Below are 144,179 nucleotides of genomic sequence, written 5' to 3'. Positions count from 1 at the left end.
TCCCCAAACTGATGGCCAATCAGAATGGGTGATTAAAATTTTAGAAGACATGTTACGGTGTTGTTTGCTTGAATTTGAAGGTAACTGGGAAAGATACTTGCCTCTGATTGAATTTGCTTATAATAATAGCTACCAATCCAGTATTAAAATGGCACCGTATGAAGCTTTATATGGTAGGAAATGTAAGACACCATTGTACTGGATAGAGCTCAGTGAAAAGAAGATTCATGGGGTTGATCTAATTCGAGAAACTGAAGAAAAGGTAAAGGTGATACAAGACTGCCTGAAAGCAGCTTCAGAAAGACAAAAGTCTTATGCTGATCTTAAAAGAAAAGAAATTGAGTTTGAAATTGGTGATAAGGTATTCTTGAAAGTGTCACCCTGAAAGAAAGTTCTCTGGTTTGGCCGTAAAGGAAAATTAAGTCCTCGGTTTATTGAACCATATGAGGTCATTGAAAGAATTGGACCGGTAGCTTATCGGTTAGCATTACCACCAGAACTTGAAAGAATTCACAATGTTTTTCATGTGTCAATGTTAAGACGGTATCGATCGGATCCATCACATGTTATTTCTCAAATTCAACCCAACATGACATATAGTGAGGAACCAATTAAGGTCTTAGCACGAGAAACAAAAGAGTTGAGGAATAAAAAGATAACATTGGTAAAGGTTCTTTGGCAGAAACATGGAATTGAAGAAGCTACTTGGGAATCTGAAGATATCATGAAAAGGCAGTACCCGAATCTCTTCACTGGTAAGATTTTCGACGACGAAAATCCTTAAGGTGGGAGAGTTGTAACAGCCCAATTTCAGTGAAATCAGAATAGTGGTTTCGGGATCGCAAATCCGAGTCCAAAAAATGAAATTATTTAAATTTCATAAAAGGATAGGTATTATGATAGGAATATTACATGAAAATTTTTATCGAAAAATTTTATCAATTATGTGTCTAATTGCAAAAAAGACTAAATTGAATAAAATGTCAAAGTTGAATTCTAGTAGTTATAAGGATTAAATAGCTATAGAACTAAGAGTGAGAAGTCCTTATATGGCAATTAGACTATTGATGAAAAACATGTAGATATTTTTAATGAGTCATCCATGGAAAAATTGAAAAGGTTAAGGATTAAATTGGAAATTGAATTAAATAAAGTATGATAAATGATTAAATAGAATTAAACCCATTTTGTATCATCTTTTTCTTCATAAAATACATGGAAAACCTAGGAGAGAGAAGAAATTTCTCAAGCTTGATTTGGTAAGTTCTATGTCCCGTTTTTAGTAATTTTTATATTTTTGAGATCGGGAAAGCTTAATTTCTTTATTTGAGTGATTAAATTGAAAGAAAAACAAAGTTTAGAAAATTACCCATGGATGAATATGCTGTAAATTGAAAGTTTTTGATAGAAAATGAAAGGTTATTGATAGATAAATCCCTTATACAAGGTGATTTTTAGTGAAAACATGAGTAGGGATTAAATTGCCAAGTAGTGAAGTTCTTGAAAAAATTCTGAAATTTATGAAATACATGTGCTGTAAAGTTATATTGGAATTTTGAATAAGCTTGGAATAAGGAGTAAATTGCACGAATTTCAATTTTCGACCACAGGGATGAAATTAGAATTAATTAAAAGTTTAGGAGCAAAATGGTACTTTTGCCTAAAATGTGAAATGAGCTTGATTGAATGTAAAAATCATAGAATTGATGATTAAATTTATTTATATAGATCTGGAAGTGATGAACAAAGAAAAAGATCGAGGGAAAGAAAAAGTTTTGGATTAGTAGATACGATCAACTGTCAAGGTGAGTTCGTATAACTAAATTAAGCATGTAAATGTGCTGAATTGATTGTTAAACTATGTGCATCATGTCTTGTATTCGATAAGTACATGTAATGAACAATTATTGATTTGTGACTTATATAAATGATGAAATGGTGCATGAATCCGTTTGAATATTGATTTCCGATTGGACAGGTGATTACCGTAAATATGATATCTTGCATATGTTGCAATAAAGGTTTTCCCTAAAGGATAATATTTTGATCTCATTATGAAAAGGAAATGTATCCCGAAAGGGTAATACTTGAAAAGGACTTATGTACCCAAATGGTACAACTTAAAAAAACTATGTACACTTTGTGTGTACACTTGGAAAGGTTAGGTATACTTTGTGTATACCATATGAAAAGGAAGGTATACTTTGTGTGTACCACTTGAAAGGAATGTACGCCTCAAGTGTACAACTGGAAAAGGAAAGGTCCATCGGAAATTCAATAATTCAGCGGTAACGACATACATAGTGATAAAAAGAGAAATGGCATGATGAGCTCATCCATGTATTTTAGTATTTTTGGAAACTAATCAATTGGTTGAATGAACGTGTATAGGCCTTATTTGCTAATTGACTAAGTTAAAGGACATATTACTTAATGTGTAAATTACTTGATGAACATGAATGGTAAGTGTATTTTAGTTATATGAACTTACTAAGCAACATTGCTTACTAGGTTTATTTTTCCTATTTTATAGTTCTCAAAGCTCGTGAAGGTTGGATTTGGGGTCGGAGTTATCATCACACTATCAATCCCTTGATTTTGGTATAAATGTTAGACTTATTTTGATATAATGGCATGTATAGACTAATGTAGACAAGTATTACTTAAAAATGTTGGTTTGTAATCTAGCCATTGGAATGTCTAGTAATGTATGTTTTAATGATGATATGGTATGGTATTGTAACATGAGTTGTTTTTGGTTAATCAAGTTAAGTAAAACCATCCATGAACATAAATTGTCAAATTTTATGTAAGAGTAAGTTTAGAAGCATGATTGAAATAGGAACATATCAATTTGAATATTGGAAATTGGTTGAAGAGGATGGTATATACTTGTAAATTTTCATGCGGGAAAATGGTTAAGTTTGGGTGAGAAATAGGGCTAGAAAATGACCTTATTTTGTTTATATGGGTAAGACATATCGGCGTGTGTCTAGGCCGTGTGTGACACACAGATAGCCCACGGGCGTGTGAAATGACCGTGTGTCCCTTGTATCCTTAAATTTGAAGTCAGGATACTACACGGGCAAAAGACACGGCCGTGTGTCTTGGTTGTGTGAGGGACACGGGTTTTGAGCACGGTCGTGTGTCAAAATCATTTAAAAATGGCTTAAAATGGTGAAAAATCAGTTTGCCACACAGCCTAGCCACATGGGCGTGTGCCCAGGCCGCGTGCCTCTCTGATGCTTAATAAATTGCAAGTCAGAATTCCACACGGGCTGGCCACACGGCCATGGGATCCCCTATAATAGCCGACTTTCAATGATGTCGGGAATAGTGGTTTGAGACCACCAAATTCGACAAATAAGCTTGTAAATTTATTTATTTAATAATTATGAGCCAAATGTGATTTTGAGAGATTTTTAAATTAGTAATTTGTGTTTTATAAAGATTTATTAAGTCTAGAAATTGAGGAAAACAGGTATCGAGATCTCAATTTTATAAATCGAGTCGTAAATATTTTTATAAATATTTACGGAGTATTAATAAGGTAGTATTAAAATTTTGTCAGAAAATTTTAACGTTTGGGTGGTTAATTAATTAAAAAGAACTAAATTGAAAATTGTGTAAAAATTGCTAGAAGGATTAAATAGCTCAATTTTCAAATGAGGAAGGACCTAAAGTGAAAATAAGCCCATAGAAGATATTTTGGGCGGCAATAGTTGAGAAAAAACAGGAAATGGGTGAATTAAGGGAAAAATTAGAAAATTTTCAAAATTAACTAAATAAAAATGGGACCAAATGGGAATATCTAGATTTCTCTTCAATTCTCTTTATTTTCATCAGCTGAAAAATAGCCATGGAAGAGGGTTCAAGCTGGTTTTCATACTCTAGCTTCATGTAAGTTTAATTCTTGCTTTCTCCTTGAAATTTTAATGTTTTTGAACTTTTACAATTGGGTCCAACTTACTATTTCAAAAGGTTTTGATTTCATGGCTAATTTTTAAAATTTTTATGGATGAGTGCCGGAAGCACATGATGAATAAACATAGAATTGAAGTTTTATTTTTGATATATGATAATTTTATCAAGTAAAATTGATGGAAATTGATTTGAGGACCTAATTGTGAAAATGTTTGGAATTACAGTCTAGTGCTGAAATTATGATTTCCAAGGGTTGTAAAGTAGTTTAAAGTGATAGAATAAAGTGTTAATTGAGAAAAATTATCTCAATTGAGAGGCTAATTGAGTAGGGATGAAATTGTTAATTATTAAAAGCTTAGGGGAGAAATGGTAATAAACAGCTTGCACTAAAACAAGTTTGGACAGCAGCAGTAGAATAACTTTGAAAAATCACCATAAATTGTAGAAATATAATTAGAAGATGAAAAAAAATATGAAATTAAATCTTATTGAGTCTAGTTTCTCATAAAAGAAACGGTGTAAGCAATGGATTTGTAAATCATGAGATATAATGAATTTTATGAGACAAGGTCAGAATGAATTCAGGTTCCCCTGTTCTGACTTTGAAAAATTATAAAAAATTTAATAAAAGTAATTAGGGGCTTAAATTTATATTTATAGAATTCTGAATGAGTCTATTTTCAAGAGAAATAAATGGTAACATCATTCAAATTCTGTATGAATAGATAATTAATTTTTAGTGAAGAAGGGTTAGAACTGTCAGACAGCAGAATAGGGGTGACTTTAAAGAATAAACTGTACTTATTGGCTAAACCAAAAATTCTGAAAATTTTATGGTAAGAATATATGTGAGTCTAGTTTCAGGTAAAATGATCAGATCTTAATTTGGAGTTCCTTAGATCCAGATATAAATAATTTAGTGACTATGACACGGGTGGATAGCTTGAATATTCACATAAGTAATTAGTGAAAATTATGGATAAGGTTACTTACAAGTGTGTTATTTATACCAAGGATGTGGATGGAGAGGAGGAGGAGGAAAAATATATGAATGAATCGTGTATAAATTGATCACATGCCCGATTATAATCGATAAGTGTTGAATTAGAAATGAAATAATGTTTTATTTGGAATATTTATTATGAAATTATGATTATCGTTATAATACAAAAATTGAACTTGTGAGTTTATACGGCTAAATTTTAGTGATTATTTGTTAATTTTATGAATTTCATGATGTGTTGTTTCATATGTATTGATGATAAAATCATGAATAATGTAAAAGCATGAAAATTGAATAAATGATCAAATTGAGCACTTCAGTTCAGTGACAAGGTGAATTGACGAAAAAGAACATGGTTGGACTATGGGAACTAGTGATAAATGATAGCTTCAGCTACACTTATCTGATCAAGGATACGTGAAAGTGATAAGTGATAGCTTCGGCTACACTTATCTAATCAAGGACAAGTGAAAGTGATAAGTGATAGCTTCGGCTACACTTATCTGATCAAGGACAAATGACAAGTGAAAAGTGGTAGCTTCGGCAACCTGATCAGTGAAAAGTGGTAGCTTCGGCTACCTGATTAGTGAAAAATGGTAGCTCCGGCTACCTGATCAGTGAATAGTGGTAGCTTCGGCTACAAATGACAAGTGTTTTCCGTATAAGACCATATCTGGGATATGGCATCGGTGTGATATATGCTACTGTATAAGACCATATCTGGGATATGGCATCAGTGAGATATGTGATTCGTGTAAGACCATAGCTAGGCTATGGCATCGATATGTGATATGTGATCCGTGTAAGACTATAGCTGGGCTATGGCATCGATATGTGAATATGTGTAAGACCATAGCTGGGCTATAGCATCATTATGTGAAGATGTGTAAAACCATAGTTGAACTATGGCATCGAGAAACGAAGTACTCAATTCTGTAAGATGTTCACTAATTTGACAAAGTTTGGTAAGTGTTACATGGAACTATGTGATATAAGGAAGTACGAGTTGATATGACATGAGTATAGAACTTGGTTGATGAATGAATTCATTTGTGATTATATAACTGTTCATCTTGAGTGTACTGTCCATATGTATTGATATTTCAAATGATTTAATGAATAAAGTTCTGACATGGAAGAAACTGAACACGAGACAAATAATTATGAAATTGAACTCGAAATTCATGAAAATGATGGTTATTGATATATGGAGACATAAGACCTTGATATATGAATATGGAATATGTTTGATAAATGTGTTCATTCATAATTATGGAATTATGTATCTCATGTGTACTATTTGAACCTGTAACCATAAAGGTAACCCATGGTGAGGGCACCTTCTCAATAGGTCATTGTATCTCTCCCATGCATCATAAAGAGTTTCCAAATCCATCTGCACAAAAGAAGAGATATCATTCCTCAATTTAGCCATTTTAGCCGGCGGAAAATATTTTAGTAAAAATTTTTCGGTCATTTGTTCCCAAGTAGTGATTGACCCTCGTCGTAATGAGTTTAACTGAACAAATTGTTGTATCATTTGAATCGTGTTAGGTTTCAGTTCAAAATTATTTGCAGCAACAACAGGTCTAACTATACTCGATTTAGTTCCTGTTAAATTAGGTTTAGCATAATCATACATAGTATGAGGAGCAGGATTCTGATTTATTGGATCAGCAGCAATCACAGGAGGTAGCGGATTTTCATGATTTTCAGCCATCTTCTCGATTGTGGTGTGAATATCGTCCTCTCGCTCTTCCTCTTTGTATCTTAGCTTCTCCTTATTTCTCTTCGGTTTTTGCGAGCTGTGCTTTTGATCTCACTATAAAAAAGTAATGGTCCCGACGGGTTTCTTCTAGTCATAAACTATAAAAACCTGTCAGAAGAAAATAAAAGAAAATTTAGTAAACAAAATTAAATAGAATTAAAAATAATAATGGCTAAAGTAATAAAAATTAAGCGTTCCTAATATTTTAGTCCCATGAAACAGCGCCAAAAACTTGATGATCGTAAAACTAACTAAAAATTTGACTTAAGGAAAGAGCACCTATCGAACAATAGTATAGTTATGGTGAGACCGGAAATATCGTATCCACGAGGACTAAAAGTATTAGTAATTACTATCTTTTTTATTATCTAGCCTAAGAATTAAAGGGTATTTTTAAACTAAACTAATTTTCTAATTAACTAAAGTGACGACAGAGACTAAAGTTGGAAAATACTTTTGAAAAACCGATTGAGAAGACAATACCTAAGAAAGAATCCACCTAGACTTCACTTATTACCTTTGACTTTGACGATTTATTCACTTAACTTATTCCGTAGAAATCCTTAATTTATGTTAATATCCCTTTTGAGACTAAAAACAACTGACTCTAGGCTGATTAATTGAAATCTCTTTCTAATTAAAACTTCTATTGTCGCATTAACTCGATCTATGGATTCCCTTATTAGATTTGACTCTAATCCTACAAATTTATGTCATCCTATCTCTAGGATTGCATGCAACTCCGCTTAATTATGAATGATCTACTCTTAAATAGGGACTTTTGCTCTATTGAATAAGCACATCAAGAACCTGAGTTAATATCCTGGAATATTAAAGTAAGGATTAAAACTCACAATTAAGAATAAGAATAAGTAGTTATCATATAAATCAAAGAGTAATAAGATTCCTATTAGGTTTCATCTCCCTTAGGTATTTAAGGAATTTAGTTTATAATAATAATGGAAAACATCTCAAAGTTTGGAAAACAACAAAACATAAAGAAACCCAAAGAACTTCTAGGAAATTGGATGGAAATCTTCAGTCTTGATGTAGATCCTGGCTCCGAGGTGATTTCGATAGCTATTCTCGAGTGTTTTCTGCCTCCAACTCTGTGTGTCCTCCCAAATCCTCTTCTAAGGTGTTTATATAGGATTTAGAATGCTTCAAAACCCTTAAAAGTGCCCTTTTTCCTGAATAGAACTAGGCTTGGGCTCGGCAAGGACACGGTCATGTGCCATGCCCGTGTGAAGGTGCTCAGGTTGTGTGCAACACTGAGCTGGTTCTTAGTCGACATGGCCATGACACACGGGCATGTGGATCACCCCTGTGGAAGCACCTAGGTCGTGTGCAACACTGTTTTGAGCCCAATTTGTCCGTTTTTGGCCCATTTCTCTCTCTTTTTGCTATTCTAAGCTCTCCTAAGTACAAAACATGAAATTGAAGGATTAGGAGCATCAAATTCACTAAAACCAAGGAAAAAATCATTCATAAATATGTGAAGCATGGGGTAAAAATATGTATAAATTACAGTTTATCAATGAGACACTATAAGTGTTGCCTTATTGTTATTGTTCCGGATTCATTCTGAAGAGGTACTCTGATTGCGTGATTTCGTGATAGGTTTTAAATATTTATAATTAATCATTCTTGAAACTAACTATTATCGCGATGTAGGCAAGTGTACCTATCGAATAGTAGTATAGTTTTAGCAAGACCGGATTGTCGAACCCAAAGAAACTAAAAGTACTAGTAATGACTGTCTTTTTATTATCTAGCCTAAGAATAATGGGGTTTTGTTTTAATTAACTAATTATCTAAACTAAGAACTCACAGAGAATAAAATTGAGGAATTGCTTTTAGGAAAATCGATTGAATTAAGACAATACCTAAGGAAAAATCGACATAAACTGTACTTGTTATTCTGGCTCCGAATTGGACAATTTATTCATTTAACTTGTTCTGTAGATATCCCTAAGTTATGTTTTTATCCCTATTCAAGACTAATAATGTCTAATCCCTATATTGAATAATTGAGACATTTCTCTAATTAACACCCTAGGGTTGCATTAACTCGATCTATGGATCCCCTTATTAGGTTTCACCCTAATCCAACAAAATCTTGTCACCCTACTATGTCTAGGCCCGCAATCAACTCCGCTTAATTATGAAAAATGTACTCTTAGACAAGGTCTATTCCTCCTCTGAATAAGAGCTTATCTTGAATCAGTATCCTGGGATATCAAAACAAGAATTAAGAACACATAATTAAGAACAAGTTAAATATTTATCATACAATTCAGAAAATAATAACAAAATTCATCTTAGGTTTCATTCCCTTTAGGTATTTATGGAATTTAGTTCATAACTAAATAAGAAAACATCTCAGAATAATAAAGAATACAAAACATAAAGAAAACCCAAAACTCCTGAAGGGGAATTGAGGAGAGATCTTCAGTCTTGATGATGAATCGGGCTTCTGAGATGAATCAATCGGCTTCCTTAGAGTAATTCCTTACTCCTTATTCTGTGTGTCCACTTTTCTCCTCTTCTAGGGTGTATTTATAGGCTTTGGAATGCCTATGAGCCTTCAAAAGTGGCCTTTTCTGAATTGGACTCAACTTGGGCTCGGCAGGGACACACCCGTGTGCCACGCCCGTGTGTGATTATTTTAGGTCGTGTTCGAGCCTGTTACAATGGCATGGGCGTGTGTTCCACCCGTGTGAGTTGTGCTTCGATTCTCCCAGATTGACACGGCCATGTGGGCTGCCCGTGTGAGGAAGTCCAGGCCGTGTTGATTTCATACTTTGGCCCATTTTCTCCGTTTTTTGGCCCATTTCTCGTTCCTTTCGCTCTCCTATGTCTCCTAAGTATAAAATATGAAATTAAAGCATTAGGAGCATCAAATTCACTAATTCTAAGGAAAAATCATCCATAAAATGCGTTAAGCATGGGGTAAAAATATGTATATATTACGATTTATCAAATACCCCTACACTTAAGCATTTGCTTGTCCTCAAGCAAAATCCTCAACTCATAATCAAAATAAATTCTTCTCAACTTATAATTTCTGTAACACCCTAAACCATGTTTTTCGGAAACCATGTTTCTATTAAAAACCCTTCTTAATAATTAAAAACTTGTATCCTTTTTAAACCTTGTTAGAAAACCTCAGCTGAATAACATTCTTAACAACTTTGTAAAAAAAATCCTGGCAGTTGCGGAAGCTTAATTTAAAAACTAATTGCGGTTACGTGATGTTTTGAACAACAAGAGTTGCTTTAGAAAACCGTGTTCTAATACTAGCAATTATAAGAACAATAAATAAAATTCCAAATTTGAAATCCGAGAAAATTGCAACGGCTTTACTACAACCCACATAAAACATTTAAAAGTAATAATCAAAATTGTAACATAAACAGTGTGTGGCTTCCTCCGAGCCCTCGCAGCCCGATCCGTCTAAGTCTGAAATTACCCGAAAGGTTAATAAACGGGTGAGTTTACGAAAACTCGCAGAAATCCCTACTATAAACAGAACAATCGGTCATATAAAAGAATTAAAAGTCCGCCCCACCTTTACTTACGCTTTCGAGATCAATTGGGCCTTAGCCCACTATAACAGACAATGATCGATGGGCTTTAACCCATTACGAATAAGAAACATTATCATAACTAGAATCGTAATCGTAATCGGTGACGAATCAAAATCGTAACCGAATCGAATTAGGTAATGTAATCGAATCGATGATCGAATAATGTAATCGTAATCGTAACCGTAATCGAATTAGGTAATAGAATCGAGAATCGATGTCGTGTAATGTAATCGAATCGAATGTGAATGCAATCCCAACCCAATCCAACCGTATACACCCCGCACCAACCTTACACCATGTGGGAGACTACTCGACCCACCCAACCGCTACACACCACGAAATTGCAATGAGGTCGCGATATTGTGACAAAGTCACCGAATCAGATATATGTGGCGGTTAAGCCACAAAATGAGGTCGCCGGATATTTTGACGAAGTCACCGTATCAGATATATGTGGCGGCCACCGGATTGCAAAATGAGGCCGCCGAACGCTTCCTCCATCAATATAACCCATATCCCATGCATGCAATGATATACATGTCATCGCATACAACATACGTAATCGAAATATCATGTCCATATTTGAATCAAACAATCACAGTCAAATCATTCATATCACCAACATATATTCACAATCAAATCACAACCACACAAATCCAAGTCACCACTTGCCCACAAGGGCAAAATAATATTTAACACCTTAGGGGCAAAATGGTAATTTTACCCCACAAGGTATCTCAAGAATTCCACCCTACGGGGTATTTTAGTAATTCTACCCTACAGGGGTGTTTCGGTAATTCTACCCTATATGGGTATTGCGATAATTCTACCCTACAGGGGTATTTCGGTAATTCTACCCTACAGGGGTATTCGGTAATTCTACCCTACTAGGGTATTTTAGTAATTCTACCCTACAAGGGTATTTTAGTAATTTTACAAACTAGGGGTATTTTGGTAATTCTACCCTATAGGGGTATTTTAGTAATTTCACAATCGAGGGTAAAACGGTAATTTTGTAAATCAAGGGTAAAACAGTAATTCTATAAATCGAGGGTAAAACAGTAATTCTATAAATCGAGGGTACTTTGGTAATTTTTACCAGTCGAGGGTATTTTAGTAATTTTACAAATCAGGGGGTATTTTAGTAATTTTACAAACCAGGGGTATTTTAGTAATTTTCTAAATCGAGGGTAAAATGGTAATTCTCTAAATCGAGGGTAAAATGGTAAATCTATAAATCGAGGGTAGAACGGTAATTTTGTAAATCGAGGGTAAAATAGTAATTTTGTAATTCAAGGGTAAAATAGTAACTCTGTAAATCGAGGGTAAAATAGTAATTTTGTAAATCGAGGGTAAAATAGTAATTTTGTAAATCGAGGGTAAAATGGTAATTTTGTAAATTGAGGGTACTTTGATAATTTTACATGTCGAGGGTATTTCAATAATTTTGCAAACTGAGGGTATTTCGATAATTTTACAAATCGAGGATATTTGGGTAATTTTATAAATCGAGGGTACTTTGGTAATTTTACAACTGAGGATATTTTAGTAATTTGGTAAACTAAAGTATTCTAAACAGGGATAACAATACGAATGGGCCTAAAGCCCTTTTCATTAAATGGGCCCACACGCCAGTGTGGCCCTTTTAGCCCAAATCTAGCCACGATATGAGATTCACCTAGCCTAGTCCAATACTTACTACACAATCAAACAACTTATCCAATTGGGCTAGTAGGCCCATTGGGCCCACATGACCCCTTTCGGCCCATCGCGGCCTGAAGTAGCCATCCTACAGCTAGAGTAGCGAGAAAATACACACCTGATTGGAGACTAGAGTTAATCCACGCTCCGAGCACTCTTAGCCGACGCCCAACCCAAACGAGCACGCCATAAAGCGAAAGGATCGACCAAGAAAGGTACCTTTACTCTCCTCATGGTTCTCTATATTTAAAGCCGACAGATCCACTCTTATGTTAGCTTCCGATGTGGGATCCTCCATCATCAGAGTTTAAATTCAACACCAACTCTTGCAGCCCCATGTTAACAAAATAAATGCTCTTTGCTTACCATGGGATTCGAACCCATGCCTCCCCTCAGATGCTCCACACGCTACTTGCCACTAAGCCACAAGGCTTTTTGTGTCACAATTTCTCCAACAATATTCTTAAGGCCTACCTACTACACCCAGAGTTGATTCACCTTAAACCAAAATTTTTGCTAGAGTCCAGGTTTGAACCCAGGACTTCTCCAACACTTCTCAATACACTTAACCACTAAAACAAGCCTTCATTAACGAAATTTTCACGCACAACAGAATATTATAAGCTGCCTTCAACCGCTCCCATGCTCAAGGCCCAAAACTTCTAGGCCCAAATTCAGGGTGTTACAATTTCTATCGATAATATCTCAAAATAATCCACAGGTAATCATACATTTGAGAATTCAACTAAAAGAACATCAAAGTTTCAAACATTCCAAGTTGAGCATTTAATTATCCAAACATAGGTGTCTCCCCTCATCTGAGTAATTAACTTTGATTCAGAATATCACAGAGTTTCATATCCTTACTAAGGATTCACTCAAATCACTCAAGGTGTTTAAGGACAATGAATGAAGCACTCAATAGTCAATAATGAAAAGTCATTACCATAGGCTTGCATGAAAATCAAATCTCCACCATTATAAATTTAAGATAATACATCAATCAAAAGGTCTTTAGAGGATTGTAATGAGGCTTGGTTAGGGGCTGTGGTCACAAGCTGAAAGAAAGGGTTAGAATCGAGATTGAATTGAAAAATTGCCTAACTAGAAAAAGAGTTAATATCACTTGCATACAACAGAGCTTCTTCTCAGAATATGGAATTACTAATGTTTATACATAGTTTTTTTTTTTTTAAGAACAAGTTAAATAACATAGACTAACTATTAAGAACAAGACATAGCTAAGCAATTTTTTTAACTCAAATCTCGACAAAAATAGGGATTAATTTAGGGGATTTCAACAATAATGGGTTTAGGGTTAATATTAAGGGTAATACAAGAAATGGCTTGTTAGGCTCAAGGGGGTTTACTAGGGGTTAATCGTGGAGGTAGGCTTTTCATGGCATGAGTGGGTTAATCCTAAGTGCCTTAATCATTTTGACATATCAAATCAAATGGTGTGGTCTCGACATGCATAATCAAGCAAGCTCTAAAATAACAGTTCAATACTGACGCACTCAAAGCAATAATAAAAGTGAGCATGAAAGAATTAATAGATGCTCAAAAAGCTAAAAAATCTCACAAAAATTATGGCTTTTTGATGTTTAGACTCGTGAATTCTAGTTCAAAGTAATATCTAGACTTGGGGCAACAACATATAATTTTAAATTCTTAAAAATCAACTTATCATGCTTGATTCTCTAATGTCTTAAAGTTTAAACAATCAATTCATAAATCCCTATGTTTTAATTCAAGATATATCAATCAAAATCATAAATCAATTAAAATTTATCCTAAATATGATATGAGAGTTTTTCAAGAGACCAAGGTAATTATTCAGGGATTTTTCTGATAATGAAATGAATGCCCCCCCCCCACACTTAAGATGTACATTTCCCTCAATGTACTAAGATAGATATTTTAGAATATAAAAATAAGATAGGGAAAGAAGTGAAACTTCCTGTATGATGAATTCCTCGAACTAGAGTTTTGGAGAGTAATCGGTTCGAAAGTGGAGGAGGATACTCTGGCGGTCGTAGAGGTTCATTAGTCCATAAGTCCTGCGCCAAAAGAATATTATATCTAGTGGGAGCTATGGTCGTGGTCGATCAGGACATGGCAGTCGTGGAGAACCTTTCCCGGTGGAGTATTTTAGTTCCTATGTGATGATGAGCTTAAGACATTGGCTTTATAAAAGGAAGCCCTTAAGTGGTAAATAGACCGTTGACTTATTAAATGGACGGTAAGTGGACATATATTATATTGTTTTGTTATAACTTTAGCATGGATAAATAAGTAAATTAACTGTTAAGTTAATAAAATATATTATAACATAAAACATAAATAATAATAATAAAAGAAGCCAAGTCCATTTTATTTATATCATTGCCGAAACTAAAACAAGAGAGAAAAAGAAAATAAAACCTAGGTTCTGTTGCTTTTCAAGCTCAATCAAGGTAAGAGTTTAACTCGGGTTTTGATGATTTTTACGTTTTTGATATCGTTGCTTCGAGTACTACAAAACTCATGCTTGAATTTTTCATTTTAATGAAAATTTTTAGTTGTGCCATTGTTGAAAGCTTGTGATTTTTGTTGTTTGATGATGAAAAACAAAAGATATGTTTTAGATTAACATATTTTGTATTGGAGTTTTTGATGATTTTGAGTAATTAGGACTAAATTGTAAAAATAATAATTTGAGGGACTAAAATGTGAAATAAATTGAATATATGGACTTGTTTGAGAGTGGGTAAAATTCGGCCCAACATAAGTATAGAGAAATTTGGTGTATTTTGTGTTTTGTGCAATAGGGATTAAATTGAAAAAAATTGTAAATGTCAGGGGTAAAATGGTAATTTGCCTATTTCTGTGTTTTTGGACTAAATTGAATGAAAATATGTTTGAATGAGCTTAATTTGAATATGTTTAGATCAAGAACTAAAGAAATCGGATTTGGACCGAGGAAAGTCAAAAGTTGTCGACTAGTCGATCCGTACCGGTTTTTCGTTGTCCGAGGTAAGTTTATAAGCAAATAAACGTGTTTATTTGGAAATTTAATGTTATATTTATATGCTGTTATGAAATATTAGAATTTAAATATGCTATGGCCGAACATGATTAAATTTGACTACTACACTTCCGAGTTCGATTCAACCGAGTTACGACGTCCGAAAGCCTCGTATGAACCTTAGGAATAGTTAAGATACATATGTCATGACATAGGATTCCGATATATGTGTGCGAGTAAGACCATGGCATCAATATATGGCTCCGATATGTGTTTACGAGTAAGACCTTGTCTGGGACAGTGGCATCAATTTGTGGCTACATGTAAGACCACGTCTAGGACGTTGACATTGTACGATTTATGTAATTATCGAAGTGTCCTATCCAATTCCGAATAGTTCATCGGGAAAAGGTAAATCGTGATCGAATGTGTAAAATAGGCTAAAATGCAAGGTATGATTTAGCTTGTTAGCTATCGTTAATAAGGTATGTATGTGACTTGATAGTTGATAAATTATATTTGATGTAAGGTTAAATATATACATGAATTAAATAGGTGTATTCGGCTTTGTACAAATGGTAAGTATATTATGGAATTAATTTTTGGTTATGCATATATAAGTGATCATAAATAATTGGTCATATAAGAGTTATATGTACATAATATTGAATTACGGTTCTTGGACTTATATAATTGTGCAGTGGTTGATTAATTATGACATTTTGGCTTTTGAAAATTGAGCAGTGGTTTTATTACTTAACTTGTGAATATTCGGCTAAGGTAATAAATATATGTGTGCTTGGTATATTGTTATTGAAGATATAAGTGGAGAGTAAGCTTGTTAATGATATTGAAATTTGATTAAATTAAATTAATTATATTATCAGCTTGTTTAATTGCTTATGACTTACTAAGCTTTAGTAGCTTACTGTGTGTATATTTGTCTTTATTTTATAGATTTGGAGTCAAGCTACAAGCTCAGAGGCCGTCAGCCAAGTTCATCACACTATCAGCTATTTTGATACCTTTATAAGTCAAACTTGAATTATGGCATGTATAAGTTGGTTTATGTTTTTGAAAGGTTGGATTTATTTTGGTTGTGTATATAAGCCAAACGAAAATGGCTAAATTAATATATTAGTGTTCGGTTATGATAGGTAAAACTTATATTAATCTCGATTACTTAGTTGTGTGCCTTAAATGCATAATATATGTGATAAGCACCATATGTTTTGATAATGGCTTGCGTATTATTTTAAACTAGGTTGTGTAAATTCTTAGTCAAATGCTTAATGAACTTGTCTATTAGTAATTGATGTTGGAAATTTGGATGTGTAAGTGACTATTTAAACATTAGGATTCGGCCATGGAAGTGCATTAGCTCGACGTGCGTTTAGTATGTTTATTAATGTGTGATGGAGAACATTAAATACGGCATTGTTTCAATGATGGGTGGTTATGTTCTAGCTTGGTTAGTTTGATTAATAGGTGGCTAATAATGTATGTAATTCATGATTAACCTAGTTGATTAATTGTTATATAAAATTGATGTTTAAAAGCTTTTGGGTAAATGCGCATCTTGCATGCATTTATGATGAATAAGTTAAATATAAATGTTTTGTTTTATATTAAGTCTATATTAAGGGAGTAATCATAATATACATTTGACTTGTTTTAATAGTATACACATTCAGTCAAATATTCCATTATTAAAGACATTGAATTATTACAAATTTTGAAGTTTATTTATGAATTAGGTTGAGACATGCGTACGTGATAATTGGACTTGTTATGTTATTTTTGGTTTTTGCATACCGTGTATGTATGTAAAGTTTTTTTTTTTATGATTATGAGTGCGTATTACCTCTATACATATGGTTATAGGAACTTAGTAAATAAGTGTAAGTAGTGAATGGGTATAATGCAATATATAGATTATATTTAATATTGTTGTTTCATGTGGGTAATCGATTATTCACATATACATGAGGTGAAATGTTCTAATTTAAAAGTAGTATTAATTTATGAAATAAGTTTTAATTAACCTTTGAGACTTACGTTTGTGATTAATTATACATATATATATATATATATATATATATATATATATGCATGTGTTCATTTGAGATTGTGTTTTAATTCAGTAATGCCTTACCACCTTGTTTCGGTGACGGATACGGGTTAGGGGTGTTATACTAAGCATGCTCGAGATGCCTTGTGAATTGAGGTGTTTTTCTAAGAACTTGATTTAACATGAAGTGTATGATAACTAACTTAAGAATACAATTTAAATGATAGAATAATGAGCAAAATGAAAAATAGTTCAAAAGAAATGAAGATTATGTTGATAATAAGTATTAGAAATAAGTAAAATAGAAGTGAAAGGAGTAAATAAATGCTAAGGGAGAGAGATTGAGCGTCAAAAAATGGAGTGGGAAGCGGCACACGGGCGTGGCAGTGAGGCCGTGTGGTCTTGCAGTGGCTAGGGTTAGGGTTTTTGAATGGGGAAGAAAGTGAATAGTGTATAGTATTTATAGATTTTAGGCCACACGGCCAGAGAACACGCCCGTGTTCTGCAATTTTTTCCCGTGTGTTTCGTGTTTTTCCTATTTGGGCGCGTCTGACATTTAGTACACGCCTGTGTTCCTTGGGCGTGTGGGTGCACAGGGCCTTGTCGAATGGCCGTGTCTAGCTTCGTTCGCTTCTCCCACGCTCGTGTATGCAAGGTCCACGCCCATGTTAATTTAAGAGGTTCGACTATAGGCACTAGACACGGGCGTGTCGCACGCCCGTGCTGTTTTAACAGGTTCACCCACGGTTTTTCCACATGGGCGTGCCGCATGCCCGTGCTATTTTGGCAGGTTCAACCCCAGCCATGTCACACGGCCGTGGCGTTTTATCATAGCCCGTGTTGGGGAAATCTTTTGCCCTGTTTTCAAACGGCCCTAAGCACGCCCGTGTGCTTGGCTGTGTCTCTGTGGAAAAACCTGTATTCAAGATTTCTATTAGTAAGTTAGGTGTTAAATACCAAAATTTAAAGAAATTAATATTGTTAGTGTTCGGGTTGCCTCTCAAAAAGCGCTTATTTATAGTCTAAACTCGACTTACCTCTCCATTGAATGGTCATGGTGGTTCGAGGAGTTTATACTACTCATTCTTGCTATCAATCTCATCAAAATAGGGTTTTAAACAGGTGTTGTTTACCTTAAAAATACCGAATTTGGGATGACTCACCTCGACCGTACCGAATGGAAAAATACTAAGTATCGTAAGAGGGGTTTCTTCATCCGGTCTGGCAGTGACAATGTAAGGATCTGTGGCATCTAATAAGACTTTATCGCCAACATTAAGTTGATTCGAAAAGGTATCGAGCTCGTTTTGCCGCAGCTTTGGTTTATCGTGTGTTCTTGGTTTATGTGTTCGCCATTCATCTAGCTCCTCTATTTGCAATCTTCGTTCCTCATGAGTAGGTCCACTACTATTATTTGAGAATGGCTCATGTGCTTCCTTCAGACTCATTTCCTGTAAAGTAGGTTGCACCATATTGTTAGTTTTTGTAGAATGGTTTAAACGATCACCTTTAATTTTTGATGTGTTGCCAGAATTGCGAGCTTGAAGGGAGATTGTTTCGTCTCCCACCCAGAGTGTGAGTTCACCTGTGCCAACATCAATGATCATTTTAGTAGTTGCTAAAAAGGGCCTTCCTAGAATTAAGGGAGTGTTGCTATCATCTTCTATGTCTAGAACAATAAAGTCAACGGGAAATATAAATTTATCGATTTTAACTAGCACATCTTCAATAATACACCTAGGGAGTCTTATAGTTTTATCTGGTAATTGAATGCTCATCCTAGCCTATTTGGGTTTCCCGAGACCTAGTTGCTTAAACATTTTGTAAGGCATGACGTTGATACTAGTCCCTAGATCAGCTAATGCATTATTAACATCTAAACTACCAATTAAGCAAGGAATCGTAAAACTCCTGGATCTTTTAGTTTATTGGGTAGTTTATTTTGGAGAATAGCTTTAGCTCCATATGCGATGCCTCGTCCAACTTCCGCTTATTTGCTAAAAGCTCCTTTAAAAATTTCATTGCGTTTGGCATCTGCGATAGAGCTTCAATAAACAGTAAGTTAATATGTAATATTTTTAAGAGTTTAAGGAATTTACCAAATTGTTCATCTGAGTGGTCTTTCCTTGTCGCGTTGGGGTATGGCACACGAGGTTTATATTCGACAATCACTGGTTTGTTTTTATTATAATCTACCTCACCTTTACCTTTTCTTACCATAATTTCTTGCCTCGGTTCTGGCTCAGGCTCAACGACTTCTTCTTCATTTTGAACATTAATTGCGTTGAGTTGTTCCCTTGGGTTAGGTTCAGTATTACTTGGCAGACTACCTTGTGATCGTTCAGAGATTAGTTTAGAAAGCTGGCCTATCTGAGTTTGGAGCCTTTGGATTGACGCTTGTTGATTTTTAAGTGTTGTTTCGGTGTTCAGAAAGTGGGTTTCTGATACCGAGATAAGCTTTGTGAGCATCTCTTCAAGGTTCAGGTTTTTTTTCTATTGATAGGGTGGTTGTTGGTAGCCCAGAGGTGGTCGCTGATTTCCTTGGCCTCTGCATGAGAAATTAGGATGGTTCCTCCAACCTTCATTATAAGTGTTACTATATGGATTGTTTTAAGGTCGAGGATTATTACCCATGTAATTTAATTCCTCGTTATCCATGTTGTGGCCATAAGGTTGGTATTTCGAATGGCTTGTTCCACCTCCACTTGTTTCGCACTGCATTAGTGGATAAACCTGTAGAGAACTATCAATTTTTTTATTCAAGAGTTCTACCTGATTAAAGAGCACGGTGACCGAATCGACGTTATAAACACCGGCTGTTTTCGTTGGCTTTGTCCTCATAACTTGCCACTGATAGTTATTCAGTGACATTTCCTTTATGAACTCATAAGCATCTTCAGGTGTTTTATTATTGATGGTTCCGCCAGCAGCTGCGTCAACCATTTGCCGAGTCGAAGGATTCAGGCCGTTATGGAATGTTTGAACCTGAAGCCAAAGCGGTAACGCATGGTGGGGGCACCTTCTCAAAAGGTCCTTGTATCTCTTCCATGCATCGTAGAGTGTTTCTAAATCCATCTGCACACAAGAAGGGATATCATTACATAATTTAGCCGTTTTAGCCGGCGGAAAATATTTTAGTAAAAATTTTTCGGTCATATGTTCCCAAGTAGTAATTGACCCTTGTGGTAACGAGTCCAACCACTGTTTAGCCTTGTTCCTCAATGAAAAGGGGAACAACCGAAGACGTATGGCATCATTAGAAATGCCATTGATTTTAAATGTATCGCATAGTTCCAAAAAGTTTGCTAAGTGAGCGTTGTGATCTTTATCCTGCAAACCATCCAACTGAACAAACTGTTGTATCATTTGAATTGTGTTAGGTTTCAATTCAAAAGTATTTGCAGCTATAGCAGGTCTAACTATGCTCGATTCAATTCCTGTTAAAGAAGGTTTAGCATAATCATACATAGTGCATGGAGCAGGATTTTGATTAGCCGCAATTGCAGGAGGTAGCTGATTGCCTTGGTTTTCAGTCATCTCTTCGGTTGGGAGTTGAGTATCGTCCTCTTGCTCATTCTCTGTGTATGTTAAGCTTCGCCTTATTTCTCTTTGGTTTCTGCTAACTGTGCGATCGATGTTTTCGTCAAAAAGTAGTGGCCCTGACGGGTTTCTTCTAGTTATAAACTATAAAAACCTGTCAGAAGAAGGAAAAAGAAAATTAGCAAATTAGAATAAAATTAAAAATAAAAATATATTGCAAGAAAAATAAATGGCTAAACTAATAAAAATTGAGTGTTCCTAATATTTTAGTTCCCTGGAAACGGCGCCAAAAACTTGATCGCGTGATTTCGTGATAGGTTTTAAATATTTATAAGTAATCATTCTTGAAACTAACTATTATCGCGATGTAGGCAAGTGTACCTATCGAACAGTAGTATAGTTTTAGCAAGACCGGATTGTCAAACCCAAAGGAACTAAAAGTACTAGTAATGACTGTCTTTTTATTATCTAGCCTAAGAATAATGGGGTTTTGTTTTAACTAACTAATTATCTAAACTAAGAACTCACAGAGAACAGAATTAAGGAATTGCTTTTAGGAAAATCGATCGAATTAAGACAATACCTAAGGAAAAATCCACCTAGTCTGTACTTGTTATTCTGGCTCTGAATCGGACGATTTATTCATTGAACTTGTTCCGTAGATATCCCTAAGTTATGTTATTATCCCTAGTCAAGAATAATAACGTCTAATCCCTAGATTGAATAATTGAGACATTTCTTTAATTAACACCCTAGGGCTGCATTAACTCAATCTGTGGATCCCCTTATTAGGTTTCACCCTAATTCGGCAAAATCTTGTCACCCTATGTCTAGGCGCGCAATCAACTCCACTTAATTATGACAAATGTACTCTTAGACAGGGTCTATTCCTCCTCTGAGTAAGAGTTTATCTTGAATCAGTATCTTGGGATATCAAAACAAGAATTAAGAACACATAATTTAAAACAAGTTAAATATTTATCATACAATTCAGAAAATAATAACAAGATTCATCTTAAGTTTCATTCCCCTTAGGTATTTAGGGAATTTAGTTCATAACTAAATAAGAAACCATCTCAGAATAATAAAGAATACACAACATAAAGAAAACCCAAAACTTCTGAAGGGGAACTAAGGAGAGATCTTCAGTCTTGATGATGAATCCGGCTTCTGAGATTAATCAATCGGCTTCCTTGAAGTAATTCCTTACTCCCTATTCTGTGTGTCCTCTTTTCTCCTCTTCTAGAATGTATTTATAGGCTTTGGAATGCCTATGAGACCTCAAAAGTGGCCTTTTTCGAATTGGACTCAACTTGGGCTCGGCAGGGACACGCCCGTGTGCCACGCCCGTGTGCTATTATTTCAGGCTGTGTTCGAGCCTGTTAGAATGGCATGGGCGTGTGTTCCACCCGTATGAGTTGTGCTTCAATTCTTCCAGATTGACGTGGCCGTTTGGGCTGTCCGTGTGAGGAAGTCCAGGCCGTGTTGATTTCGTACTTTAGCCCATTTTCTCCATTTTTTGGCCCGTTTCTCGTTCCTTTCACTCTCCTATGCTCTCTTAAGTATAAAACATGAAATTCAAGCATTAGGAGCATCAAATTCACTAATTCTAAGGAAAAATCATCCATAAAATGCGTTAAGGATGGGGTAAAATTATGTATAAATTACGGTTTATCATACTCTATACCTTCTCATTCATATCACATTATTTCAATTCGTTCGATGAGGTACCTCGTACCGCCATCACATCAATTATCGATATGGTGTATTCTTGCTTTGGCTAATGAAACACTATATGCTATCCCAGTGTGTGGGTTGGATCTGTGTATCCGTCCAGGTGTGAGTCATGTTAATAGGGGTAAATAAATGTACTGAATAATTGACTATTACTGAAAGACTGACTGTTACTGAATAAATGACCGTTATTGAATAACCGATTGCTATTGAATAATTAATTATTATTGAATGATAATGATAAATTGATTGATACTAAAAAATATTGACTTATATTGGGCTTGAAATATAATAGATTATTAAAGGAAATGTGATAGTTAAATATTATTTACAGATCTTGAATAGTGAACTAAAGTATGAGTAAGATATATGAATGGAAAATATTAATGTTCGATGATTTGAGAATTAATTTGAAAAGCTAACGAGTTAATAGATGAAAAAGATTAATTGAGTTATAAAGAATTTATCTATGAAATGAATGATTGAATATTTATGATCGCTATATGATTTTAAGTGTACGTTGTGTTATTAAGTGTTTGGGTTATAGAAATACCACTGAGTTCATACTCAACGTATGGTTTGTTTCCGTGCACAGGTTAGGTTAAGGTCAGACCGTTGAATCAGCATCTTAGACTGATCCTGAGCTCAATAAGGTAAAGCATGTTAATTGTTGATAATGGCATGTACCTAAGATGTCTTAAGTGTGTTATTTTGGATTATGATTGTAATAGTGAAATAAATAATTTGATAATTGATAATGATACATGATAAATGTTTAAAGTTAAGTATTGGATAATATTTAAAATGTGTTTGAATTGGTTTTTATTGGTTATAGATTAAAATTTGCAGGGTTGACTAGTAAAGTGTGACAGGCTCATTATTGAGTCTACACGGACTGGCACACGGGCATGTGACCAGACCGTGTGAGACACACGGCTTGCACATGGGCATGTTGTTAGGCCGTGTGTCCCCTGCACCTAAAATGCTACAAAATAGATTGCCACACGGACTGAGCAGACGGGCGTGTGTCTTGGCCGTGTGAAATTAATTTCTTCATAGGAAAAAGTCAGAAAGCTCCACGGGTAGAGGATACGGGTGTGTCCAAGCCGTGTGAGCCACACGGTGTGGCCACACGAGCGTGTCACATATGCCATACGGGTGTGTGGTACTGTTCATAAAAAGGAAATTTAAGAATTTTATGAAAAATTTTATAAGCTTTCGATTGAGTCCTGGTTTGGTTTTAACATACATTTTAAGTCTCGAAGGTCCATTAAAGAAACATTAAGATATATTTTATGAACTGAATTGTATTTCTTTCTCTATTAATTGTAATCGAACTGTAGTGACCAGTAATACTCCATAATCCTGTTTCGACTACGGGATAGGGTTAAGGGGTGTTACATTCTTATTTCTAAAATACCAGTCAGTAATTTTATATTTTCATTTAATCCTTCCTCGAAACGTTTACACATTTCTGCCTCTGTTTGGACCCATTCATTAGCATATTGGCTTAACCGAACAAACTCCCTTTCATATTCTACAACGGTCCTGTTCTCTTGCTTTAATTCTAAAAATTCTTTCCTTTTCTGATCTAGGAATCTTTGACTAATATATTTCTTTCTGAATTCAAATTGAAAGAATTCCCAAGTAATATTTTCTTTTGGAACCACTAAACTTACTGTTTTCCACCAGTGATAAGCCGTGTCCTTTAACAAAGATACAGCACATTTCAAGCATTCAGCTGGAGTACATGATAATTCGTCCAACACTCGAGTAGTATTTTCCAGCCAGAATTCAGCTTTTTCTAGATCATCTTCAATTGTAGCTCTAAATTCTTCAACTCCATATTTTCTGAGTTTATCCACTGGAGCCTTATCAATTCTAACAGTTTCAGTACCCGATGGTCTCTCAAGAACAATCTGAGTATTTGGTAGGGGAGGTTTTGGTTGGAAAGCAACAAAATTTCTTCTCAAATATTCAGGAAACCGTTTATCTAACATTTCAAAGAAAACCTCTTTATCATATTCACTTTGGCCCTCTGATTCGGACCTTCTACTATTACTACCATTTGTAGCTTGTCGTACGGAAGCTTGAGAAGTACTCTCAGCTTTCTCGGATTCTGCTCTTGCTCGGTTGGAAGACATTTACTATATGAAAAACACATTTAAAATGGTCAGGAGATATCACACTATCATCAATTATATAATTGCATGTATAGCTAAATTCACACTTACTACGTTAGTCTGAGAATCGGCTAAACCGTCACTCTGATACCACTAAATGTAATACCCTAACCCGTATCTGTCACCGGAATAGGATTACGAGGCATTATCGAACTTATACACTAGCATTTATATAAATCTGAGTCATAAATTTGCATTCCAAATCAAAACTTTTCAAATTTCATCAAAAAGTCCCTAATACGGGCCTACGGGGCCCAATACATGCTTTAACAGTGGTTCGGGACAAAACTGGCAACTTTGGAAATTTATCCTTGAAGATAGGAGCACACGCCCGTGTGGCTTGGGGCATGTCCGTGTGGCCAGCCCGTGTGGAATTCTAACGTGCAATTTCTTAAGCATCAGAGGGGCACACGGCCTGGGCACACGCCCATGTGGCTAGGCCGTGTGGTAAACTGATTTTTCACCATTTTTAAGCCATTTTCACATGATTTTGACACACGACCATGCTCAAAACTCGTGTCCCTCACACAACCAAGACATACGGCCGTGTCTTTTGCCCGTGTACTATCCTGACTTCATATTTAAGGATACAGGGGACACGCAGCCATTTCACACGCCCGTGGGCTATCCGTGTGGACGAAATAAGGCCATTTTCTAGCCCTATTTCTCACCCAAGCTTAACCATTTTCCTACATGAAAACTTACAAGTATATACCATCCACTTCAACCAATTTCCAATACTCAAATTGATATGTTCCTATTTCAATCATGCTTCTAAACTTACTCTTACATAAAATTTGACAATTTATGTTCATGGATGGTTGTACTTAACTTGATTAACCAAAAACAACTCATGTTACAATACCATACCATATCATCATTAAAACATACATTACTAGCCATTCCAATGGCTGGATTACAAACCAACATTTTTAAGTAATACTTGTCTACATTAGTCTATACATGCCATTATATCAAAATAAGTCTAACATTTATACCAAAATCAAGGGATTGATAGTGTGATGATAACTTCGACCCCAAATCCAATCTTCACGAGCTTTGAGCATTATAAAATAGGAAAAATAAACCTAGTAAGCAATATTGCTTAGTAAGTTCATATAACTAAAATACACTTACCATTCATGTTCATCAAGTAATTTACACATTAAGTCATATGTCCTTTAACTTATTCAATTAGCAAATAAGGCCTATACACATTCATTCAACCAATTGATTAGTTTCCAAAAATACTAAAATACATAGATGAGCTCATCATGCCATTTCTCTTTTTATCACTATGTATGTCGTTACCGCTGAATTATTGAATTTCCGATGGACTTTTCCTTTTCCAGTTGTACACTTGAGCTGTACATTCCTTTCCAAGTGGTACACACAAAGTATACCTTCCTTTTCATATGGTATACACAAAGTATACCTAACCTTTCCAAGTGTACACACAAAGTGTACATAGTCTTTTTAAGTTGTACCATTTGGGTACACAAGTCATTTTCAAGTATTACCCTTACGGGATACATTTCCTTTTCATAATGAGATCAAAAGATTATCCTTTAGGGACAATCTTTATTGCAACATATGCAAGATCTCATATTTACAGTAATCACCTGTCCAATCGGAAATTAATATTCAAACGGATTCATGCACCATTTCATCATTTATATAAGTCACAAATCAATAATTGTTCATTACATGTACTTATCGAATACAAGACATGATGCACCTAGTTTAACAATCAATTCAACACATTTACATGCTTAATTTAGTTATACGAACTTACCTTGACAATTGATCGTATCTACTAATCCGAAACTTTTTCTTTCCCTCGATCTTTTTCTTTGTTCGTCACTTCCGGATCTATATAAATAAATTTAATCATCAATTCTATGATTTTTACATTCAATCAAGCTCATTTCACATTTTAGGCAAAAGTACCATTTTGCCCCTAAACTTTTAATCAATTCCAATTTCATCCCTAGGGTCGGAAATTGAAATTCATGCAATTTAATTCTTATTCCAAGCTTATTCAAAATTCCAATATAACTCTACAGCACATGTATTTCATAAATTTCAGAAATTTTTTCAAGAATTTCACTACTTTGCAATTTAATTCCTACACATGTTTTCACTAAAAATCACCTTGTATAAATGATTTATCTATCAATAATCTTTCATTTTCTATCAAAAACTTTCAATTTACAGCATATTCATCCATGGGTAATTTTCTAAACTTTGTTTTTCTTTCAATTTAATCACTCAAATAAAGAAATTAACTTTCCCGATTTCAAAAATATAAAAATTACTAAAAATGAGACATAGAACTTACCAAATCAAGCTTGAGAAATTTCATTTCTCTCTCCTAGGTTTTACATGTATTTTATGAAGAAGAAGAAGATATAAAATGGGTTTAATTCTATTTAATCATTTATCATACTTTATTTAATTTAATTTCCAATTTAATCCTTAACCTTTTCAATTTTTCCATGGATGACTAATTAAAAATATCTACATGTTTTTCATCAATGATCTAATTGCCATATAAGGACTTCTCACTTTTAATTCTATAGCTATTTAATTCTTATAACTACTAGAATTCAACTTTGACATTTTATTCAATTTAATCCTTTTTGCAATTAGACACATAATTGATAAAAATTTTTGATAAAAATTTTCATGCAATATTCCTATCATAATACCTATCATTTTATGAAATTTAAATAATTTCATTTTTCGGACTCGGATTTGTGGTCCCGAAACCACTATTCCAATTTCACTGAAATTGGGCTATTACAGTGTGACTCCTCAAAACAAGAAAATTCTTCTAAGTCTCAAATAGCTTCTGAAAGTGCTCGGTTTAGTCCCAAACAACTTTCGATGTATGTTTGGGGCCTCTAGGCCCTTATAAGGGACAATTTGCATGTGATTGAAAAGTTTTAAATTTGGATGAAATTTTATGGCTCGGTTTTGTATGTTTGATTACGTTTAAATCCGATAATACCTCGAATCCTGTTCCGGTATCGGGTACAGGTAAGGGGTGTTACACCCATGGTGAGGGCACCTTCTTAATAAGTTCTTATACCTCTCCCATGCATCATATAAGGTCTCTAAATCTATTTGCACAAAGGAAGAGATATCATTCCTCAACTTAGTTGTCTTAGCCGATGGAAAATACTTTAATAAGAACTTTTCGGTCATTTGCTCCCAAGTAGTGATAGAACCTCGTGGTAGGGAGTTTAACCACTGTTTAGTCTTATTTCTCAATGAGAATGGAAACAACCGTAGCTGAATGGCATCGTCAGAAACACTATTTATCTTAAAAGTATCGCAGAATTCCAAAAAGTTAGCCAAATGAGTATTTGGATATTCATCTTACAAACCATCGAACTGAACAAATTGTTAGATCATCTGAATGGTATTCGGCTTTAGTTCGAAGTTATTCGCAGCAATAGCAAGTCTCACAATACTTGATTCAGCCCCAATTAAATTGGGCATGGCAGAATTGTACATAGTACGAGGAGCAAGATTTGTGGCAACCACAGGAGGTAGCTGATTATTCTGATTTTCAACCATCTCCTCAGTAATATTAATGATGTCCTCTTGCTCGTCCACTATACTTTGTCTATTCTGCCTTGCTTCTCTACAGTTTCTGCGAGCTGTACTTTCGATCTCACTATCGAATACTAAGGGTCCTAACAAGTTTCTTCTAGTCATATACTAAAGGAACCTGCCAGAAGCAAACAAAAGACAAATTAGAAAACAAAATTAAACTAAAAAAAATGCAATAAAAGTAAAAAAATTGGCTAAATTAATAAAAATTTAGTGTTCCTAATATCTTAGTCCCCAGCAACGACTCCAAAAACTTAATGATGGTTCACTTAACTTACTCAAACCACAAAAAAGGCAAGCGCACCTGTAACACCCCGTACCCGAGACCGTCACCGGAGTCGAACATGAGGTGTTAACAGACTTAATTCATTACTTAAACAGCTCAAATAATTTACTTTTAAAATTTCCAGTCAAGCTAGCAATCTGCATCACAGTCGCTTAAAAATTCATATCTCGAGTTCTGAAACTTGAAGTATAATTCCATAAATTTTCTCTGAAATTATACTCATATATCTATTTACTAATTTTTTTCTAGAATTTTTGGTCAAGCCAATTAGTACAGTTTATTAGTTAAAGTCTCCCCTGTTTCAGGGTTCGACTACTCTGACCTTTGTATATTACGAATTAGATATCTCTCTCTATAGAATTTCAATGACTATGAAGTTTGTTTCTCTTAAAACTAGACTCAATAAGGAATCTTTACAAATAAATAATGACTTCTAATTATTTTTTTAAAATTTATGATGAATTTTTAAAGTCATAACAGGGGATCTAGAAATCACTCTAGCCCTGTTTCACAAAAATTCAAATATCTCATAAAATATAATTTATATACCTGTTTTGTTCAATCCATATGAAAATAGACTAATTAATCTTCAATTTCATAACTTACTCATCATTTAATTCCATTTCTACTATTTTAGTGATTTTTCAAATTTACATCACTCTTTGTCGATTCTGTTCTATGGCAAATTTCACTTTACTAAGGATTTTCATGGACTAAATAGCATTTTAAACATACATAACATCAAATATGACTTAGATTGGTCATTCCAATGGCTAATCATTTACAAACCCTTTTCTTACCAAACCATAGCCATATCATAAGATCAATTACACAAAGTGAGTGTTTTGCCATACATGCCACATTCAAAATACACAAGCCATTTTACCAATTTAAGCCTTCGGATAGTGTGAACGAGTCTTTGACCTATCCCGATTGTCAAGCCGGCTTGTCAAAACTATAATGAAAGAAAAGGAGGGAGTAAGCACAAATGCTTAGTAAGTTCACATGCAAATAGCAAGTAACGTAATCACACAATTTCACATAAAACATCATTTGCATAAACAACACCAAGACATTCATGTTTCATTTACATTTAATATCTTTCTACGATTTCATCATACCAAGTTTTCAACCTGAGGGTTTAAGCACATCCCTGTCAAATTTTCTCATTTACCACACTTACCAACATGTCACCTTCGTTTTAGGCCTTCTTCTTATTCACTTAAGATTCACCCGTTGAACACATCGGAATATAATTCGAATACACGGATTTCATGAACGTAAGTGTCATACCCGCAGCTAGACAAACTCAATAGCCTATGGAACTTATGTAGCCAAGCTACTATGTAACCTGCCCATATGTGAACTCAGACTCAACTCAACGAGCTCGGGCATTCGCATCCATAAGTGAACTCGGACTCAACTCAACGAGCTCGGATGCCTAGATACATCTCACGAACTCGGACTCAACTCAACGAGTTCGGAACTCAACCATCCTAGTGACATGTCACTTGTATTCTAATCTATTCCCAAGGTTCAAACGAGCATTTTCCTCGATCACACATCTTTTCTGTCTTCCACGGAATATCAAAATCGATACTTCGGTGATAGTTCATACTCATCAAGTAATTCACATAATTACATATTATTCAACAATAACCACAAAGCATAATATTTCATGATAATAATCAGCATCATATCATATAAACAACATTATATTGCTTGAAATGACAATTATGTTACTACATTTACACATGAACTTACCTCGGTATAAAATTATTAGCAATCGAGCCTATTCTTTGTAAACTTTGTTTTTCCCTCGATCGTGACTTGAATCTCGTTTCTCTTGATCTATAATGCCAAATTAATCTTATTTAATACATACATTCATCAAAACAGCATTTAATCTTTAACTTTAGCAAAATTACATTTTGCCCCTAAACTTTTGCATAATTACACTTTTTCCCCTAGGCTCGGGAATTAAACTTCATCCCTTATTCTTATGTTTTATGACATGCTGATCATTTTTCCCTTCTATGACAACATCAAATTCACACTCTAACATGTACTTATGACTATTAAGTATTTTTACCGATTAAGCCCTTTTACTCGTTTTCGCTTAAAACCTAGTAGTAAAAGTTGTCTAACATAATTTAAAACCTCATATTCTATCATAAAACACCAAAATACACAAATTTAACCTATGGGTATTTTTCCAAATATGAACCCTAGGTTGAATTATTGCTAGCATAAGCTTAATCGAGCTACCGGGATTCCAAAAACGTAAAGAACATTAAAAACGGGGCTTGGAATCACTTACTATGGAGCTTGAAAGGTTGAAACAAACCCTAACCATGGAGAACCCTTGAAATTTCGGCCTAATGAAGAAGATGCACAAAAATTGGCTTTCAATTTTGTTTTTAATTCATTTTAATAACTAAATGACTAAAATGCCCTTACTACTAAACTTTCCAAAAATTCCATCCATGTCCAATTTTTGTCCATAGACTTAGAAATTGGTCAAATTTCTATTTAAGACCTCCTAATTAATATTCCAAAACAATTTCATACTAAAAACTCCTAGAATACAAGTTTTGCAAATTATTCGATTTAGTCCCTAATTTCAATTTAAGCACTTTAGGCATAGGATTTCATCACGAAATTTTCACACAATCATGCAATCATATCATAAACATCAAAATAATTATAAAATAATTATTTCTATAAGGGATTTGTGGTCACAAAACCACTATTCCGATTAGGCCCTAATTCGGGATATTACAACTCTCCCCCCTTTAAGAATTTTCATCCTCGAAAATCTTACCAGTAAACAGGTGTGGGTATTGGTTTCTTATAGTTTCTTCAGGTTCCCATGTAGTCTCTTCTACCCTGTGCTTTTGCCACAATACTTTCACGAGAGCGACACTTTTATTTCTTAATTGTTTGACTTCTCGAGCTAAAATCTTAATCGGTTCTTCTTCGTAAGTCATATCCAGTCGTAGTTCAATTTCTGTCGGTGAAATTATATGTGAAGGATCCGAACGATACCGACGTAACATAGATACGTGGAACACATCATGAATCTTCTCTAATTCAGGTGGTAATGCTAGCCGATATGCTATCGGTCCAACTTTTCCAATTATTTCATATGGTCCAATAAAACGCGGACTTAACTTGCCCTTCTGTCCAAATCTAAGGACTTTCTTCCATGGAGACACATTCAAAAATACCTTATCACCAACTTGAAACTCGTTTCCTTCGCTTTCAAATCCGCATAAGATTTCGTCTATCCAAGCGACTTTCAAACAATCTCGAATCACTTTCACCTTTTCTTCGCTTTTATTAGATCAACTCCATAAATCGATTTTCCTTGAGTTCACCCAATACAATGGCATCTTACATTTACGACTATACAATGCTTCATAAGGTGCCATCTTCAAACTCGTCTGATAACTATTATTATAAACCAACGGTAAGTACCTTTCCCAACTACCTTGAAATTCCAATATGCAACATCTGAGCATGTCTTCAAGAATCTGAATTACTCTCTCTGATTGTCTATAAGTTTGTGGATGAAAGGCAGTGCTAAAATTTAACTTTGTAACTAATGCCTCTTGTAACTTTTGCCAAAACCGTGAAGTAAATCTCGGATTTCTATCCGAAATGATTGACAAAGGTATTCCATGAAGTCTAACAATGTCACGGATATACAATTCAGCCAACTTATTAAGAGAATAATTCGTACGTACCGAAATAAAATCAGTCGATTTAGTCAGTCTGTCAACTATTACCCAGATGGCATTTTTCTTCCCCGGAGTTAACGACAACCTTGATATAAAATCCATAGTAATCCGATCCCATTTCCATTCAGGAACCATGATAGGCTGGAGTAATCCCGAAGGTACTTGGTGTTCAGCTTTCACTTGTTGACAAACTAAGCACTTTGATACAAACTCGGAAATATCTCTTTTCATTCCACTCTACCAGTATATTTTCTTCAAGTCATTATACATTTTCGTACTGCCAGGATGAACCGCCAAACAACCATTATGTGCTTCATGCAAAATCTTTTGAATCAACTCATCATTTTTCGGTACAAAAATCTGATTTTTAAACATCAAGCAACCATCAGAACCGATTCTGAAATCTGATCCCGTATCAGCTTCACATTGCTTTCTCTTGGCTTGCAAATCTTGATCATTTTTCTGAGCTTCAAAAATCTCTTGTAAAAATATCGGTCTTGCTCTTAACTCTGCTAGAATCGAACCATCATTTGATATCTTTAACCGAGTGTTCATAGTTCTCAAAGCAAATAGCAATTTTCTGCTTAAAGCATCGGTAACCACATTCGCTTTTCCCGGATGGTAATCAATAACAAGCTCGTAATCTTTCAATAACTCCAACCATCTTCGCTGTCTCAAATTCAAGTCTTTTTGTGACATCAAGTACTTAAGACTTTTGTGGTCGGTATATACTTGGCACTTTTCACCATACAAATAATGTCACCAAATCTTCAAAGCAAACACTATAGCAGCCAATTCCAAATCATGAGTCGGATAATTTCTTTCATGAGATTTTAACTGCCTCGAAACATAAGCCACCAATTTTCCTTCTTGCATAAGTACACATCCTAAGCCATTTCGAGAAGCATCACTATACACCACAAATTCTTTACCTGATTCGGGTTGTACCAACACTGGTGCTTCAGTTAATAACTTTTTCAATTCTTCAAAACTCTGTTGACATTCTTCCGTCCATTCAAATTTAACATTCTTTCGGAGTAGTCTAGTCATAGGAGCAGCAATTATAGAAAATCCATTTACAAACCGCCGATAATACCCAGCTAGCCCCAAGAAACTTCTAACCTCGGTTACATTTTTCGGTGGTTTCCAATCAACAATGGCTGAAATCTTACTAGGATCAACCCGTATACCATCACCTGAAACAATATGACCCAAAAATCCAACTTCCGGAGCCAAAATTCACTTTTACTAAACTTAGCATACAACTGCTTATCTTTCAAAGTTTGCAAAACTATCCTCAAATGCTCAGCATGCTCTGTCTCATCTTTTGAATAAATTAAAATATCATCTATAAACACCACAACAAATTTGTCCAAGTATGGCCGAAATATGCGATTCATTAAATCCATAGACACAAAGCAGAGCATTTGTCAACCCGAATGGCATAACTAAAATTCATAATGACTGTACCTTGTTCTAAAAGCGCTTTAGGCACATTCGACTCTTTTACTCGCAATGGTAATACCCGATCTCAAGTCAATCTTTGAAAACCATGTCGCTCCTTTTAGCCGATCAAACAAATCATCAATCCTCGGCAACGGATACTTGTTTTTGATTGTCACCTTGTTTAACTGCCGATAGTCAACACACAATCTCATAGAACCGTCCTTCTTTTTTACAAATAACACGGGAGCACCCCAAGGTGAAAAACTCGGTCTCACAAAACCTTTATCAGTCAACTCTTGCAACTGTGACTTTAATTCTTTCAACTCTGCTGGTGCAATTCTATATGGAGCAATCGAGATCGGAGCTGTTCCCGGTATCAAATCAATACCAAATTCTACTTCCCTGACTAGAGGCAAACTCGGTAATTCTTCTGGAAATACATCCGTAAATTCACACACAACCGGCACTGATTCAACTTTCTTTTCAACTTCTTTTGTATTAATTACATAAGCCAAATAAGCTTCATAACCCTTTCTCAAATATCTCTGAGCCGACATCGAAGAAATCATACTAGATAATGCCTCTGATTTGTCTAGTTCAACCCGCAGAATTTCACCACTTTCACACTTTAATTCTATAACCTTTTCTTTGCAATTTATTATAGCATCATGTAATGCCAACCAATCCATACCCAAAATAACATCAAATTCATCAAATGGCAACAACATCAAGTCGGCCAGAAAGTAATGACCCTGAATCATTAAAGGGCATTTCTTGCATACTTTATCAACTATCACACATTTGCCTAACGGATTCGACACTCTAATCATAAATTATGTGTTCTCAATAGGTATATTCATACTAGACACCAGTTTCATGCATACATATGAATGAGTAGAACCGGGATCAATCAAAGCAATAACATTAACATCATAAAGAGAAAATATACCAGTAATCACATCGGGTGATGAAGCATCTTCACGTGCCTTTATAGCATAAGTTCTAGCTGGAGCCCTTACTTCAGATTTAGCTGCTGAATCTCTGGCTACATTTTTGCTGCTTGTTTCATTTCCACTTTTCTCGAATATCTTCCCTCGAGTCCGCACCACTAGCTTTTACATTCTCAAATTTTTCTTTCTCACTCTCTCGCGCCTCTAATAAAATGATCCAAGAACCACACCGAAAACATTCATTCGCTCTACATGGGCCAAAATGATTTACGCCACACACGGCACTCGAGCTTAACAAATCTCATATTTCCCACACTAGCCGCAGAAGTAGTCTGAGATTTAGGACCCACATTTTGCTTCTTAGAATTTCCATATGATTGTCCAGCCGAAACCTGTGAACAAGGATTCATATTTCTAGATTTTCTGGATTACTGTGAGAATGAACTGCTCGTCAGTCTTTTCTTCCAATTTCTAATCTCAGCCTCTACCTTTTTCTTCTCTTTAAGTAGTTCTTCAGCCTTGCAAGCTCGATCAACCAGTACTACCATTTTTTTTAATTCAAGAATCCCAACAAATACTTTGATGTCTTCATTGAGTCCGTCGTCAAATCGTCTGTACATTTTAGCTTCTGTAGGAATATATTCTCTAGCATACTTACTCAACCTGACAAACTTCCTTTCGTATTCAGTAACTGTCATGTTCCACTACTTTAATTCAAGAAACTCTTTACGCTTCTGATCAATAAATCTTTCACTGATATATTTCTTCTGAAATTCCTCTTGAAAGAACTCCCAAGTTACTTTCTCTTTCGATACTACTGAAGTTAATGTCTTCCACCAATGATAAGCTAAATCCCTCAACAATGATACAGCACATTTCAAGCATTCCTCAGGTGTACAAGACAATTCATCAAATACTCGAATAGAATTCTTGAGCCAAAACTCTGCTTTCTTGGTATCATCATCAATATTTGCCCCAATTCTTCTAGCCTTGTTTATCGATTACATCAACCGGAGTTCTGTGAAATTTCATCGATCTACACTTTGAGGCATCGGGGTACAGGTTGAGGAATCGGGGAGGTGGGGAGGTTGTGCATTCGGTTTGTACGAACAAACTCAAGATACTGTGCACTCATCATCCGGAGAAAGGCTTCCGAGCCCTTCTCCTCCTCCTTGACCAACAAGGGAGGTGGATTTTCATTAGCACCACCCTTCAAATGAGCTGGTGCATTACTCTCTACATCATCACCGCAATCGGATCGGGATCCATTTACTATAAAAAATCATTTAAAAGGTCAAGTCGTCACACTATCATAATATATATATGGCATGTATAGCAAAACCCGTACATACAACACATTACTCCGAGAACCGACTAAACTCGCTCGATACCACCAAATGTAACGCCTGCACTGAGACCATCATCGGATTCAACACGAGGTGTTAACAGACTTAATTCATTACTTAAATAAATTTCAAACAATTTATTTTTAAAATTTCCAATCAAGCTAGCAATCTGCGTCACAGTCACTTAAAAATTCATATCTCGAGTTCTGAAACTCGAAGTCCAATTCCATAAATTTTTCATAAAATTAGACTCATATATCTATTTACTAATTCTTTTCTAGAATTTTTGGTCAAGCCAATTCGTACAGTTTATTAGTTAAAGTCTCCCCTATTTCAGGGTTCGACTGCTCTGACCTCTGTATATTACAAATCAAATATCTCTCTGTATAGAATTTCAATGACTATGAAGTTTGTTTTTCTTAAAACTAGACTCAATAAGGAATCTTTACATATAAATAATGACTTCTAATTATTTTTAAAATTTATGATGAATTTTTAAAGTCAGAATAGGGGATATAGAAATCACTCTGGCCCTGTTTCACAAAAATTCAAATATCTCATAAAATATAATTTATATACCTGTTTTGTTCAATCCATATGAAAATATACTAATTAAGCTTCAATTTCATAACTTAATCATCATTTAATTCCATTTCTACTATTTTTAGTGATTTTTCAAATTTACATCACTGCTGCTGTCAGATTCTATTTTATGGCAAATTGCACTTTACTATGGATTTTCATGGACTAAATAGCATTTTAAACATACATAACATCAAATATGACTTAGATTGGCCATTCCAACGGCTAATCATTTACAAACCCTTTTCTTACCAAACCATAGCCATATCATAAGATCAATTACACAAAGTGAGTGTTTTGCCATACATGCCACATTCAAAATACACAAGCCATTTTACCAATTTAAGCCTTCGGATAGTGTGAACGAGTCTTCGACCTATCCCGATTCTCAAGCCGGCTTGTCAAAACTATAATGAAAGAAAAGGAGGGAGTAAGCAGAAATGCTTAGTTAGTTCAGATGCAAATAGCAAGTAACATAATCACACAATTTCACATAAAACATCATTTGCATAAACAACACCAAGACATTCATGTTTCATTTACATTTAATATCTTTCTACGATTTCATCATACCAAGTTTTCAACCCGAGGGTTTAAGCACATCCCTGTCAAATTTTCTCATTTACCACACTTACCAACATGTCACCTTCGTTTTAGGCCTTCTTCTTATTCACTGAAGATTCACCCGTTGAACACATCGGAATATAATTCGAATACACGGATTTCATGAACGTAAGTGTCATACCCGCAGCTAGACAAACTCAATAGCCAGCGGAACTTATGTAGCCAAGCTACTATGTAACCTGCCCATATGTGAACTCAGACTCAACTCAACGAGCTCGGGCATTCGCATCCATAAGTGAACTCGGACTCAACTCAACGAGCTCGGATGCCTAGATACATCTCACGAACTCGGACTCAACTCAACGAGTTCGGAACTCAACCATCCTAGTGACATGTCACTTGTATTCTAATCTATTCCCAAGGTTCAAACGGGCGTTTTCCTCGATCACACATCTTTTCCGTCTGCCACGGAATATCGAAATCGATACTTCGGTGATAGTTCATACTCATCAAGTAATTCACATAATTACATATTATTCAACAATAACCACAAAGCATAATATTTCATGATAATAATCAGCATCATATCATATAAACAACATTATATTGCTTGAAATGACAATTATGTTACTACATTTACACATGAACTTACCTCGGTACAAAATTATTAGCAATCGAGCCTATTCTTTGTAAACTTTGTTTTTCCCTCGATCGTGACTTGAATCTCGTTTCTCTTGATCTATAATGCCAAATTAATCTTATTTAATACATACATTCATCAAAACAGCATTTAATACGAACTTTAGCAAAATTACATTTTTGCCCCTAAACTTTTGCATAATTACACTTTTGCCCCTAGGCTCGGGAATTAAACTTCATCCCTTGTTCTTATGTTTTATGACATGTTGATCATTTTTCCCTTCTATGACAACATCAAATTCACACTCTAACATGTACTTATGACTATTAGGTATTTTTACCGATTAAGCCCTTTTACTCGTTTTCGCTTAAAATCGAGTAGTACATGTTGTCTAACATAATTTAAAACCTCATATTCTATCATAAAACACCAAAATACACAAATTTCACCTATGGGTATTTTTCCAAATATGAACCCTAGGTTGAATTATTGCTAGTATAAGCTTAATCGAGCTATCGGGATTCCAAAAACGTAAAGAACATTAAAAACGGGGCTTGGAATCACTTACTATGGAGCTTGAAAGGTTGAAACAAACCCTAACCATGGAGAACCCTTGAAATTTCGGCCTAATGAAGAAGATGGACAAAAATTGGCTTTTAATTTTGTTTTTAATTCATTTTAATAACTAAATGACCAAAATGCCCTTACTACTAAACTTTGCAAAAATTCCATCCATGTCCAATTTTTGTCCATAGACTTAGAAATTGGTCAAATTTCTATTTAAGACCTCCTAATTAATATTCCAAAACAATTTCATACTAAAAACTCCTAGAATGCAAGTTTTGCAAATTATTCGATTTAGTCCCTAATTTCAATTTAAGCATTTTAGGCATAGAATTTCATCACGAAATTTTCACACAATCATGAAATCATAACATAAACATCAAAATAATTATAAAATAATTATTTCTATATCAGATTTGTGGTCACGAAACCACTATTCCGATTAGGCCCTAATTCGGGATATTACAGCACCTATCGAATAGCAGTATAGTTATGGTGAGTTGAGAATATCATATGTGACAGCCCAAAATTGACCCTAGTCGGAAGGTGGTCTCGGGACCACAAAACCGAGGCATAAAAATAATTAAAAATTTATTTTGATGCCTATAACATGTGTGTGCTCATGTATGACATTTTATGATGATTGATTTAGTGTTATAAGGGTGAATTCCACAAGAAAGGACTTAGTAATGAACTTTGAAAGTATGATAGGAAATGTGTGATGACTAATTAAAGCATGCATGCAAAATAATGGACTTGCATGTCAAATTCCCCTTTTATAGGTGGTGGCCGGCCATGACAAGGAGGATGGGCTAAACATGTCATGAAACATGTTTTGTTGGTGCATTAGGGTGAAATAATAAATAAAGGTGTGTGGGTGATAAAAAATGAAAAAAAAATGTGTGTGAGTGTGGTAATCCCCCATTGCCGTGAGTTGTAGAGAAGGAAAGAAAAAATTTTGTTCATCCTTTCTTTGAGCCAAAACTAAGGAAGAAGGAGGATTTTTGCTTCATGCTTGGTTTGGAAGAGATCTAGAAGGAGATTTGGCTAAGTTTGCATCAAGATTAAGGTATGTATGAGGTTGTGTTAGGAGTTTCATGCATGTTTTGGTTGCTAACTTGATGTGCATGTTAGCCATGGCTCAAATCTTTGTTAAGCCATGGAAATGGTATTTGGCCAAAGTTGTTATGGTGATAAAGCCATTGCATGCTAAGTGTGAAGCTTGATGATGATGCATGCAATGATGGATTGTCTACTCTTGAGTAAGATTTTGAGCTTTCTTTTGTTTTATCATGATTGAAGTTGAAAAGGAGCATGATTGTCATATTCGCCATGATGCATTCATGAGCATGGTTCATGCTTCTTGCATGTTAGTTAAAATTTATGTTTTGGATGGCTATGGACACCTTGAAATTCGCCATGCTCATATATGTATATATATGTTTGCACATGATGTTTTGGTTATGAAGGAAGTGATGAATAAGTTTGTTTAACGAAGAAGATGTTGAAGAATAATTGTGAAATTGCAAGCACAAATCGGCCTAGCACACATATAAGTGCTTGATGCTATATTATAAGTTTTGAGCCACAATATGCAAAGCATTAACTAGTAAAATGCATGCTGTTTTGTGAGGTATTAAGTGCATAATTGGCCTCAACATGTACATGAATATTCGGCCTTGGGTAGCCTATTGAAGGCCTTAGCATTTCCTTGATGCTCAAATAAATTGTATTGAATTGCTTGATGTAGTATAAAATGTGCATGACCATTGTGTATTCAAGTTAAAGAGTGGCCATATGACCATTTAAATTCCTTGTCATATTCGGCCATAAGCTAGCACAATGAGGTTTTAATAAATTGAATTTGTTTGAATTAGCTCAAGAGCTAAGAGGTCCACAATTGGACAAGGGGAAGGAAAAAGTGATCGAATAGCCGTAAAAGCCGCTCGACAACATCCGAGGTAAGTCCTCAAGAAGTGACCTTACTTGAATTATGTGAGATGAAATATGGATGTGTATGATTATTGATTATGTGTGTATGAGTATTTGAATTCCACCCGGCTAAGTCCCAAGGCGAATATGCTAATGATTATAATTGTGTTTGAGCCTTAGTAAGGAAAATGAAATATGTATGTCCAATGATTACTGATGTATGTGTGCATGAGAAATTGAATGATATCCGGCTAAGCCCAAGACAATTATGCTGAAAATTATATCCGGTTAAGACCAAGGCAATTGTGCTAGTAGCTATATCCGGCTAAGACCAAGGCATTCGTGCAAGTTGTTAAATCCGGGCTAAGACCAAGGCATTTGTGCAAATCGTGATATCCGGGTTAAGTCCCGTGAGGCCTTGGTGCGGGTTATCATAACTGGGCTATGTCCCAAGGCGATTGAACGAGTAGCGACGTCCGGTTAAACTCCAAGGTATGTGATTTGAAAATTATAAGCTTGCTGGAAAATTTCAGCTAATGCACTTGTGAAATTTCCCAATGACAAGGTAAGTGCGGTGTGTGCTTTGCGCGCTAGGAGTAAGAGCGTATGAATATCCGCTCCTATGATGGAGCGAGTTATCGGCCTTAATGAAGCCGTTATTTGTGTATGAACATAAGTGTTGGGATGGTGAAGTATGTACGGCCATGCGAAAATGGTTCGAAAAAGGAAGCATGAACTTAGACTAATTGTGGTTTGTATATATATATATTTGGTGTCATGATGTGGCTATGGCTTGGAAATAGGAATGTTGGTCATATGATCAGCCATTGGTATGGTTAAAATGATCATATATGAACCTATGTATGGCAAGACTAGTTGATTCATGGAGACTACCAAATAGGTAAGCCCTACCTTAAAACAGATGCTGCCAGCTGCAGTGGCGTGAATGTGAAAATCACCAAAATTCATAGGAATGGAGTTAAATAGTGAATAAGCTATGTAAATGAACCTTGATGAGTCTATTTTCTTATGGAAGAAACGAAATGGTCATAGGAGTTACAGGTTAAGAGATATTAAAGCTATTGTGAGACAGGGCCAGAATGGTTTCTGGGTTCCCTGTCGTAACTTTAAAAATTCACTATAAATTATCCAAAAATAATTAGGAGACATACCTTATATGTACAGATTCCATTTTGAGTCTAGTTTCATTAGAAACAAACGACACCAGCATTAAAGCCCTGAACAGAGAGATATTCAAGTTATACCGCGCGAAGGTCAGAGCAGTCGATCCCTGTAACATGGGTGACTTTAACTAATAAACTGTACCAATTGGCCCGACCAAAAATTCTAGAAATAAACCCATGGATGGATATATGAGTCTAAATTTAGGGAAAATTTACGAAACCAGTTTCCGAGTTTTGAAACTCGAGATATGATTTTTAAGGCGACAGTGACGCAGCATTTCCAGCCTGACTGGAAATGTCCAATGGATGGGCAAAACAAGTGAACTTAGCTTGCTAACCCCTCGTGTCCGACACCGGCGATGGTCTCGGGTTCGGGGTGTTACAATTTTATTGGTATCAGAGCCCGGTTTAGTCGATTCTAGGACTACCGTGATGTGTTTGGGGTCTAGCTATACATGCCATTAAATGATGAATCGATAGTGTGGTGATTTCTGACAATTTGACTTTGTGTTTGTTATTAGAATGGATCCCGATCCCAACCGAGCGATAGCTGATGGTGTGAGAGTGTGGCGCCTGCTCCCGCGCAAGGGACAGCGCCGACGGACTCTCAACCTATGGCCAGCAATCCGAATGATGAGGCTAGGCAAGCCTTTTATAGTGTGATGAACGAATGGTTTAATCAATACATTCGAACTAACACTACTGCTCCACAACCTCCATTCCCGACAAATGCAACCCCAAGACCTACAATACCTCCGTTGATGACCAAATAAGGTCAAGTAAGCCCCAATCGATAGGATTCGAAAACATGGGGCCACTGAATTTAAGGCTACGGATGATGATGATGCCGAGCGCTGAATTTTGGTTAGATAACACTATCCGGTGCTTGATGAGCTATCCTGCATACACCGATGAGTGCTTAAAGTGTACCATCTCCTTGCTACGTGAGTCCGCCTACTATTGGTGGGGTACTCGACTTCGTGGTGCCTAGAGAGCAAGTGACTTGGGAATTCTTTCAAACCGAGTTCAAAAAGTATATCACCGAGATTCATCGACCAAAAGCGGAGGGAATTTCTTGATCTTAAGCAAGGTTCTATGTCCGCTATCGACTACGAACGAAAGTTTGTGAGGCTTAGCCAGACGCGCGAGAATGCATTTCGTCCAAGCTATTATGTAAACGCTTCGAGGATGGGCTGAATGATGATATAAGGATGTTTGTTGGCATTCTCGAGATACGAGAGTTCGTAGTACTTGTTGAGCGAGCTTGTAAAGTCAAGAGCTTAGAAAGGAGAAACAAAAAGCTGATGTGGGATTGGAGAATTCGAAGAGGTCCTCGGGAAAGTCTCTTCAACAAGCATCGAAGAGATTTCGAGATGATGCGAGCCGGTCTAGAGGCGTTTCGGGCTTTTCTAGACGAGGACGCGATCGACCCCCTGTGACCACACGAGTCACCTCGATCGTCGGTGGCGGAAATGATCGCCGAGAGAGGGCGGAGTGTCCACATTGTGGCAAATGGCATTCGGGGAGCTGTTGGTTTCGTGATCGCTCCTGCTATAAGTGTGGATCGGCCGACCACTTTATGAAGGATTGCCCGAGGATGCATGAACAGAATGTAAGTCAGAGTGCAAACCCGGGTGCTACCATCGCCGAGGTAGGCCACCTAGAAATATGGGCAATGTCGATGGCGGTCGAGAGGATCTAGAGATGCTACCATCGATCTCGAGGCTCGTGCTCCTGCAGGACTTATGCCATACGCGCACGCGAGGATGCTGCCTCTCCAGATGTTATTACCGGTACTTTCACTCTTTTCAATACAAATGTGATTGCTTTGATTGACCCTGGTTCTACTCATTCATATATATGTGAAACCTTAGCATCCAAAGAAGACTTTGCCCATTGAGTCTCATCGAGTTTGTAATTCGGTGTCAAACCCTTGGGTCATTACGTGCTTGTCAACAAAGTGTGCAAGAAAAGTCCCCTAGTGTTCCGAGGTTCTTGTTTTCCGGCGGACTTGATGCTTTTGCCGCTCGATGAGTTCGATGTTATTCTTGGTTTGGATTGGTTGACCATGCACGATGCGATTGTAAATTGCAAGAGCAAGACTATCGATTTGAGGAGCGCGAATAACAAGATAATACGGTTGAGTCTACGGACTTAAAGGAGTTGCCACCGTAATATCGCCGATGTTGGCCCGAAATATGTAAGAAAAGGGTGCGAAGCGTACCTTGCGTCGTGCTTTCGATGACAAGGAATCGAAAAAGAAACCCGAATCTGTGCTGTGGTTTGTGAATACCGAATGTTTTCCCAAGAATTGCCGCTTACCACCTGTTCGGAAGTAGAATTTGGCATCGAATTGGTACCGGTACCACTCCAATTTCGATAGCTCCGTATCGTATGGCATTAACGGAGTTAAAGGAATTGAAGGTCCAATTGCAAGAATTAACGGATAGAGGTTTCGCTCGACCGAGTTTTTTCTCCATGGGCGCACCAAGATTGTTTGTGAAAAAGAAGGACGGAAGCATGAGGTTTTGCATCGACTATCGTCAACTCAATAAAGTGACGATAAAGAATAAATATCTGTTGCCACGAATTGACGATTTGTTTGATCAATTAAAGGGAGCCTTGGTGTTTTCAAAGATAGATTTAAGGTCGGGTACTATCGGTTGAGGGTCCGAGAATCGGACATACCCAAAACCGCTTTTAGAACGAGGTACGGTCACTACGAATTCTTGGTGATGTCGTTTGGGCTCACTAATGCCTCTGCGGTGTTTATGGATTTAATGAATAGAATTTTCAGGCCATACTTGGATCGGTTCGTAGTTGTATTTATCGATGACATTTAGGTCAATTCGAGATGAAACCGAACATCTTTGAACACCGAGGCTAGTGTTGCAAATCTTACGAGATAAGCGATTATACATAAAGTTTGGTAAATGTGAATTTTGGTGAAAGAGGTTAGCTTTTTTTGGGGCACGTGGTGTCCGATCGGGTGTCGAGGATGGACTGAACAAAATTTCGACCATAGTCAATTGGAAACCTTCGAGGAATGTTACCGGGTTAGGAGCTTTTGGGGCTTGCGAATACTATCGACGATTTGTGAAAGGTTTTTCGATGATAGCTGCTGCCGATGACTTAAACTACTCCAAAAGATGTTGAGTTCGAGTGGTCGAACGCTTTGTCAAGAAAGTTTCGATCGACTAAAAACTTGTTTAACCGAGGCCCCAGTGCTAGTACAAATGAGTCCGTAAAGAGTTTGTCATATCTGATGGCGCATCCTTGCTTGGGTTAGGTTGTGTGTTGATGCAAGAAGGTCGAGTTGTGGCTTACGCGTCGAGACAACTAAAGCCGCATAAGAGAAACTATCCGACCCATGACCTTGAACTAGCAGCCATAATGTTCGCCTTGAAGATATGGCGGCATTACTTGTTTGGAGAAAGGTGTCATATTTATTCGGACCACAAGAGTCTAAAATATTTGATGACTCAGAAAGATTTAAACCTGCGACAAAGACGTTGGCTTGAGTTGTTGAAAGACTATGAACTCATCATTGATTATCACCCGGGAAAGGCCAACGCGGTGGCTGATGCTTTAAGTCGCAAGGCACTGTCTGCTTTGAGAGCGATGGATGCTCATTTATCCGTTTCACCCGAGGAGGTGCTAGTAGTCGAATTAGAGGCCAAACCGTTATTGATTCATCAAATACTTGAATCTCAGAAGGTCGACGCTGAATTGGTCGCTAAGCGAGCCGAATGTGTTTCGGATGAAGAATCGGAATTTCAGATTGACGACAATGACTGCTTGACGTTCAAGGGTCGATTATGTATTCCAAGGAATTCAGAACTTGTTTCGATGATTTTGAGCGAGGCTCACAGAGAGTCGAATGTCAATCCACCCGGTAGTACTAAAATGTACAATGACCAAACGCCAATTTTGGTGGCGGTATGAAATGAGACATTTCAATTTGTTTCAAGGTGTCGATATGTCAACAAGTGAAAGCGGAACATCAAGTGCCATCGGGATTACTTCACCAATCATGATACGAATAGAAATGGGATCGAGTGACAATGGATTTTATATCCGGATTACCAGTGTCGGCAAGTAAGAAAGATGCGATTTGGGTCATTGTTGATAGATGACCAAGTCTGCTCATTTTATCCTGTCTGCACGGATTTTTCGCTCGATAAATTGGCGTAATTATACGTCTCCCAAATTATTCAATTGCATGGGGTGCCTATTTCTATCGTGTCGGATAGAGACCCAAGATTACATCGCGATTTTGGAAGAAATTGCAAGAGGCTTTGGGTACCAAGTTGCATTTCAAGACCGCCTTTCACCCCCAAACCGAGGGTCAATCCGAGCGGATAATTCAGATACTTGAGGATATGTTAAGATGTTGCGTCCTCGAGATTAGTGGTTCATGGGAACGGTATTTGCCGTTGATTGAATTCGCCACAACAACGACTTTCAATCAAGTATTAAGATGGCACCCTACGAGGCCTTGTATGGTCGTAAATGCCGTACACCATTGTTTTGGACCGAGCTTGGTGAAAGCAAGATTTTCGGTGGATTTGATTAGAGATGCTGAATGTAGTGAAAGTAATCCGTGAAAGTCCAAGATAGCCTCCGATCGTCGAAGTCGACGCGGGCTGAAGCGTAAGGATATCGAGTATCGTGGGTGATAAAGTGTTTCTCAAGGTATCGCTTTGGAAAAAGATACTCGATTCAGCCGTAAGGGCAAGTTGAGCCCGAGGTTCATTGGGCTATACGAGATATCCGAAGCGAGTCGATCCAATGGCATATCGTTTGATTTTGCCCCGAACTCGAAAAGGTTCACGATGTCTTTCACGCTTCGATGCTTGACGCTATAGATCCGATCCATCGCACGTGATTAGTCCATCGAAATTGAAATTCAAGCTAATATGAGTTATGAGGAAGAACCGATTCGTATCCTATCACGAAAGTGAAAGAGTTGCGAAACAAGCGGGTTCCGCTAGTAAAAGTGTTATGGCTCAAGCACGGGATAGAAGATGCTACTTGGGAGACCGAGAACTCTATGAAAGAGCGATATCCAAACCTATTTACGGTAAGATTTTCTGGGACGAAAATTTCTTAAGTGGGGAGAGTTGTGACAGCCCAAAATTGACCCTAGTCGGAAGGTGGTCTCGGGACCACAAAACCGAGGCATAAAAATAATTAAAATTTATTTTGATGCCTATAACATGTGTGTGCTCATGTATGACATTTTATGATGATTGATTTAGTGTTATAAGGGTGAATTCCACAAGAAAGGACTTAGTAATGAACTTTGAAAGTATGATAGGAAATGTGTGATGACTAATTAAAGCATGCATGCAAAATAATGGACTTGCATGTCAAATTCCCCTTTATAGGTGGTGGCCGCCATGACAAGGAGGATGGGCTAAACATGTCATGAAACATGTTTTGTTGGTGCATTAGGGTGAAATAATAAACAAAGGTGTGTGGGTGATAAAAAATGAAAAAAAATGTGTGTGAGTGTGGTAACCCCCCATTGCCGTGAGTTGTAGAGAAGGAAAGAAAAAATTTTGTTCATCCTTTCTTTGAGCCAAAACTAAGGAAGAAGGAGGATTTTTGCTTCATGCTTGGTTTGGAAGAGATCTAGAAGGAGATTTGGCTAAGTTTGCATCAAGATTAAGGTATGTATGAGGTTGTGTTAGGAGTTTCATGCATGTTTTGGTTGCTAACTTGATGTGCATGTTAGCCATGGCTCAAATCTTTGTTAAGCCATGGAAATGGTATTTGGCCAAAGTTGTTATGGTGATAAAGCCATTGCATGCTAAGTGTGAAGCTTGATGATGATGCATGCAATGATGGATTGTCTACTCTTGAGTAAGATTTGAGCTTTCTTTTGTTTTATCATGATTGAAGTTGAAAAGGAGCATGATTGTCATATTCGCCATGATGCATTCATGAGCATGGTTCATGCTTCTTGCATGTTAGTTAAAATTTGTGTTTTGGATGGCTATGGACACCTTGAAATTCGCCATGCTCATATATGTATATATATGTTTGCACATGATGTTTTGGTTATGAAGGAAGTGATGAATAAGTTTGTTTAACGAAGAAGATGTTGAAGAATAATTGTGAAATTGCAAGCACAAATCGGCCTAGCACACATATAAGTGCTTGATGCTATATTATAAGTTTTGAGCCACAATATGCAAAGCATTAACTAGTAAAATGCATGCTGTTTTTGTGAGGTATTAAGTGCATAATTGGCCTCAACATGTACATGAATATTCGCCTTGGGTAGCCTATTGAAGGCCTTAGCATTTCCTTGATGCTCAAATAAATTGTATTGAATTGCTTGATGTAGTATAAAATGTGCATGACCATTGTGTATTCAAGTTAAAGAGTGGCCATATGACCATTTAAATTCCTTGTCATATTCGCCATAAGCTAGCACAATGAGGTTTTAATAAATTGAATTTGTTTGAATTAGCTCAAGAGCTAAGAGGTCCACAATTGGACAAGGGAAGGAAAAAGTGATCGAATAGCCGTAAAAGCCGTTCGACAACATCCGAGGTAAGTCCTCAAGAAGTGACCTTACTTGAATTATGTGAGATGAAATATGGATGTGTATGATTATTGATTATGTGTGTATGAGTATTTGAATTCCACCGGGCTAAGTCCCAAGGCGAATATGCTAATGATTATAATTGTGTTTGAGCCTTAGTAAGGAAAATGAAATATGTATGTCCAATGATTACTGATGTATGTGTGCATGAGAAATTGAATGATATCCGGGCTAAGCCCCAAAGACAATTATGCTGAAAATTATATCCGGTTAAGACCAAGGCAATTGTGCTAGTAGCTATATCCGGCTAAGACCAAGGCATTCGTGCAAGTTGTTAAATCCGGGCTAAGACCAAGGCATTTGTGCAAATCGTGATATCCGGGTTAAGTCCCGTAGGCCTTGGTGCGGGTTATCATAACCGGGCTATGTCCCGAAGGCGATTGAACGAGTAGCGACGTCCGGTTAAACTCCGAAGGTATGTGATTTGAAAATTATAAGCTTGCTGGAAAATTTCAGCTAATGCACTTGTGAAATTTCCCAATGACAAGGTAAGTGCGGTGTGTGCTTTGCGTGCTAGGAGTAAGAGCGTATGAATATCCGCTCCTATGATGGAGCGAGTTATCGGCCTTAATGAAGCCGTTATTTGTGTATGAACATAAGTGTTGGGATGGTGAAGTATGTACGGCCATGCGAAAATGGTTCGAAAAAGGAAGCATGAACTTAGACTAATTGTGGTTTGTATATATATATATTTGGTGTCATGATGTGGCTATGGCTTGGAAATAGGAATGTTGGTCATATGATCAGCCATTGGTATGGTTAAAATGATCATATATGAACCTATGTATGGCAAGACTAGTTGATTCATGGAGACTACCAAATAGGTAAGCCCTACCTTAAAAACAGATGCTGCCAGCTGCAGTGGCGTGAATGTGAAAAATCACCAAAATTCATAGGAATGGAGTTAAATAGTGAATAAGCTATGTAAATGAACCTTGATGAGTCTATTTTCTTATGGAAGAAACGAAATGGTCATAGGAGTTACAGGTTAAGAGATATTAAAGCTATTGTGAGACAGGGCCAGAATGGTTTCTGGGTTCCCTGTCGCAACTTTAAAAATTCACTATAAATTATCCAAAAAGAATTAGGAGACATACCTTATATGTACAGATTCCATTTTGAGTCTAGTTTCATTAGAAACAAACGGCACCAGCATTAAAGCCCTGAACAGAGAGATATTCAAGTTATACCGCGCGAAGGTCAGAGCAGTCGATCCCTGTAACATGGGTGACTTTAACTAATAAACTGTACCAATTGGCCCGACCAAAAATTCTAGAAATAAACCCATGGATGGATATATGAGTCTAAATTTAGGGAAAATTTATGAAACCAGTTTCTGAGTTTTGAAACTCGAGATATGATTTTTAAGGCGACAGTGACGCAGCATTTCCAGCCTGACTGGAAATGTCCAATGGATGGGCAAAACAAGTGAACTTAGCTTGCTAACCCCTCGTGTCCGACACCGGCGATGGTCTCGGGTTCGGGGTGTTACATCATATCCACGAGCACAAAAAGTACTAGTAATTACTATCTTTTTATTATCTAGCCAATAAATTGAAGAAATTGTTTTTAATCTAAAATTATCTAAACTAATTATTAAGACGCAATAGAGAATTAAGTAAGAAAATATTCGAATGAACCAATGAGAGAGACAATACCCAAAAAAGAATCCACCTAGACTTCACTTATTATTCTGAATCTGAAATAAATGATTTATTCACTTACCTTGATCCGTAGAAATCCCTAAATTATATTAATATCTATTTCGAGAGTAAAAATAACTCTTTCGAGAGTAAAAATAACTTACTCTAGGTTGATTAATTAAAATCTCTTTCTAATTAAAACCCCTATTGTCGTATTAACTCGATCTATGGATTCCCCTATTAGATTTGACTCTAATCTGGTATATTTATGTCGTCCTATTTCTAGGATTGCATGCAACTCTACTTAATTATGCCAGATTTACTCTTAAACAGAGACTTTTGCTCTACTAAAATAAACACATCAATCATGAATTAATATCCTGAAAACATTAAAACATGGAAAAGTACACATAATTGAGATCAAGAAATCAAGTATTTACCATGTAATTCAGAAATTAAATATCAAGATCCATCATAGGTTTCATCTTCCCTAGGTATCTAGGGAATTTAGTTCATACTTTGGAAGGAAAACATCTCAAAATTAGCAAAACAACAAAACATAAAGAAACCCAAAAACTTCTAGAGAAGTTGACTAGAGATCTTCAATCTTGAAGGAGATCCTGCTTCTAAGTTGATTCCGACAGCGCTCTTCAAGTAATTTCTTCATTCTTCTCCGTGTGCTCCCTTAAATCCTCTTCTAGTGTGTATTTATAGACTTTAGAATGCTCAGAAACCCTAAAATTAGTTTTTTTTGCGTGTTTGAGAAACAGGGAGCGATATCGACACGGGCTGGCACATGAACGTGTGGCCAGCCCATGTGGATCACACGGACATGTGCTCAGCCAGTGTGCAAATGCCCAGGCTGTGTGGTTCCTAAAAATAGCTCATTTTGTCCGATTTTGGCCTATTTTCCGCTCCTTTTTCTCCCCTATATTCACCTAAGTATAGAAACATGAAATTAAAGGATTAGGAGCATCAAATTCACTAATTCACATAATAAATCTTCCAAAAACATACCAAGCATGGGATTAAAATATGTTACTTTTATGGTTTATCAGCCATGGTCACTGACATGAGTTTGGATCCACTTGGATCATTGATAAGGCATTCCTTGTCTCTAAACACAACTGAATAACCCTTTTCAAGCAATTGAACTACTAAGCAGGTTTCTATCAATTTCAAGTACAAACAAGACATTCGAGACAAGTTTGATACCTGTAGGAGTGTCAACCAACACATCTCTCTTGCCTTCTGCTTTGATGAAGTGTCCATTGCCAATTTTTACCCTCGTTTTGAACTTTCTATCTATGTTCTTAAAGATAACAACATTAGGGGTCATGTGGTTTGTGCAACCACTATCAATCAGCCATCCTTTTATGGCTTTTCTTTTAGCAGATGAGCAAGAGACTACAAAGACTTGCTCTTCTTGTTCACAACCTTCTTCTGCCACTTGAGCTTCAGCTCTAGGCTGTTGAGGCTAGTTTTGATTCAACTTGCCTTTGTTTCTGTAAACCTTCTCAACATGGCCCATCTTTTTTGCAGACTTTGCACTGTACATCAGGCCTGAACCAACAATTTGCTCCTGGATGACTGAGCCTTTTGCAATGTGGGCAAGGTGGATACCTTATTCTTGCTCCATTTGTTCTAAGCTTGTCTGACCAAATCTTCTTCCCTTTGTAGCCAGAAGACAGAGGTGAAGTGGGGGGCGAATGAAATTTTAACTTTTTATAGTCTATATTTTTATAATTTTTAAAAGATTAAATTAAATTTTTATAATTTTAGAGGGCCAAAATGTAATTTTACCCAAATAATAATTTTTTATTTTAGGGGGGTCAGGGCCCCTGCCAGCCCCCCCAGCTACGCCTCTGATCAGCAACCAAAACATCTTGTAAAAAATTATTATCATTTTCAAGGCATGAAGGGATCAGAACCTCCCTTCAGTTCATTTGAGAAATTAGGTGTTTAGATAACGAAATAATGTACTCAATGAGATTGAAGGAGAATTAAAAAGAATTGTAGGTTTTTACCTGGATCTTTTATTAATAATAAAAATTGCCCAAAGTTAACAAACTGAGTTTTTTAACAAGAAAACCAAAGACCTCCAAAAAAAAAAAAATTAATTGTATTATATCTTTGTGATTAACCAATTGCTATGCAGTTAATCTTTATGGCCTTTCCTTTTTATCACGTGGAATTTGTGCAAGGTGCATTTTAGATTTTCAGATATGTGATCCTAGAGGAGTCAAAATTTGAATATATAATAACAAAAAAGGGATATATTATTCAATAATTCAAGGACAAAATGATTAGGTGTCTGTATTATAGAAATTAGAAATGATGGATAACAAGCAAAAGATGATCTATGAAATTACCTAACGCATTAAAGAGACATGTTAGAGTAGTATTTAGCATATAAACAAATAAAAATTTTCTCGGTGAGACCTTGAGACAGCTTCACAGAAATGGACACAAAGGTGGTGAGCAGAGGATTTGCTGGTTCTTTACCTGTTGATAGTGTCCAAGCACTTGCATCCAAGAACCTGAAGAACATCCCATCCAGATATATCAGACCTGAGGTTGAATTTGTAGTTTCCATAGGTGAATCCCAGCAGATTCCTGTAATTGACATGAGCAAACTAGATCGTGATGATGAACAGAAAAAACTCCATCAGGCTTGCAAAGACTGGGGTTTCTTCCAGGTACCTAATTTAAACAGAATTCTTAAAGAACAGTAATTTTTTTTTTCCATCAATGGACTTAGTAGTTCATCTTTATTGACGTTGAAACAGTTAATCAATCATGGGATAGCAGATGAAGTGATTGAGAAAATGAAGATTGACACTCAAGAGTTCTTTAAGTTGCCATTGGAGGAGAAGTTGGCTTATGCACAGCTACCAAATGAGATTGAAGGTTACGGTCAAACCCTGGTAAGGTCGGCAGATCAGAAGCTAGATTGGAATGACATGCTCTTTCTTTTTCCCCTGCCTGTGCCGTTAAGAAATATGAGATTCTGGCCGACCAATCCCCCTTCCTTCAGGTAACTTGACAATAATGATCCTTCAACTTCATGGCCGTATTAGGATGTCTGTAACTTGAGTTGTTTTCAGAGAAACCTTTGACAAGTACTCGACGGAGTTGCAGAAGGTTACGATTTATCTCATTAAGCGGATTGCCAAGACCTTGGGAACTGATCCTGAGATGCTTTCAAGCTTTTTCGAGGATGGAGTACAAGCTATAAGAACGAACTATTATCCACCATGTGCAGAGGCAAGCAAGGTTTTTGGTGCATCTCCACACTCTGACTCCACAGGCTTAACACTATTGCTTCAAGTGAATGAAGTTGAAGGATTACAAATCAAGAAACATGAGAAATGGGTGCCTGTTAAACCCATCCCTGGTGCATTGATCGTCAACATTGGAGACATAATAGAGGTAACATGACAATAGTTGTAGCTAACAGACTTTAGACTTGATGGATTGTATATGTAATGTGCCTCGAAGTGAAGAGATGCTATGAATGCAGATTATGAGCAATGGAGAATACAAAAGCATAGAACATAGAGTTGTGGTGAATCAGGAGAAAGAGCGGCTGTCAATGGCAGCATTTCACAGACCGAAAGTAGGTACCGAGATTGGACCGTTGGCAGATCTTGTTCGGACAAACAAAGCACAGTACAAGACTATGTCACTTGAGGAGTTCCTGAGACTGAGGCTTAGCAGGAAAGTTCGAGGGAAACATCTGTTGAATCAAATGAAGCTCTAGTTCAAAATCTTATTGGCTTTATCAGCTCTTCGTCCATGTTAAATCTCTTCTTTTGCAACTTGTTTCCAATGTTTGAAATAACAGGATTGTTGTTTCTGGAAATGCAACAATTTGTAAAAACCATATTTAAAATCGATTAAACTTATTTGACATGTTCTCAACTGCATGAAACTCCTAATAGCGTTTGACCCATACTCCCAAATGAACTCCTAAAGTCTAAGCTAACATTAACATTTTTTTAGGAAATGGATTTTTATGAGATAATAAAGCTTGTTTGGGCTTTTGCATCTAATGAAGAAGCTTTCTTCAGTTCATTTGCAAAATCAGTTGTTAAGACAGAAAATATAAATGTATTCACCGGAATAAAAAATTAGAAAGAATTTGTTGCGGCCAAAAATATACTAGTAGAAACATGTTTCAAGTATTTCTGTCATTATATCAATTCAACCTTATATTTTCCCACCTTTATAAAAATCTTCAATGTACTCAAATTTGTATCATTACATTAGCAATAATATCAATATCAATCAATGTAAGACTCAATTGACATCAATTAATTTTTATATCAAAATTTTTATAAATATATTTTTATATATCATAATAAATATTAATTTTACATGTAATCAAAGTATCTTTATTAAATTAAATTTTATATTATTTATAAATAATAAAAATCCTATTCTAGTCTAATCAATACTTTTACATGTAATTTTAGATTAGCTCGTAATGTAATGGTAGGATTTTCTTCGAGAAAATGACAAAGTAGGGTCTTCAAGGAACTACAAAGAAACAGTTGATGTAAAAACGATTGTATTAAATAGTTCTGATTAAACAATTGATGTGCAATTTTAATTGCTCAGTGTTTATAGCCTGTTGGCATTAGTTCACGATCGTTTCAGATATCCAAAGATTCAAAAAGCTTTGAAAATAATAATTGAAAAAGGACATATTTTTCAATAATTCATGCAAAGGACAAAAACGATTTAGTGGTGTTATATACTTTCAATAATTCATTCATTAACATGATAATTTGAGCATAATGTTTAACTTGAGACAACTTTACAGCAATGGAAACAAAAGTGGTGAGCACAGATATGTTTGGTTCTTTACCAGTTGAGAATGTCCAAGCACTTGCATCCAAGAACCTCAACAACATCCCATCCAGGTACATCAGACCACAGGTTGAATTCGATGTAGTTTCCATAGACGAACCCGCAAATTCCTGTATTTGACATGCATTACAACAAAACAGGTTTTTAGTAGCATTTTTTTGACCTATAAGCGCCATAGAAAATACCACTAAAGACAACGCCACTAACATTTTGTGGCATTTATGGAAAAAACGCCACTAAAGGTCATGACTTTTAGCGGCACTTTTTCCACAAACGCCACTAAAGAACATGACCTTTTAAAAATTATTTTATTTTAATTAAATAATATTTATTTCTATGTTAAATATTATATTATATTTAATTTTGAACTTTAAACTATATGCTTTTAAAGATAAATAAAAATATTAATTAAATTAAATTTTTCATTAAAATTTAAACTTCAAAACTAAATATAAAAATTAATGAATTTAAATTTAATACATAAACATTGATTCAAAATGTAATTTAATATATATAAAAAAACACACACACAGACAGTCAGACACACAAAGTATTACAATTTCTAAAACAAATTCATCCTAGTGAGAAAAGAATGCCAAATGATCATCACCTCTCATTAATCAAAGGAAAAAGATCAAAAAAGAAGAGGAAACAATATACAACAGAGGGCTGGTTCAAGCTTAGATGAAGCCAAAGTATTGCAATGCCTGCATATAACTTAGAGAAGTCCTTTGATGCTTCCAATTCAACCGCCAGAGAATCCAAAACACTGGAACAAAAAGCCAAAGTACGCACGTGTAAGCCAAAGTCAGGCCAATAAGGAAATCACTTATACTACCCTCAAAGCCACATATGTCAAAGCACATTATCTGATCTCTTTGAATTATGATATGGAAAGATAAATTTTTAATAATGCCACCATAATGCAAGAATTAGAATTTGTTTCGACAAAAGTCATTGATCATGTTATTAATCATGTGCCTTTGCATGTACAGGCGTTGCATGTAAAACCTACATAGTTTAAATAAAAAAAATCACCAAATCCATGGCTTATCCTCAAACAATCTATTATTTAGATACGTAAACAAGTCAAACAGAAAGCAGCTCATGGCAAAGCATTTTCCTGATCCACTATGTTAGTTGTTTTTATCTTTATTTCTTCCCTGAGTTCAACTTTAAACTTCAAAATATCTAAATATATTGATGCTCAGAATGCTTAATATTGCGGACAACCAACACAATAGTCTAATACTGATTTATCTACTATGAAAAAATACTAAATTATAAGTTACATAGAGAACAATTTCAATTATTTTCACTTCAAAAAGCACCAAAAGAGTTGAACAACCCGCCTAAATTTCATCTGTTAAGGTGGAAAACCTCAATTACACAAAAGCCTCTCTCAGCCTTTTTGAAATAAATAACCAGCAACTACTATGAATCTTATAGCAAAAATATATATAAGAACAAGTATATTACCTCTGCAACAAAAGGCCATAATTTGCTCAATTGTTTGTTCAACCATTTTGCCTAAAAGGACAACATAGTATAAGACAGTAAGCAACTACACTGAATAAAATCTTAACACCAAAATGGAAACATCTTTTTCTATACCTAACACATGCAAATGTATCTAGTCTTTGAGATGCATATTTTATGCCTTGTCGCATAATGCTCTAACCTAAACAAGATAACACAAAAACAGAGTTACAACCAATTATAACCCAGATGAAACAGGGAAGAAAAACGAGGACTTCTATTGATCAACTTGAGAACAAAACAATACAAGTAAAACGTAGAAAAGTCTTGCCTCGAACACACAAAAGTTTTCGTGCAAATACACCAAGTTCTTTCGAAATCAACTACATCAAATAAATCAAAAGAATATATAAATGTTTTAAATGGAAGAGAGAAAAAAGCTGATTTTTTTTTCATTAATTATAACTAAAAATTCAGACGGCAATAGAAACTAATGCTATTGGAATAATATCTTAAAACAAATTCAATTCAAAATCATTTTGGTATTCATTTCGCAGCCAAATATAGCCTAATCTATTAAAATAATTATACAATTAAATTAAGTGCTCAAAATTTCCATACTTTCTTGAGAAACAAACAGATCGTTAAAAAAAAAAATACCTGCTGCTCCGAAAGTGGCTTACATTCCATCAGCTGCGAGATCTGTTCATCGAGATTGAAGGTTGAGTCTGTTGTGCACCCATTTTTGATAATTAAGTAGCAAGAATAGAAATGATAAAGAAAGGGAGAGACCATTGTAGGAATATTCTGTAAATATTTTAGGAATATTTTGTAGATATTTTTTTTATTAAAATCCATTATTTTAAGGATCATATCTCCTATTTAGTATCTTTCCTAACTTAGAGTTTCCTAAAGTAGTGTCATAGGTTGTATATAAAAACTCGATTTATGTTCTATTTAGTATCAAATACTCGATTTCTACATGGTATCGACTTAGGTTACGATTTCTTTTTCAACCTAGACCATGTCCAAACTCCTTCTCCTACTTGGAGATTACTTCAAATCCGAAAATTTTTCCGGTTCGATGCTCCATCAATTAAATGCAGTCGACTATCACCGCCATCGATTGAATGGCAACAATTTTCTTGAATGGTCCCAATCGATTAAGATTTTTCTCTTGGCGGGGAAAGATTGGACTACGTTCTTGGTGAAATCAAGAAGCTTCTTGTGGTGATGCTAGTTTTGCTAAGTGGATGCGTGACAATGGTCGTTATGACTTGGCTCCTTAATCCCATGACCCAGTATAAGCGAAACTTTCTTCTTTACACCACACCGCTGAAATTTGGAGTGCAATCATGAAACCTACTCTAGCACGGATAACATTGCTTTGAATTATATCATGTTGAAGATTAAGCGACCACCCTTAAACAAGGAACCATGCTCATACTCTCTACTACAATACCCTTATCGCTCTTTGGCAACAATTAGATTTGTATGCACATTATGATTGGGTAGATCAAAGAGATGTCGCTCTTTATCGACAAATTGTTACTCAATGAAGACTTTTTCAATTTCTCCAAGGCTTAAATAAGGACCTGGACGAGGTTCGCGGTAGGGTCCTGGCTATTTCTCCTCTTCCCTCCCTTCGAGAGGCTTTCTATGGTCAAGAAGGAAGAAAGCCAAGGTGTGTGATGTCGTCGATGAACCATATTCCACTTCGAAGATCTGCTTCTCGACCCATCAATCATCTCCTCTTCCAAACGGGGGAGACCTTGGTGTGATCATTGCAAAAAGCCCGGCCACTCTAAGGAAAAGTGTTGGAAGCTTCATGGTAAGCCTCAGGACTGGAAGTCCAAGCACTCTCGAGATAATAAATCAAGCTTTGTCGTTGCCACCTCTGTCACTAGTTTCACTAAAGAATGATTGTTGAACTTCAAAACTATTTGGAAAGTTTCAAGGGTCTTGTGAGGTAATCTGGTCATAAAAGATCCGAAGGTAACCTTTCTTCTCGCATTTTTCTCCTCCCGCTTGACTCCTAATTGGATCCTCGATTCGTGCTACGGATCATATGATCGGTAACAAGGCATTGTTTCACAATTTTTCCATACCTTTGGTAAAGTCATCAAAACGGTGATGGTACCTTATGCAAAATAGAGGACATGGCATCGTTATTCTCAATGAACAGATTGCACTTAAAAATGTTCTCTTTGTACCAAATCGGCGTGCAATCTCATCTCTGTTAGTAAATTGTCCACAGACTTGCATCGCTCTGTAATTTTTAATGATCGTGATTGTATTTGCAGCACCTTGAACTCAAGAAGATGATTGGTAAGGCCACTTGCATAATGGTCTCTACATCCTCCCTACCTCTCCTAAAATCGAGATCTCCAAGTCATTTCTTGCTTTAGGAAAAGTTGATCTTGTTATGTTATGGCACTTTCGTTTAGGCCATCCTAGTTTCCAATACCTTGCAAAATTGTTTCTGCTCTATTCATTAATAAAAGGCCTAATTCTTTTTCTTGCAAAGTTTGCTCTCTTGCCAAACATACTAAATCATCTTATTTTCCTTCTACATACAAGCCTTCTTACCCTTTTGTTTTGATCCATAGTGATATTTGGGGCCCTTCTCGGGTGAAGAATGCTGATAATTGTAAGTGATTTATCACTTTTATTGATGATCACAGAGGATAACTTGGACTTATTTGTTGAAAGATAAATCTGAAAGCGCTAGTGTTTTTGTGCAATTTTATAACATGGTTCTCACTCAATTTGGGTCTAAAATCCAGCTCTTTAAATCGATAATGGCGTGAATTTTTTGCTAGGTCTTTAGGTGATTTTTTAAGGAAAAGGGCATAATTCAGATTAGTTCTTGTGTTGGAACCCCACAAAAAGCGGCATTGCCGAAAGAAAAATAGGCACCTTCTTGAAGTTACTCGTTCTCTTCTATTTACCACTAATGTTCCTAAATATTTGTGGGGAAAGCCTTATTAATCGCCACATATTTAATCAACCGGATGCCTAATAAGGTTTTAAAATTTCAAACACCTCAATCTATATTTTTGCACACTTTCCTCATTTTAAGCCTATCTCCTCCATTACGCCACTTAAAATTTTTGGTCGCACTGTTTTTATCCAAAATATTGCTCCTAATAAGTCCAAGTTAGATCCTAAGTCTTTAAAATGTGTATTGGTTGGGTATTCTTCACTTAAGAAGGGTTATAAATGCTATCATCCTCCTTCTAAACGATTTTCACCACTATGGATATAACATTTTATGAGCAGATTCCTATTTCACTCAGTTGAAATTGGGGAAACATGGAGTGATTTTCACCACAATGTATCTCCTCCTAATCTTCATTCTCAACCTTCGAATTGCCATCTTTTTCGCCATTACCGCAGATCACACCGTGAATGCTCCCATTGATTCTCCTGTAGTACCTATGACTAATTCACCTACACCCACTTTAAACACTCTTCCTGAAAATACACCTACTCCAATTGACAGTCTTCAAAAACACCACCACCCAAACAACTTCGTGTCTACACAAGAAAAGAAGACATATCCACGAGACTGCTTTTGCAATCGATTCTTCTTGAGAATTGGATTTGGATCCATTGCCGAAATGGAAGAAGAAATCAATAAGTCCACTACTCTAGATGACTTTCCTATTGCTATTAGAAAAGGAGTTAGACAAAGGCACCAAGCATCCTATTGAAAAATTCTTGGTTATAATTCATTGATGCCATCTTTTCAAGCATTTACAACAACTTTGGATAAAGAACAAGTTCCCACAAGCATAGCTGAAGCTCTAAAGGATCCAAAATGGAGAAGGGCTGTTGAAGAGGAAATTTGTGCACTAGAGAAAAATGCTACTTGGACCATTATAGACCTTCCTCAAGAAAAAAAAGGTCATCGGTTGTAAATGGATCTTTCTTTGTAAAGTATAACTCCAATGGCGATCCAACGATACAAAGCTAGACTAGTGGCGGAGGTTTCACGCAAACATATGGGATAGACTTCACGAAACTTTTGCACCTGTGGCAAAGCTTAACACTATTCGAGTACTCCTAAGTTTGGCTGTAAATTGCGATTGGAAATTACACCAACTTGATGTAAAAAACGCATTTCTTAATGGCAAGCTTGAGGAAGAAGTCTATATGCAATTGCCACCTGGCTCAAAGTCTATTGAAGGTAGCAACAAGGTTTGCAAGCTCAACAAGTCTCTATACGGGTTAAAACAATCACCCAGAGCTTGGTTCGAGAGGTTCACTAAAGTTATTCTTCAAAATGGCTACAAGTAGTCCCTTGCCGATCATACGCTTTTCATCAAGGTAACTTCTACAAATAAGAAAGCTATCCTAATTGTGTATGTGGATGACATCATTCTTACTGGAGATGATGAGGAAGAGATTAGCAATTTGAAGAAGTTGTTAAACAGGGAATTCGAAACCAAGGACTTGGGAAAGCTAAGGTATTTCCTAGGAATGGAGGTGGCAAGATCAAAGAAGGACTTGTGATCAACCGAGAAAGTATGTACTTGATTTACTCAAAGAAACTGGTTTTCTTGGTCGTAAGTTTACCGATACACCAATGGAGGCAAACTTGAGATTCAATAAAGAAGATGAGTCCTTAGTAGACAGAGAGAAATTTCAAAGGTTAGTTGGGAAACTAATCTACTTATCCTTGACAAGGCCGATATAGCTTTTCCGTAAATGTGATAAGTCAACACTTGACTAATCCTCTTGAAGAGCATATGGCGTGACAAATAGAATTCTCAAGTACTTGAAGAAAACTCCGGACACGGCTTAATGTTTAAGAAGACACAAGATGAATCTGTTAAGATTTTTACAGACTCTAGTTGGGTGGAGATCTCACCGAAAGAAGATCCACTAGTGGGCACTTGCACTTTTGTTTGGGGTAACCTTACAACTTGGAGAAGTAAGAAACAATCTATTGTTTCAAGAAGTAGTCTTGAAGTGAATTTAGAGCACTAGCTTTGGGGATATGCTGAAGAATTTGGCTACTTAAATTACTAAAAGAACTTGGCACAAATCGGAGGATCACTTTGAAGTTTTGTGTGATAATCAATCGCCATTCAGATTGCCAAGAACCCAGTTCAACATGACCGAACAAAGCATGTTGAAATTGATAGGCATTTTATTGTCGATCAAGTCAACAAAAAGACACCACTCTTTCTTACAGATTGCGACATTCTTACCAAGGCTTTGCCAAAACACGTGTTCAATAAATTCCTATTCAAGCCGGGATTATACAATGTATATTCTCCACTTGAGGGGAGTGTAGGAATATTCGTAAATATTTTAGGAATATTTTGTAGATATTTTTTATTAAAATCTCTTATTTTAAGGGATCATATCTCCTATTTAGTATCTTTCCTAACTTAGAGTTTCCTAAAGTAGTGTCATAGGTTGTATATAAAAACTCTGATTTATGTTCTATTTAGTATCAAATACTCTGATTTCTACAACCATTAAGGCTGGTGGTATAAATTTAGCACAAAGGCCGAAAAGGTAAAATAGGAATCCGAATATCTTTTATCCTCGAAACCAAATAATGAAATTACATGACAAATGCCTTCTTGGTATTTTAACTATAATTAGTACAGCTTTTTATATTAATGGATTAAAAGTTTAAAGTTGTTATTAAATAGATTGTCGGGTTTAATATGTTCATTTTCTCTACAAAGAAAAGTTTCAAATTAGTAATTATAATTTTGAGTGTTTAAAATTTGTATAATCTATTAGATTTCTTAATTCGAATTATCAATCATATTCAATACATTGAATCAATAAATTATTTTTATGATGACTATAGCCTTTTTAAGATAATTTCTTCTATTTTCACATATTTTAAGAGTCATGAGTATTACCTTATATTATTTTATTTGGCCACTATTTTTATTTTTAAATTAAATAGAGAAATGTTTATTAACATAAAAGGAATCTATAAATAAAATAAAAGGAATATGTACTTATAACATAAAAACAATAACACGTAAAATACAGCAAGTGATTTATAGGTGGCCCAACCATCGCAACATTTTATCTGTTCCCTAATTATTATCATATGCCCAACAATTAACAGCTACATGTCTGCCTTAGCAATCAAATATAAGAAACTTATAGCATTATCACCTTGGCTCTCTTAAACAGATCCTTAATACGAGCAGAACCAACACCGACTAAAACTTCCACAAATTCTTTGTATTAAGTTACTAATTCTTTGTATAATAAAATTAGAAGAGGTGATCTAAAAGGCATAGAAAAACAAATATAAAATTTCTTTGTATTAAGTCACTTAGTCCCATATTCCAATAAATACATCCATCCATGACAAAGAAACAGGAAACTGACCTATAAAGGAAGCATTGCTCAGTCCTGCATTAATTAAAGATAGAACCATAAAATTAGCTTAATTCTGCTGGGCAAATTTGCCAAAGATATGTAATTCCTGTTTTAAGTAAAGTCGAAGCCTTAAGGGCTGGTACAAGTTACTAATATCACATGTAATTCCAGTTCATGGCTGTTATAATGGTATTATAAAGTCAAAAATAACTTTCCTCGTGTAATGATGAAAATGCCCCATACAAGTTCAATTAGTTGCTGCCAAACTCAAAAGAGCTCATATGACTATTACAATACAGATATACAGAGAAAGAGCAAGTTCTACCTAAAATAGGAAAAGAACAACGAACTCACAATTAGTACTGAAGCTCTTTGAAGCTTGGGGCCCCCCATCCGCCACTTCTTAAAGGCCGACATCGAAACTTGAGCTGCTTTGTTGTTCAAACTCTCAATCTTTCTCAAAATACCCATACACAATGCTTATGTTCGACATATGGATATGATGATATAACTTCTAAGAATCCTCCAAGTACAAGGAAAAACTTAAAAAAAAATTGGTTGTACTCATGTCAAGCACATATTTGTACCTAACACTCGTACCTGAGTAAGGATAACATAGCAGAATTGTAATGTTTATACATCTAAAGGAGGCATAGCACTGAAAGAAATAAGCTTTAAATAAAGGAAAAGGATTCTCACAATTTGATTCTTCTTTTGTTAAAAGGGTCAAGAATTTGGAAGCCGTTGTGTATGCTGCAGTATATGCCTTGGTTAAGATCTCCTTATATCTGATCTTTAATGCCGATAAGAGCAGGATTTCAATGGTTTTATCACCAACCTATCCCATCAAAACACAAAGTGGCGACTGAGAAATCCATTTTTCATTATGTTACTCGAACTTCTTTAAGTATTAGTATCAGACAATTGTGCTCAAACATATATATATATATATATATATATATATATATATAATCCTTTAAAGACTCTCTAGATACCAATTTGAAACAATCTTGTTGGACCAGTTAGATTTAGAAGGTCTACTGGCCAGACAGCCTAGAGATGAACTAAGAGCATGGACCCTACATTGCTTGGATTCTTCAATCCATGAGGACGTAACCTTTAAGGATCCTCTAAATACAAAAAAGAAATACTCAGAAAATTTTAACTAAACCCGTGTTGGATAATATACTTAGTACTTGTCGCTTACACTCGAATTCAAATAGCATAGATTCTAAAAGATACTACAAGGACTGACGGAGAGACTCACAGTGGTGCTATCTTGCATCCAAACTCATAAAATTATGGAGATCGAGATTTAAGATCCACACAAGCATTTTCAGCCTGGATTTCCAGCCGTGTTCTGGACATATTAAAAATATACATTTAGAAAACATCATTAGCACAAAGACAACTTTGCAAGCACATAAATCAACACAATAAAAAAATAGATGTTGGACTATCAAATAATTAATCATCATCCTCTCGTTGCAGATAGACAGACTTATGTGAGAATTTATAACTATTTAGTGTTTACTACTTCAAATAAATCCAAACAATGTTCGTTGAGAAATAAAATCAAACATCTACTGTGTACTAACAAGCCAAATTCAGCATACAGAACATCTTCGGTTGATAAAGCATTGAAAGGCTTATGGGTGTGCAAAAGCCAGTCGTTAAGATCCGTGATTTTTTCGTCTCCCAGTATAGTTCTTTTTGGACACCACCCACATACCTTTAAGCTTTGCCACTTTCCCTAATTCGATTCAAAAAAAAGTAAGAGAGTCCTTTTACCTACTAATTGAGCTAAACTTATATTAACAAAGGAAGAAGACCTTGCAATAGAATGAGTTGAATACCTTTCTACGATTTTCCTTTCCCTTGTAGGCCTATCACTACTAGGTGCCACTGGCTCTTTCTTCTACTACCTTTGACCTTTTTAGTCCCTTCATCTTCACTCTCTTCTTCTTCACCCTCCCCCTCTTCTCTTTTATTTGGGGAAAAAGAAACAATTTGGGGGATTTGATTAACGAGTGGGTAACCAAAAAATAATTTTTGGGAGTGAGCGGGATTTTGTCTTCTTTTATTAAAAATAATAGCCTTTTGCGGCGTTCTTTAAAAAAAAAATGTCGGTAATTTTCTGATTTATTGCGATGTTTCCACCAAAAATGCAAAAATGCCACTATAGCTCAACTTTTTGCGACCTTTTACTAAAAACTGCTATTATTGCTCAATTTTAATTTTTTTTTATTTTTAACATATATTTCTTTTTTTTACAATTTTTGTGTTGAAATTATCATTTTTTGGAATTTTTTTTAATTTTGAATATTGAATTTTTAATCTGAAATATGGACTAAAATTTTAAATATTAAAATTTTAAGTTTTTATTTTGATTTAATCATAGACATTTTAAAAATATATTTATGTATTTGTATATTGAATAAATATAAATTTTATGTATGCAATATATAAATATAAAATGATGTTATATCAATAATTGTGTTAATAATTTACGTAACTAGATCAAATTAAATTTCATATATCCAATTGCACTTTGATCCCCATATTTATCCCTAAACATTGAAAATTAAACCCCGATCCCCAAACACTAAACCCCAAATCCTAGATCATAAACCTTAAATCATAGATAATAAACTTACACCCTAAACCCTAACTATATATAGTTACCTATCCTATCAATCATTATATTTTTTAATTTTTTATCAATGTTTTTTCTTAATCTAATATTTAAATATATATGAAATGGTTTAGATTAAATATTTTTAAATATAAAAGCATTAATTGATTGTATAAAATTTTATCACGTAACAAATCTCAAGTAAACCTTAAATCTTAAACCATTTAATATATATAAAGTTTATCTATTATCTCTTAAATAATTTAAATTATAATCATAATTTTAATATATTAAAATTAATATTATCTCTTTTACAATTATATAAGAAATTATTTAATATATAAATTTAAAAATACTAATTAATATAAACCCTAAACTCATATCCCCTAACCCCTAACCTCTAACCCGTATCCCTATAAACCCTAAATCATAAAGGATAAACTATAAATCATAAACCCTAAACCCCTGACCATTGACCCCTAACCCTTAAACCATAAACCATAATCTCTAAACCCATAATCCATAAACCTTAAAATAGTAACTCCTAAAGCTTAAACGCTAAACCATACACCTTATACCATAAACCCTAAACTATAATGATAATTAATTCAATATTTTAAAATTAATACTATCTCTTTTATAATTATATAAGAAAATATTTATCATATAAATTAAAAAACACTAATTAATCTAAACCCTAAACTCCTAATCCCTAAACCCTAAACCATAAATCCTAAAACATAAACCATGAACCCCTAACCATTAACCCCTAACACCTAAACCTTAAACCCCAACCCTTAAACCATAATCCCTAAACCCATAATCCATAAACCTTAAAATAGTAACTCATAAACATTAAACCCTTAACCATACACCGTAAACCCTAAACTATAATGATAATTAATTTAATATTTTAAAATTAATGCTATCTCTTTTACAATTATATAAGAAAATAATTAACATATAAATTAAAAACAATTAGTCATATACCAAAAATCTTTAAAATTATTTTAAATAATATTATTTCAATTTTTTCATTTTTGTATGTTTTTCAAAACGCTAAAGATCGAAAGATTAGCGGCGTTTTTTAAAAAGCGCCGCTAAAGGTGTACTTATAGCGGCGTTTCTTAAAAAAGCACCGCTAATACCTGATCTTTAGCTACGTTTTTAAAAATTCTTTAGTGGCTTTAGCGGCACTTTTTAAAAATGCCACTAAAGGTGTATATATAGCGGCGTTTTAAAAAAACCGCCGCTAATACTCAATCTTTAGCGGCGTTTTTAAAAAGCGTCGTTAAAGCCACTAAAGGCTCAATACAAAACGACGACGTTGTGTTAATTTTTTTGCTCCGCTAAAGATCAAGCATTAGCGGCTTTTACTAAAAAGTGCTGCTAAAAGTGTACATATAGCGGCGTTTTTAAAAAAGCGCCACTAATACTTGATCTTTAGTGTCGTTTTTAAAAAGTGCCACTAATGCTCGTTCTTTAGCGGCGTTTTTCATTCAAACGCCGCTAAAAACCTATTTTGCTGTAGTGGCAAACTAGATCCTGATGATGAACAAAAAAAATTCCATTTGGCTTACAGAGACTGGGGTTTTTTCCAGGTACATAATCTAAACACAATTATACCTTGTTTACGTCTATGGATTCAGTAGTTCATTTTTACTGTTGGGTGCAATAATTAATCAACTACGGGGTAGCAGATGAAGTGATTAAGAAAATGAAGACCGATACACAAGATTTCTTCAACTTGCCTTTGGAGGAGAAGCTGGCTTATACGAAGATACCAAATTACCATGAAGGCTAGGGTCAAGCTTTCGTTCTTTCAGAAGACCAGAAGCTTGATTGGGGCGACATGCTCTTCCTTTTTGGCCTACTTGTATCCTTAAGAGATACGAGATTGTGGCCGACCAATCCTCCTTCATTCAGGTAAATCAATAAAGCCTCTTGACCCTTCAACTTCTTGACCGTAATAGGGTATAGCATTAATTGTCTGCAACTTTTGCTGTATTCAGAGCAAGTTTTTTTAAGTACTTGTTGGGTTTTTTATCACAAAACAAAAAATAAAAGAACTAAAATTTGTGTTGAAAGATGAAAACAGAAGCAAAACTTAGATGTTGAAGGAGAAATTTGAGTTGACTTCTCTCATTCATTCAATTGTTTTAAAGATAAAAATGTACATATATTAAACTATTACATTGAAAGAGTAATAAATTTTCTGAAAAGTAACTTGCATAAAAAACAGCTCAATAGTAACCTACTGACTGTCTAAAGCTGCTTAGGTTGACTAACTTTATCTAGGCAAAAAAGTTGTCAGATTAGATACAGGTCGCTTATCACACAAAAAAATACTTCATCCGAATAACATATGGTACTTTTACATATTGCTGTATTTCATCCAGGTAACTTACATATGTTGTTTGTTGCCACCTTTTAGCATATTTCATCCGGATAACGTACATATGCTGTTTGTTGCCACCTTTTAACACTCCTCCTTGGCTACAAAACAGCAAACTCTAATTTCCTTCCTTAAACACTCGAACCTTGTAGCAACAAATGGCTTGGTCAAAATATCAGCAAGCTGATCCCTCGAAAAACAATGGACCAAGATGATTTCTTTAGTTAATTCTGCTTCCCTCACAAACTGATATCTGATCTTGAAATGCTTCGTTTTGCCATGGAACACTAGGTTCTTGGCTATTGCAACAGCTGACTGATTGTCTACCTTAATCTCTGTTGATTCTGCTTGACTAGCATTCAAATCATCCAACAGCTTTCTAAGCCAATTTGCTTGATTAACAGCAGTAGCAGCTGCAATATACTCAGCTTCTGCAGTGGATTGAGCTACTGTCTATTGTTTTTTTGAACTCCAGCTGAAAACTCCTGAACCTAGAGTGAAAAAATATCCTGATGTGCTCTTCATATCATCAACTGAACCAGCCCAATCACTGTTTGAATAACCAACCAGCTTCAATTCTTCAGCTCTCTCAAACATCACACCATAGCCTAAGGTTCCTTTGACATACCTTAAGACTCTTTTAGCAGCCTTGAAATGAGCTGTATTGCAGCAATGCATGAACCTTGAGAGAAGGCTAACAGCATACATAATATCTAGCCTTGTTGCTGTTAAATAGAGTAGGCAACCAACCAAACTCCTATACCCTTTTTCATCCACTCGATCATGCTCATTGGTGCTTGATAGTTTCTCTCCTATTGCAACAGGAGTGCTAGTGGACTTGCACTTTGACATGCTGAATTTGCTTAGTACTTTCAGTGCAAATACTTGCTGGCTTATGCAAATGCCATGCTCATTCTGATTCACTTCCATACTAAGGAAGTAGGTCATCAAATTAAGATCGGTTTATGGAAGTAGGTCATCAAACCAAGATCAGTCATTTCGAACACATCTTGCATCTGCTTCTTAAAATTCTCAATCAGCTTACTTCTGCAGCCAGTAACTAATAAGTCATCCACATAAATTGAGACTATCAATAAGGTTTCTTTCTCAGCCTTTTCACATAGAGTGTAGGCTCACTGAAGCTCTTCTCAAATCCCAGTCCTGACAGGTATGCATCAATCCTGTCATACCAGGCCCTTGGAGCCTGTTTTAGACCATACAAAGCCTTCTTGAGCTTGTAGACTTTGTGTTCTTCACCAGCAACCTTAAATCTATAAAGATTTCTTCCTTAAGAAAACCATTTAGAAATGCTGACTTGATATCCAATTGATGGACTTTCCATTTCTTCTGAGCAGCTAAGGTAAATAATAGCCTTATGGTATCTAACCTTGCAACAGGTACAAAGGTTTCAAAGAAATAAACCCCTTGCTACTGATTGTAGCCCTTCACAAGTAGCCTAGCCTTGTGCTTGTTCAGTGACCCATCTGCATTGTTCTTGGTCCTGAACACCCATTTGACACCAATAACCTTTCTATTTGCTGGCCTATCAACCAGCTCCCAAGTATCATTCTTATGGATCATTCTCAGTTCAGCTTCCATAGCTTCTTGCCAGCAGCTCTCTCTTACTACTTCATCATAGCAGGAAGGCTCAACCATGGTTACAGCACAGCCTTCATAGATGTCTGCTAGTGTCCTAGTGCCTCTGACAGGTATATCATCATAATCACCTTCAGCTTCAGCTTCAATCTTAGCATGCTGCAAGTCAAGATCATTTTGGTCCTCCTCAAGCAAACTTGCCTTAGTTCCATCCCATTTCCAGTAGCTTGCTTCATTAAACTTCACATCTCTGCTCACTACAATCTTTTTGGTCAATGGATCAAAGACCCTGTATCCCTTTTTCACATTGTTATATCCAACAAAAACTCCAGCATGGACCTCTTCTCGAGCTTGGTTCTTTTTTCAGTTGGCACCAATACATAGCACAAGCAACCAAACACTTTCAAGTGTGAAACAACTGGTTTTTGTCCAAACCAGGCTTCAAAGGGTGTTTTACCCCTAACTGCATTAGTTGGCAGCCTATTCAGCAAGTAGACAGATGTGTTTACAGCCTCAGCCCAAAAATTGTTAGGCATATTGGCCTCAAACAGAGGGCACCTGGCCATATCAAGGACTGTCCTATTCTTTCTCTCACAGGCACCATTTTGCTGTGGTGTGTAAATGGTTGTCAATTGGTATTGAATCCCACCTTCATCACAAATATTTTGAAACCTTTGAGACACATACTCAGTTTTATTATCTAACCTTATGCACTTCAGCTTATAACTGGCTTGGTTCTCAGCCAATGCCTTGAATTTGCAAAAAAAATCAGCCACATCTGACTTTTGTTTCAAGAAGCTCACCCAACAAAATCTGGTGCAATCATCAATGAACAGTGCAAAGTTCCTGCTTCCATTCAAAGAGGTGGTCTTCATAGGTCCACAGATGTCTGTATGAACCAGTTGGAGCCTCTCTTGAGCTCTCCAAGCTTTGTTAATAGGAAAAGGCAGTCTGGTCTGCTTTCCAAGTTGACAAACCTCACATACATCATTCTTGAGCTCGATCCTGGATATGTCTTCAACTAAGCTCATTTTGTGTAGCAAGCTTAGTGACTTATAGTTCACATACCCCATTCTCTTGGGCCACAAACATGATTCATCAGCTAGAGTAGTATGTGCCTTAACTTGTAGCTGATTCACATCTAAAATGAAGGATCTATCATACACAGCTACTGTCACTAGCTCCTGACCAAAAGAGTCCTTGATCATACATGTTTTTCCTTCAAAAATAAGGGAGTAACCTTTCTCCAGCAATTGACCAACATTAAGCAAATTTTGGTCAATGTCAGGTATATAAAGAACCTCAAAGATAGTCTTGTTACCTGAATGAGTACAAATCACAGCCTTGCCCTTGCCTTTGGCCTTTAAAAGCTCACCATTGCCGATTCTGACTTCAGACACAAAACTGGTGTCTAGCTCCCTGAACATACTTTTGTCTGAAGCCATATGATGAGTACATCCACTGTCAAATCAGTCAATTTTTGCTGACCTTGCTCGAGCTTGCAAAAGAAGAGGTTGTAAAGACATGCTCTTCCAGTGCTTCCACATCCTCAGCAGCCTGAGCTTGGTTCTGGTGCTGTGTCTGTGCTTTTGGCTTGTTTTTACACATTTTTTCAATGTGTCCAAGCTGTTTGCAACTTCTACACTGAATGTCTGGTCTGTGCCAACAGTATTTTTCAAGGTGAGTAGTCTTCTTGCAATGAGCACAAGGTGGAAACTTCTTTTTGGCAGCATCCTTCTTGCCTTTCTCTTTCTTTTCTAGCCAAGGCTTCTTACCTTTGTAACTTGAGCTTGAACTTGAGCTTTCTCTACTCTTGGCTTGAAAAACTCCCTCAGAGTGCTCCTCCATTCTGTTTGCTCTTCTTTGCTCTTGTGCATAGAGAGCATTTATCAACTCTGTCAAGCGAATGGCTAATAGGTCCCTCGAGTCTTCCAAAGAAGAAATTTTTGATTCATACTTCTCTGGTAAGGTTGTTATAACTTTCTCAACCACCCTTTGGTCACTAAACTCATCTCCAAGCAGTCTTATGTTGTTGACTGTGGCCATAATCCTGTCAGCATACTGCTTGATGGTTTCAGACTCCTTCATCCTTAAATTCTCGAAGTCTCTTCTCAAGTTTATCAGTTGTTGCTGTCTGGTCTTGTCTAACCATTGAAACTCCTCCTTGAGTTTGTCCCAAGCCTGCTTTGGAGAGTCACAAGCCATTATCCTTGTGAAAATAACATCTGAAACTCTACGCTAAAAGCATGACATGGCCTTGTTCTTCTTGGCAATGTCCTCACTATGCTGCCTGATTTGAGCTATGGTCAAATTAGCTCTCAAGGAAGGTGGCTCTGTGTCATTTAGAACAACATTCCACAGGTCATGTGCCTGTAGATATTTCTTCATTTTCATAGCCCAAATGTTGTAGTTTTCACCAGCAAAAATAGGTGGTGGTGGTGGTGAAAAACTCATCTTTGCAGCAACCAAACAAGCCAACAAAAATAACTCCTACTTCTTTTCTTTCAAACACTAGTCTCTCACAAACAAAACACAACCAAAGCCCTCAAAAACAACAGGTTCTTGATACCATTTGTTGGGTTTTTTTATCACAAAACAAAAAATAAAAGAACTAAAATTTGTGTTGAAAGATGAAAATAGAAACAAAACTCAGATGTTGAAGGAGAAACTTGAGTTGACTTCTCTCATTCATTCAATTGTTTTAAAGATAAAATGTACATATATTAAACTATTGCATTGAAAGAGCAATAAATTTTCTAAAAAGTAACTTGCACAAAAAATAGCTCAATAGTAACCTGCTGACTGTCTAAAGCTACTTAGGTTGACTAACTTTTTCCGGGCAAAAAAGTTGTTAGATTAGATACAGGTCACCTGTCACTCAAAAAAATACTTCATCCGGATAACATATGGTACTTTTGCATGTTGCTGTATTTCATCCAGGTAACTTACATATGTTGTTTGTTGCCACCTTTTAGAATATTTCATCCGGATAACGTACATATGCTGTTTGTTGCCACCTTTTAACAGTACTCAATGGAGTTGCATAAGGTTATGATTTATCTCATGAAACAGATTTCCAAGAACTTGAGGTCTGATCCTGAGAAACTTTCAAGCTTTTTTGAGGATGGAATACAAGGAATAAGGATGAAATATTATCCACCCTGTGTAGAGGCAAGTAAGGTATATGGTTTAGCACCACACTTAGACGCTACAGGCTTAACGCTTTTTCTTCAAGTGAATGAAGTTGAAAGATTACAAATCAAGAGAAATGAGAAATGGGTGCTTGTTAAACCCATATCCCTGCCACATTTATCATCAATATTGGAGACATGATGGAGGTAACACAAACAATACTTGAAACTCCTTACACTTGTGTTGAAAAGTGGTCAATCATGTTATTGTTATGTTTTTGTTAAAGTGCATGTAGGCTATCTGCATGTTGCAGCTATTTTGCATGTTTTATTAACAAGTTTTTTGCTTAGTTATATTGTAATTAAACTTAGTTGAAAATAAACAAGCTGATGAAAGTTTGAAGTATTTAGGTAGTTGAATGACTAGTTTAGGTGGCTTGTTTATGTACACAAGCAATGTTTTACAAAATACTAAGCTACTTAGTGGTAATAGGCAGTATTTAGTGATGTATTTGGCTATAAATGTATTGTTTTTTCTGGTTGAATGAATGAGCGAAATAAGCTACCAGTCATAATCTCTCTTGCTGCAAGATTGTGAACAAGTAAAAATATTCCGTACATCTTGCTTCCTTGTTCTATGTCCTGATAAACCCAACAACTTGACTGATTGAATACGTAAAGTGCAACTAAAGGAAAAAATGTTATACATGCAGATTATGAGCAATGGAGAATATAAAAGTATAGAACACAAAGCTGTGGCTAATTTGGAGAAAGAGCGACTGTCAATTGCAGCATTTCACAATTCAAAAAGTGGTACCCAGATTGGTCTTTTTCCCGATCTTGTTAAAACCAACAAAGCACTGTAAAAGACATGATTTTCCTTCTTCCCTTGCCTGTGCGCTTGCCAAATATGAGATTCTAGCCAACCAGTCCCCCTTAATTCAGGTAATCATCCTTCAACTTCATGACCATTATAGGGTATAGCATTAATCGTCTGCAACTTATGCTGCTTTTAGAATGATAAGTACATCTAACACCCCTAACCCACATCCATCGTAGGAATACGGTTTCGAAGAATTATTGAAGCTTATCAATCAAACAGACATAAATTTAAATATTTATAACATATAATATTCAGATAAAAAAACAATTAAAATAATACATAATGTCCCTTATTTGAGCCTTTGAGACCCAAAATACATGTTAGAAACAAATCGGGACTAATTCAAAAAACTCAGAGAAATTTTTGAAAAAAATAAATTTTTTAAAGCTACAGGGTTCACACGACCGTGTGGTCAGGTCGTGTGACTCACACAGTCAAGAGACACGCCCGTGTCTTAGGCCGTATGGGTATTCGAGATAAGGACACACAGTCATGTCCCAGCCCATGTCTGCACCCGTGTAACTCTCTAACTTGGGTTACATGACCAAACCACACGCCCGTGTGCCAAACCGTGTGCCGTTTCGAAATGGCCTCGCACGCCTATGTGCTAGCCGTGTGTCTCACACAGTCCAGTCATAGCCCGTGTGCCTGGCCGTGTAGACTTAAAATGTACCTTAATCAATAAGTTTACCATTCCCTGCAAGTTTAGACAATAAGCAACTCAAAAATCATTCATTTAACCAATTCAAAGCACGATCAAACACATCCAAAACATGTCAAAACAATCATCCTAGGTACCTAACCAATGTACCTTCATTGGTACTACAATTATATCATCAAAACATATCAATAAAACATCAATAAAATCTAATTTGTAAACATGTCAAATTCAATCTATTTTTCCTAATTCATATTCATTCAAACATTAACTTAAACATGCCAAAATTTGACCTCAAACATAAACACATATTTATATGTATATAACCAACCAATATTAACTTATAATCTTATTACAATTAATTCACAAAATAACTATTAATAAGACACCCTAGGTACTTGTAGACACAAAAGGATAAACATCAGCATGTTTGAGTTCGGGACCGTTGTTGGATGCTGAATCGGGGATCATAATTAAGTACCTAACCTATGCACAGAAAACAAAACCGTACACTAAGTAAAAACTCAGTGGTATTTCTATAATCTGAATATTTAAAGATAAGAAATTACAAATATACGATTGAAATATAAACACATATTAATATTTATTTATTACAACAACCATATCATATTTCATTTGTTTCACAAATATCTCAACTCACATACTCGCTATATAAATAGCTTTTCACAATTTATTTCACATTTCTTTATACAATTGCATTATCCTTTCCATATTCATTTCATGAGTATATAAATCATATATTCCATATATTTGTAACATATTTCATATTCTATTTTCAATTCACTATTTCACTTCTATTTCTCATACCATACTATTTTAATATAAATCATAAAAATTAATATTCATTTACCCCTATTAACACGACTCGGACTCAAAAGGATACACGGATCCAAACAAAACACACCGGTTTGTTACCCAGTGCCTCATCGAATAATTTGAAGTAATAATTTGATACCCAGTGTCTCATCGGCTAAACCAAAGTAAATTGGCACCTAGTGCCTCATCGAATTAATCCGAAGTAGTAAATTGACATCAAGTTTCTCATCGACTCAAAGACGATGAAATCTCTGAACTCTTCTAATCCTATAGCATGGGATGGTCGCTAAACTGACTAAAATTCGACTAAGGCAAGCTCACCTATCGAATAGTAGTATAGTTATGGTGAGACTGAAAATATTGTATCCACAAAGACTAAAAGTACTAATAATTACTATCTTTTTATTATCTAGCCTAAGAATGAAACGGATGTTTTTAAACTAAGATTAACTATCTAATTAACTAAGAACACGACAAAGATAAAAGTTAGAAAATACTTTTGGAAAACCAATAGAGAAGACAATACCAAAGGACGAATCCATCTAGACTTCATTTATTACTTCTGAATTAAACGATTTATTCACTTGACTTAATCCATAGAAATCCCTAGCTTATGTTAATATCTCTCTCGAGACTAAAAATAACTGACTCTAGGTTGATTAATTGAAATCTCTTTTCAATTAAAACCCCTATTATCGTATTAACTCGATCTATGGATTCCCTTATTAAATTTGACACTAATCCGGCAGATTTATGTCGTCCTATCTCTAGGATTGCAATCGACTCCGCTTAATTATGGAAGATCTACTCTTAAACAGGGACTTTTGCTCCACTGAATAAGCACATCAATACCTGAATTAATATCCTGAAATATTAAAGCAAAGATTAAAACTCATAATTAAGAATAAGAACAAGTATTTATCATATAATTCAAAAGATAATAAGATTCGTCTTAGGTTTCATCTTATTTAGGGAATTCATTGCATAACGATGGGGGAAAACATCTCAAAATTGGGAAAACAACAAAACGTAAAGAAACCCAAAAACTTCGGTAGAAATTGAATGGAGATCTTCAGTCTTGAAGTAAATCATGCTTCCGAGCTGATTCTAATGGTTGTCTTCGAGTATTTTCTGCCTTCTACTCTGTGTCTCCCCCTTAGATCCTCTCCTAGTGTGTTTAAATAGACTTTAGAATGCCTAAAATAGCCCAAAATTAGCCTTTTCAAGTAGAATTAAAATAGGTCTTGATAGGGACACGGCCGTGTAGCACGCCCGTGTGATGGTACTCAAGTCGTGTGCAATTCTGATATGGTTTTAAGTTGACACAGCCATGATACACGAACGTGTGGTCTACCCGTGTGTCTCACGTGGACATGTGGATTATCCGTGTGGAAGTGTCTGGGCCATGTGCAGCACCGAAATAAACCTATTTTTTTCGTTTTTTGCACTTTTCGCTTTCCTATGCTCATCTGGATATAAAACATGAAATTAAAGGATTAGAAGCATCAAATTCACTAAATCTTATGATAAATCATCCAAAAATATGCCAAGCATAGGATTAAAATATGTTGCTTTTGAGGTTTACCAAATATCCCCACACTTAAGCATTTGCTTGTCCTCAAGCAAAATCCTCAACTTACAATTAAAATACATTCTTATCAACTTATAATTCTTATCAATAATGTTTCAAAATAATTTATAAATAATCATACGTTTAGAATTCAACTAAAAGAATATCAAAGTTTCAAACAGTCCAAGTTGAGCATTTTAATCATAAAATCATAGGTATTTCCCTTTATCTAAATAATTACTTTTAATTCCAAATCGGCAAGAGTTGACATCCTCACTAAAGATTCACTCAAATCACTCAAAGTGTTTAAGGTTCAACAATCAAGCACTCATTAGTCAAACTTGAAAAGTTATTACCATAGGCTTGCATGAAAATCAAATCTCCACCACTATAAATGAGATGATACACAAATCAAAAGGTCTTTAGCAAGGTTGTAATGAGACTTGGGTTCAAGGTGTGGATAAAGGTTAAAAAAGATATTTAGAATTGAGATCAATTTAATAAATTACCAACCTTAGAAAAATAAAGCTAATTACTGAATTACAAGCAAGTGTCAAAATTAAAACTATCCAAAACTAATGAAGTGAGCTTTTTTCTCAAAATAATAACTTTAACTTGTCCAAGCTTATTATGAAAGGATAACAATATTTAATTACATGAGTAAATAAATATACATTTTTAAGAACAAGAATAATAATAGAAAGTACATAATAAGAAATAATTCGGCAACTGAAATGGACGAAAATAGCTAGGTAACTAATCAAATCAAATCTCGATAAAAAGAGAGTTAATAAAAAGGGAGAGATTCTTAATAAATCAAAAAGGGTTAAGTTGTGCGTTACCATTTAATAGGAAAATATCAAGAAATGGTGTTTAAGGCTCAAAGGGATTCACTAAGGGTTAATTATGTGGGTAGGCTTTTTATGGAGTCAGTGGGTTAAAACCTAAGTGCCTTTATCATCTCAGTATCTCAAATCAAAGGTGTGGTCTCGACATGTATAATCGATGCAAGTTCTAGAATAACAAATCAGTATTAACTCGCTCATAACTATCAATAAAAGTGAGCAAGAAAAATGCATGCTCTAAAAGCTCAAAATCTCACAAAAATTATGGGTTTTTGATGTCAATCTTGTAAACTTAAAATTTCAAGATAATACCTCAATTCAAGGAAACAACCTAGCAATTTTAATTCTCAAAAGTCACTTATCATGCTTGATTCTCTAATGTCTTAAAGTTTAAACAATCAATGGACAATTACCTATGATTTAATCCAAAGCATATCAATAAAAATCATAAACTAATTGATCGTCTGATTTCGTGATAGGTTTTAAATATTTATAATTACTCGTTCTTGAACTAATATTATCGCGATGTAGACAAGTGTACCTATCGAACAGTAGTATAGTTTTAGCAAGACCGGATTGTCGAACCCAAAGGAACTAAAAGTACTAGTAATGACTGTCTTTTTATTATCTAGCCTAAGAATAAAGAGGTTTTTGTTTTAACTAACTAATTATCTAAACTAAGAATGCACAGAGAATGGAATTGGGGAATTGCTTTTGGAAAAATCGATTGAATGAAGACAATACCTAAGGAAAAATCCACCTAAACTGTACTTGTTATTCTGGCTCCGAATCGGACGATTTATTCATTTAACTTGTTCCGTAGAGATTCCTAAGTTATGTTATTATCCCTATGTAAGACTAATAACATCCAATCCCTAGATTGAATAACCTAGAATTTTCTCTGATTAACATTCTAGGGTTGCATTAACTCTATCTATGGATCCCCTTATTAGGTTTCACCCTAATCCGGCAAAATCTTGTCACCCTATGTCTAAACGCGCAATCAACTCTGCTTAATTATGACAGATGTACTCTTAAACAAGGTCTATTCATCCTCTGAATAAGAGCTTATCTTGAATCGACATCCTGGAATATCAAAACAAGAATTAAGAACACATAATTAAGAACAAGTCAAATATTTATCATACAATTCAGAAAATAATAACAAGATTTGTCTTGGGTTTCATTCTCCTTAGGTATTTAGGGGATTTAGTTCATAACTAAATAAGAAAACATCTCAGAATAATAAAGAATACAAAACATAAAGAAAACCCAAAACTCCTGAAGAGGAATTAATGAGAGATCTTCAGTATTGATGATGAATCTGGCTTCTGAAATGAATCAATCGGCTTTCTTGGAGTAATTCCTTACCCCCTGCTCTGTCCTCTCCTTTCTTCCTTCTCTAGGGTGTATTTATAGGCTTGGGAAAGCCTAAAAGCCCTCAAAATTAGCCTTTTTTTGAATTGGACTCAACTTAGGCTCGGCGGGGACACGTCCCTATGACACGTTCGTGTGCGATTACTTCAGGCAGTGCTCGAGCCTGCCAAATTGACACGGCCGTGTAGTCTGCCCGTGTGAGGAGGTCCAGGCCGTGTTGATTTCGTACTTTAGCCCATTTTCTCCATTTTTGGCCTGTTTCTCGTTCCTTTCGTTCTCCTATGCTCTCCTAAGTGTAAAACATGAAATTAAAGCATTAGGAGCATCAAATTTACCAATTCTAATAGAAAATCATCCATAAAATGCGTTAAACATGGGGTAAAAATATGTATAAATTACGGTTTATCAAATACCCCCACACTTAAGCATTTGCTTGTCCTCAAGCAAAATTCTCAACTCATAATCAAAATAAATTCTTCTCAACTTATAATTTCTATCGATAATATCTTAGAATAATCCATAGGTAATCATACATTGAGAATTCAACTAAAAGAACATAAAAGTTCCAAAAATTCCAAGTTGAGTATTTAATCATGCAAACATAGGTGTCTCTCCTCATTTAAGTAATTACCTTTGATTCAGAATATCACAAAGTTTCACATCCTCACTACAGATTCACTCAAATCACTCGAGGTGTTTAAGGAAAATAAATGAAGCACTCAATAGTCAATAATGAAAAGTCATTACCATAGGCTTGCATGAAAATCAAATCTCCACCACTATAATTTAAGATGATATATCAATCAAAAAGCATTTAGAAGGTTGTAATGAGGTTTGGTTAGGGGGTGGGGTCACAAGCTGAAAGAAAGGATTAGGATCGAGATTGAATTGAAAAATTACCTAACTAGAAAAAGAGTTAATCATTACTTGCGTACAACAGAGCTTCTTCTCAGACTAAGGAATTTAACTTCTGAAGCTTACAAATAGAAGATCACTACTAATATGTATACATGTTTTTTTTAAGAACACATTAAATTACAGAGTAGAATAAAACATAGCTAAGCAACTATTTCACTTCAAATCTCAACAAAAATGGGGCTTAAATTAATTTAGGGGATTTCAACAATAATGGGTTAAAAGTCAATATTAAGGGTAATACAAGAAATGGCTTGTTAGGCTCAAGGGGGTTCACTAGGGGTTAATTGTGGAGCTAGGCTTTTCATGGCATGAGTGGGTTAATCCTAAGTGCCTTAATCATTTTGACATATCAAATCAAAGGGTGTTGTCTCAACATGAATAAACAAGCAAGTTCTAGAATAACAGTTCACTACTAACGCACTTAAAGCAATAATAAAAGTGAGCATGAAAGAATTAATAAATGCTCAAAAGGCTCAAAAATCTCATAAAAATTATCGTTTTTTGATGTTTAAAACTTGTGAATCCCAACTCAAAGTAATACCTAAACTTTGAGAAAACAACCTAAGATTTAAATTCTTAAAAATCAACTTATCATGCTTGATTCTCTAATGTCTTAAAGTTTAAACAATCAATGCATAAATGCCTATGTTTTAATTCAAGATATATCAATCAAAATCATAAATCAATCAAAATGTATCCTAAATATGATATGAGAACTTTTCAATAGAACAAGGCAGTCATTCAAAGATTTTTCTGATAATGAAATAAATACCCCCCACACTTAAGATGTACATTGTCCTCAATGTACAAAGATAGATATTAGAATATAAAAATAAGATAGGAAGAGGAAAGAAACTTTCTGATTGAAAATGGATGAAATTCCTAGATTAGCGAGAGCGAGTTGCTGGGAATACAACTGGAAGACAAACATGATTCTGAAGGACAAAAGGATCATTGGGGGAATAATTTGATAGTGATCATAAAGATAAGCCGCTTTAAAAACAAACGACTCTTCAAAAATAAAAAAAAAAATTGATAATTTAATTTCTAATTTTTAAAAAAAAAACGGCACGGCCAGTTCACACGCCTGTGTTCCTTGGGCGTGTGGATTCACACGGTCGTGTCGCACGACCGTGTCTAGCTTCGTTCGCTTCTCCTACGCCCGTGTAGGCATGCCCCACGCCCGTGTTAATTTGGTAGGTTCGACCACTGGTGTTAGACACGGGCGTGTCGCACGCCCGTGCTAGTTTCTCAGTTTTAACCACGGGTCTTCTACACGGGCGTGTCGCATGGCCGTGGCATTTTATCATAGCCCGTGTTTGGGGAAATCCTTGCCCTGCTTTCACACGGCCATAAGCACACCCGTGTGCTTGGCCGTGTCTCTGTGGAAAACCTGTCTTCGAGAGCTCTGTTAGTAAGTTAGATGTTGAAGACTAAATTTTTAAAGAAGTTAATACAATTAGTGGTCAGGTTGCCTCCCGAGAAGTGCTTATTTATAGTCTAAGCTTGACTTACCTCTCTATTGAATAATCATGGTGGTTTGAGGAGTTTATACTCCTCATTCCTATCATCAATCTCATCAAAATAAGGTTTTAAACGGGTGTTGTTTACCTTAAAAGTGTCAAACTTGGGGTGCCTTACCTCGACCGTACCGAATGGAAATATACTAAGTACCGTAAGAGGGATTTCTTCATTTGGTGTGGTAGCGACAATGTGGGGATCTGCGGCATCTAATAAGACTCTATCTCCAATCTTAAGTTGATTTAGAAAGGTATTGAGCTCGTTCTGTCGTAGATTCGATTTGTCGGGTGTTCTTGGTTTATGCGTACACCATTCATCGAGTTCCTCAATTTGTAATCTTCGATCTTCATGAACAGTTCCTCTACTATTGCTTGAGAATAACTCGTGTGCTTCCTTCAAACTCATTTCTTGTAAAGTAGGTTGTACCATATTGTCAGTTCTAGGAGAATGGGTTAAACGATCACCTTCAATTCCTGATGTGTTGCCAGAATTGCTAGCTTGAAGGGCGATTGTTTCGTCTCCTACACGGAGTGTGAGTTCACCTATGCCAACATCAATAATCATTTTAGCATTTGCTAAAAAGGGCCTTCCCAGAATTAAAGGAGTGTTGCTATCCTCCTCTACATCTAGAACAATAAAGTCAACGGGAAATATAAATTTATCGATTTTAACTAGTACATCTTCAATAATACCCCTAGGGAACCTTATAGTTTTATCTGCTAATTGAATGCTCATCCTAGCTTGTTTGAGTTTCCCGAGACCTAATTGCTTAAACATTTTGTAGGGCATGACATTAATACTAGCCCCTAAATCAGCTAATGCATTATTAACATCTAAACTACCAATTAAGTAAGGAATTGTAAAACTCCCTGGATCTTTTAGTTTGTTAGGTAGTATATTTTGGAGAATAGCTGAGAAAACTACGTTTAGCTCCACGTGCGATGCCTTGTCCAACTTCCGCTTATTTGCTAAAAGTTCCTTTAAAAATTTCATTGCGTTTGGCATCTGTGATAGGGCTTCAATAAACGGTAAGTTAATATGTAATTTTTTAAGAGTTTAAGGAATTTACCAAATTCTTTCCTTGTCGCATTGGGGTATGGCACACGAGGTTTATATTCGACATTCACTGTTTTGTTTTTATTGTTATCTACCTCACCTTGACCTTTGCTTACCACAGTTTCTTGCCTCGTTCTAGTTCAGGCTCAACAACTCCTTCTTCATCTTGAATATTAATTGCGTTGAGTTGTTCCCTTGGGTTGGGTTCAGTATTACTTGGCAAGCTACCTTGTGGTCGTTTAGAAATTAGTTTGGAAAGCTGGCCTATCTGAGTTTCGAGCCCTTGGATTGACGCTTATTGATTTTTAAGTCTGGAAACGAGTTTCTGACACCGAAATAAACTTTGAGAGCATCTCTTCAAGGTTCGGCTTCTTTTCCTGTTGGTAGGGTGGTTTTTGGTAGCCTGGAGATGGTTGTGGTCTTTGGTTTCCTTGACCGTTCCACTAGAAATTGGGGTGGTTCCTCCAACCTGCATTGTAAGTGTTACTATATGGATTATTTTGAGGTCGAGGATTATTACCCATGTAGTTTAATTGCTCGTTATCCATGTTGTGGCCATAAGGTTGGTATTTCAAATGGCTTGTTCGACCTCCACTTGCTTCGCACTGCATTACTAGGTGAACCTGTGAAGAACTAAGAAAACCATCAATCTTTTTATTTAAGAGTTCAACCTGACTAGAGAGCATGGTGACCGAATCGACGTTATAAACGCCGGATGTTTTCGTTGGCTTTGTCCTTATAACTTGCCACTGATAGTTATTCAGTGACATCTCTTCTATAAACTCATAGGCATCTTTAGGTGTTTTATTATTGATGGTTCCACCAGCAGCTGCGTCAACCACTTGTTGAGTCGAAGGATTCAGGTCAATATGGAACGTTTGAACTTGTAGCCAAAGCGGTAACCCATGGTGAGGGCACCTTCTCAAAAGGTCCTTGTATCTCTCCCATGCATCGTAGAGTGTTTCTAAATCCATCTGCACAAAAGAAGAGATATCATTACGTAATTTAGCCATTTTAGCCAACGAAAAATATTTTAGTAAAAATTTTTTGGTCATTTGTTCCCAAGTAGTAATTGACCCTCGTGGTAACGAGTTCAACCACTATTTAGCTTTGTTCCTCAATGAAAAAGGGGATAACCGAAGACGAATGGCATCATCAGATACACCATTAATTTTAAATGTATCGCATAGTTCTAAAAGTTGGCTAAATGAGCGTTGGGATCCTCATCCTGCAAACCATCAAACTGAACAAATTGATGTATCATTTGAATAGTGTTAGGTTTTAATTCAAAAGTATTTGCAGCTACAGCAGGTCTAACTATGCTCGATTCAGTTCCTGTTAAAGAAGGTTTAGCATAATCATACATAGTGTGCGGAGTAGGATTTTGATTAACTGCAATTACAGGAGGTAGCTGATTGCCTTGGTTTTCAGTCATTTCTTCGGTTGGGGGTTGAGTATCATCTTCTTACTCGCTCTCTATGTATCTTAAGCTTTGCCTTATTTCTCTTTGATTTCTGAGAACTGTACGATTTATTTCTTCATCAAAAAGTAATGGTCCTTGTAACACCCCCTAACCCCATGCCGTCACCGAAATAGGGCTACGAGATATTACCAGACTTATACACTAACATTTATACAAAACCCAATCATACACTTTACATTCTAGATCAATATTCATCAAATTTCATCATAAAGTCCCTAATATGGGCCTACGGGGCCCAAAATATGTTTTAGAAGTGATTCGGGACTAAACTGGCAACTTTAGAAATTTTTCTTTGCAAATAGGGGCACACGCCCGTGTGACCTGGGACATGCCCGTGTGGCCTAGAACATGGCCATGGGGCCAAGAAGTGGGCAGATCTGACTTGCACACACGGCCGTGGGAACTGCCCGTGTGACATAAATAGAGGGCCACACGGCCTAAGCACATGCCATGTGCCTTGGCCGTGTGAAAACATGATTTTTGACCATTTCTATGCTATTTTCACTTGCTAAACACATCTAATTCTTGCCCAAACATTTACTGATAATTCTTAAACCAAATATCATACATTATGCCACTTAGACTTAGCAAATTTTCATTCTTTCACTTTAAAACCTCTTAAGGATCACTTACCACAATTCATATAAAAATTTACTCAATTATCATACTAATCAAACTCATGTAAATTTAATTTCTAAAAGATACACATTTCATACCATGCTTCAACAACTTCCATGTTTATACACCATCATATACAAAATAACACCTTAACAACTTAGGTACATTCCATTTAACCAAAAGAAAAGTATTCACCACTTTGAGTCCGGGATTGGCTTGGATGCTGAGTCCTTAACTTTCTTTCGTACCTAGACCTATGCACGGAAACATACCGTACGCTGAGTATACACTCAGTGGTATTTCTATAAACTAATACTTAAAACAGTAATAAGCTATGTATATACATTGTAACATAAATTTTTATTTCATAATCTTATTAGCTTCATCATTTACCTTTAACTTATAGCTCTTAAATGTATTTAAACAAATCTTTTTATACTTTTCATATTATTCAATATCTTTCAATACTTGTATAACAGTCACAATCACATAATCAATAGTAGCCAGTCTTTGTCTTTAGTACTTTCAATTGCCCCTATTAACATAACTCGGACCTGGACGGATACACGGATCCAACCCACACACCGGGGATAATGTACAGTGTTTCATCGGCCAAAACCGGAATACATCGTAGGATAACAGTAACAGTAGCAGTAACATTCATAATCAGGTACAGAGTACCTCTTCAAAACGAATCCAGAACAGTCACAATAGTCGACACATATAGTGTCTCATCGACACACAGTCGGAATATCCCTAAACACTTCCAATCTTATGCCATGCCAATTATATCCGACTAGTCCGACACTTGTTAATATAGGGTGTACAAATCATTACATTTCAATACAAAAGCAGTAATAATTTCTATCATATCATTCATTATACATTCTAACTACTAAGAATAGCAATTACATTGTATTAAATCATTAAGCATAGTTTATAGAAATATAAACCGAATTTCTCGAGTTTACTCGATATCCTCGTTCACTTTCTCCTTTCCCTTTTCCGATGATGTTTCCGGTGCTACGTTGGCTACATAAAATTTAACATTTAAAATTATCAATATATATTATTTAATAACACACTCTTGTATTTCCATGTTTCTTTTACTTAAAATTCCAATTTAATCCTTTCACCATAACTATTCTTTTTCTTCAAAATAAATCCTATATTTTCATTCAATTATCATTATAAACTATTCCAACTCTTAAATTTTCAGCATAAAACACTAATTATAACATCTTCTCAATTCAATCCCTGTTATTGCAAAACCTATATTTTCTTTCATAATTTAATCCTTCTACCACTTCTAACTTGAATTTCCATCAAATTAACACTTAATTCTTCCATTTATTCAACTTAATCAACATCTAAAAATTCAGTATCTTTCTAAATTTCAACAAAACTCAAGTAGTATTCTTTCCTAGGATTCCATAGACATCAAAATTACAAGAAAAGAGATCAAATTGACTTACCAATCAAGCTTGGAACTCTAAAACCCTAAATTTTTCTTTTCTTTTTCTTTCCCTTTTTTCTTTCTTTCTTTCCCTGCTCTGTTTCGTTTTCATTCATTCTTTTATTTCTTTCTTTTATTTTATTTGTTTCATTTAATTACGTTATTATATTATATTATTATAATATACTTGAATCATTTTATTATTTCTTATTTAATAAGTAAATACTTATTTATACATACATTTGTACCAATTAAAATAATACAAATGTATTCATACATACCACACACTTGTCTCCTAAGGCTTATTTGCTAATTTAGTCCCTTGAATTTTCTATAGTTTATAATTAAACTTTTACACTATATTCAGTTTAGTCCTTTCACTAAATTAGCTTTGATTAAGCTAAATTTACTTAATTAAAATCTAATTAACCTCTCATTTAACTTCGTAAATATTTCTAATAAATATTTACGAATCTAATTTCTAAAATTGAATACCCAAAAACTCACTTTTTCGATGACCTAAAATTTTGGGTCATTACAGTCCTGACGGATTTCTTCTAGTCATAAACTATAAAAACTTGCCAAGAGAAGGAAAAAGTAAATTAATAAATAATAATAATAAATTAAAGTGCACGAAAAATAAATGGCTAAAGTAATAAAAATTGAGTGTTCTTAATATTTCAGTTCCCCGGCAACGGCGCCAAAAACTTGATCGCATGATTTCGTGATAGGTTTTAAATATTTATAATTACTCGTTCTTGAACTAACTATTATCGCGATGTAGGCAAGTGTACCTATCGAACAGTAGTATAGTTTTAGCAAGACCAGATTGTCGAACCTAAAGGAACTAAAAGTACTAGTAATGATTGTCTTTTTATTATCTAGCCTAAGAATAAAGAGGTTTTTGTTTTAACTAACTAATTATCTAAACTAAGAACGCACAGAGAATGGAATTGGGGAATTGCTTTTGGAAAAATCGATTGAATGAAGACAATACCTGAGGAAAAATCCACCTAGACTGTACTTGTTATTCTGGCTCCGAATCGGATTATTTATTCATTTAACTTGTTCCGTAGAGATCCCTAAGTTATGTTATTATCCCTACTCAAGACTAATAACGTCTAATCCCTAGATTGAATAACCGAGAATTTTCTGTAATTAACACTCTAGGGTTGCATTAACTCGATCTATGGATCCCCTTATTAGGTTTCACCCTAATCCAGCAAAATATTGTCACCCTATGTCTAGGCGCGCAATCAACTCCGCTTAATTATGACAAATGTACTCTTAAACAGGGTTTATTCCTCCTCTGAATAAGAGCTTATCTTGAATCGTTATCCTGGGATATCAAAACAAGAATTAAGAACACATAATTAAGAACAAGTCAAATATTTATCATACAATTCAGAAAATAATAACAAGATTCGTCTTGGGTTTCATTCCCCTTAGGTATTTAGGGGATTTAGTTCATAACTAAATAAGAGAACATCCCAGAATAATAAAGAATACAAAATATAAAGAAAACCCAAAACTCCTAAAGGGGAATTGAGGAGAGATCTTCAGTCTTAATGATGAATCCAACTTCTGAGATGAATCAATCGGCTTTCTTGGAGTAATTCCTTACCCCCTACTCTGTCCTCCCCTTTCTTCCTTCTCTAGGGTGTATTTATAGGCTTGGGAATGCCTAAAAGCCCTCAAAATTAGCCTTTTTCGAATTAGATTCAACTTGGGCTCGGCAAGGACACACCCGTGTGCGATTACTTCAGGCAAAGTGAATAGTGAAGAGCTGAAATGTAGGCAAAGTGAATTTTAGTGCATGATTCTGAGCAACTAAAGAAAATAAAACACAGTTGTTGAAGAAGATTAGAGGGTTACTCGATAAAAGCCAGAAAGATAAAATTAGTTCAAAATAAAATAAAAAAATGAGTCTTTAAAAGTAACATAAAAAAATAAAAGTAAAAAAATAGAAATAAAAATAACATAAGTGGACTCAAAGGTCCTCATCATCAGATGCATCGCGAGGTGGGGGTGCTAAAGGTGAAATGTAGAAATGCTAGTAGATCTGCTGCAGGGTCGCCTCTATATTGTCGAATCGCTGAGCGGAGCTGTTGAACTGCTGAGTGCAATACTACTCAAAGTGTATGAATCTCTCAGAGAGGTCTGCCAAGGTAGCAGCAGACTGAACAGGTCTGTGACTCGGAGGTTCCTGAGAAGGTAGGTCCACATGATGAGGAAGAACATCATCAGTAATGTCATCAGCTTTATTATGAACGTCAGACTGGAACAATCGATACTGAGGAGGGTCCACTCTACGACGTCGCTCTATCATCCTCATGTGAATCTTGCTCGAGATGCCCTAAGGGAACATCTGGCCAACAAGGATAAGTGTGGATGACATCTCTAGTGTGTCGAAAAGACCAAAGTGGCGAGTTAGGCGAGTGACATAGGGACCCAAACAAATGGGACCCTCCTATGATGGCTTTGTTGAGTGTCTGAAAGCGAGAGTGATGAAATAAGCCAAGTCGAAGACATGACCGGTGGCCATGCTCCATACAAAATAAGCGTCAGTAGTGCTCACGACTCCTGTACTCTCTCGCCTCCCAGTCAAGGTATGAGCCAAGATGGCGTTGATATATCGTAGTGCTAGAGGGAGAGAAATCGCCTTGGAGTGACTCGCATCATAGGAAATCTGACTCACCGTCAGATTCCTCCAACAGCAAGAGGGTGAGTAGTGAATATGACGGTGGAGGTAGAGAAAGTCCTCAGAGGCCATAAACTCCTCTGTGTATAGGCCCAAACTAGCTCCAAAATCTGGTACACTCATGTGTCATACGAGGCCACCAAGTCGAAATGTAATAGTACCAACCTCGTCGTGGGTGGTGTGGTGCAAAACTCTAGGGTAAACTCCTTATAAATGGGCTCGACGATATGGAAAAAATGATCCATCGAGCTGTGGTGAGATGGGCTCGAACGAGGTCACTGAGGTGGACCTACTCGAAAGCAGGCCAATCGATACAGTGGCCAACTCCCAATGGTCGTACGCAGAGGAGCTGGAATAAATTGTCTTGCGGGTCTGACGAGAAGAGTAGAAGAGGATGGTGCACTTCGACAGAGGCACTTGAAGAGGTCACACAAGGCCCTTTCCTCTTTTTCAAAGCGAGAATAGTAACTTTGGACTTGCCTCGTGTGTTCGTCACAGAGAACCTGTAAGAAGGGAATCACACAATTTTGGACGAATCATCACAATAGGCAGACGAATACGAAATAATCATCGAAATTCATCTCAATCGATTAAAGTAAGTAAATAGAATGCTAGCAAAGAATAATAAAAAAAATAGGAATATATATCTAAAATAAAAGAAGACACAAATAAATAAATCAAAGAACCCAAATAGCTAAAATACTATCCAGACTTGAATTAAAACTAAGCAAATTAGTACTTAAGTAAAATTAACAGTGAAAAGATTTATGAATCAAGAACAGAGAATCCAATAGAAACAATAAAAGACATAATCAAAATAATCACTAATTAATAATAATAATAATAATAATAAGAAGAAGAAGAAAAAAACTAAAAAATGAGAAACAAGGACCGATGGTGGATGGGACGAATGGAGTTACGAAAGGCGGCAGTTGGTACAAGTCTTAGCTGGATGGTGGATGGGGTGGGTGCAGTTGCAGTTGATGAAAGTGTGCGACGAGGGGAGGGGGCTGTTGGTCGGCGCTTGTGTGCGTATGGAAGAATGATAGTGGAAGAGGAAATGAGATAAGAGTTTGGGTGATTCAGCCGACAAAGAAAAGGGGAGAGGAGGGAGGGAAGGGAAAAAGAATACTTTTGACGGTGGCTGGACAATGGTCAGAGAATGGAACAGGGCTGGGCCCGGCGGCTGAAGAACAGAAGTTTTGAAGAAGATGACAAAATTGAAAAAAAAATTAGGTTTGGGGATTTTAAAAAGGGACACGATCGTGTAACGGCCCCGTGTTGAGCCACACAGTCGTGTCATAAGCCCGTGTGGCTCAAGTTTAACCCGTGTTCGTCGCGAAAATTTAATTCCCATTCATCACACTGCCTTAGACATTTTCGTGTGTCCCTTTCGTGTGGTTCACACGACCGTGTCGCACAATTGTATTTTATGTTCTTCATTTTTTCTACGCCCGAGTGGCTCACCCACACGCCAATGTAACCTACCACATGCCCATGTGGATCGGTCGTGTCTCGCACACGGTCATGGACTTTTCCCGTGTAACTCTCTGACTTGTTAAAATTTAAAAAATTAAGCTCTAGGTTTCACACGGCATACGACATGCCCGTGTGTCCAGGCTGTGTGCTACCCACGGCCTACGTCACTGTCCTTATCCATGTCTAAGACAACGAAATTGACTTGGAATATGAATTTGTCAATTTTAACAAGCACATATTCAACGATACCCCTAGGAAATCTAATAGTTTTATCAGCTAATTGTATGCTCATCCTAGTTTGTTTGGGTTTCCCTAGTCCTAGTTGCTTAAACATCTTGTAGGGCATGACATTAATACTTGCCCCTAAATCAGCTAAACCATTATTAATATTCAAACTACCAATTAGATAAGGAATCGTAAAACTCCCTGGATCTTTCAGTTTGTTAGGTAGCTTGTTTTGAAAAATAGCTGAGCAAACTACATTTAACTCCATATGCGATGACTCATCTAACTTCTGTTTGTTTGCTAAAAGCTCCTTTAAAAATTTAACTGCGTTTGGCATATGCGAAAGAGTTTTAATAAACGGTAAGTTAATATGTAATTTTTTAAGTAGTTTAAGGAATTTACAGTAACTTATACATATTTTTACCCCATGCTTAACGCATTTTATGGATGATTTTTCATTAGAATTAGTGAATTTGATACTCCTAATGCTTTAATTTCATGTTTATACTTAGGAGAGTATAGAAGAGCGAAAGGAACGAGAAACGGGAAAAAACGGAGAAAATGGGCCAAAGTACGAAATCAACACGGCATGAACTTCCTCACAGGGCAGCCAACACGGTGGTGTCAATCTGGCAGAATCGAAGCACAACTCACACAGATGGAACACACGCCCGTGCCATTTTAACAGGCTCAAACACAGCCTGAAATAATCACACACGGGCGTGTCCCTGCCGAGTCCAAGTTGAGTCCAATTCAGAAAAGGCCACTTTTGAGGGCTCATAGGCATTCCAAAGCCTATAAATACACCCTAGAAGAGGAGAAAAAAAGACACATAGAATAGGGAGTAAGGAATTACTCCAAGGAAGCCGATTGATTCATCTCAAAAGCCAGATTTATCATCAAGACTGAAGATCTCTCCTCAATTCCTCTTCAGGAGTTTTGGCTTTTCTTTATGTTTTGTATTCTTTATTATTCTGAGATGCTTTCTTCTTTAGTTATGAACTAAATTCCCTAAATACCTAAGAGGAATGAAACCTAAGATGAATCTTGTTATTATTTTCTGAATTGTGTGATAAATATTTAACTTGTTCTTAATTATGTGTTCTTAATTCTTATTTTGATATCCCAAGACACTGATTCAAGATAAGCTCTTATTCAGAGGAGGAATAGACCCTGTCCAAGAGTACATTTGTCATAATTAAGCAGAGTTCATTGCGCGCCTAGACATAAGATGACAAGATTTTGCCAGATTAGGGTGAAACCTAATAAGAGGATCCATATATTGAGTTAATGCAACCCTAGAGTGTTAATTAGAGAAAGGTCTCAATTATTCAATTTAGGGATTAGACGTTATTAGTCTTGAATAGGGATAATAACATAACTTAAGGATCTCTACGGAACAAGTTAAATGAATAAATCGTCCGATTCGAAGCCAGAATAACAAGTACAGTCTAGGTGGATTTTTCCTTAGGTATTGTCTTAATTCAATCGATTTTCCCAAATGCAATTCCCCAATTCTATTCTCTGTGAGTTATTAGTTTAGATAATTAGTTAGTTAAAACAAAACCTCATTATTCTTAGGCTAGATAATAAAAAGGCAGTATTACTAGTACTTTTAGTTCCTTTGGGTCTGACAATCTGGTCTTGCTAAAACTATACTACTGTTCGATAGATACACTTGCCTACATCGTGATAATAGTTAGTTCCAATAATGATTAGTTATAAATATTTAAAACCTATCACGAAATAACGCGATCAAATTTTTTGCGCCATTGCTAGGGAACTAAAATATTAGGAACACTCAATTTTTATTACTTTAGCCATTTATTTTTCTTGCAATCTAATTTTATTTTAATTTTGTTCTAATTTATAATTTTATTTTTCCTTCCTCTAGTAGGTTTTTATAGTTTATGACTAGAAGAAACCCGTCAGGTCCATTACTTTTTGATGAAGAAATCGATTGCACAGTTCGCAGAAACCAAAGAGATAAAAGGTGAAGCTTAAGATATACAGAGAACAAGCAAGAGGACGATACTCAATCCCCAACCGAAGAGATGGCTGAAAACCAAGGCAATCAGCTACCTCCTTCAATTGCGGCTAATCAAAATCCTGCTCCACGCACTATATATGATTATGCTAAACCTTCTTTCACAGGAACTGAATCGAGCATAGTTAGACCTGTTGTAGCTGCAAATACTTTTGAACTAAAATCTAACACAATTCAAATGATACAACAGTTTGTTCAGTTTGATGGTTTGCAGGATGAAGATCCCAACGCTCATTTAGCAAACTTTTTGGAACTATACGATACATTTAAAATCACTGGTGTTTCTGATGATGCCATACGTCTTCGGTTGTTTCCCTTTTTATTGAGGAACAAAGCTAAATAGTCGTTGAACTCGTTACCACGAGGGTCAATTACTACTTGGGAACAAATGACCGAAAAATTTTTACTAAAATATTTTTCGCCGGCTAAAACGGCTAAATTACGTATTGATATCTCTTCTTTTGATTAGATGGATTTAGAAACACTCTATGATGCATGGGAGAGATACAAAGACCTTTTGAGAAGGTACCCTCACCATGGGTTACCGCTTTGGCTTCAGGTTTAAACATTCCATAACAGCCTGAATCCTTTGACTCGGCAAATGGTTGACGCAGCTGCTGGTAGAACCATCAATAATAAAACACTTGAAGATGCTTATGAGTTAATAGAAGAGATGTCACTGAATAACTATCAGTGGCAAGTTATGAGGACAAAGCCAACGAAAACAGCCGGTGTTTATAATCTCAATTCGGTCACCATACTCTCTAATCAGGTAGAACTCTTGAATAAGAAAATTGATGGTTTTCTTAGTTCTTCACAGGCTCATCCAGTAATTAGGTGCAAGATGAATGGAGGAGCATGTACAGAGTATCAACCTTTCAACCCTATCATCGAGGAAGAACAAGTCCAATATATGGGTAATAATAACTCTCGATCCCAAAATAACCAATATAGTAACGCTTATAATGCAGGTTAGAGGAACCATCCCAATTTCTCATGGGGAGGCCAAGGAAATCAGCGACCACCTCCAGGCTACCAACAGCCACCCTATCAACAGGAAAAGAAGCTGAACCTTGAAGAGATGCTCACAAAGTTTATCTTGGTATCAGAAACCCGCTTTCAGAACACTGAAACAGCACTTAAAAATCAACAAGTGTCAATCCAAGGGCTCGAACTCAAATAGGCCAGCTTTCTAAACTAATCTCTGAACGACCACAAGGTAGCCTGCCAAGTAATACTGAACCTAACCCAAGGGAATAATTCAACGCAATTAATGTTCAAAATGAAGAAGGATTCGTTGAGCCTGAGCCAGAACCGAGGCAAGAAACAGTGGCAAGCAAAGGTAAAGGTGAGGTAGATTATAATAAAAACAAACCAGTGACTGTCGAATATAAACCTCGTGTGCCATACCCCAACGTGACAAGGAAAGACCGCTCAGATAAACAATTTGGTAAATTCCTTAAACTTTTTAAAAAATTACATATTAACTTACCATTTATTGAAGCTCTATCGCAGATGCCAAACGCAATGAAATTTTTAAAGGAGATTTTAGCAAATAAGTGGAAGTTGGACGAGGCGTCGCAAGTGGAGCTGAACATAGTTTGCTCAGCTATTCTCCAAAATAAACTACCCAACAAACCAAAAGATCCAGGGATTTTTACGATTCCTTGCTTAATTGGTAGTTTAGATGTTAATAATGATTTAGTTGATATAAGGGCTAGTATCAACGTCATGCCTTAAAAAATGTTTAAGCAACTAGGTCTCAGGAAACCCAAACAGACTAAGATGAGCATTCAATTAGTAGATAAAACTATAAAATTCCCTAGGGGTATTATTGAAGATGTGCTAGTTAAAATCGATAAATTTATATTTCCCGTTGACTTTATTGTTCTAGACATAGAAGAGGATAGCAACACTCCCTTAATTCTAGGAAGGCCTTTTTTAGCCACTGCTAAAATGATCATTGATGTTGGCACAGGTGAACTCACACTCCGGGTGGGAGACGAAACAATCACCCGTCAAGCTCGCAATTCTGGCAACACATCCGAAATTGAAGGTGATCTTTTAAACCATTCTACAAAAACTAACAATATGGTGCAACCTACTTTGCAGGAAATGAGTCAAAATGAAGCACATGAGTCATTCTCAAATAATAGTAGAAGACCTACTCACGAGGAACGAAGACTACAAATAGAAGAGCTAGATGAATGGTGAACACATAAACCAAGAACACATGATAAACCAAAGTTGCGTCAAAACGAGCACGATACCTTTCCGAAACAACTTAAGGTAGCCGATAAAGTCTTATTAGATGCCACAGATCCTTACATTGTCACTGCCAGACCGGATGAAGAAACCCCTCTTACGGACTTAGTATTTTTCCATTCGGTACGATCGAGGTGAGTCATCCCAAATTCGGCACTTTTAAGGTAAACAACACATGTTTAAAACCCTATTTTGATGAGATTGATAGCAGGAATGAGGAGTATAAACTCCTCGAACCACCATGACCATTCAATCGAGAGGCAAGTCAAGCTTAGACTATAAATAAGCGCTTTTCAAGAGACAACCCGAGCACTAACAATATTAATTTCTTTAAATTTTGGTATTTAACACCTAACTTACTAATAGAAATCTTGAATACAGGTTTTTCCATAGAGACACGGCCAAGCACACGGGCGTGCCTAGGGCCGTGTGAAAACAGGGCAAAAGATTTCCCCAACACGGGCTACGATAAAATGCCACGGCCATGCGACATAGCCGTGGTCGAGCCTGCCAAAACAGCACGGGCATGCGACACGCCCGTGTGGAAGAACCGTGGGTGAACCTGTTAAAACAGCACGGGCGTACGACACGCCTATGTCTAGTGCCTATGGTCGAACCTGTTAAATTAACACGGGCGTAGACCTTGCATACACGGGCGTGGGAGAAGCGAACGAAGCTAGACACGACCGTTCGGCATGGCCATGTGCACCCACACACCCAAGAAACACGAGCATGTACTAAATGTCAGACGCGCCCAGATATGAAAAACGCGAAACACACGGGCAAAAATTAGGGAGCACAGGCGTGTTTCCTGGCCGTATGGCCTAAAATCTATAAATACTATGCACTATTCACTTTATTCCCCATTCAAAAACCCTAACCCTAGCAGTTGCAAGACCACACGGCCTTTCTGCCACGCCCGTGTGCCGCTTCTCATTCTATTTTTTGACGCTCAATCTCTCTCCCTTAGCATTTGTTTACTCCTTTCACTTCTATTTTACTTATTTCTAATGCTTATTATAAACATAATCTTCATTTCTTTTGAACCATTTTTCATTTTGCTCATTATTCTATCATTTAATTTGTATTCTTAAGTTAGTTATCATACATTTCATGTTAAATCGAGTTCTTAGAAAAACCCCATACCCATGACATTACTATGCTTATTCTCATGCTATTACTATGCTAATGTCTATCATTTAATTTGCATTCTTAGGTTAGTTATCATACATTCCGTGTTAAATCAAGATTAGGAAAACCCCATACCCATGATATTACTATTTTCATTCTCATGGTTATTTTGGTTGAGTTTGCTTCGATTAGTAGCTTTGGCTGAAATAGTTACTTCAAATTCATGACTTTTTACTTTTTCAAACTCATTTACATACTATTTCTATTCTTTTATATTACGGGTTTATAATGTCGTCTTCACGAGGAAAGAAAGTCGCTGTCCCTGCTTCGAAGAAGAGGAAGGGAGCGTCATCTTCTGCAGGTCCAACCGCAGAAATTCGTCACCCCCTCTTACAATTCCCCCGTGGGCCCCAGGAAGAACTTTTCCAAATACTTCGGGTCTGACCTTTAATTGCAGGCCGCTGCATCAACTGAGCTGCCGTAAAATAAGTTTAATTAGTTGATGCGATCCGGGCCCTCCTAACCACCGACCCTAGGGAGTTGTTCTTTGAGATCATCGAGCCAACATACTTCGAGCTCACGATGGAACTATACTAAACGTTCCATCTTCAGACCGTAATGACGAACTACGATGATCCCGGCATGGTCTAATTTTGCCTAGGCTGATTAATCCACCAGTTAAGCGTCCCAGAGTTCGGTGCTGCACTGGGCTTATATACGGAGAAGAATGATTTAGACACTCTCAGTCGCCACATACACGTTTCCCCCACAAAGTGTTGGCATACTTTGGCCCCTGGCGCGGCTTCCTACAATTCTAGCCGCTCTAAGGCATCAGTTCGCCCACCTTTCTTGAGGTTCCAACACGCCACTTTGGCTCACACGATTACAGGAAGGTGGGAGAGAATTGGCGTAGTCAACACTCACAACGCCTACTTTTTATGGTGTATGTCGCACAGGCATGACATAGACCTTGCCTATTTCGTCGCCCTCACGATTCAGCACCAGACGGAGCGGCATAGGAAGGGGGTCATCTCCACTGGCCCCTATGTGAGGCAATTGGCTCGACACTTCGGGCTCCTCAACACCGCGACCCAAGAATCATCCTTGACCCTCATTGGCCAGATGTCTCCACAAGGCATCTCGAGCATGCTTAGCATGAGGATGACTGAGAGGCGTCGAAGAACCTACCCTCCTCAATATCGTCTTGCCCAATCTACCGAGGAAGAGGCCTACGAAGACATTCCTGATGATGTCCCTTCGCAGCATGAGGACCCACCGACTCAACCACCACCACCCTCTCGTCCAGTTCATGCGGCAGCTTTATATGCTGACATCTCTGAATGCCTCACCCGATTTGAGCAGCAATGTTTTCAATGATTTGACAACTTGATGCTACTCTACAGCAGATTTTTCAGCACCTCCACATCTCATCGCAAGTCCTACCTCGCGAACCATCCAGCGATGAAGATGTTCAAAAACATTTATTTATTATTTTATATTTTTTTATTTTTATTAGAATTTAGAATTTTATTTTTAATTATCAAATTTGGTTATTTCTTTACGAGTAATTATTCTTCCTAATATCCCCTAAAAAGTTCTTGATCTTATCACAGTTAAATAGAGCTCTTAAGCTCATCATCGCATAGGAACTAAATACTCCACCGAGAAAGGTTCTCTACGACTGCCATGTCCTGATCGACCACGACCATAGCTACCACTAGATATAATATTCTTTTGGAGTAGGACTTATGGACTAATGAACCTCTATGACCGTCGGAGTATCCTCATCCACTCTCGAACCGATTACTCTCCAAAACTCTAGTTCGAGGAATTCATCATACAGGAAGTTTCACTTCTCTCCCTATCTCATTTTTATATTCTAAAATATCTATCTTAGTACATTGAGGGTAATGTACCTCTTAAGTGTGGGGGGGCATTCATTTCATTATCAGAAAAATCCCTGAATAATTACCTTATTCCCTTGAAAAACTCTCATATCATATTTAGGATAATTTTTAATTGATTTATGATTTTGATTGATATATCTTGAATTAAAACATAGGGATTTATGCATTGATTGTTTAAACTTTAAGACATTAGAGAATCAAGCATGATAAGTTGATTTTTAAGAATTTAAAATTATAGGTTGTTGCCCCAAGTCTAGGTATTACTTTGAACTGAAATTCACGAGTCTAAACATCAAAAAGCCATAATTTTTGTGAGATTTTTGAGCCTTTTGAGCATCTATTAATTCTTTCATGCTCACTTTTATTATTGCTTTGAGTGCGTCAGTATTGAAATGTTATTCTAGAACTTGCTTGATTATGTAAGTCGAGACCACACCATTTGATTTGATATGTCAAAATGATTAAGGCACTCAGGATTAACCCACTAATGCCATGAAAAGCCTACCTCCACGATTAACCCCTAGTAAACCCCCTTGAACCTAACAAGCCATTTCTTGTATTACCCTTAATATTAACCCTAAACCCATTATTGTTGAAATCCCCTAAATTAATCCCTATTTTTGTAAAGATTTGAGTTAAAGAAATTTCTTAGCTATGTTTTGTTCTTAATAGTTAGTCTATGTTATTTAACTTGTTCTTAAAAAAAAGAAAACTATGTATAAACATTAGTAATTCCATATTCTGAGAAGAAGCTCTGTTGTACACAAGTGATATTAACTGTTTTTCTAGTTAGGCAATTTTTCAATTCAATCTCGATTCTAACCCTTTCTTTTAGCTTGTGACCACACTCCCTAACCAAGCCTCGTTACAACCCTCTAAAGACCTTTTGATTGATGTATCATCTTAAATTTATAGTGCTGGAGATTTGATTTTCATGCAAGTCTATGGCAATAACTTTTTATTATTAACTATTGAGTGCTTCATTCATTGTCCTTAAACATCACGAGTAATTTGAGTGAATCTTTAGTGAGGATGTGAAACTCTGTGATATTCTGAATCAAAAGTAATTACTCAGATGAAGGGACACACCTATGTTTGCATAATTAAATACTCAACTTGGAAAGTTTGAAACTTTTATGTTCTTTTAGTTGAATTCTCAATGTCTGATTACCTATGGATTATTCTGAGATATTATCGATAGAAATTATAAGTTGAGAAGAATTTATTTTGATTATGAGTTGAGGATTTTGCTTGAGGACAAGCAAATGCTTAAGTGTGGGGGTATTTGATAAATCGTAATTTATACATATTTTTACCCCATGCTTAACGCATTTTATAGATGATTTTTCCTTAGAATTAGTGAATTTGATGCTCCTAATGCATTAATTTCATTTTTTATACTTAGTAGAGCATAGGAGAGCGAAAAGAACGAGAAACATGCCAAAAAACAGAGAAAATTGGGCAAAGTACGAAATCAACACGGCCTGGACTTCCTCACACGGGTAGCCCACACGGCCATGTCAATCTGGCAGAATCGAAGCACAACTCACACGGGTGGAACACACGATCGTGCCATTCTAACAGGCTCGAACACCGCATGAAATAATCACACACGAGCGTGTCACACAGGCGTGTCTCTGCCGAGCCCAAGTTGAGTCCAATTCAAAAAAGGCCACTTTTGAGGGCTCATAGGCATTCCAAAGCTTATAAATACACCCTAGAAGAGGAGAAAAGAGGACACACAGAATAGGGAGTAAGGAATTACTCCAAGGAAGCCGATTGATTCATCTTAGAAGCCAGATTCATCATGAAGACTGAAGATCTCTCCTCAATTCCCCTAAATTTTTGCATTGAGCATTAGGCCTGAACCAACACTCTCTCAATGTGACCCAATTTCTTGCAATTCGAGAATGGTGGATATTTTTTCTTTCCACTGTCTCTTTTTGTCTTTTCTTGTAGGGTGACCAAATTCCTTGCAATTCGAGCACGATGGATATTTTTTTCTTTCCACTGTCTCTTTTTTACTTTTCTTTCTTATCTGAGGAGCTTTTCTTTCCGTTCTGATTTGAGAAGTTTGAGCTTTCTCTGCCTTTTGCCTAAAAATCTCCCTCAGTGTGCTCTTCTTGCCTTACTACTCTTCTCTACTCTTGAGCATATAAAGCATTGATCAATTCTGAAATTGAGATGGCTGACAAATCCCTTAAATCTTCCAGTGAGGATATCTTTGATTTATATCTCTCAGGAAGTGTGGTAATTACCTTCTCAACTACTCAATTGTCAGCGAACTGGTCTCCTAACAATCTTATCTGGTTCACCACTACCATGATTCTATCTGAATATTGCTTTACGGTCTCAGCTTCCTTCATTTTAAGGTTTTCGAAATCTCGTTTGAGATTGATCAACTACTACTACCCTGTCTTCTGCGAACGTTGGAACTCCTCCTTGAGCTTATCTCAAACTTGCTTAGGAGTGTCAAAAGCCATACTTCTTATAAATATGATGTCTGAAACACCGTTTGCAAGCACAACATTACCTTGTATTTTATTTTTTTTTGCACATTCCTCACTATGTTGCCTCATTTCAACAAGTGTTGGATTTGCTCTCAAGACTAGTGGTTCTATTTCAATATTTACGACCTCCCAAACATTAAAGTCTTGAAGATAAGTCTTCATTTTTACTACCCAAATATGGTAGCTTTTTCTAGGACAAAACATAAGGAATAAGGATGAACTATTATCCACCCTATCCAGAGACAAGCAAGGTATATGGTATATCACCATTCAGACTTTACAAGCTTAATGCTCTTGCTTCAAGTGAATGAAGTTGAAGGATTACAAATTAAGAGAAATGAGAAATGGGTGACTGTTAAACCCATCCTTACCGCATTTATCATCAATATTGGAGACATGGTGGAGGTAACATAAGCTTAACAATACTTGAAACTCTATACATTTGACTTATTGAATATGTAAAGTGTCACTAAGCGAAAAGATGTTGTACATGCAGATTATGAGCAATGGAGAATATAAAAGCATAGAACATAGAGTTGTGGTTAATCCAGGGAAAGAGTGGGTATCGATGGCAGCACTTCGCTATGGAAACAAGAATGCCCAGGTTGGCCCTTTGCCAGATCTTGTTAAGACTAACAAAGCACCATATAAGACTATACCAGTTGAAGAGTTCCTGAAACTGTAGTTGACCAACAAGCTTGATAGGAAACGTCTGTTGAATCAAATTAAGATCTAATTCAAAATCTTAGTTCACTTTATCAGCTTTAGGTCCTTGTTAACATTTTTAAGGAAATGGATTGTTATGATAGTGTCAAGTTACAATAGACCATGAAGGGTAGATTATAAAAGTTGGTTTAGGCTTTTTGCATCTAATCAAAACTTTCCTTCCGTTCATGTGAGAAATTAGGTGTTAAGATGGTGAAATAATGTACTCAATGAAATTGAAGGAGAATTAGAAAGAATTGTAAGTTTCTTAACCGTTAGACCTTAGGTTTCTTCAAGAAATGACAAAGCACGGCCTTCAAGAGACCTACAAAGAAATAGTTTAATGAAAAAGTTAATTGTATTATATCTTTGTGATTAGCCAATTGCTATGCAATTAATCTTTATGGCCTTTCTTTTTTATCACGTGGAATTTGTGCAAGGTGCATTTTAGATTTTCAAAGATTTGATCCTAGAGGAGTCAAAATTTGAATATATAATGACAAAAAAGATATATTATTCAATAATTCAAGGACAAAATGATTAGTAGGTGTCTGTATTATAGAAATTAGAAATGATGGAAAACAAGCAAAAGATGATCTAAAAAATTACCTAACGCATGAAAGACACATGTTAGAGTAGTATTTAGCATATAAACAGATAATAATTTTATCAGATGAGACCTTGAGACAGCTGTTAGATTTGTAAAATAAATTTGAAATAAAATTTAATAAATCAAGATCTATCATATGCAAAACTAGATGCAGAAGCGTATTAGAAAAGATAACTCAATTACTAGAGCAACTACACATATCTGACTCATATTTTATTATTATGATAGTAAATAAGACATGTAATTATCCTTATTATATATGTATGTGATGTTCATATATTCCAAGAACAGCTTCACAGAAATGGGCACAAAGGTGGTGAGCAGAGCATTTGCTGGTTCTTTACCTGTTGATAGTGTCCAAGCGCTTGCATCCAAGAACCTGAAGAACATCCCATCCAGATATATCAGACCTGAGATCGAATTTGAAGTAGTTCCCATAGATGAATCCCAGCAGATTCCTGTAATTGACATGAGCAAACTAGATCATGGTGATGAACAGAAAAAACTCCACCAGGCTTGCAAAGACTGGGGTTTCTTCCAGGTACCTAACTGGAACAGAATTCTTAAAGAACAATAACTTTTTTTTTTTTACATCAATGGACTTAGTGGTTCATCTTTATTGACGTTGAAACAGTTAATCAATCATGGGATAGCAGATGAACTGATAGCGAAAATGAAGATTGACACTCAAGAGTTCTTTAAGTTGCCATTGGAGGAGAAGATGGCTTATGCACAGCTACCAAATGAGATTGAAGGTTACGGTCAAACCCTGGTAAGGTCGGCAGATCAGAAGCTAGATTGGAATGACATGCTCTGTCTTTTTCCCCTGCCTGTGCCATTAAGAAATATGAGATTCTGGCCGACCAATCCCCCTTCCTTCAGGTAAATCAATAGACAATAATGATCCTTCAACTTCATGACCGTATTAGGATGTCTGTTACTTGAGTTGTTTTCAGAGAAACCTTTGACAAGTACTCGACGGAGTTGCATAAGGTTACGATTTATCTCATTAAGCGGATTGCCAAGAACTTGGGGACTGATCCTAAGATGCTTTCAAGCTTTTTCGAGGATGAAGCACAAGTTATAAGAATGAACTATTATCCACCATGTGCAGAGGAAAGCAAGGTATTGGGTGCATCTCCACACTCTGACGCCGCAGGCTTAACACTATTGCTTCAAGTGAATGAAGTTGAGGGATTACAAATCAAGAAAGATGAGAAATGGGTGCCTGTTAAACCCATCCCTGGCACATTGATCGTCAACATTGGAGACATAATAGAGGTAACATAACAATATTTGAAGCTACATACAGACTTTAGACTTGATGGATTGTATATGTAATGTGCCTCGAAGTGAAGAGATGCTATGAATGCAGATTATGAGCAATGGAGAATACAGAAGCATAGAACATAGAGTTGTGGTGAATCAGGAGAAAGAGCGGCTGTTAATGGTAGCATTTCAGAATCCGAAAGTAGGTACCGAGATTGGACCATTGGCAGACCTTGTTAAGACAAAGAAAGCACAGTACAAGACTATGTCACTTGAGGAGTACCTGATACTGAGGCTTAGCGGGAAAGGTCCAGGGATGTTGAATCAAATGAAGCTCTAGTTAAAAATCTTATTGGCTTTACCAGCTCTTCGTCCATGTTAAATCTCTTCTTTTGCAACTTGTTTCCAATGTTTGAAATAACAAGATTGTTGTATCTGGAAATGCAACAATTTGTGAAAATCATATTAAAAATTGATTAAGCTTATTTGACATGTTTCCAACAACATGAACTTTTGCATCTAATGAAGAAGCTTTCTTCAGTTCATTTGCAAAATCAGTTGTTAAGACAGGGAAATATAAATGTATTCATCGGAATTGTTGGAGAAGTTACATGTTTTAAGTATTTCTATTTATATTTTCACATATCAATTCAACATCTCCAGATAAAAGCATTTGAACTAATATTCTCCTATATTGACAATAATCTTGATAATAACCAAGTTAAAAACTCAATTGACCCAACTAACTTTTAAATAAATTTTTTATAAATATATTTATTATAAAACATAATAAATAATTAATTTTACTATTGTAACCTAAGTATCTTTATTAAATTAAATTATATATTATAAATTATAAAAATTATATTCTATTCTAATAAATCGTATTTCATTCTTATTAAAAGAAAAGAAAATTTCTATTTCATTCCGAAAAACTACTCTTATTGAATTAGAATCCAAACACTTGGAGATTTTTGTTCCTGTTTTTATTCCGTGTTTTAGGTAACATTCCTTTAAACACATTCTCTTCTTTATATATATATTTTTATATTCTCTAAAATCTCTTCATCTTCTTTTTCATTGTTTTCTGTCTGTTATTCTAATTACTGAGTAATTTTAGTTTAACTCCTAACATAATGGTAGGATTTTCTTCGAGAAAATGGCAAAGTAGCGTCTTCAAGGAACTACAAAGAAACAGTTGATGTAAAAATGATTGTATTAAATAGTTCTGATTAAACAATTGGTGTGCAATTCTAATTTCTCAGTGTTAATAGCCTGTCAGTGCAGGATCGTTTCAGATTGCCAAAGATTTGATCCAAAGTGAAGGCGACAAAAAGCTTCGAAAATAATAATTAAGAAAGGATATATTTTTCAATAATTCATGCAAAGGACAAAAAACGATTTGGTGGTGTTCTGTATTTTAGAAAATAGAAAATGATGGAAAAGGAGCAAAGCACGCTTTAAGAAGTTACCTAGCGCATTAACACGATAATTTGAGGGTAGTGTTGAACTTGAGAGAGCTTTACAGCAATGGAAACAAAAGTGCAGAGCACAGATATGTTAAATTCTTTACCAGTTGAGAATGTCCAAACTCTTGCATCCAAGAACCTCAACAACATCCCATCCAGATACATCAGACCAGAGGTCGAATTCGATGTAGTTTCCGTAGATGAATCCCAGCAGATTCCTGTAATTGACATGAGCAAACTAGATCATGATGATGAACAGAAAAAACTCCACCAGGCTTGCAAAGACTGGGGTTTCTTCCAGGTACCTAATTGAAACACAATTATACTTTTTTTACGTCTATGGATTCAGTAGTTCATTTTTACTGTTGGGTGCAACAGTTAATCAACCATGGGGTAGCAGATGAAGTGATTGAGAAAATGAAGACCGATACACAGGAGTTCTTCAACTTGCCCTTGGAGGAGAAGATGGCTTATGCAAAGATACCAAATTACCTTGAAGGGTACGGTCAAGCTTTCGTTCTTTCAGAAGACCAGAAGCTTGACTGGGGCGACATGCTCTTCCTTTTTGGACTGCCTGTGTCCATAAGAGATCCGAGATTCCGACCGACCAATCCCCCTTCATTGGGGTAAATCTATAAAGCCCCTCTTGACCTTCAACTTCATGACCGTAATAGTGTATAGCCGGAGGTTAATTCAGCAGGGCGAAATAAAATTTTAATTTTTTATACTCTATTAAATTAAATTTTTTTATAATTTTAAGGGTAAAAGTATAATTTTATTTTTATTAATTTAAAATTTTTAAAAATAATTAACAACTTAAATAACAATTTTATATATTTTAGAAGGGGCTGACACCTTTCTCAGCCCCCATTCGCCACTGGGTATAGCATTAATTATCTGCGACTTTCGCTGTTTTCAGAGCAAGTTTTGATAAGTACTCAATGAAGTTGCATAAGGTTATGATTTATCTAATGAAGCTGATGGCCAACAACCTGGGGACTGATCCCGAGATGCTTGCAAGCTTTTTTGAGGATGGAATACAAGGAATAAGGATGAACTATTATCCACCCTGTGCAGAGGCAAGTAAGGTATATGGTCTAGCACCACACTCAGACGCTACAGGCTTAACGCTCTTGCTTCAAGTTAATGAAGTTGAAGGATTACAAATCAAGAGAAATGAGAAATGGGTGCCTGTTAAACCCATCCCTGCCGCATTTATCATCAATATTGGAGACATGATGGAGGTAGCACAAGCATAACAATACTTGAAACTCCATACACTTGACTGATTGAATACGTAAAGTGCCACTAAACGAAAAGATGTTATACATGCAGATTATGAGCAATGGAGAATATAAAAGCATAGAACACAGAGCTGTGGTTAATCCGGAAAAAGAGCGGCTGTCAATTGCAGCATTTCACAATCCAAAAAGTTGTACCCAAATTGGTCCTTTGCCAGATCTTATTAAGACCAACAAGGCACTGTATAAGACCGTATCATTTGAGGAGTTCATGAAACTGAAGATGAGCAGCAAGCTTGATGGGAAATTTATGGTGAAGAAATTGAAGCTCTAGTTTAAATTCTTAGTTGACCGTCTCAACTCTTTCTCTTAAAAGGATTCATCATGCTCGACTTGGTCCAAGGGAAATTAATCGCTTATGTTCCTCAAATTAAGTTATTATTTGACAGTGATATATTAGAAACTAAAGGCAGCAGTGAAGTTCAATATAGTTTTACAGCACGTTATCCTGAAAATTGGTCGGATGTGATTCATGGCAAAAGTTACATGTAAAAAACTACCAAATCCAATTGCTATGCAATAAAAAAAACAAATACAATTTGGTGTGTTTCTCAAAACATTACACACTTGATCTTCTCGGCAAATAAACAAAAAAATATATCATAATCAAGCCATTGCATATTACAAACGAGAGAAAAAGTCTTCCGAGTCCCCTTGCCAAGGTTGCTCATAGGGGTGAGTATTCGATCGAGTCGAGTCGAATCGAGTCAAAAATTTTCGAGTTAGTCGAGTTGACAAATCCTATTTTAGCAACCGAACTCAATTTGAAATTTTTTCGAATCAAATCAAATCGAGTCAAAAAAATTCGAGTCAAATCGAGTCGAGTTAACAAATCCTATTATTTATACTTAATGTTCTGTTTAGATAGACAGATTATTTAACTAGTAGATAAAGTATAAGATTATTTAAATATATGAATAATATAATAATTTAGTCTTTTAACTTAATGAGTAAATATTTATCAAAACAACGTAGTTTTACCTTTTAACTTAATTATTTTGAATTTTAACTTTTAATAAAATAAACATTTATCAAAACTATATAGTTTTGTCTTTTCTTATTCGGATTTTCGGATAACTCGAATTATGTAATTTATATTCGAGTTGAACCGAAAAACTTAATTTTTTATTCGAGTTGATCCGAATAACTTGATTAACTCAAATAACTCGAACTATTTAATTCAAAATTTAAATTTTTTATCGAGTTTTTCGAATCGAATCGAATTTTGCTCACCCCTAGTTGCTCATCCATTAAGCATTTACAGCATATCTGACCAATATCAGAGATTGTCTTGAAGAAGGCATGACAAGCGTAAATCAAAACTAAGGTTTATTAAAAAGTAACGCACACAATTCTGAAGAGGTGACATTATATTATGCACCGTTAATAATCCACTGGAGAAGACTAGAACTCAAGAAAAAAGAAAATCAGCAAACCCATTTAAGGTTCCATTCAGTATTACAGGTCCCCTTAAACAAAACTGGGGCTAAATAGTTGTTACGAGATGTCACATGCAGTACAATGACACTTTGAATCAATATACAGTCAATATAAAGATATACACTTAATCATAACTCAAATATAAGATATAAAACCTGAACCCAACTTGACAAGCTAATTATGAATCCAAAAGGCAATTCAAATTAGAAAAGACAAAGCACATAATGCTTTAAAAGTAACGCAAGAAAAGGGCATCAGGTCTCCAAGGTGATAGCATCAGTAAAGATTATCAGACGCAAATTACCCATTGCATAAAGGAATTCATCAATTGCCCAAAAACATAAACATGAGGGGAAAATTGTTGAATTGATAAACGAAAAAATTAAAAAAGCAAAGCTTTGAATGAATTAGAGTACAAAAATTGAAACATTACTTAAAGGCTGTAAGCAAACCTTTAGCGATATGCTATCTAATAAGCAAATCCATCATAACCTAAGTAAAAAAAGGAATCCAACGAAACAAGCATAAGATCTGGCTTCAATCACTAAAGAAAATAAAGTTTCCATATACATTGTAAAAAGTGGCATCAGGTCTCCAAGGTGTTTTAGCATCAAGAAATACTAGTTCAGACGCAAATTACCCATTACAACATCAGATTCATCATATGCCCAGAACATGAACTCAGTAGAACCAAGTTCAAACCTAAAATCATTTTTTAAAGAAATCTAGAAGAAAGGGGGAATAAAAAGCGATCAGAACCTGTCGGAACTTCAATGTAACATCAAATTAGATCAGTGGATTGACAGACCATTGAATTTCTATCATCACATCACTTTTTATTTCTTTCTCCCTCTTTTATAAGAAATCGAATAAATTTTATTTTAAACATTATAAAATTAAAACAAAATTAAGATATGAGTAAGCTCAGAACTTCTTAGAGGGATTGTGTGACCATCACCGGAAACTCCTCTGGTACACAAAATGATGTTCATCAACGCTACTTTTAGAAGCAAAGAAAGGAAAATTAGAGAGACGGCAGCTTAACGTAGCTCAAGTAGTTGTTGAAGCTGGGCAGAAAAAAGGATATTTATAGTGCAGGGTGAAACCCTAGTAGCAACTTGACAATGTGTTGCGAAATGACGGAATTCAAGTATTGAATTAAAAATAAATAAACAAATAAGGTAAATGCCCTAATTTTTGGGTTAATATAATTTTTAGTCTCTGAAATTGGCAATTAGTCCATTTTGATACCTAGACTTTTGTTTTGGTCCACTTAAGTATTTGGATTGGGCAACTAGATCTATTTTAGTCCTTGAACTTAGATTCCATCTAATTTTGATGATAATGCTGGATCACTTTTGCTTTTGCCAAGTTCAAAAATAAAAATGAATTTAATTATCAAGTTCAATTACTAAAAGGATAAAAAAAAATATAGGTATCAAAGTAGACTTAAATTTCAAATTTAGGGATTAAAAGTTATAGTATTTTTTTTTTGAAAATGAATATAAATTTTGGAACTTAAGGTGGTTTTAGATGGGTGGTGGGTTACGATGCAGTACGTTTAACTTACTTTTTGTCTCACACTACAGTATCTAATCTCACTGTCACCGTTGTTTTTACAGTAATTGCAGCTAAACGCACCGCTCATCCAAACTCAGCCTTAGATACAAAAACTTTGATGCCAGTATTAATCAACTTACAACATCAAAATCCTATATTGATCAACCCTCAATGATCAAACAAAGGAAACCAATGAAAAATATAATTAAAAGAATAAAACAGCAGAAAATGGTTGTATAAGTATTTCATAATCGTTAAAGAACGATCTATGCTCAAGTTCATATTAATAAGAGGCTATGTCATCTGCTTGCATAGATTTACTTAACAATAAAATGGAATTTCAAGTATAGCTATCTGAAAAACAACTAACCAAATAAAAAAATAGTTGCTAAAACCCAATAAAGCTTCATGTTGGAAAATATGGACATCACATATATAATAAGGGTCAAATATGGGCTTTAATTATTAAATAAAGTATGGGTCAAATATATGTGGATACTCTAGTAATTAAGTTCTAATCAAATTCTAATTAATGATGGGCTAATTAGAATTTGATTAGAACTAATATGCCAATGTTATAAATATTAAGGTTATGGTCCCCAAATTACACACAATATATCTTTTCTAATATCATCATTAGGAAAGAGTGGGCAGATATGCTCTAAATTTCTTGTGTGCTAATTTAGAAGATCAAATCCCCAAGATCTGGTAAAACTTCAAGAAATTCATGGATTCAGGTATGCTTCCGCATCTAGTTTTGTTCTTGATTTATTCTTGATGATTTGATAGACGTGATAGATCCTAGTTTATTAAAATTTATTTCAAATTTATTATACAAATCTAACAAATGGCATCCGAGCTTTGTCATGTTGAATCATTGAGAATGAATTGATTCTTTATTAATTTTGGATTGATTTGTTTTTCTTTTTTAATTGTATGGATTTGATATTTTAATTATATATTATGTTGAATCTTTAAGATTCTCGATAAATTTTGGGTTTTGATTCTTTAAATAAAATTTTAAGGTTTTATAAATATAATCTAGTTTAATATTTGCATATACTATTCGAAAGATGAAGGTTTATTTATTTATTTATAATCAATTGATAAAATTTATTTGTGAGATTTCTTTCTCTTCTTTTCACACAATTATTTTATAAATTTTGGTTAAAGTCATTATTAAATTAAAATTATAGACTTACAACTTTTTGCAATTGAAGAATTCCAATTAGGTTGTATAATTGATTTTGAAAGTTAATTCACTTGATAATCGAATAAATGAATGTTGGTAGGATATATTTTTTTTGCACTATTTGTTTTAAATTTTCTGTTTCTAGTTGAATATATATGGAATCATCATCCTTTATCTTTATTTATGATGAATTATATTCACCATTGAATTCAATTCATATATACTGAATGATTACTTTTGGTTTCTTTTATAATTATTTTATTTAAGTTTTAATCTTTATGTAATCTAACTAAAATTAAAATATTTGGGATTATTTTTTAAATATGGTGGTTATAAATTTCCATAGCTAGTTGCACATATAAATACTTTTATATAATTTGAGATTCTTTTTATATTTTGTTGTTATGGATTTTTTTAAGTATTTGTGCTTATAAAGAAGTTTTATGATAATGTCTTTAGTCATTAATATAAATTTGAGTTACATGAAATATGTAAGGCAAGCCAAGATTATTTTTATATTTGTCTATGTATATATATTATATGCATATCAATGATTTTGAGGATTAATACATGATTATAGTTTGTGTGAACAGTATTTATAACCATTATTCAATAAGATATCTTTTATAGTTTAATTGGTGAAATTAAGTTTTGATGGATATCATTGAAGTTTTTTTTTTTGTTATGGTTATATATTCAATTTTATGGGTGATTTGGTGCAAATTCATGTCAACTATATACATATTTAAATATTTTGGTTTTAAATTTGGTTATATAATCTTAGGTTTTGGCATCTTATGGTTCCAAATATTTGGTTAAATTATGATGATATGGTTTATTGTATGAATTGTGGGATATGCCAAGTATTATGATTTTGTTTTTGAGATTTATTGGCTTGAAAATATTTTTCAAGTATTTATGTGAATATTTGTTTAATCATAAATACAACTTTGGATTTACATGGTAAATTCAGGGTAAGTTTTTCTATTTGATTATGAATACATGTATATCGTGAATTATTTTGGTATTTTTATTCATGTCAAAATTATGAATACATGTGCTTGTTAATTATTTGGCTTTGAACCACTACATTATTTCATTTGGTTTTGATATATATGATTTTGGAACAAAAAAAAAAGAAGAAATAGTCAAAAATTAATATTTTCAATTTTTTATTGCATTATTAAGACAACCTTATTTTGGGTTATTTGAGTCTATAAAGCAATAAAAAATAGTTTTGACATTTGACTATTGGGAAATTTAAATTTGAATGTATGTTTATATATATTTTAAAATAACTTAATTGAAGCAAAAAGTCACCAAAGTGATTTCTTTGTATAAATTATTTTGTTTTAAAATATAAAAGTTTGTGTGCATGTAACTTAAATTATGTTGATATTGATCAGCCCAAATGAAGGTTAATAATATTACATGTACAACTATGGTGATAAATATGTGACGATTATTCAGTTTTACATGTGAGTAATAAATTGGCCCAAAGAAAGATTTATTATTCGACGTGTTCTTATTGTCAATGTTTGATTACTACACCAATATATCACTTACAAGTTAATATTTTTTTTCCAAAGATGAAATATTAATGGAGTGTCTGATATCTTTAGAAGAATTTGTGAATTGGTGAATTACAAGAATTTATTAAGTCAAACGGGTCAAAAAGAGGTATCGAGACCTCAAATTTGAAAACCGAGCCATAAATATTTTTAGAAATATTTATGGCGTATCATTAAGTTAGTATTAAAGTTTGGTTGAGAAATTTTAACGTTTGAGTAGTCAATTAAATAAAAAAGACTAAATTGTAACAAAAGAAAATTTTGCTAAAAGGATTAAATAGCTCAAGTGTTAAAAGAAAGAGCATTTAAAGGGCAATTAAGCCTAAGAGTGAATAGGTTGGATGGCAAGGGCAAGAAAATCAGCAGAAAAATAAGGAAAATAAGGGTAAAATTGGAAATTTTACTACTTTAACATATAAAATAAGGACAAAATTGAAAAATCTAGAGATCTCTTCATATTTTCTCAGCCAAAACGCCATAGGAGGTCTGGAGAAAGCTGGTTTTTCATATTTTTACATCATGTGTAGGGGCGAAGCCAGAATAAATATTTAGGGGGCCAGATCAAATTTTAATTTTTTATAGTTTATATCTTTATAATTTGTAAAGGATTAAATCAAATTTTTATAATTTTAAGGGGCAAAGTGCAATTTTACCTTTACTAATTTAAAATTTAAGGGCCAAAAGAGAAAATTTACATTTTAGGGGGGGTCGGGTTTAGGGCCAGCCCCCTGGATTCGCCCTTGGTCATGTGAGTTTAATTCTTGCTTTTTTCTTGATAATTTTTATGTTTTTATGACTTTTACAATTAGGTCCACTTATAGAATTCATTAGTTTTTTATTTGGTGGGTGAAACTGGAAGTTACCCTGGCTGAGTAAGGGAATTTTATGATGAATTATTATGAAATTGAAGTTATAATTTCATATTAAAGTGGTTTTATTAAGTAATTTTCATAGGAAATGGTATTTAGGACCTAATTGTGAAAAAGCTGTGAATTATAGGTTGGTGTTGAAATTCAAAATATAAAAGGTTGTGAAATAGTTTATAATGATAAAATAAAGTGTTAATTGAGAAAAATTAATTCAATTGATGGGTGAATTGAGCAGGGACTAAATTGTAAAAATTGTAAATTTTTGGGTAAAAGTGAAATTTCAAAAGTTGAAGAGCATAAATTGTGAAGTGAAATAGAAATGAAATAAATGCTAATGAGTGGAAATATTTTATATTATAGATCAAAAATCCAAAGACGAACGAGGAAAAGAAAAAGTTACGGAATAGTTCCTAGATTTCGAAATCTTCTACAAATCAGCTGGGTAAGTTCATATGGTTGAATTTACATGTTTATTTGTGAATGATTGAATGATATAATGTGTTATTATATATGAATTTGTTGTGGGATTTTGAAAATTATGTTAAAATGAAAGAATAAAGGTGGAAATTCAAATTAAGAAAAACGCAGGATTGAGTACGTTCGTATCGTGACATGTGATGAATTGACAGATAAGACCATGGTTGATCCATGGAAAAGTTGTGAAACGTAGGTATGGTATTAACCATACTGAGTTGTGAAACGTAGGTATGGTATTATCCATATTGAGTTAAGAAACGTAGGTATGACATTTCCCATACCGAGTTGTGAAATGTAGGTATGGTATTTAAATGATGAAAACCATACTGAGTTGTGAATCGTGGCAATGAGCAACGACGTACTCAATTTCGTAAGACGTTTTCTAATTTGATAATAAGTAATATATGAGGTGTGAACTAAAATGAAAAGGGACCGTGTAGTTGCTAATGTTGAGCTTAACTATGTGAAGTGTTATAACAATGGTTGTAGATGGCTGGGAACTATAGTAAATATTTTGTTATTGTTTGGAAATATTATGACTGGTAAGCATTAATTTTAAACCTATGAACTTACTAAGCTTCAATAAGCTTACTTGTGTGTGTTTAATATTTTTATGTAGATTGAATTAAAGGAAAGTTGGTAGATTGGATCATCACAACAAAGCTCACTATCCAGATAAATTTCAGTAGCTTTTGTTTTATGTTTAAAGATTTATATGGCATGTATAGAGTTTGTGAAAAATAAAATAAAGAACACACAGATTTTACGTGGAAACCCTTTCGGGAAAAAACCACGGGCAGAGGAGAAGAAAATTCATTATGTTGAAAAATTTGAATCAATACAAGAGGAATAGACTATGTCTATTTATAGGCTTGTAAAGCCATATTCTAGTAGGATTGAAACACCTTATCCTAATCAATACAAAATAAGGTTTAAAAATTTTATTCTAAAATAAAATAAAAGAAGTCTAGTTCTATATGGATTTTACTTTTATTTTATTTTCTATCGTATTTTATTAAATAAGAATTCAGGTCACTTAATTCTAACAATCTCCACCTTGACACAAATTCTCAATAAACAAGCTCTTCATCGCGAACTTTTAATGAACAAGTTCTCCACCTCTTCCATAAAACCCCTTAAGGGTTTAACTTTAACAATGAACACCAACCAAGTCTAAGCAATGCTCAAACTTGGTTATAGAAAGTGACTTAGTCATCATATCTGCAGGATTTTCATGAGTACTAATTTTGCTCACAACAATATCACCACGAGCAATAATATCACGAACAAAATGATACCGAACATTAATATGTTTTGCCCTCTCATGAAACATTTGATCTTTTGTAAGGAAGATGGCACTCTGACTGTCACAAAATACTATACTGATTTGAAGGTTTTCATTGAGTTCACTAAATAGTCCCTTCATCCAAATAGCTTCTTTACAAGCCTCAGTAATCGCCATGTACTCAGCTTCAGTGGTAGACAAAGCGGCTGTAGTTTGCAAAGTGGCTTTCCAACTAATTGCACAGCCTTCGATTGTAAAGACGTAACCTGTGAGAGATCTTCTTCTATCAAGGTCTCTAGCAAAATCAGCATCAACATACCCTATGACTCCATCTTTAGTTCTTCCAAACTGTAAGCAAACATCAGTAGTGCCTTGTAAGTATCTTAAAATCCACTGAACTGCTTTTCGATGTTCTTTATCGGGATTTGCCATGTATCTGCTAACTGCACTGACTGCATATGATAAATCTGGACGTGAACAAACCATAACATACAGGAGAGATCCCACTACACTAGAGTATAGAACATGTGACATGTACTCAATCTCATCATCTGATTGTGGAGACAAAGCCAATGAAAGTCTGAAATGGGCTGCTAAAGGAGTACTAACAGGCTTAGCACTCTGCATATTGAACCTGCAAAGAACTTTCTCAATGTACCCCTTCTGACTTAGGTACAATTTACTTGCTTTTCTATCTCTAAGAATCTCCATACCAAGTATCTCCTTTGTTGGTCCTAAATCTTTCATCTCAAATTCTTCACTTAGTTGGGCTTAAACCTTTCTTATCTCTCCTTTATCTTTTGCTGCTATCAACATGTCATCAACATAAAGAAGTAGATACACAAAAGAACCATCATTGTTTTTCTTAAAGTAAACACAACTGTCTAAACTACTTCTTTTGAAATCATGATAAGTCATAAAGGAATCAAACCTCTTGTACCACTGTCTTGGTGACTGTTTCAAACCGTAAAGGGACTTTCTCATCAAGCAAACGTAGTCCTCTTTTTCTGAGACTATAAAACCCTCTGGTTGTTGCATGTAAATATCCTCCTCAAGTTCTCCATGTAGAAATGCAGTTTTTACATATAATTGCTCAAGCTCCAAATCATGCATGGCCACAATACCAAGCAAAGCTCGAATCGAACTATGCTTAACAACTGGAGAGAACACATCTGTGAAGTCCACTCCTGGAATTTGACTGTAACCCTTTGCAACAAGCCTTGCTTTACATCTGGGTTCTTCAACTCCTGGAGTCCCTTCTTTCTTTTTAAACACCCATTTACAACGAACAACTTTTTTACCTTTAGAAAGTTTCACAAGGTCCATTGTTCTGTTTTTGTGGAGTGATTCAATCTCTTATTGCATAGCAAACATCCACTTTTCTGAGTCTTCACAGCTAACCGCCTCAGAATAATTAGATGGCTCTTGATTCTCATCTATATCTTCAGCCACATTTAAAGCATAAACAACTAGATCAGCCTCGGCATACTTCTTTGGAGGTTTAATTTCTCTTCTAGTTCTGTTTTTTGCGATAGAGTATTGTGGTGAAGAAGCAACTCTATTCTCAATTTTTGTTCTGGCTTGAGGAGTTGACTCAGTATTAATCTGATGCTCCACCTATTTTTGATTTTCTTTATTGAAAGAGTCTTTAAAACATAAGTTAGGTAGCATAGTAGTTTCATAAAAAACAACATCTCTGCTAATCACAACTTTTCTATTTTCAGGACACCATAACTTATACCCTTTTACACCAGCTTTATAACCAAGAAAAACGCATTTAATGGATCTCAGTTCCAATTTTTCATTATCAATATGAGCATATGCAGGACACCCAAAAATCTTTAAATCAGAATAATTAGGAGGATTACCGGACCATACCTCTTGTGGAGTCTTTTTCTCAATGGCAACAGATAGAGATCGGTTGATCAAAAAACATGCAGTAGAGGCTGCTTCTACCCAAAATGACTTTGGTAAGTTGGAATTTGACAACATACATCGAACCTTCTCCATGATCATTCTGTTCACTCGTTCTGCAACGCCGTTTTACTGTGAAGTATGACGAACTGTCAAGTGTCTCATGATCCCTTTTGACTTGCACAATCTATTAAACTCATCAGAACAGAACTCTAAGCCATTGTCTGTGCGGAGGTATTTTATCTATTTTCCTGTCTGTTTTTCAATCATAATTTTCCAAGACTTAAATGCGAAAAACACATCACTTTTCTGCTTCAAGAATAACGGCCAAATTTTTCTAGAAAAATCATCAATAAAGGTTAGCACATAATTAGCTCTACCTCTCGAAGGCACTATGGATGGCCCCCACAGATCAGAATGAATATACTCCAACGTTCCCTTTGTATTATGGATTCCTCTAGTGAATCGAACTCTCTTTTGCTTCCCAAAAACACAGTGCTCACAGAAATTCAGTCTACAAATTTCTTTCCCATCAAGAAGTCCTTTTTTGCTCAATTTTTCCATGTCATTCTCACTCATATGCCCTAGGCGCATACGCCAAAGTTTAGTAATATCATCATCTAACAAGGAAGAGGAAGCGACAGCTGCATCACCAGTAACAGTAGAACCTTGCAAAACATATAACTTGGCAATCTTTCTCTGCCCTTTCATCACAACAAGGGACTCTTTGGAAATCTTTAAAACCCCACTTTCAATTTGTGTATCTGCACTTTTGAATCAAGAGTACTCAACGAAATTAAATTTCTTTTCAATTCTGGAACATGCCGTACGTCACTAAGTGTTTTGACAACTCCCTCAAACATCTTAACTTTAATTGCTCCAACATCTGAGATTTTACACGAAACATTATTTCCCATCAAAACAACACCTTCAGACACTGTTTCGTAAGTTGTAAACCAATCTCGATTGGGACTCATGTGGAAGGTGTAGCCTAAATCAAGTATCCACTCATCGCTTACTTTAGAATCATTGACAGAAGCGACTAAAAGTTCACCATCGCTGTAGTCTTCTACAACATCAGCTTTACCGGAATTTTCTGGTTGTTTTCCCTTTTGATTCGCAGCATCCCTTTTAATCTTATTTTGTAGCTTATAGCATTCAGATTTAATGTGCCCTTTCTTCTTGCAGAAGTTACAAGTTTTACCTCTATTTGAAGACTTCGATCTACCCTTAGATTTACCACGAGAATTTTATTCCTATGTCTTACCACGATCATCATCAGTATTCCGATCTTGTCTCCTACGAACAATGAGACCCTCTCCTTGAGAGTCGAGTTTAACCACAAGATGCTTCATTTGATCATACGAGGTTAAAGAATCATAAACCTCATCAATTGTGAGAGACTCACAGCTATATAAAATCGTGTCTCTAAAGGTTGAATAAGACGAGGGCAATGAACAAAGTAGAATCAACCCTAGATCTTCCTTATCATACTAAACCTCCATGGCCTCCAATTTTGAGAGAATTTCTTTAAACACTGTTAAGTGTTCGTGTACAGACGTACCTTCCTCCAAACGATGAGCATAAAGACACTGCTTCATATGCAACTTGCTTATTAGAGTTTTTGACATACATATTTGTTCTAGCCTCTTCCATAATGCAGCGGCAGTCTTCTCTTTCATTACATCCTACAAAATTCCGTTGGAGAAATGCAGATGTAATTGTGTTAACGCATTTTGATCCTTACGCTTCTTCTCTTCATTTGTTAATGTCGAAGGCATCTTATCATCCCTAGCAGGGCATCCTTCAGATCCATCTGCGCAAGAACTACTTGCATCTTAATCTGCCACAATGCAAATCTGGTGTTGCGATCCAACAGCTAAATTTTATACTTCAAAGATGCCATTACTGTAATTGAGATGAACAACCCAGAAGCTCTGATATCAATTTGTGAAAAATAAAATAAAATAAAAAATAAAATAAAGAACACACAAATTTTAAGTGGAAACCCTTTCAGGAAAAAAACCACGGGTAGAGGAGAAGAAAATTTATTATGTCGAAAAAATTGAATCAATACAAGAGGAATAGACTATGTCTATTTATAGGCTTGTAAAGTCATATTCTAGTAGGATTGAAATACCTTATCCTAATCAATATAAAATAGATGGAGTTTAATAAGGTTTAAAAACCTTATTCTAAAATAAAATAAAAGAAGTCTAGTTCTATATGGATTTTACTTTTATTTTATTTTCCATCGTATTTTATTAAATAAGAATTCGGGTCACTTAATTCTAATAGAGTTTAAATGAAATGAAGTAAAGATGTTATAAACTAGTTAACAATATTTTGTACTAAAAGCAGCTTTTTGGTTAGTAGCAGTAATTTAATTTGAAAATTCACCATAAATTATGGAAATCGAATTAGAAGTTTAATAAGATATTAATTGCATCTAGTTTCACATAGAAGAAACAGTGTAAGCAAAAGACTTTCATATTAGGAGATATTTGAATTTTTGTGAGACAAGGTCAGAGTGATTTCGAGCTCCCCTGTTTTGAATTTGGAAAATCATTAAAAATTGTACAAAAATAATTATGGGTTATAATTTATATGTTTAAAATCCTTAATGAGTCTAGTTTCAAAAGAAACAAGCAGAAACATCACCCAAATTCTGTACTATGAGATAATTAATTTTTAGTAAATAAAGGTCGAAATTGTCAAATAGCAGAACAGGGGTAACTTTGAAGAATAAATTATACTTTTTGGCTGATCCATAAATTCTGAAGATTTTATGATATAAAGATATATGAGTCTAATTTCAAATGATTGTTACAGATCTTAATTTGGAGTTCCGTAGCTCTAGATATAAATAATTTAGTGACTATAACTCGAGTGGACAGCTTTGATGTGAATATAAGTAAATAATGGAATTTTTGTGTAATTATTTCGTAAACTTCAGTAACATCTTCTAACCCTGTTCCGGTGACAGATGTGGGTTAGGGGTGTTACATATATACTATTATCTTTTAATTTGATTGAAAGATGAAATTAAAAGAAATATTTTGAAACAAATAAATTCAGATTTTGGCTTTAGGTTTTAATTAATGATGTTTAATATTTTTAAATAAATTAGTTGAAACAAAATGCTGCCAAAGTGACCTCTTTTGTGTAGATTAGTTTATTTAAAATATTAATATGATTATATGTTTTTGTGACTAATGCGTTTATTAATTGACCCAAAGGTAAGTTAATATTTGGCAGAATTATAATGGCATCTGTGGTAGTAAATGTGTGACAATTATAAGGTATTTATGTGAGCAATAAGTTAGTCCAAAGATTAATTCAATTGTTTGACATAGTTTATTGTCAATGTTTAATTGCTACAACAAGAGTATCGCTTACTGTTAATATTACTGTCCAAAGACTTGATATTAAAGTAGTGTTTGGTATATTGAGATGAGATTAGCCATTATCTTGAATTTATTGTTTACTTATGAATATTGATGTGAGCTTATGTTTTGTTCTATATTCAGCTAATTCATCTTCTACTGCCATAATATCTGCTAATATAAATTCTATACACATGCTTAATGGGACTAATTTCAATGAATGGAAAAGGCACTTACTTATAGTGTTTGGCTGTATGAACATAAACATTGCACCAAGGGAAGAACTACTCATACCTCTCATTGCGGAAAACACCCCCTATGTTAAAAGGGATTTTGAAAGGTGGGATCGTTCAAATTGCATAAGTCTAATGATCACGAAATACAACATTTCAAAAGCCTTTAGGGGCAAAGAATCTAAAAAGATTACTAAGGCCAAAGTTTCCTTGACAAAATTGAGAAACGTTTTGCTAAAAATGATAATGTTGAAATGACATCACTTCTGACTTCTTTAATGTCTATAAAGTATAAGGGTCAAGGAAATTCTGAGCGATCTAAGGGCTATGAGTTTTATGATCCCACAATTAGAAATATTTTTGAGACGAGAATTGCAACATTCTTTGAGGATGTTGAGTTTGAGGGGATAAATAAGGTAAGAGACATTGTTTTTGAGGAGGAATTAGATTCTAACTCAGTTCCTACTATCACTTTTGATGATGTTTAGGTTCTCATACCTATTATTGATTAAGAAGTGAATCTAGAATCTCAGTAAGACAATGTTGAACAACTCCTTATTCAAGATGAGGTAATTATTCCAGAAGAACAAACTCAACAACCTCAAGAATGAATGTCATTAAAAAGGTCCACTAAAGAAATGATTATATTGGCTTTAGCAAAATATTTTGACATTAAGCTACATCAGATGAATATTAAGTTAATGGTTTCTCAATAGTAACATTGATCATATATTTATATGGTGCAATTAGAAAGCTTTGTGTCTAATGATGCAAAGTTAATGATTTGCAAAGAACTTCATCTATGGGCTTAAGCAAACTTTTTGTCAATAATATTATAAATTTTACCAAATGATTTATCTTATTCGGGTTAGAGATGAATTTTATTGATAATCGTATATACCATAAGTTTAGTAGGAGTATGGTTCTATATTTGGTTTTATATGTTAATGACATACTGCTTGTTGTTGTAGGCCAATTTTAACCCATTTACACCAAAACCCAATTTAACCTTACCTAACCCACCAAAATTAAACCCAAAATCTTAACTACCCAAAGCCCAATTTACATCAAAACCCCAATGGCCCAAACCCTAAGCCCAAATCAAAATAAAAAAAAAACCCTGGCCCACAACCTAAACTTTTCTCAACTAAATCCTAGCCTTTGCCACCACCAACTCCACTAGCCACACTTGTTTCACCACCAACTCCACTAGCCACACTTGCTCCACCACCACTTGTACCTACAAATGAAGACATAAACAATAAAAAATATTTTGTAAATGGCTATATAAGCCTTCTCATATTTTGTATTTAGGAAGAAGTTTTGGGGGAGAAAGTTATTGTAAAGGATTTTTGAGAGGTTTTTTGAAAGTAATCAAGGAGAAGAGTTATTGTAAAGGCTAGTTTTTAGAGAGGCTTTTCTTTTTAGATATTAATCAAATATCAAAGCAAAAGAGGTTTCTTGGTCTATTCTCGTTTCAAGTTCTTTGTTTGCTTATTGTTTTCCTTTCAGTTTTATTTTGTTTCTTTTATACGAAAGTAAAAATAAAAGGAGGAAGCTTTCCCATTTTTACCGAAAAAGTTTTTTTTGAGGTCCGGCTGCCGTGTAAGGTGGCACCTACGGTGGCCATGGCGATCAGTGACGGACGGTGGCGGCCTTGTGGCGTAAATCACCCACTCTCTCCTCTCTTTTTTTGTTATTATTATATTTCTTAATATTATATTATGTATATATTCTTTTAATATATTAAGTATATTCTAACTTCTATATTACGTATATATATTATACTATTTTATGTATATATCTTTAATACTATATTATTTATATATTTTTTTCTACATGTTATCTTATGTATATATTTTAATTATATTATGTATGTATTTTTACATTATATTATTTACATATTTTTTTATATTTATTTTATACATATGTATATATTATATATATCTTAACATTACTAGTTATATTTTCACTATTTTATGTATATACTTCAAACACTATATATAGTATATTTCTAACACTATTACTATTTATAAATATATATATATATATTTTACGTACATACTCTTAATATCTTTATTATGTATATATTCGTTGTTTTATTTCACATTGAATACTATTATTACGTTTAATATATCGCATGCATTGTTATTGTTTTAATATTGTTGTCATATTTCTTATTTGTTTCAATGTATTTCCAACTCGTTTATTTTTGTCTCCGCCTATTTTATATTATTCATTGTTCATTACTTTAAAGATTTTTATTCATGTTTTACTAATTTCAATAAATAAGGCAATGTTTAGCATTTTGGAACATCGAAGAATTGTGCCCTAACTTACGGGTTTCGGTTCTCTTGTTGGTTCTAAATAGCTAAATATCCTTTTGAGTTTTGAAATGCACGGATTTTCAATTTAAATTAAAAAACGACCTTGTGCTCGGGAATTCATGGTATTGTGTCCTAACTTACGGGATGTGATACTCCGACATCTCGAGATAAGGAAATCTTTAAACCAATCGATTTAAGCTAATTCAAGAATTTTAAAATCAGTATTAATAGAAAAGATCGTATTTCAAGTCCCTTCCCGATTTTTAATTTTCGACATTAAGACACTAACTAATCAATTCGGTACCAATTTTTTGGGCGTGTCGAGGGTGCTAATCCTTCCTTACACGTAACCAACTCCCGAACTCATTCTCTCAAGTTTCATAGACCAAAGGCCATGTTTTAGTAAACTAAAATTGATTTATTAAAACAAAGGTGATCCGATCACACCTGATAAAAGATTGGTGGCGACTCCCATTTTAATTTTCACTTTCAAACAAAGTCGATCCCCGTTTTCAAAAGAATGGTTTCGACAGCTTGGCGAATCCACTGGGGAATTCGAGAGTCGAGCCTTAAATTGATTATTTTTTTGTCTTTTGTCAAAAATCGAAAATCGATTTTAAATTTACTGCATTGCATGTTGTCTGTTATTTTCGCGACTCTCTTCATAATATGCTTGCTTTAAGTGGTTTAATTCTTTAAGGTATCTTTGCATATCGCATCGCATTATTGGTCGATTTCACCCTCTTAAGTGGAAGTGAAAAACTACTCCTTCGTGAGGTCTTCACCTCCGTATAGGATAGTGGATCGCTTTCAGGATACATCCATACCTGCGTCTTCGTGGGGTTTTCACCTCCGTATAGCAGTAGGGAAATGTATTCCCCTGAATCGAACTCGGTCTGTATGAACCTATAATGGCTGAGGATTGAGGAATCTGCTGGTTCAGGTACCTTTACTTTAGAACCAAACTACATGTAATGAGTCCTAGGAGCCTACCCTAGGTAGAACCACACCAAACCCTAGTGGTTACCTGATTAGGTGCTTATTTACTCACTATTTGCTTTAAATTCTATTCTTTGTATATAATACTAACTTGTTGTATTTTGATCATTTTCGCATGACATTTCATCATAAAAAGGTGTTGATTTACGTTCGGTTACTAATTAGAAGAGTTTAGCATGGAAAAAGGATTTCTTGATAGAATGGAGGATAATGCGACCGTCCGAGTGTGGTCTGGAGAAACGCAACAGGAGAAAGGAGATAGTTTGACCGAAGTATATGAATCGGAGTTGTAGGATTTCACTCGCATCAGTGTGACTCAGAACGACCTGCAAGAGTTAAGGGATATATGGAATAGTTGGAATGGCGAAGTCAAACAACTCTTTTACTGTAACTACGGCGACCTACCCTATTTGCTCGATATAAAGGTGGACAAGTACTTGTTCCGGGGCCTCGTGCAATTTTGGAACCCCACTTACAATTGCTTCACTTTTGGAAGAGTTGATTTAGTACTTACGATAGAGGAATACATGGCGTTACTTAATTGCCCGAAGATTCAGGCCGATAGGGCCTATTCAAGACACATTAATGTCCTCCTTTTGAAGAAATTGATGAATATCACGGGATGAGCGAGCAATGGGTTGCGGCCCGAATCAAGCAAAAAGGGGATAGTAAATGTATTCCTTGGAGGAATTTGAGGGATTTTATTCTTGCGCACCCAGATTCGAAGAAAAGGGTTGATGTTTTTGCCTTAAGTTTCTACGGTTTGATCGTCTTTCCTAAAGCACTTGGACACATAGATGAAGCCGTCTCAGATTTATTCGATCGACTTGATAAAGGTACCACACCCGTCCCGGCAATCCTAGCAGAAACTTTCCGATCCTTGAATACATGCCGGAAAGCGGGCGAGGGAAGATTTATTGGTTGCGCACAGCTTCTTTTGGCTTGGTTCCACAGTCATTTTTGGAAGGTGGAGAAGGTCTCCTATCGGGTATTCTCTAAGGATTATTCCCCATTAAGAGAATTAGTGGCCATATCGAGGCGGGACGACATCTCCGAAGAGAGGTGGATAACTATTCTCAAAATTTACGGACCGAAGACGTTGAATGGAGGGCTCCGTGGTTGATTCCTGACGAGATCTTATATAGGTGCGGTGATTTTGACTGGCTCCCTCTGGCTGGAATATGGGGAGCCATTGGATACGCTCCACTGATGGTGTTAAGGCAGTATTGATCAAGGCAGTTTATATCGGTGACACAAGGGTTGGCACAATATGAGTTCCCCTATAAAGACAACAATTATAAAAAGAGGGTTCGCGAGATATCAGATGCATGGAACCAAACTCAAAGAATGAAAGGATTCACTGCAGGCCCGATAACGACCCCGAGTATGAATGGTGGTGGGGTAGGAGAGTCAACGACAACATTCCTAGGCAGAATCAAGGGAACACACAACCGATAGAGGAGCATTTACGGGTCATCCCATCCGAGTTAGAGATCATTAAGTAAGATTTTGAGAAAAGAAACTCGGAGTTGGGGAAGAAGATAGAGCAGCTAGAAGAAGATAAAATGAAGTTAGGGTTAGACGTCGATATCCACAAGCTAGAGGCCGAGAAGTTAAAGAAAGGAAAGAACAAGGCTGAGGAAGATTTAGATAGTCTGAAAACAGATTACAAGAAGCTTCGTATAACGATAAAAACTATCGGATTAGGTAAAACGTCGAAGCAATGGCGTCAAGAGATTAAAGAGGAAAAGACGAGAACCGACCATTGGGAGAAAAGATTTCAAGATGCCCGAGTACGAGAGGACACTCTGAAGAAGAGTTTGTTAGAAACCCAAAACGAAAATGAGAAGTTACAAGCTCGGGAGGCTGAATTGGAAAGATTACTTCAGCAACATCGTAGCCATAATTCGATAATTAAGCTAAAGGCTAGTCTGAGCAGGATCGAAGAGTTGAAAGGAAAAATAGAAGAACTCGAGACTGCACTGCGAGATAGCAAAATTCGAGTGGAACTTCTTGAGACAAACAACGACCATTACAAAGAACAGCTTCACCACTCTCAAAACCAGATTAGAGATAGAGACTATGTCATGGGCGAAGCTATAGCTCAGGTTCGGGAGATAGCTGATCACTTGCAAACCTTGGCAGTTCAGGCTGATATATTGAGCTTAAAGTACGAGTCGGAATCAGACCAAGGCCAAAGCTTAGCTTGGCTTCTTAGGAAAGTTAAAACTTTGGGCATTAGGGCGAAGTCGTATATGTAATCATCCGTTCTATGTAAAGAAATTTTTCTTCTAGTGAAGTTCTTCTAATGAAATTGAATTGGAATCAACGCCTTTTTACATCCATTCATCCATTCATTGTATATACATATCCCATAATCATTCGCTAAGGTTAGAATCATATAATTCGCAGTTGCAACACTTCAAATCTGAAACCACGCCATTCGTATAAAACGCGTCGACAAGCTAGAGCAATGGAGGCTGAGTTCAATGAAAGAATCGAAAGGATGGAAAGAGTCCAGAAGGAATTACAAGAACAACTGGCTAAGTCACAGCAAGAAACGAGGGATTTGATAGTAAGATCTCGAGAGGAATCACTTGAACAAAAGGATCAAATGGCTAGAATGATGGAGATGATATCAGTTTTGGTCAAAGGAAAAGGATCCATGCAGAACCCCGATAGTATGGAACCTCAATCAAGAATTAATCATGACCAGGATCCACTCTATCCCTCAGGATTCACTCCACCACATGCCCACGTAGCACAAAGAGGGTATACTCAAGGGGAATCCACAGGCTTGGAACAACGACCTATGTCATTTGCTCATCTAGGGCAAGGAACATTTATGTTAAATTCCGGAACAACCCCTGCCAATCCTGTAGTTCCAGATTTAGATGATCCAATCGAAATAGCCAAGTTGAAAATAGATGATCACGAGGCTCAAGAGAAGTATAGGAGTTTGGAAGAAAGACTCAAGGCAATAGAAGGCACTGAAGCCTTCTCGGTACTAGGTGCTAAAGAACTCAGTTTGGTACCTGACCTAATCCTGCCTCCGAAGTTCAAGGTGCCTGATTTCGAAAAGTACGATGGGACAAGATGTCCAAAAGCACATCTTGTCATGTTTTGCCGAAAAATGACCAGTTACGTAAACGAAGATAAGCTACTTGTACATTGTTTTCAAGACAGTCTAGTAGGATCGACTCGTCGGTGGTACAACCAGCTCAGTAAGGAAATGATCTGATCTTGGAAAAACTTGGCGTGGCATTCTGTGAGCAGTACAAGCATGTATCAGATATGGTACCTGATCGGATGACTTTACAAATGATGGAGAAAAAGCCGTCAAAAACTTTTAGACAGTACGCGCAGAGATGGAGGGACATCTCAGTCCAAGTGGAACCCCCACTAACGAAAACGGAGATAACCGTCCTTTTTATCAACATCTTAAAGACGCCGTTTTATGACAAACTAGTGGGAAGCGCCATGAAGGACTTCGTGGATATTGTAATATCCGGTGAGCTTATAGAGAACGCCGTCAAGAGCGGTAGAATGGAAGGTCAAGAAAGTTCAAGAAGGGTAGCACCCATGAAGAAGAAAGAACCAGAAGCCCACATGGTGGGAATGGGAAGTCGTTATACCCCTAATCCATATCTAAACCAACCCCGACCTTTAAGTTATCCACCTCCAAATTTCTATTATCCCCCTCAAACCCCTTACTACCAAACACCACCTCTTTCCTACCCCGTATACGCCATGAACAACCAAAGACCCGTCACCATATTCCCACAAAACACGGTACCCGCTCAAAGTCAGCCCAGAAACGAACCAAGACCAGCAAGTAATAATCCTGAGAGACCGCAATTTACTACTATCCCTGTGTCGTATGGGGAATTGTACCCAAAACTTCTGGAGAAACAGTTGATTTCTCCTCATTACATGACACCCCTTAAACCTCCATACCCAAAGTGGTACGATCCAAACGCTAGTTGTGCATACCACGCGGGGAACCAAGAGCATTCCACGGAGAATTGCCTAGCCTTTAAGAGGAGAGTTCAAGGACTCATTGACGCGGGTATCCTACGGTTCGATAGTGCCAGTAACGCAACTGGGAACCCGTTCCCTAACCATGCTTAAGGGAATGTGAGCACAGTGGGGAAAGAGGACGAATGGAAAGTCAGAAGATGTGTTTCGAAAATAAGGACGCCTTTGCAGAAAATCTGGAGGTACTGGTTAAGAAAGGATTGCTTTGTCACCCCGATAGAATTTTCGGAGAAGAAGGTCAAAGTTTTTGCAATTTTCATAGAATTGAAGGACACGACATTTAGTCGTGTGAGGAATTTAAAAGGTTGCTTCAAGACCGGATGGATAATAAGGAGATTAAGGTCCTTAACAAGAGGGAAGAGACCAACGAAAGAGAAGTATGCACCTCTGACAACCAGTCATTAGGTCTCCCTTATAGCGCGGATCGACCGTTAATAATTTATTACGACGCGACAAAAGAGCCGAGGAAACCAAAAATGATAATCGAAGTACTGTATCCTTTCCCGTACAAGGACGACAAAGCCGTACCATGAAAGTATGACATCAATATCGTCACACCGGAAGATGAAAAGCTCAAAGCCATAACTGGAGATGTTGGAGAGGTAGGTCATTTTACTCGAAGTGGAAGATGTTATTTGAAAGAGGTCGAACCAGTGAAGAAGAACAGTGACTGGAAGCAAAAAGGGAAAGCAGTGATGCATGAGGCCGAAGTCGAGCAAGAAATTCTACCCATGCAAGAAACTAAAAAGCCTGTGGATGAGGAGGAAGCACAGGAGTTCTTGAAATTTATCAAACACAGTGAATACAATGTGGTGGAACAATTGAATAAGCAACCAGCACGAATCTCGGTTTTATCTCTGCTGCTAAATTCGGAGCCACACCGGAACGCTTTGCTAAAGGTGTTGAATCAAGCTTACGTGGCAAATAATATATCCGTGGAGAAGCTGGACAAATGGGTGAACAACTTGAATGCGGATAATTTCATTTCTTTTAGTGATGACGAAATACCACTCAATGGTAGAGGCTCCGTTAAAGCACTACATGTTACGACGCGTTGCAAGGGCTACATAATATCGAATGTGCTTATCGATAATGGCTCGGCACTCAATGTCATGCCTTTGGCCACACTTTCTAGAATTCCGATAGATCTGTCCTATTTAAGGCCCTGTCATTCCACGGTAAGGGCATTCGATGGGACAAGGCATGAAGTTATGGGAAAGATTGATATCCCTTTAGAAGTGGACCCTTACATTTACAATGTCGAGTTCCAAGTCATGGACATCACACCCTCGTATAATCGCTTGCAGGAAGGCCTCGATCCATTCTGCTGGAGCAGTTCCATCCTCTCTCCATCAAAAAGTAAAGTTTATCATGGATGGTTGTTTGGTCACTGTCGAGGGAGAAGAAGACATTATCGCATCTATCTCTACTGATGCGCCATATCTTGAAGTAAGCAAAGACGCAGTGGAATATTCCTTCCGATCCCTTGAATTTGTCAATGCCACTTTTGTCGCTGAGGGAAATAGAATTTCGGTACCAAAACTGTCGAGAAATACCAGAATGGGTGTCAAGTTGACTATAGGAAAGGGAGCTTGAGCGAGCAGAGGATTTTTAGGGAGATATCTGCAAGGAATAGTCAGGGCTCTAAAGCCAGTACACTACAAGGCTCGATACGGTTTAGGGTTCCAGCTGGACATGCGTCAAAAAAGAAAGCAGTGGAAGAAAGATCATGAAAGAAGGATCGCAAGAATATTAGGCCGAGAACCAGAATGGGAGCCCATGGAATTCCCTCATTTATCAAGAACATTTACATCTGCGGGAATGATATACCCAGGGCAGTATAGTGCACAAAGCACAATGTTAATGATCGAAGAGGGTTTTCAGAATATCAATATAAATGTCATTGACAAAGGAGCTGACACGAGTAAAGACGTCTCAAAGATACGCCATTGTCCCCCGGGTTTCATGTTGAACAATTGGACTACCGAGGATCTTCTTATAGTTTATAAGTCTTCAGAGTAATACTCAAACGTTAACATTTTATTATGTCCTTAGATATAATAGAATTCTTTTGTAAGAGCTTGCATTCGCTATTTATCATTTAAATGAATATCAATGAAGATGCATTTTGTCACAAGTTTTCGCATTATCACTAATTCCATAATCATTCCATAGCCTATCTTTACATTTGCCTCATGCCATACCATAACATTCAGTTTGTTGGTTTCAATACTTAGATGCCCCTCTATAGTTTCCTTTTCCATTCAATTTTTAGGTGCTCAGATATCAATTGCATGAACAAACCCGTTACGAGTCCTGAAATCGATTTTGAGAAGGCTGTTTGTTTAGGAGAATTCGAAGCTGAAGAAAATGCTGAAGACTATGTCTCATCTCCTGACTTGCTAGAAATGGTGGAACAAGAGGATAAACAGATTTTGCCTCATCAAGAATCTGTTGACACAATAAACTTGGGAGCTGAAGAAAGGAAGCAAGAAGTGAAGATTGGGACCTCTATTTCAGGGGGCACTAGGCATAATTTGATTACTTTGCTCCGTGAGTACAAAGATGTATTCGCATGGTCATATCAGGATATGCCAGGATTGGATGAAGATGTAGTGGTCCATAAGCTCCCATTGAAGCCAGAATGCAAACCCATTCAACAAAAGCTAAGACGGATGAGACCTGAGATGTTGTTGAAAATAAAAGAGGAAGTCAAGAAGCAATTTGATCTCGGCTTCCTACAAACCTCAAATATCCAGTGGGTGGCCAACATAGTTCCAGACCAAAAAAGACTAAGAAATACGAATGTGAGTGGATTATCGTGACCTGAATCGAGCAAGTCCCAAAGATAATTTTCCCTTACCACACATTGATACGTTGGTAGATAACACAGCAAATCATTCATTGTTTTCATTCATGGATGGATTCTTGGGGTATAATCAGATCAATATGGCCCCTAAGGATATGGAGAAAACTACCTTCGTAACAATGTGAGGAACATTCTGCTACAAGGTGATGCCATTTGGGTTAAAGAATGCTGAGGAAACATATCAGAGGGCTATGGTGACGTTATTCCATGACATGATGCATAAAGAAATAGAGGTCTATGTCGACGATATGATTGCTAAATCCCGAGGGGAAGAAGAGCATGTAGTGAACCTGAAGAAGTTGTTCGACAGACTGAGAAAGTTCTAACTAAAGCTCAATCTGGCCAAATGTACGTTTAGGGCTACCTCAAGAAAATTGCTTGGCTTCATTGTCAGCGAGAGAGGCATTGAAGTTGATCCAGATAAAATAAAAGCCATTCAAGAGTTACCACCTCCGCGCACGCAAAAGGAAGTCAGAGGATTTTTAGGGAGATTAAACTACATCGCCCGATTTATCGCTCAACTTACCAACCAATGCGACCCAATCTTTCGACTCCTTCAAAAACATAATCCCGGAGAATGAAACGAGGAGTGCCAAGTGGCTTTTAACAAGATAAAACAGTATTTGTCTAGTCCTCCAGTGCTAGTACCACCAATGCCTGGAAGACCATTGATATTGTATTTGACTGTGTTCGAGAATTCAATGGGTTGCGTACTGGGGCAACATGACGAGTCCGGAAAGAAAGAAAAGGCGATCTACTACCTCAGCAAAAAGTTCACTGAATATGAGGCAAAGTATTCATCCATAGAAAAATACTGTTGCACTCTGGTTTGGGTAGCTCGAAGACTCAGGCAATATATGCTGTATCATACGACATGGCTAATTTCAAAGTTGGACCCAATAAAGTACATGATGGAATCACCTGCACTCTCAGAAAGAATGGCATGATGGCAGATCTTACTATCAGAATATGATATCGTCTATGTGAGCCAAAAGTCGATAAAAGGGAGCGCAATAGCTGACTTCTTAGCAACTCGAACAATAGAGGAATACGAGCCATTGGGATTTGATTTCCCAGATGAAGACTTGATGTGCATTACAGAAAAAGAATGTGAGTCATCAAAAGAAAAGTCATGGAAGATAAGCTTTGATGGTGCATCGAATGCATTGGGGCATGGGATTAGAGCAGTCTTAGTACCACCAGAAAGAAACCATTACCCACTCACTGCTAGGCTGAACTTTTTCTGTACCAATAACATAGCAGAATATGAAGCTTGTATCATGGGACTTCATGCAGCAATTGGATGAAACATCAAAACTTTAGAGGTGTACGGAGACTCAGCCTTGGTGATATACCAAATCCGTGGAGATTGAGAAGTGAGAGATTCGAAACTGGTCAAATACAGTGATCTAGTGGCAGAGCTGATTAAAGAATTCGAAGAAATAACTTTAATTACCTCCCACGAGAAGAAAACCAATTGGCTGATGCCCTGGCCACTTTGGCTTCAATGTTCAAAGCAAACAGAGAAACATAAATAATACCTCTTCAAATGAGCATATATGAAGTCCCTGTACATTGTTTCAGTATTGAAAAAGAGCTAGATGGATGGCAATGGTTCCATGATATCTTAGAATATGTCAAGAACCAAAAGTATCCCGAACAAGCAAATGAGAATGACAAACGAACAATCAGAAAATGGCAGCGGGATCTGTTCTTGATGGGAACATCCTGTACAAAAGAGGAAAAGATCAAGTGCTCTTGAGATGCGTAGATGCTGTTGAAGCCAGAAAAATACTTGAAGATGTCCACTAGGGAATTTGTGGGACACATGCCAATGGTTTCACTATGGCCAGGAAGATTATAAGACTCGGTTACTACTGGCTGACGATGGAAAGCGACTGCATTAGTTTTGCAAGAAAATGCCACAAATGTCAAATTTATGGGATAAGATTCATGTAGCCCTTTTGCCCCTTCATGTCATGACTTCTCCGTGGCCCTTTTCTATGTGGGGCATGGATGTTATAGGGCCAACTTCCCCAAAAGCTTCTAATGGACACCGGTTCATTTTTGTGGTTATTGATTCCTTCACAAAATGGATAGAAGCTGTTTCGTTTGCCAATGTGACAAAGACTGCAGTTTGCAGATTTTTGAAAAAGGAAATCATTTGTCGATATGGTTTGCCTGAGAGAATCATTTCAGATAACGCCTTGAATCTGAACAACAAAATGATGAAGGAAGTGTGTGAGCAGTTTCAAATAAAGCATCATAACTCGTCACCCTATCGCCTAAAATGAACGGAGTCAAGAAGCGACCAACAAGAATATTAAGAAGATTATTGGGAAAATGACCGAGACATATAAAGATTGGCATGAGAAGCTACCATTTGCTTTGTATGCATATCGTACATCTGTGCGGACATCTACGGGAGCAACTCCTTTCTCTCTGGTCTATGGAATAGAAGCTGTGCTACCTATCGAAGTTGAGATCCCCTCTTTACGAGTCTTAATGGATTCGAAACTAAAGGAGGCAGAATGGGTTCGAGCTCGATATGACCAGTTAAACCTCATCGAAGAAAAACATTTAAAGGCAATTTGTCACAGACAGATGTACCAGAAGAGAATGATCGCGGCCCATGACAAGAAAATACGGCCAAGAGAATTCCACGAAGGAGAACTCGTGCTGAGAAAGATTCTTCCAATACAGAAGGACTTACGAGGAAAATGGGCACCAAATTGGGAAGGACCATATGTCGTAAAGAAGGCATTCTCGGGCGGAGCTTTGATTCTCACTGAGATGGATGGGAAGGAGTTACCGAATCTAGTGAATTCAGATACTGTGAAGAAATATTATGCTTAAAAAAGGAAAATCAAGATGAAAACCCGAAAAAGGGCATCTTAAAAAAAAAGAAAAAAGAAAAAGAGAGAGGGATCTAGGTGAAAACCCGAAAAGGGCGTCTTGATTAACACAAAAGATTAGGATGAAAACCCTAAAGGGAGTTCTAATGAAGCAAACACTGGCTTAAAAAGCAAGGCGTTTTGAACGGTGGGTCAAACAGAGAGACTACAGTATTTGAAGCATTTCTGAAAACTCGAAATCTCTTACGCAAGAAAGCCATGCTCGAAAAGATTTTTGATTGAAGAATGTGGAAGAGTTCATGCGTTGAATATCTAGAGCATTTGTATTTGTTGAAATGCGATCCCCTTTCTCTTTTTTTTACTATCATTGATTAACTTTCTTTGTTTACTACATTTGAAATGAATAAATGTGAGGTATCCTTTTGTCCCTACCTGACCATTTTCATGCATCTCATTATGTGGTTCATTTACATGATAAATAGTGAAATGACATACTCTAAACAAAAGAAGTGCTAAGCATTACCCGGACAAGAATTTGATAAGTACAAGAGCCTCAAAGCAAGGACAAAGTTCAACCAGGGGCAAAAGAGCGATATCTGAGAAACGCAGATTAGTCGTGAAGCTAGAGGATGGGTACAGGGCCTGAAGAGAAAGTCAAGAGTCAAAGCAATAAACGCAGATCATCAAAAATCATGACGGAAAGGGACATATGACAAGCAAGCCCAAGGCACATAGCATGATCATGTAGGCATAAAGGCATTTAAGGCAAACATGTGCATTTCATGATAACATCATGCATGACATATACATGTATTTCAGCAGAACAAGAGATTTCGATGATAGTTGTATTGAATCAAAGGAAAGGACACCTGAGTTCCACCAGATGACATCTTTTGGTATTTTGATGTTTTTATTTCTATCTTTCAAAAAAATCAACTCATATTGCGAGAGGTGAGTTGGGCCTCAGGTCACACGCTAAGGTATTTTCAATTTTCGTTTTTTCAATTTATGCTTTTCAAAAATCAACTCATATTGCGAGAGGTGAGTTGAGCCTCGGGGCACGCTGAGGTATTTTTAATTTCTGTTTTTCAATTTCTGCTTTTAATTTCTGTTTTTCAAAAATCAACTCATATTGCGGGAGGTGAGTTGAGCCTCAGGGCACGCTGAGGTATTTTCAATTTCTGTTTTTCAATTTTTGCCTTACAAATTCTGCTTTTCAAATCAACTCATATTACGAGAGGTGAGTTGAGCCTCAGGACACGCTGAGGTATTTTCAATTTTCGTTTTTTTAATTTATGCTTCTAAAAAAATCAACTCATATTGCGAGAAGTGAGTTGAGCCTCAGGACACGCTGAGGTAATTTTAGTTTTTGTTTGTCAAAACTCAAATCATATTGCAAGAGGTGAGTTGAGCCTCAAAACACGTTGAGGTATTTTCAATTTCTGTTTTTCAAAAAAATCAACTCATATTGCGATAGGTGAGTTGAGCCTCAGGACACGCTGAGGTAATTTCAATTTTTGTTTGTCAAAAATCAACTCATATTGCGAGAGGTGAGTTGAGCCTCAAGACACGTTGAGGTATTTTCAATTTCTATCTTTAAAAAAAATCAACTCATATTGCGAGAGGTTAGTTGAACCTCAAGACACGTTGAGGTATTTTCAATTTCTGTTTTTCAAAAAAATCAACTCATATTGCGATAGGTGAGTTGAACCACAAGACGCTGAGGTAATTTCAATTTTTGCTTGTCAAAAATCAACTCATATTGCAAGAGGTGAGTTAAGCCTCAAGACACGTTGAGGTATTTTCAATTTCTATCTTTCAAAAAAAATCAGCTCATATTGCGAGAGGTGAGTTGAACCTCAAGACGCTGAGGTGTTTTCCATTTCTGTTCTTCAATTTCTGTGTTTCAAAAAAAATCAGCTCATATTGCGAGTGGTGAGTTGAGCCTTGGCTCACACGCTGAGGTATTTTCAAATTCTGTTTTTCAAATTTTGTTTTTCCAAAAAATCAAATCATATTGCAAGAGGTGAGTTCAGCCTCAGGACAAGCTGAGATATTTTCAATTTCTTTTTTTTCAATTTATGTTTGTCAAAAAAAATCAACTCATATTGCGAGAGGTGAGTTGAGCCTCAGATCACACGCCAAGGTATTTTCAATTGATTTTTATTTTTATTTTTTTTCAATTTATGCTTTGCAAAAATCAACTCATATTACGAGAGGTGAGTTGAGCCTCGGGTCACATACCGAGGTATTTTCAAAATCTGTTTTACAAATTTTGTTTTAAAATCAACTCATATTATGAGAAGTGAGTTGAGCCTTGGCTCACGTCTTGAGCTATTTTCAATTTCTATTTTAATGTTTAGTTTTAAAGAGTCAATTCATATTGCGAGAAATGAGTTAAGCTCGGGATCACATGCCGAGTAAAGAATAAAGACCGGAATTAATCGAAGACACGATTTTATATCCCTGAAGTTACAGTGAAGCTAATTGAAGTTGCAGTGGAGCTAATCGATGATATCGATCTTACCTTTCTAAAAGTTGCGAAGAGAAGACCACAAATTTTATCGACTAAAGCGATGGAAGAGCAGATTGAAGTCGTAGATCTTATCTTTTGAAGTCACCTTGAGTAAATCGAAGCTACAAAGCATATATCAGAAGATGCAGTGGATTTGATCAAGACAACAAGATACAGTGGTTTGGAAAGAGACTACCTGGATGAGAAGAGCACCAAAGAAGTCCATACTTAGTAAGACTGGGCAAAATTGGCCTTTCTTTGTGTCTTTGCTTTATTCCCGTTACACGATAATAAGCAAAGAGGGGCAGCTGTTGTAGGTCAATTTTAACCCATTTACACCAAAACCCAATTTAACCTTACCTAACCCACCAAAATTAAACCCAAAACCCAAAATCTTAACTACCCAAAGCCCAATTTACATCAAAACCCCAATGGTCCAAACCCTAAGCCCAAATCAAAATAAAAAAAAACCTTAGCCCACAACCTAAACTTTTCTCAACTAAATCCTAGCCTTTGCCACCACCAACTCCACTAGCCACACTTGCTCCACCACCAACTCCACTAACGACACTTGCTCCACCACCTACTCCACTAGCCACACTTGCTCCACCACCACTTGTACCTACAAATGAAGACATAAACAATAAAAAATATTTTGTAAATGGCTATATAAGCCTTCTCATATTTTGTATTTAGGAAGAATTTTTGGGGGAGAAAGTTATCGTAAAGGATTTTTGTGAGGTTTGTTTAAAGTAATCAAGGAGAAGAGTTATTGTAAAGGCTAGTTTTTGGAGAGGCTAGTTTTTTTTTTTGGAGATTAATCAAATATCAAAGCAAAAAAGGTTTCTTGGTCTATTCTCGTTTCATGTTCTTTGTTTGCTTATTGTTTTCCTTTCAGTTTTATTTTGTTTCTTTTATACGAAAGTAAAAATAAAAGGAGGAAGCTTTCCCATTTTTACCGAAAAAGTTTTTTTTGAGGTTCGGCTGCCGTGTATGGTGGCACCGACGGTGGTCGTGACAGTCCGTTAAGGATCGACGGTGACCGACCTTGTGGCCTAAATCACCCACTCTCTCCCTCTCTTTTTTTTGTTATTATTATATTTCTTAATATTATATTATGTATATATTCTTTTAATATATTAGGTATATTCTAAATTCTATATTACGTATATATATATTATACTATTTATGTATATATCTTTAATACTATATTATTTATATTTTTTTTCTACATGTTATCTTATGTATATATTTTAATTATATTATGTATGTATTTTTACACTATATTACGTATATATTTTTTTTATATCTATTTTATACATATGTATATATTATATATATCTTAACATTACTAGTTATATTTTCACTATTTTATGTATATACTTCAAACACTATATATAGTATATTTCTAACACTATTACTATTTATAAATATATATATATATATTTTACGTACATACTCTTAATATCTTTATTATGTATATATTCGTTGTTTTTATTTCATATTGGATACAATTATTACGTTTAATATATCGCATGCATTGTTATTGTTTTAATATTGTTGTCATATTTATTATTTGTTTCAATGTATTTCCAACTCGTTTATTTTTGTCTCCGCCTATTTTATATCATTACATTGTTCATTACTTTAAAGATTTTTATTCATGTTTTACTAATTTCAATAAATAAGGCAATGTTTAGCATTTTGGAACATCGAAGAATTGTGCCCTAACTTACGGGGTTTCGGTCTCTTGTTGGTTCTAAATAGCTAAATATCCTTGTAATACCCCGAAAAACTTTACAGCAATATATTATCCTTGATATAATAAAATAAGGAAATAAAGTGATAAAAAGGGAAGTTTTGCGTTATGGAAACATTGGGAAGTAAATTATGATATCTTGATTCAGGAAAGGACTAAATTGTAAAATTCAGAAAAGTTTTGTTGCCTAAGAGTAAATACTCAAGACTTAAGGGGTTAAAGTGTAAATATGAAAAGTTGAAGGACCAATAGTGTAAATATTTTAAAGGTAGAATGATCTAGAAACTAAGGAAAATGGATAAATTAGGACCAAATTGAATAAGTGAATAACTATGAGGGACTAAATTGCAATTTTACCAAATTAAATATGACTCAAGGATGGAATTCTAAAAGATCATGAAGGGCAAAATGGTCAATTAGTAAGAGAGAGAATTCTAGAATGTAATGATTATGTTGATGATATTTTAAATTAATTAATTAGATAAATATTACTTTATTAATATTTTATGAGATATTTAATATTATTTTATTATTATTTATTTAGTATATAAGGAAAGAAAGATGAAGCATTTTCATCATCTTTCCTTTCCATGCAAACCAACGTGAGAAAGAGTAAGAAGAAAAGAAGTTTTCTTTCTTTACAATTTAGTCCTTTCACCAAAAATTCATTATTCTCACCTAAAAATTGAAAGAATTTCCATAGCCATCAAGAGAGAAAGATAGCAAGGAGATGATGGGGAGTAAGAATATCAAGTTAGATTCAAGAAATAGAAGCTGGAGGAGAGAGAAAAATCAAGTTAAAGATTGAAGTTAATAAGAAAAGGTAAGAACATTAAGATTTCAATATATTTTTAAGTCTAATATTGTTGAAAAAGCATGGAATTCATGTTAATGTAGAGTTTTCTTTTATATGATTCCATGTTTTTGATATATTAGTGAAGGGAAATGAGAGAAAATAATGGGAAATATGGTAGAAAATGGAAATAGGAGTGTTATAAACTTGGTAATCAATATGTTGCACTAAAGTAGTTTTAGACAGTAGTAATAGGCTAACTTTGAAAAATCACCAAAAATGATAGAAATTGAATTAGAAGCTAAGGGTGATATGTAATTAAATCTTATTGAGTCTATTTTTATATAAAATAAATAGAGAAAGTAAAGTAATTCTTTATTTTGAGATATTTATATTTTTGTGAGACTGGTTCAGAAGGATTTCAAGAACCCTTGTTCTGACTTGGAAAAATCACTAAAAATTATAAAAAAATAATTTTGTTACATACTTTATATGGTTAAATTCCTTAATGAGTCTATTTTTATAAGAAATAAATTATAACATCATTTGAATTCTGTTTAAAGAGATAATTAAATTTTAGTGAAGAGTGGTCAGAACTGTCAAATAGCAAAATAGGGGAGACTTTAATGAATAAACTGTACTAATTGGCTAAACCAAAAATTCTGAAAATTTTATGGTAAGAAGACATGTGAGTCTAGTTTCAGGAAAAATTAATGGATCTTAATTTCGAGTTCTGTAGCTTAATATATAAATAATTTAGTGACTATGACACAAATGGACAGTTTTGAATGTACATATAAGTAAATAGTGAAATTATTGATAATGTTACTTGTTGCATGTTATATAAATTAAGGATGTGGAATGGAGAGGAGGAGGAAAATATGTATGAATATTCATCTAGCATGGCTAATTTGCATGTTTTAGGCTGAGGGACTAAATTGAATAAAAGTAAAACTTTATGGACAATTTTGTAAAAATGTCAGAAATGACTAAATTGCATGAAATAGATTATTTTATTATTTAAATTACAAAATTTAACGAAATTATCAATTCAGTTCAAGATCGGGGGAAAACATGTTTTAGGGATTAAATTGAAAAGTGTTGAAATTGTGAAAATTTTTGATATTTTATAGAATTCATGGACTGTTATCGATATGTATGATAATAATAGCTGGAAATAAGGATTAAATTGCAAGAATTTTATTTTCTTGACCCTAAGGATGAAATCGTCATTAATTAAAAGTTTAGGGGCAAAATGGTAATTTTTGCCTGGAGCATTAATTAAATGCATTAGAATATGAAATGAATGAAAATGATGATCAAATTTATTTATAAAGATCCGGACGACACAAATACGAGACTTGATCATGGAAAAGAAAATATATCAGAATAATGAAATCATAAACACGAACAATCAATGAGGTAAGTTTGTGTAACTTGAATTGTATTTTTAAACACTTGAAATATGTGGTTATGTAATGAAAATATGATTTGAATATTCAATTTATGATAATTGATGAAATATTGGTAAATACTCGATATAACTTGAAAATAAATCCCTGTTGAATGGAAGGAAAATTCGATGGATCTCTGAAAAGGAATTGACGGTAAAAAGGATCTAGCCCGGACGGGTGATCCTATCTTGATATAGCCCTCCCGAAGAATATGTGTAAAATGGATTTAGCCCGGACGGGTAATCTGAATTAGGATCTGAATTTAGCTTTGGACTGTAATTGGATCCAAGCTCATTAGAGTAATTGTCGTTGCAGGATTTAGCCTAGACGGTAATCCCAACAATACTCTATGAGTTTATATTCTGAGGATTTAGCCTGGACTGGTAATCCCACTGTAAGAATGAGGTTCGCGAGAGTGTGCTCTCTGATAGAAAATGTGTAAGACCATGGTTGAAAGATACCATGGCAACCTGATATGAAATGTGTAAGACCATGGTTGAAAGATACCATGGCAACCTGATATGAAACGTGTAAGACCATGGTTGAAAGATACCATGACAACCTGATATGAAACGTGTAAGACCATGGTTGAAAGATACCATGGCAATGTGACATGAAATGTGTAAGACCATGGTTGAAAGATACCATGGCAACGTGATTGGGAAATGAATAAGACCATGGTTGAATGATACCATGGCAACATGATGAAAATGAGTAAGACCATAGTTGAAAGACACTATGGCATCATGTCGAAGATAAATAAGATCGTGGAAGAGAAACGCCAAGATATCATTGAACAACTAATATTCGGGTAATATAACAAATGGTTAAATGAATTGGTTATACAAAATGGTAATGTGAAATGTTTACGAGGATTGGTCATATGGAAATAAATGTACAAAATAGTTGTATGAAATAATTTATAAGATAGATAAATGAAATAAGTATAGGTACATGGAATTTAAATTATGTTAAGTTTAATACGAACCATTACCGAAATAAATATACCTAAGATATAAGGAAATGATGGTGCATGAAATGTTGATAAAATGAAATGAATGATATATGTTATTAAAGAAACGGTAAGAGAATGATATGTATCATGACATGTACATATGAGATTATCTTTTATATGTTAACATAAGGAAAATATGTAAGTTAATACGAGTATTAAATTCAAATATGACATATTGAGAAAATAAGAATTTATATGAAATATGTGTAAGTACACTAACAAGTGTTGTTGTTGATGCTTAGGCAAGTGCCAAGCCATTGATTGAATGGTAATATATTTATTGATGCATTGAATTGATAAGTATTTAAGTGAAATTTTTTTAGTTATTTGCAAGTGGTAGTAATGCTCTGAAACCCTATTCTGGCAGCGGATACGGGTTAGGGGCGTTACAATTCTTTTGAGTTTTGAAATGCACGGATTTCCAATTTAAATTAAAAGATGACCTTGTGCTCGAGAATTCATAGTATTGTGTCCTAACTTACGGGATGTGATACTCCGATATCTCGAGATAAGGAAATCTTTAAACAAATCGATTTAAGCTAATTCAAGAATTTTAAAATCAGTATTAATAGAAAAGATCGTATTCCAAGTCCCTTCCCGATTTTTAATTTTCGACATTAAGACACTAACTAATCAATTCGGCACCAATTTTTTGGGCATGTCGAGGGTGCTAATCCTTCCTCGCACGTAACCGACTCCCGAACTCATTCTCTCAAGTTTCGTAGACCAAAGGCCCTGTTTTAGTAAACTAAAATTGATTTATTAAAACAAAGGTGATCCGATCACACCTGATAAAAGATTGGTGGCGACTCCCATTTTAATTTTCACTTTCAAACAAAGTCGATCCCCGTTTTCAAAAGAATGGTTTCGACACTTGTCATTAATAAATATAGCCTCAATCAATGCCCTAAGAATGATTTTGAGATTACAAAAAAAAATGCATTAGATTTTTTACATTTTAGCAGTAGAAAGTCTAATGTATATTCAGGTTTGTATACATTGGAATATTGTGTACATTATTGAGATGTTTGGCAGATATTTTAAGCAACTCTGGTTTGGACAATTGGATAACATCCAAGAACGTTATAAGGTATTTTCAAAGAACAAAAGATTACATGCTCACATATCGGAGGTCTAATCAATTAGAGGTCATCAGGTATACAGACTCCAATTTTGATGGAATATAGATACAAGATTTTGTCACTAAGGTGCAAATTGTGAAAACAAATTGCAATCTTTTATTCCAATAGCAACAGGAGCACATCAAAGTCAAAACACATAGACTTTAAGTTCCTTGTTGTTGAAGTAAAAGTTCAGAGTAGTTAGGTGCCAATAAAGGATATTAGGACAAACTCCATGATTGCGGATCCGCTTACTAAGAAACTACACCTAAGGTTTTATAAGAGCACACTGCTCATATGGGTGTAATGTCATTTAAAGGATATTTGGTTTTAGTGGGAGTTTGTATTTTTTAAATGCTTTTATGTTATAGACACATTTTCAGTTTAAAGATAGTAAGTTTATTTTATGCAGAAATAAAGCTTATTTGGTTTATTCACACTCTGATTTTGGTAAGATTTGATATCATTAAGGAGGACCAGTTGGAAATAGACATGTTTAGATCGTATTGCATGTAATTTCCATGCTACACATCCATATTTGATCTATGTCATTTGGCTGTGTTCATATTCGTGATCATGGATGGATTTAGTTATGATATATGTAACGAAAGTCGCCTTGGTTCTAGGTTAACATAATTAATGGACGAGATTGTTCGGAATACCTTTTGGATATGATACTAAAATTTCGAGCTCATAAGGTTCTATAATGACATGTAATTATGAGTAATTAGTATATATATGTGGTCCAAGTAAGAGATTGTTGGAAAATATGGACATCACATATATAATAAGGGTAATTACATATTATTATTTACTATCATGATAGGTTAGCCCAAATTAAAAGTGATCTAATTTGGTTAAAATTTTAATGAGCTTTAATTATTAAATAAAGTATGGGTCAAATATGTGTGGAAACTCTAGTATTTAAGTTCTAATTAAATTCCAATTAATGACGGGCTAATTAGAATTTGATTAGAACTAATATGCCAAGGTTATAAATATTAGGGTTATGTGAATTTCTTGTGTGCTACTTTGGAAGATCAAATCCCCAAGATCCGGTAAAACTTCAAGAAGTTCATGGATTCAGGTACGCTTCCGCATCTAGTTTTGTTCTTGATTTATTCTTGATAATTTGACATGATAGATCCTAGTTTATTAAGTTTTATTTCAGATTTATTTTACAAATCTAACACTTCAACCTTATGGTGGCCAGTGAATGGTGTTTGAGGGTCAAAGCAGGGAGGTGAGGAGAGATTGTGCAGTGAGGATAAAGATATTGGTGATGAGGATTGTCGTAATTGTGATGGTGGTGATGAGTTAAAGAATGGCAATGGAGAACTTAAGGATGGTGATGAAGGATTGAAGTCAAAGAATTAAAAACAATATAGAACGTTTGAGTTTTAAGGAAAATAAAAAGAATTTAAGAGTTCTAAATAAATTAGGCGAAAATTATATGTTGAGTAAGAAGAGAGACATAGCTAGGTTTGTGAGTAAGACCAAAAAAAATGTAGAAATTTTTGAATTGTTTGAATTTTAAAATTATATTTATTTTTATAATTAAAATTAATTTTATATTTTTTTATAATTAGGACCCAATTGTAAAAGGCTTAAATGTTGAGTACTATTTTTTAGAATCAGACCAAATTAATGCAATGTGAAAACGAAAATGTATCAAAATATCAAAATTAAATAGTTGGATAACTATTTTTCATAATTTAGTCAAAATAAGAAACTTACAAATATTTAGGTTTAGGTATTACTTATGGAATTTACCCAAGAAAGATACTTCTCCAATTCTTTTTTTTTTTTGAAAATAATTCTCCAATTCATTGTAACTTTTCAACATATATAGTTATTATTATTAGATGACGAAATTAACATTTATCGTTTACTACATTACATTTTGTCTATTATTTTCAAAAATAATCATTTTTATTATTTTAATCAATTTTTCCCTTAATTATAGCAAATAACTTTTTATAAAAATATATATATTTCTTTTTTCTATCACTTAGATAAAGAGAAAAACCTTAATGTTTAGTTGCTCCTCCTAATTTCATATATAATTGAGTTAGTGAATAAAAATATTTTATCTATCAATTAAATAATATAATATAAATTTCCACTTTTGATTTATTAAATGAAAAATGTATTTATTTATCAATTAAATAAAATACCAACTTTTGTGTTTTAAACAATAAAATAACTTATACCATCAATCTTATAAATGCATTCTTAAATAACCTTACAATCTACAAAAAAAAACCATTTCCCCTAATAAATCAAATAAAATTATACTAAAATTCCAAAGGTAAAAAGAAAAAATATATATTTTAGTGGGTTGGTTTTTAAGAGTGGATAGTCATATTGACGTATTGGGCTTTTTAAAAGTGTAGCTTTTTTTTAAAGAGTAAATTACACGTTTTATCTTTATTTAATAAATATATGATAAATTTTTTATTTTTCTTAACTTTTTATTGAATTAGTATCACACTCACAATAGAAAGTAAAAAATCAATAATTGAGTTATAAGTAAAATAATAAATTGCTTAAAATTCAAGATTTTTAGACTAGATTCAATTCTTAGTCCTTCATTTAAATGTTTGAAATAAAAATTAAAAAGTCATATTAATATTCGATTTCTTTTACTGTCAAATAAACTCGACACCAACCTTATAACATACTTGCATATAGATATACTATACTCAATGTTTACCACCTACATACAAACTTGGCTTTTATTTAATTGAATTTTAAACCTATATATATACATTCATAGGAAAGGGAAACTCAGTCAAAAAAGATATGCTAAAGATGTAAAACTTCTTCAACTTTACACATTAGATCCCTCCCATTTTCTTAAATTACAATTTGCATTAGGCTGGCAGAGTGAAAAGCATTTGATAGCTGCGGGCAAACTAAAGCTAAGATAATACAAAATTGCATAAGTTAATAAACTCAGAGCAGCGAGGCTCAATTACATAAAGCGGAAGAAGAAAAAGAGAGGAAAAAAAAGGGGAATGTAGACCATGAAATACAATTATACATTATCACACACAAAAAAAAAAAAAAAAACTGTCAATCACATCAAATGGGAGATGTTTCAATCATATTTACAAAAAATCTGATTCTGTTCAGAAGTATGACATATGAGACTTAAAATTAAAAATTCTGATTACTTGTATACTGGGAAATAAAAATCTTAGATGAACACTCTGGTTTTGTCCACAATGATAACAATTCGCGTTGTTATATAAATGAACACTCCCAGAACCAGAAACCTGTATTTGAAATTTCTGAACCAGCCAGACACAAATGGGTGAGCTTTTATGTTACAAGAACCAATCAGGTTTTTTGATGTTTTTGTAGAGAGCATCCAACTGATGCAAGGTAATTGGAAAAGTTATATAACTAAGTTGTTGATTTAATGAAGAATAAAAAGGAAGATACTTGGCAAAAAGTAAAAAGTGAAACTAAGAAAAGACTAAGATATCCAATGAAGATAGATGCAGAGAGAAAGGAGCAACATCGCGTTGATTCTCCATCGTATA

At 35.4% G+C, this 144,179-nt stretch overlaps 7 protein-coding genes, 2 long non-coding RNA genes and 8 other non-coding genes across 17 annotated transcripts in view; 7 read left to right on the top strand and 10 right to left on the bottom strand.

Moving 5' to 3' along the window:
• The first annotated feature begins 6,249 nt into the window (after positions 1-6,249).
• On the top strand, positions 6,250-6,356 carry LOC128285915 (small nucleolar RNA R71). Its single transcript, XR_008276462.1, has one exon. It is a non-coding gene; the product is annotated as a small nucleolar RNA R71 (small nucleolar RNA).
• A 21,221-nt stretch (positions 6,357-27,577) lies between these two features.
• Positions 27,578-27,683, top strand: LOC128286095 (small nucleolar RNA R71). Its single transcript, XR_008276640.1, has one exon. It is a non-coding gene; the product is annotated as a small nucleolar RNA R71 (small nucleolar RNA).
• Positions 27,684-51,937: 24,254 nt separating this feature from the next.
• LOC108478876 (S-norcoclaurine synthase 1-like) lies at positions 51,938-53,572 on the top strand. The gene is made up of 4 exons (XM_017781333.2): positions 51,938-52,337; positions 52,428-52,675; positions 52,746-53,070; positions 53,162-53,572. Exons 1-4 carry the CDS (start codon positions 52,101-52,103, stop codon positions 53,399-53,401), a joined length of 1,050 nt encoding a protein of 349 aa, XP_017636822.1. The 5' UTR covers positions 51,938-52,100; the 3' UTR covers positions 53,402-53,572.
• Positions 53,573-54,965: 1,393 nt separating this feature from the next.
• On the bottom strand, positions 54,966-63,726 carry LOC108485764 (uncharacterized). The gene is given in 8 exon segments (XM_053022993.1): positions 54,966-55,282; positions 55,993-56,043; positions 56,653-56,694; positions 62,368-62,391; positions 62,713-62,786; positions 63,058-63,196; positions 63,626-63,631; positions 63,634-63,726. Coding segments are annotated over 5 exon segments (318 nt in total). The 3' UTR covers positions 54,966-55,282; positions 55,993-56,043; positions 56,653-56,694; positions 62,368-62,385.
• Positions 63,727-63,979: 253 nt separating this feature from the next.
• Positions 63,980-64,513, bottom strand: LOC128285351 (uncharacterized). Its single transcript, XR_008275859.1, has 2 exons — positions 64,215-64,513; positions 63,980-64,111 (listed from the first exon to the last, which is right to left on the bottom strand). It is a non-coding gene; the product is annotated as an uncharacterized LOC128285351 (long non-coding RNA).
• Positions 64,514-70,457: 5,944 nt separating this feature from the next.
• On the bottom strand, positions 70,458-71,189 carry LOC108477726 (uncharacterized). The gene has a single exon (XM_017780231.1). It carries the CDS (start codon positions 71,187-71,189, stop codon positions 70,458-70,460), a length of 732 nt encoding a protein of 243 aa, XP_017635720.1.
• Positions 71,190-71,890: 701 nt separating this feature from the next.
• On the top strand, positions 71,891-100,420 carry LOC108477724 (2-oxoglutarate-dependent dioxygenase 11-like). Its single transcript, XM_053022992.1, has 4 exons — positions 71,891-71,911; positions 72,012-72,205; positions 99,887-100,007; positions 100,099-100,420. Exons 1-4 carry the CDS (start codon positions 71,891-71,893, stop codon positions 100,285-100,287), a joined length of 525 nt encoding a protein of 174 aa, XP_052878952.1. The 3' UTR covers positions 100,288-100,420.
• LOC128286111 (small nucleolar RNA R71) lies at positions 82,681-82,787 on the top strand. Its single transcript, XR_008276656.1, has one exon. It is a non-coding gene; the product is annotated as a small nucleolar RNA R71 (small nucleolar RNA).
• On the bottom strand, positions 92,226-92,332 carry LOC128285766 (small nucleolar RNA R71). Its single transcript, XR_008276316.1, has one exon. It is a non-coding gene; the product is annotated as a small nucleolar RNA R71 (small nucleolar RNA).
• A 756-nt stretch (positions 100,421-101,176) lies between the features above and the next one.
• On the top strand, positions 101,177-102,855 carry LOC108476623 (S-norcoclaurine synthase 1-like). Its single transcript, XM_017778892.2, has 4 exons — positions 101,177-101,458; positions 101,552-101,799; positions 101,874-102,198; positions 102,293-102,855. The coding sequence occupies exons 1-4, from the start codon at positions 101,177-101,179 to the stop codon at positions 102,524-102,526; spliced, it is 1,089 nt and encodes a 362-aa protein (XP_017634381.2). The 3' UTR covers positions 102,527-102,855.
• On the bottom strand, positions 101,348-104,075 carry LOC108476624 (uncharacterized). The gene is made up of 4 exons (XR_008275860.1): positions 103,961-104,075; positions 103,659-103,873; positions 102,470-102,621; positions 101,348-101,375 (listed from the first exon to the last, which is right to left on the bottom strand). It is a non-coding gene; the product is annotated as an uncharacterized LOC108476624 (long non-coding RNA).
• On the top strand, positions 103,260-105,411 carry LOC108476622 (S-norcoclaurine synthase 1-like). Its single transcript, XM_017778891.2, has 4 exons — positions 103,260-103,956; positions 104,034-104,281; positions 104,575-104,899; positions 104,991-105,411. Exons 1-4 carry the CDS (start codon positions 103,717-103,719, stop codon positions 105,228-105,230), a joined length of 1,053 nt encoding a protein of 350 aa, XP_017634380.1. The 5' UTR covers positions 103,260-103,716; the 3' UTR covers positions 105,231-105,411.
• Positions 105,412-106,642: 1,231 nt separating this feature from the next.
• LOC128285882 (small nucleolar RNA Z101) lies at positions 106,643-106,733 on the bottom strand. Its single transcript, XR_008276429.1, has one exon. It is a non-coding gene; the product is annotated as a small nucleolar RNA Z101 (small nucleolar RNA).
• A 241-nt stretch (positions 106,734-106,974) lies between these two features.
• LOC128285881 (small nucleolar RNA Z101) lies at positions 106,975-107,068 on the bottom strand. The gene has a single exon (XR_008276428.1). It is a non-coding gene; the product is annotated as a small nucleolar RNA Z101 (small nucleolar RNA).
• A 76-nt stretch (positions 107,069-107,144) lies between these two features.
• On the bottom strand, positions 107,145-107,229 carry LOC128285889 (small nucleolar RNA snoR14). Its single transcript, XR_008276436.1, has one exon. It is a non-coding gene; the product is annotated as a small nucleolar RNA snoR14 (small nucleolar RNA).
• An 87-nt stretch (positions 107,230-107,316) lies between these two features.
• On the bottom strand, positions 107,317-107,396 carry LOC128285885 (small nucleolar RNA U61). The gene has a single exon (XR_008276432.1). It is a non-coding gene; the product is annotated as a small nucleolar RNA U61 (small nucleolar RNA).
• Positions 107,397-143,339: 35,943 nt separating this feature from the next.
• Positions 143,340-144,179, bottom strand: part of LOC108477167 (ribose-phosphate pyrophosphokinase 1) — a 4,898-nt gene continuing 4,058 nt past the window's right edge. The window contains exon 8 of the mRNA XM_017779633.2: positions 143,340-144,179. This exon is cut by the window's right edge and continues 328 nt beyond it. The gene's annotated coding sequence lies outside the window, so the exon portion shown is untranslated.

This window comes from Gossypium arboreum, chromosome 12, assembly GCF_025698485.1.
Source record: "Gossypium arboreum isolate Shixiya-1 chromosome 12, ASM2569848v2, whole genome shotgun sequence".
NCBI lineage: Eukaryota > Viridiplantae > Streptophyta > Magnoliopsida > Malvales > Malvaceae > Gossypium > Gossypium arboreum.
This window is presented reverse-complemented; position numbering and strand designations above follow the sequence as displayed.

Coding starts and splice junctions, on each gene's coding strand:
- LOC108478876 (XM_017781333.2), top strand. CDS start 52,101: ATGGACACAAAGGTGGTGAGCAGAGGATTTGCTGGTTCTTTACCTGTT. Junction 52,676..52,745: donor ACCAATCCCCCTTCCTTCAG/GTAACTTGACAA, acceptor AGTTGTTTTCAG/AGAAACCTTTGACAAGTACT. Junction 53,071..53,161: donor ACATTGGAGACATAATAGAG/GTAACATGACAA, acceptor CTATGAATGCAG/ATTATGAGCAATGGAGAATA.
- LOC108477726 (XM_017780231.1), bottom strand. CDS start 71,189: ATGGCTTGTGACTCTCCAAAGCAGGCTTGGGACAAACTCAAGGAGGAG.
- LOC108477724 (XM_053022992.1), top strand. CDS start 71,891: ATGGTACTTTTGCATGTTGCT. Junction 71,912..72,011: donor TGGTACTTTTGCATGTTGCT/GTATTTCATCCA, acceptor ACCTTTTAACAG/TACTCAATGGAGTTGCATAA. Junction 100,008..100,098: donor ATATTGGAGACATGGTGGAG/GTAACATAAGCT, acceptor TTGTACATGCAG/ATTATGAGCAATGGAGAATA.
- LOC108476623 (XM_017778892.2), top strand. CDS start 101,177: ATGTATGTGATGTTCATATATTCCAAGAACAGCTTCACAGAAATGGGC. Junction 101,459..101,551: donor AAGACTGGGGTTTCTTCCAG/GTACCTAACTGG, acceptor ACGTTGAAACAG/TTAATCAATCATGGGATAGC. Junction 102,199..102,292: donor ACATTGGAGACATAATAGAG/GTAACATAACAA, acceptor CTATGAATGCAG/ATTATGAGCAATGGAGAATA.
- LOC108476622 (XM_017778891.2), top strand. CDS start 103,717: ATGGAAACAAAAGTGCAGAGCACAGATATGTTAAATTCTTTACCAGTT. Junction 103,957..104,033: donor AAGACTGGGGTTTCTTCCAG/GTACCTAATTGA, acceptor TGGGTGCAACAG/TTAATCAACCATGGGGTAGC. Junction 104,900..104,990: donor ATATTGGAGACATGATGGAG/GTAGCACAAGCA, acceptor TTATACATGCAG/ATTATGAGCAATGGAGAATA.